We start from the raw sequence: 144,179 nt of genomic DNA, 5'->3' as shown, positions 1-144,179 counted from the left end.
AGTCTAGATGGGGATTCCCACGCACCATGAAATTGCGTCCTTACTCCCTGGTCCTACCATTTATGGGTGTCTCAATTGGGGGTGGAATTCTGACAAGAGGCACTCTGGTGGCCTGGGAGGGGGACAGGGTCACAATGATTGGCAACCTATTCTCAGACGACACTCGTATAAGCTTTCAGGAGCAATATGGTGTATATGGAGCAGCCTTCTTGACCTATGATACTATCAGACTCGTGCTGATCATGCACTGTGACATTAGTGGTCTGCAACCTCCCACTAATCCATTACTACGCAAGTGACACACCTTGGGTCATGGCAGATGCTTGGTTAAAAGACTATATGGGGAGTTTGCACAGATTGCCCTAGTGGCATTGGTGCATCTCAGAAATAAATGTAATGATTCTTTAGGGAAGGTATTTAATGACTCAGATTGACTTAAAGTTCCAGAATACCCATGTAAAGTTCCTAGAAATGCCCACTTTCATTGCATCCAACTTCATATCCTGCACAGGGCATATTTAACCCCTCATTGTCTGCACCTTATTTATCCAACACAGACAGACACAGGGCATATTTAACCCCCTCAATGTCTGATCCTTATTTATCTAGCAGCGACAGGCACATGTCCCCAGTGTTGGTCAGTGTTGGTCGATGCGCTTCACATATTGGGGAACTGCAAACCGTCTGGGAATCAGTACTCTCTGACATCACACAAACCACGGATCTCCTAGACATCTCTACTGCAGAACAATGCCTCCTGGGCCTATATCCCTGTCCCAAGAATAAAAGGCTTGCAACAAGACTTGTTGATGTTTGCTTAGTTTTGGCAAAATGGGCACCGGCGATGAAGTGGAAATCACAATCACTTCCTTTAGTTGCAAGATCGAGAACTGGGGTTATTAGGTGGGGCGGGTTAGATGGGCACAGGTCATCTATCAGCAGGGAAAAAAAACGAGGCCTGCTAAGGTATTCCCTTTGGCATGCAATCCTCCAGGACTATCTAGAACATGCCAAAGAGAGTGCTCAACCACCCTAGACACAATAATTAGATTGCTTACACATCTTCCTGACATTTCCGGGGATCCTGGGGGTGAGCTTCTTCCTTCTTTAAACCCAGTCGTCCATGCTATACTTTAACTACATGTACCCCTTTAGTACCCTTAGCATTTTCTATGCAGCAACTTCCTCCAACCTGCTGTTGTCTAGGGTAGTTGTCTTGATTTTTGGGACTTTTTTGTAACTCATACACAGATGTTTTATGGTTATGTGAAAGCATCAATTAAAATGTATAACACAAATACACAGCTATGAGTTTTAGTAGTAAATATGGATGCTACAAGGGTGTGTGTTTGGAGAATTCAGAATATCTACTAGTAAACAGGTAGTGTTATAGGAAAACTAAGGAGTGAGGATTAAGGTTTGCACAGACAAATACCAAAACACGTGCTCAAAAGAGTATGACCATTGTTATTCACAAAACGTACATCTAAGTCTATTACCCTAGTACTTAAACTCTGCTCCAGCTTAGCGTTGGAAAAAATCAGGCACTAAACATGGCCAATTTCTGGTACTGTGCGACACTCCCATAGAAATCATTGGAAGTAGCGTATACACTAAACCCACATAGGCATAAATAGGAAATTAAAAACATTTACTTACATTATTTTTTATTCTAAAAGAGTTCCAAATTTATGTTTTAAATATTAGGTAATGTTTTACTAACATAAAGCACATATTATAACAAAGATCCAATTGTATACAACACAGTACTTCAATGATGAGAGGGTGAATGGTCAGGACCACACCACACCCATCAACAAATGAAATATACTTGGAATTCACGTGAATACCAACCAATCTCCCACAGCCTGCCCACATATGAAAACCAGACAAATACAAAAATAATGATTGACTGTCACTGAATAGATTAATTGCCTTGCATGTTCAGGAAAGCAGTCATTGCTAGGTATCACTTCGCACCTCAGATGGTCCTTGACAAGGTTACAGACTTGGAGCACGAAATCTACTCACCTAGATTTAGATCAATGGTAGTGGCAGTGACAAAGTGTTTGCATAAGTGGAATGATGGTAAGTAGTGGAACAAGGCAAGAATGTCTGGTTTTTCTGATCTTCATCCCCATTATTGCTCCTCTAAGTCTTCTTCTTCAGTGAGTTTGAACCTCAGATCAGAGGTCACAAAGGAGCATATGTACTCTGAAGAAATTTCAAGACTTTGTGCGTTTCTTTTGAGTAGTGTCTTTATGTTCACTCCTCCAGCTTTACTTTTTTTTGTGTATATGTTGTCTTTGTGAATTTGAGGGTGGTTCTAAAAAGGGCTGTTGATACAGAATCTGGACAGATAGGTGAAGCAGTTGCTCGTGTAACCTCGGTTTTGCCAGTTGCACGTTTGTACAATGAAGAAGCTAAACTTTCTTGAGTGACATCCTGTTTTTACATACAGACAATCATATGCTTTAATGAGGCATGCAGTTACCATACTCAAGAATAGCCAATAAGAGAAATTGTTGAGCCAAGGATGTGATATGCCTAGCAATCAATGGCAGGCACGTGTACACAAATGCGTCTTCTATGGAAAAATATTTAATTGTTCTGATTAAATACACTGGGTTTCCAAACCAATAAACGTTATCCCTATGCTATACAAACTAGTAACTGCCCTAAACAATATTCCTATACTTAAGATATCTATACTAGCAAACATTTCTAAATAACTCCTTGTCCCTTGTAGGTTAACCTGCAAAAGTCCGTCTCATATTATAGCGACCAACTTGCTAAGCCTTTCCGACGAAGGTCCGTCGCTGATAGGCCAAGCTTTTCCAAAACAGAAAATCCAATTCCGTGGGACTTTGTGAAAAAGGTATTCTGCCTCATGAAGCCCTTTTCACCCACAGCTTGCAGCATTGCCCCACTGGAAGAATCCGTGATTCAAAAGCCTGACTAAGTCTGAACATAGTAGGTAACACTGGCAGTGGCATAGCTAGACCTTTGACCACCAGGGGCTGACCCTGCGCTTCCCGCCTGCGGCGGCCACACTGAAGAGCAGGGGGCGATTTCTACCCTGAGACTGCAGGTAAGAGCTGGGGTGAGGTTGTCACCCTCAAAACCCATGCCGGCCAGGGCACACTGACCCCCCACACCCACCCTTGCTATGCCACGGAACACTGGGTGACGGCGCCAAAAGCATCCAGTAGGCAAGGGATCTTCTCTTGGCTTGAAATTCAGATTTCTCTCGCTTCAAGCTTTACCACCAAGAGTCAACAGCTTCATTAAGACCTTGTCCAGTGGTTATCTGACAACGTGGTGTCCTCTTCAGCCACAGCTTGCAGCTTTGTCCCCCCGATGATTTGTCACTTCCATTTTAAATAATTGTTGAATTTTATCTACAGTGTTTTCATCCCAAAGTGCAAAGCAAGACAGCCTTTCACATAAGAACACATTTTTATAAGCGCAAAAATGAAATATTAAAAACACTAAAACATAAAGACATACTGAAAGTAAATTCCTAATATGTAAAACACATTAAAAACCCTTCTTCCTATGACAGCACAATCCCACATAGGCTTTAACATACTTAAAAATAAAATGGGATATAAAAGACTACAGGCCTGAATAGGTTTTTTAGGGCTGGGTCTGAACTGGGGTGGTGTAGTCAGCGAAAGAACGATGATGGATATGTGACTGCGGGTGAGTTCTGAAAAGATTCAGCACTCCGTCCATCATCTCCTTGTGTTTGCTTTGTTCGCCCTAAGTTGGCAGGGTATGTTCAGACATGGGTCCCTTGCTCACTTTGCCACTGGATTCAAGCTATCCTGGCTGATGAGGGGTGTTACACCAAAACAGTTCCCAGGATGTTTGTTTCCAGTCCAGAGAAGACCAGGCTTGGCAGTTTAGTCTGGACTGTTCCCATGAGGAACAGGGTCAAGGCTGATTTGCATATAGCTGGATCTGAACTGGGGTGACGAAGTGAGCTAAAGAACGATGATGGATTCAACCCAGATCTGTGACTGGGGGTGAGTGTTCATCCAGTTCATCTAACCGTTCTCTGTAGAGCAGCTTATTAATTGTGCTTGATCTTATAGTATTACGGAGCAATCCAACATAATGTGTTTCAGATCCTCTGTGGCACCATACAGGCACTTATGCAAGGTTGCTCCATTTCTTCTGCTCAAGGTTTCATTTAAAAGTACGCAAACAGTCAGATAGTACAACTTTCGTTTCAACTAGAATGAACCTAGTTTCTGCATCCGGCCCTCTCTCCACAGCGGTCAGCCTTAAATTGTGCAGAGGGACAGGTCAAGTGCATGCAGATGACTGAGGTTGGCCTTTTATGCTTTTTGGTGCCATTTTCACATTTAAAACTTTAAAAATTCAAAAAGTCAAGTTTTGCTTATTAGATTTTTGTCGTTTTGGTGTCCTTTTATTGATTAAAATATATATTATGTTTCTAAATTGGGTTAGGATTTTCTTGTGTTGTTTTGACTTTATTACTTTTTTGGTACTACATAAATACTTTACATCGTGCCTCCATGTAAATCCTTTCTACTGTGTTTCATTGCTACCAGAGAGTTGAGCTCATGTTAATTTACTGACTAAGTGTTCACCCCGACAAGAGTTGTGGGGGGCGATTCACAGAACTAACTTAAGACAAAATCCTAAACTTACTACTTTTGGTATTCACAGAAGTTAGGATTTTGTCTTAAGTTTGTCTTAAGACAAACTTAAGACAGACTTAAGACAGACTTAAGACAGATTTAAGACAAACTTAAGACAGACTTAAGACAGACTTAAGACAGACTTAAGACAAACTTAAGACAGACTTAAGACAGACTTACGACAGACTTAAGACAAACTTAAGACAAACTTAAGACAAAATCCTAACTTAAGTCTGTCTTAAGTCTGTCTTACGTTTGTCTTAACCCCTTCGCTGCCAGGCCTTTTCCCCCTCCTGTGCCACGCCCTTTTTTGGCTATTTGGGGTAGTGCGCGCTGAGGCCCCTGTAACTTTTTGACCACATAAGGTATCCACAACAAATTTGCGTCCTTTTCTTCCAACATCATGGGGATTCTGAAGGTACTCCTGGTTTGTGGATTCCCCTGGAGGGGTCAGGGAAATGAGCCAAAATACAGCAAAATTTAGTTTTTTGGGGGGAAAATGGGAAAAACAGGCTGCAAATGAAAGCATCTGGGTTTTTCCCTGCAAATGTTATCAAAAAAGGGTTTGTGGGGCTGAAATCACCATTTTCCCAGATTTTAGGGGATACCAGACTTTTGTCAGAAACCCACAATTTTTTACACCGTTTTGGAATTTTCTGGGACATAGCCTATTTTTGCTATTTTTTGTGCTTTCAACCTCCTTCCAGTTAATGGTAGAAATGGGTACAAAAGCAATAATGTATCCTGGAAAGCTATACATTTTAGAGAATAGACAAAATTCTGAATTCAGCAAGGGGTCATTTGTGTAGATCCATCAAGGTTTCTTTATAGAAACTAACAGTTAAATATAGGATAAATTGAACATTTGTTGAAAAAAGCACCTTTTGTGTCAACGTTTTCACCTGTAACTTCTTCTAATTTTGACAGCTCTTTGGCAGCAATATACCATTACTTCCGCTGGACATTACTGGTTGTGGGGATATATAGGACTTGTAGGTTCACCAAGAACCCGACGAACCCAGAGCCAAAAACTGAGCAGCAACTTGCAATGGTTTTTTATTATGTACCGGGTATATAGTAATTATTCTGTAAAAATGTGTACATGGAAAAATGGGTATGAAAGACTCCTATGTATATCTGAAATGGGAAAAAAATATAGAGTTTAGAAACAGTAGATATTTGCACATTTCCGAAATTGGGATACTCATACTAGCATTAGAATTATCAGTCATTTTTTACAATGACTTCTTTTTTACACAATGTCTTTCATTTGGAAGGCAGAAATGCATCGAAAGTCAATAGGTAATAACAGTTCCTTTACAAATCTGAATTACCCTAAGTCTCCCGATAAAAATGGTACCTCACTTGTAGGGGTAGGCATAGTGCCCACGACAGGAAATGGCTCAAAACCCAACGTGAACACACCCCATTTTCACAATGCAAAATTACCCTTTTTTAACAAAGTGCCTAGCTGTAGTTTTTTAACCCTAGCTCTGCCGGCACCTAGAAAAACCTAGCAAACCTATACATTTTTGAAAAATAGACACCGAGGGGAATCCAGGATGGGTGAGTTGTCTGCCTCCCACCAGGGTCTGTTACCCAGAATCCCTTGCAAACCTAAAAGATTGCCAAAAAAACACATTTTCCCCATATTTCTGTGGTGGAAAGTTCTGGAATCTACTTGGATCCACACATTTCCACCCACCCAGTGTTCCCCAAAGTCTTCCAAGAAAAATGGTACCTCACTTGTGTGGGTTGGACTAGTGCCCGCGACAGGAAACAGCGCAAAACGCAATGTGGACACACCTCAATTTCGCTGTGAAAAATGACCCTTTTTTGGCAAAGTGCCTAGCTGTAGGTTTTGAACCATAGCTCTGCCGGCACCTAGGGAAACCTAGCAAACCTATACATTTTTGAAAACTAGACACCCAGGGGAATCAAGGATGGGGTGACTTGACTGCCTCCCACCAGATTCTGTTACCCAGAATCCCTTGCATACCTAAACAATTGCCAAAAAAACACATTTTCTCCACATTTCTCTGGTGGAAAGTTCTGGAATCTGCATGGATCCACAAATTTCCACCCACCCCGCGTTCCCCAAAGTCTTCCGAGAAAAATGGTACCTCACTTGTGTGGGTCAGCCTAGTGCCCGCGACAGGAAACGGCGCAAAACGTAACGTGGACACACCTCAATTTTGTAGCGAAAAATTACCCTTTTTAGGCAAAGTGCCTAGCTGTAGTTTTTGAACCATAGCTCTGCCGGCACCTAGGGTAACCTAGCAAACCTATACATTTTTGAAAACTAGACACCCAGGGGAATCCAGGATGGGGTGACTTGACTGCCTCCCATCAGGTTCTGTTACCCAAAATCCCTTGCAAACCTAAAAAATTGCCAAAAAAACACATTTTCCCCACATTTCTCTGGTGGAGAGTTCTGGAATCTGCGTGGATCCACAAATTTCCACCCACCCCGCGTTCCCCAAAGTCTTCCGAAAAAATGGTACCTCACTTGTGTGGGTCGGCCTAGTGCCCGCGACAGGAAACGGCGCAAAACGTAACGTGGACACACCTCAATTTCGCTGTGAAAAATGACCCTTTTTTGGCAAAGTGCCTAGCTGTAGTTTTTGAACCATAGCTCTGCCGGCACCTAAGGAAACCTAGCAAACCTATACATTTTTGAAAACTAGACACCCAGGAGAATCTAGGATGGGGTGACTTGACTGCCTCCCACCAGGTTCTGCTACCCAGAATCCCCTTGAAAACCTAAAAAATTGCCCAAAAAAACACATTTTCCCCACATTTCTGTGGTGGAAAGTTCTGGAATCTGCGTGGATCCACAAATTTCCACCCACCCCACGTTCCCCAAAGTCTTCAGAGAAAAATGGTACCTCACTTGTGTGGGTCGGCCTAGTGCCCACGACAGGAAACGGCGCAAAACGTAACATGGACACACCTCAATTTCGCTGTGAAAAATGACCCTTTTTTGGCAAAGTGCCTAGCTGTAGTTTTTGAACCATAGCTCTGCCGGCACCTAGGGAAACCTAGCAAACCTATACATTTTTGAAAACTAGACACCCAGGGGAATCCAGGATGGGGTGACTTGACTGCCTCCCACCAGGTTCTGCTACCCAGAATCCCATGCAAACCTAAAAGATTGCCAAAAAAAACACATTTTCCCCATATTTCTGTGGTGGAAAGTTCTGGAATCTACTTGGATTCACACATTTCCACCCACCCAGTGTTCCCCAAAGTCTTCCAAGAAAAATGGTACCTCACTTGTGTGGGTTGGACTAGTGCCCGCGACAGGAAACGGCACAAAACGCAATGTGGACACACCTCAATTTCGCTGTGAAAAATGACCCTTTTTTGGCAAAGTGCCTAGCTGTAGGTTTTGAACCATAGTTCTGCCGGCACCTAGGGAAACCTAGCAAACCTATACATTTTTGAAAACTAGACACCCAGGGGAATCTAGGATGGGGTGACTTGACTGCCTCCCACCAGATTCTGTTACCCAGAATCCCTTGCAAACCTAAAAAATTTCCCAAAAAAACACATTTTCCCCACATTTCTGTGGTGGAAAGTTCTGGAATCTGCGTGGATCCACAAATTTCCACCCACCCCACGTTCCCCAAAGTCTTCAGAGAAAAATGGTACCTCACTTGTGTGGGTCGGCCTAGTGCCCACGACATGAAACGGCGCAAAACGTAACATGGACACACCTCAATTTCGCTGTGAAAAATGACCCTTTTTTGGCAAAGTGCCTAGCTGTAGTTTTTGAACCATAGCTCTGCCGGCACCTAGGGAAACCTAGCAAACCTATAAATTTTTGAAAACTAGACACCCAGGGGAATCCAGGATGGGGTGACTTGACTGCCTCCCACCAGGTTCTGCTACCCAGAATCCCTTGCAAACCTAAAAAATTGCCAAACAAAACACATTTTCCCCACATTTCTGTTGTGGAAAGTTCTGGAATCTGCGTGGATCCCCAAATTTCCACCCACCCCGTGTTCCCCAAAGTCTTCCGTTAAAAACGGTACCTCACTTGTGTGGGTCGGACTACTGCCCGCGACAGGAAACGGCCCAAAACATATTGAGGCGACATGAACATTGCCTACCTCAAAACTATCTGGTTTTGCAAGGGGGGTCACCTGGGTTTTTGGCCCGGTGCTCGGCGGCCACCTAGGGGAACCTACCAAACCCACACATTTCTGAAAACTAGGCACCCGGGGGATTCCAGGGAGGTATGGCTTCCGTGGCTCCCCCAACATTTCCATTCCCAGAATGCCCTGCAAACCTCAAATTTAGCTATAAAAAAACATTTTTCACACATTTTTGTGTGGGAAAGTTGTGGCATCACCCGGCTGACACAAATTTCCTACCACCCAGCGTTCCCCCGGGTCTCCCGATAAAAACGGTGCCTCACTCATGTGGGATGCCCAAGTACCCGCGACAGGCAAGGGCCCACAACGTAGTGAGGCGACATGAAAATTGCCTACCTCAAAACGACCTCGTTTTGCAAGGGGGGTCACCTGGGTTTTTGGCCCGGTGCTCTGTGGCCACCTAGGGGAACCAACCAAACCCACATATTTCTGAAAACTAGACACCCGGGGAATTCCAGGGAGGTATGGCTTGCGTGGATCCCCCAACGTTTCCATACCCAGAATGCCCTGCAAACCTCAAATTTAGCTGAAAAAATCACCTTTTTCACACATTTTTGTGTGTGAAAGTTGTGGCATCACCGGGCTGATACAAATTTCCTACCACCCAGCGTTCCCCCGGGTCTCCCGATAAAAACGGTGCCTCACTCGTGTGGGAGGCCCAAGTACCCGCGACAGGCAAGGGCCCAAAACGTATTGAGGCGACATGAAAATTGCCTACCTCAAAACGACCTGGTTTTGCAAAGGGGGTCACCTGGGTTTTTGGCCCCGGGCGTGGCAGCCATCTAGGGAAACCTACCAAACCCACAAATTCCTGAAAACTGGACACCCAGGGGATTCCAGGTAGGTATGGTTTGCGTGGATCCCCCAACGTTTCCTTACCCAGAATGCCCTCCAAACCTCAAATTTAGCTGAAAAAATCACCTTTTTAACACATTTTCGTGTGGGAAAGTTGTGGCATCACCGGGCTGACACAAATTTCCTACCACCCAGCGTTCCCCCGGGTCTCCTGATAAAAACTGTGCCTCACTCGTGTGGGAGGCCCAAGTACCCACGACAGGCAAGGGCCCACAACGTAGTGAGGTGACATGAAAATTGCCTACCTCATAACGACCTGGTTTTGCAAGGGTTCACCTGGGTTTTTGGCCCGTTGCTCGGTGGCCACCTTGGGGAACCTACCAAACCAACACATTTCTGAAAACTAGACACCAGGGGAATTCCAGGGAGGTATGGCTTGCATGGATCCCCCAACGTTTCTTTACCCAGAATACCCTGCAAACCTCAAATTGAGCTGAAAAAATCACCTTTTTCACACATTTTTGTGTGGTAAAGTTGTGGCATCACCCGGCTGACAAAAATTTCCTACCACCCAGCGTTCCCCCGGGTCTCCCAATAAAAACGGTGCCTCACTTGTGTGGGAGGCCCAAGTACCCGCGACAGGCAAGGGCCCACAACGTAGTGAGGCGACATGAAAATTGCCTACCTCAAAACGACCTGGTTTTGCAAGGGGGGTCACCTGGGTTTTTGGCCCGGTGCTTGGAGGCCACCTATGGGAACCTACCAACCCACACATTTCTGAAAACTAGACACCCGGGGGATTCCAGGTAGATATGGCTTGCGTGGATCCCCCAACGTTTCCTTACCCAGAATGCCCTGCAAACCTCAAATTTAGATGAAAAAATCACCTTTTTCACACATTTTTGTGTGGGAAAGTTGTGGCATCACCGGGCTGACACAAATTTCCTACCACTCAGCATTCCCCCGGGTCTCCCGATAAAAACATTTTCTTTTGGCAATTTTTTAGGTTTGCAAGGGATTCTGGGTAACAGACCCTGGTGGGAGGCAGTCAAGTCACCCCATCCTGGATTCCCCTGGGTGTCTAGATTTCAAAAATGTATAGGTTTGCTAGGTTTCCCTAGGTGCCAGCAGAGCTATGCTTCAAAAACTACAGCTAGTCACTTTGCCAAAAAAGGGTCATTTTTCGCTACGAAATTGAGGTGTGTCCACCTTAAGTTTTGCGCCGTTTCCTGTCGCGGGCACTAGGCTGACCCACACAAGTGAGGTACCATTTTTCTCTGAAGACTTTGGGGAACGCAGGGTGGGTGGAATTTTGTGGACCCACGCAGATTCCAGAACTTTCCACCACCGAAATGTGAGGAAAATGTGTTATTTTGGACACATTTTTAGGTTTGCAATGGATTCTGGGTAACAGAACCTGGTGAGAGCCAGTGAAGTCATCCCATCCAGGATTTCCCTCGGTGTCTAGTTTTAAAAAATGTACAGGTTTGCTAGGTTTGCCTACGTGCCAACTGCGCTAGGGCCCAAAATCCACAGGTATGCACATTGCTAAAAAAAATTCGGAGACCAGTGGGCTTTCTGCCGCCCTGGGGGGGAATCGGGGAAGGGGGTTTCATCCTGATATGCCCCTAAAGGAGCAGATATACTGTGGCTATTTTTTGTGGGGGCATTGGTATGACCATTTTGGGCAGCCCCCACCCCAACGCATAAAAAAAGCCTGCGTACTCGCTGGCACCTAGTGGGCTTTCTGCCCCCCAGGGGGCAGATCAGGGGCCACTGCCACCATCTGCCCTCCCGGGGGGGCAGAAAGACTGGAATTTCTCTGGGGTGGGGTGGGGTATTGTCATGCCCATTTTGGGGAGCCCCTACCCCTACACTAATAAAACAAAAAAATCCATGGTTGCTAGTGGGCATTCTGCGCCCCCAGCGGGGGCCAGATTGGGGGCTACAGCTCCCATCTGCCTCCTGGGAGGCAGAAAGACTGTCATTTTTGTGGGGGGGGAGGGTGGGGACATTTGCGTGCCCCTTTCGGGCCACCCACACCCTAAAAACAATTGCGCAAAAAAAATCCCTGGTGCTTAGTGGGCTTTCTGCCCCCACCCCGAAGGGGCAGGTTAGGGGCCGATGCCCCATCTGCCCCCGGGGGGGCATAAAGACTGTAATAATTGGGGGGTGGGGTGGGGGCATGGGCCTGCCCGTTTTGGGCAGCTCCCACCCCTATTTTTTTTTTTTAATTCCCTGGTGTCTAGTGGTCTTTTTGCCCCCCCGGGGGGCAGATTGGGGGCCAATGCCCCATTTGCCCCCCCAGGGGGGGCAGAAAGGCTGTAATGGTGGCGGGTGGGTGGGGGCATTGGCTTGCCCGTTTCGGGCAGCCCCCACCCTAAAAAAAACTGAAAAGAAATCCCTGGTGTATAGTGGGTTTTCTCCCCCCCCGAAGGGGCAGATTAGGGGCCAATGCCCCATCTACCCCCCAGGGGGGCAGAAAGACTGTGATAATTGGGGGGTGGGGGCATGGGCCTTCCCGTTTTGGGCAGCCCCCACCCCTATTTTTATTTTTTTAATTTCCTGGTGTCTAGTGGGCTTTTTGCCACCCCGGGGTGGCAAGATGGGGGCTCCTGCCCCATCTGCCCCCCGGGGGGGCAAAAAGACTAAATTATGCCAAAAATATTTGGGGGGAGCAAAGGCCCTTGCCCAAGGGGCCGCTCCCCCCTCCCTGGTGTCTAGTGGGTGGATCCCTGCTTGGGGATCGCCCTCCTGTGGTGATCCCCAAGCAGGGATCCACTGGGGAGGGGTACCATTGGAAAGCGGAGATTCTCACCTTTCCAACGATACCTCTCCCGTCTTTCTACGTGATCAGGGGGCTGAGATAGCCCCCTGAGCACGTACAAAGTGAAACTGAAATGAGCCTCTTGGCTCATTTCAGTTTCAGTTTCAGTGTAATGACCTCGGCGCGACGTGCGCACCGATCGTCATTACACTGAAAGCAGGGGGGGGGGCTCTGGAGCTGGGGAAGCTCTTCCCCAGCTCCCGAGGCTATTTTCAGTAAAAGGGAATCCCGTACCAGAGGGATTCCCCAGGGAATGCCTCATGACGAGCTGGACTCGTCATGGGCACAGCGCGACTGTGCTCCATGACGAGTCCAGCTCGTCATGGGCACAGAAGGGGCTAAGACAAACTTAAGACAAAATCCTAATTTCTGTGAATACCAAAAGTAGTAAGTTTAGGACTTTGTCTTAAGTTAGTTCTGTGAATAGAGCCCGTGGTTATTACTTGAGGTGGGTACTGGTTGGTACTTACCCCCATCAACTAATACCCCAGTGTCTTACATTGGTCATCTAAATAAACGATATTGGTTGACCTTACCATTCATCTTGGTGCAGTTGAGCATCTTGACAGGACAGTCTTCATAAAGTGCTGTCCTCACTCAATGTTAATTAATATTTTATGGTATCTATCTCATAGTGAAGGTTATATTATTGACTCTATCCTTTTTACGTGTTGCGGTCTCCTCTTCACCCCTTCACTTCCTCCTAACAAGGGTGACCATTTTTCACCAAAAGCTCTATCAATTACTCATATCATTGGTCAACATTCTCTGACAGGCAACAGACTAAAGTATTCAAAACCAAATTCTCTAATCCTTAGATGACCTATCTATCTCATCATTTCTTCTTATCTAGGCAAATACCACTCCTCAATTAACTCAATTCTCGATCTGATCGCCCTATTACCATCATAAAATCCCATCTGCCCCTTGGTGTACTCAATAGCTTAGGGTGTTAAACTCCGTTACAAACCTCTAGAACATTGCTGAAAGACAGAAGATATTTCTAGTGCCAACCAAATCCACTCTTCAGCCATTAAAATGATTAAACAACTGGTTAAGCCTGTTCACTTCTCCTTTTATACTACCTAGATTGATATGGTCAATAACGCAAACAAGGGAATATTTTCTATTGTTAAAGAAGAGTGCAAGCTCCTTCTTGCAAAAAGGCCATACCGTCTCCTCAGGAGCAATGCTCTGCACTAGCTTATTTCTTTCAAGACAAAATATTGAAGATTCATTCTGTCTGCAGTACCTCTGTTAAGTCTTCTACTATCCATAACATCCTCTAATAAACCCTAGTTACCCAGTCCCAGTCTCTATCGCTATGTCTCATTTCTCCATTTTATGTATAAACATTATTTAAGTCACATTCATGTCTATCAAGGTGGTCTGTTTTCTTGATCCCTATTCACCTCACATTCTATCCCAAGCTTCAGACACTATCAGTACTATATCTGTGTAACCATTCTTGTATCTGATTCTGTTACTGTGGTTTGGAAACAAGCCCTAGTTATCCCCCTACTTAAAAAGCCTTCCACTAATCCATCTGTTCTGAGTAATTACCGTTCCATCTCCCACCTCCCTTTCCTTATTAAGCCAGGAAAAATCAATTAATCACTAGTTTTCCTGCAATCCTCTTCTGGACCACAATCAAGTTGGATTTTGGTCCACCCATTGTAAAGAGACCATCCTCTTTGTACTTTCTGATGGCATCCGATCAATCTTGGATAAGGGTCACACAACCGCCCTGACCCTCGCAGGCCGGCGAAAGTCATATGCACTTCACATGCTATCCATTCAGGCTGCATTACACCTTGTGTGGAGAACACGCCCAGGCCCCAGTCCCAGGCTGAGCGCCGAACCACGGCGACTAATCACAACGCTGCATTGCAGTGTTGTGATTGGTCAGGGGATCCTGGGTGCTTACCAATCAAAACGCTGCATTGCAGCGTTGTGATTGGTCAGGGGATCATGGATGCTTGCCAATCAAAACCCTGCATTGCAGCATTGTGATTGGTCAAGGGAGCCAGCCTGCCTGTTTCCTGTTCCGTTCCTGAGGAAAGACGATGGAGAGACACAGCGGTAAGGTACTTTTTTTTAGGTCTCGTCTGACCCAGCGCATGCGCTGGTCTGGCGAGACTTATTGAGAGGGCTCCAAAAAGTGCTACCAGGCCAGCCTAGAGCTACAGTGCATGTGCGCGGGCGCGCGCGCCGCGCTTGCCGCGATTACTTTCACTTTCGCGGCCACACGCCCGCTTTGATGTTTGATCGCGATCAATTTCACGGCCCGCTTGGCATAGCCAATAGGTCTCGCTTTTGGGACCTTATAAGTATTTAGTTATGCAACTGTTGCATGGCTAAACACTTATAAGGTCCCAAAGGCGAGACCTATTGGCTATGCCAATGCTTGTCTTTCTTTTAGAATCCCCTTACCCCTTACCCCTCACCCCCGCCCTAACCCAGATCCATACCTCCGCTACTGGAAGCTCAAGGCTCTCCCTTTTCCCCACTCTTTTCAATGTTTATATCCCGCCTCTTGCATTTTTTCATTTGCTCTTTTGGCATCAGCCTCATGTCATATGACACCCTTATCATGGTATCCATCGATGAAAACTCAAGGATGGAGTCACCCTGCTTCTACTTTGGGCTTGGTTGCGAGCTTAGGTGTTATTTAACACACCTGATAAATAAATATGCCACAGGGTGTGTTATTTATTGCGTTCGATAAATAACAACTATTATGAGTTGGTGGGAAATAACCTGCGGATTTCGGAGTTTTCGTACACCAAAATCTGCATGAGATGGCAAATACTGTATCATTGTCTCCCGCTAAATTATCTGTGTGCGTTACATACCTACGAACTCGAAATTCCGACCCGGGCGTAATAAGGTCCTATGTTTTATACGTGGCAAAAACATTTTGTTTACCCCTTATTCCACTAGGACAATGGTTGATGACAGCATCTCAGCTCAACTTTGGGAACTCACATTAACTTGGTATGCACACCTACCTCGTAGTGCCTTCAGGGTGTCCAGAACAGTGCCGCCCACCCTGGCTCATCTGTTTCCATCCAGCTCAAGAATCTTCACTGGCTTCCAACTGATAAACATGGTATTTGTAGAATACACTCAGCATCTGTCACTGTGCCCGTTATAATAATGGCCCTATATATTGTAGGAACAAGATTATGCCTTACCATGCAAATCACTCCCTTCATTCTTCCCCAATATGCTCAGTTTAAGATGGCTCTTCTCAGTGATTGTTTTTTCTCCTTTCTTGCAGCAAATCCCGCTCCATCTCTAATCATCTTTCTTTCTGTAACGATCTGAAGTCGTGGTTCTTCCATCTTGAAGTTGAGTCAGTAACCCTTCTCTGTCAGCCTGCTCCTCCTAGCTCCAGGATGCTAATGCTTAAATGCTGCAATCACGCTCTATAAAACTGTTTCATTCATCAAGGCGCCCTTCAGGCTGGGAATCCTGCAGGTACATCACACAGATTTTTTTCATTAGCCTGACAAGTGCAACCCTGTAAACGAATAAAATCCCATAACTCCTCAAAATTACACCGAGCCCAAAACAGGGCTGGGTGAACAGGAGTACGTACTGCAGTAATAAACCAGAGACAGTTCACTACATTTGTAAAACAAAAATAAGTGCCAGGGCTCTCGGCATTCCACTTTACAGCGCTGCCAGCAACAGTTCCAACCTAACTACAAACAATCACACCCCTACAAGTGACAATTCAGTCTATTTCCATAAGAAAGGCTTAGATGTCAGGTATTAATCAGTGTTAATGTACAAAGAATTAATAGATAACACGTTGTTGTGCTTAGCTCTAGATAAGGCAAACAGCGCCGCCATGTGGCATACTGTCATAAGTGCCCTGCTGAGCACCGGAAACCTCCGGCTCAAACTAAGCACTCTCCTTAGCTCAAGTAAAACCAAGTAGACTGTGTCTTTCACGCAGTGTTGCGTGGTCTACATGGTTAGAGGCCTCAGAGCGAAAAGGAGACAGTCTCCATACTTCCAGTGTCCCTTGTAAATGAGTTGGGCACAAAGCATTTAAGGTGAATAAGAGTCCACACTGCACATAATGGATGGATTGTGGGTAGACCTTCGTGTCCCTTCAGATGATTGACACGTGTGCTCTGCGCCGGCTGCCTGAATACTTCAGGTTACAGTGACAGAATAACTCTTTTAAAATGTTTTGGTATAGATTTTCAGCAGCCTCGCAATGCCCCTGACGCGATAAATGCAGAAGGAGTAATTGCACAACAGCAGCAGCAAGTTGCTGAATTCAATTTCTAAAAGTTAATTTACTTATTAGAGGAATTGAGAATGTTGTTAAATGTTGCACTCTAAATTAGGTCTGTCCACAATAACTTAACATATAGGCCTATCTCAGACGTAATTCAGATGGGCAAACTGTCTAATCAGTCCACTGACCGGGGGCACAATTCATTAGCATCAGGGCATCATTAGTCAATGAATGGCAGTCTGCTCGTGGCGGTGCTGCTGAAGTCTGCAGCTTTCCCGGAATCACGCATGCAGTCTCTGGACGGTGTCAGGTGCACAGCGGAATATCAACTTGTGCCAGCGCCGCTTTGACATCTGCTGCTTGCGGTAAGCGTTTACCTCGTCAAATAGGCAGGAGAAGACAAACGTGGTAAAATATGTCACAAATCCGGGAAGCTAAAGGGAAACTATACAAGTGCAGAGCGATGTTAAAGAGAAGCGCCAATTTTCAATCTTCTTAAATTTCAGAAATATTAAAATTAAAGGCATTTAAAAAAAAACCTCTTCATCTCAAGGGATGATTATAGCCCCAATGCACAAAAGCCAATGTGTAGGGCGTAGTCTTACAACATGAACAACAAACATTGATAAAGCCAAGAGGTCTCGCCAACACAAGAGCTATTGGCGTTGCCATTTTTAGGTCTCGCCTGAGACAGCGCTTTAGCGCTGCTCTGGCGAGACTTATAGTAAGCACTTTTGGAAGTGCAAACGAGTGCTTTCAGGCCGCCAACTACTGTGCATGTGTGCCGGGCGCGCGCACCATTTGGCAGCCTGAAAGCACTCGTCTTTCACTTTCGCCTGTCACACAGCCGATCACTTACATTTCGAGGGTGCTTTGATGTTTTCAGTGAGCCGCGCGGCCACTGAGGACATCAAAGCGCCCGTGAACACCATTTGCCACCCCCACCTCTTCAGCCAACTTACTCGCCATGTCTGCTCTGGATTCTTGTGCCTCTTTTTGTAACTCAGGAGCAGTAACATTGTCGTGGTGTCACTAGGGCTTCAAGTGGATGCTTTTTCAATATTATATACAAGCCACAGTTACTGCTAATTTATCTTATGCAACTAACAACGATTGACAAAGCCAATAGTCCTAACTTGTTGTAGGTATCATGTTACTTGTTGTGTGTAGCTGTAAACACGTAGCTACAGCCGCCCACCTAGTGCTTAATTTGTAACAAATAAGTGCTGGTGTTTTAATGAGGCAGAAGCTTTACACTTTATACTTTTTTTTTATTTTGCGTAACACAGAGGACATCAACTGAAATTTAATAGTGGCTTGGCTACAGCCACTTTCCCAGTGCTTAATTTGTAACAGAAGAGGTGCCGGGGCTCTGATTAGGTGGCAACTTTACACAGCATGTTGTTTTGTTTAGCCTGCCTAACACAGAGCACACAAACCGGAAAAATGGGGAGGGGATGTTCTTTAAAGGCCACTACTGCTAACTTACGAGTTTTGAAACCAGGTTTTAATGTCTGAATATGCTTAATAGCCTGTGATTGTGGACAAATTAGTTGATATTTCTATAGACACAAACATAAATATGACCTAAAGTGGAGCTACGTTATTATTTTATTTGTGTGTAGCTGCAAACACGTAGCTACAGCCACCCTCCTAGTGCTTAATTTGTAACAAAGGAAGTGCCGGTGTTTTGATGAGGCAGCAGCTTTACACTGTATATGTCTTTATTTAGTTTGCGTAACACAGAGCATATAAACTAAAATTCAATAGTGTCTTGGCTACAGCCACTTTCCTAGTGCTTAATTTGTAACCAAAGAGGTGCCGGGGCTTTTATCATGTTGAAGCTTTACAGAGCATGTTTGAATGGTTAGCCTGCCTAACACAGAGCACAGAAACCCTACAAATGGGGAGGACATGTTGTTTAAAGGCCAAAACTGCTACATGCCACACACTGATGCACGCCACACACTGCTGCACGCCACACACTGTTGCATGCCGCTGCACACCACACACTGCTGCACGCCACACACTGCTGCACGCGTAACACTGCTACACGCCACACACTGCTGCACGACACACACTGCTGCACGCCACACACTGCTGCATGCCACACACTGCTGCACGCCACACACTGCTGCACGCCACACACTGCTGCACGCCACACACTGCTGCATGCCGCCACACACTGCTGCACGCCACACACTGCTGCACGCCACACACTGCTGCACACCGCACACTGCTGCAACCGTGACACTGCTACATGCCACACACTGCTGCACGCCACACACTGCTGCACGCCACACACTGCTGCATGCCACACACTGCTGCACGCCACACACTACTGCATGCCACACACTGCTGCACGCCACACACTGCTGCACGCCACACACTGCTGCACGCCACACACTGCTGCACGCCACACACTGCTGCATGCCTCCACACACTGCTGCACGCCACACACTGCTGCACGCCACACACTGCTGCACACCGCACACTGCTGCAACCGTGACACTGCTACATGCCACACACTGATGCACGCCACACACTGCTGCACGCCATACTTTTTTTTTATTGTGCGTAACACAGAGGACATAAACTGTAATTTAATAGTGGCTTGGCTACAGCCACTTTCCCAGTGCTTAATTTGTAACAGAGGAGGTGCCGGGGCTCTGATTAGGTGGCAACTTTACACAGCATGTTGTTTTGTTTAGCCTGCCTTACACAGAGCACACAAACCGGAAAAATGGGGAGGGGATGTTCTTTAAAGTCCACTACTGCTAACCTACGAGTTTTGAAACCAGGTTTTAATGTCTGAATATGCTTAATAGCCTGTGATTGTGGACAAATTAGTTGATATTTCTATAGACACAAACATAAATATGACCTAAAGTGGAGCTACGTTATTATTTTTATTTGTGTGTAGCTGCAAACACGTAGCTACAGCCACCCTCCTAGTGCTTAATTTGTAACAAAGGAAGTGCCGGTGTTTTGATGAGGCAGCAGCTTTACACTGTATATGTCTTTATTTAGTTTGCGTAACACAGAGCATATAAACTAAAATTCAATAGTGTCTTGGCTACAGCCACTTTCCTAGTGCTTAATTTGTATCCAAAGAGGTGCCGGGGCTTTTATCATGTTGAAGCTTTACAGAGCAGGTTTGAATGGTTAGCCTGCCTAACACAGAGCACAGAAACCCTACAAATGGGGAGGACATGTTGTTTAAAGGCCAAAACTGCTACATGCCACACACTGATGCACGCCACACACTGCTGCATGCCGCTGCACACCACACACTGCTGCACGCCACACACTGATGCACGCGTAACACTGCTACACGCCACACACTGCTGCACGCCACACACTGCTGCACGCCACACACTGCTGCACGCCACACACTGCTGCACGCCACACACTGCTGCATGCCGCCACACAATGCTGCATGCCGCCACACACTGCTGCATGCCACCACACACTGCTGCACGCCACACACTGCTGCACGCCACACACTGCTGCATGCCACACACTGCTGCATGCCACATACTGCTGCACGCCGCACACTGCTGCAACCGTGACACTGCTACATGCCACACACTGATGCACGCCACACACTGCTGCATGCCACACACTGCTGCACGCCACACACTGCTGCATGCCGCTGCACGCCACACACTGCTGCACGCCACACACTGCTGCACGCCACACACTGCTGCACGCCACACACTGATGCACGCCACACACTGATGCACGCCACACACTTCTGCACGCCACACACTGCTGCATGCCGCTGCACGCCACACACTGCTGCACGCCACACACTGCTGCACGCCGCACACTGCTGCATGCCGCACAATGCTGCACACCGCACACTGCTACACGAAACACTGCTGCAGGCCACACACTGCAGCACGCCACACACTGCTGCACGCCACACACTGCTGCATGCCGCTGCACGTCTCACACTGCTGCACGTCTCACACTGCTGCACGCCGCACACTGCTGCATGCCGCACACTGCTGCACGCCGCACACTACTGCACGCCGCACACTGCTGCACGCCACACACTGCAGCACGCCACACACTGCAGCACGCCACACACTGCTGCAAGCCACACACTGCTGCATGACGCTGCACGCCACACACTGCTGCCCGCCGCACACTGCTGCCCGCCGCACACTGCTGCACGCCGCACACTGCCCACATCTGCTGCACGCCGCACAATGCTGCACGCCGCACACTGCTGCACTCCCCACACTGCTTTTATGCGAGTTTATGCTACTGACATTGTAAATGACAATGCCTTTTGTTTGTTTTAAGACCAAAACATAAATAAAAGGAATTGTAATTTTACAATGCCAATAGCTCAAACTCTTATAATTGCGAGACCTATTGCATTGCAAATGCTTGTTTTACACGTTGTAGCTTGCTTGAATGTAAAAAGAAAAAGAAAGAGCTATGACACGGTCAACGCTGGCCCAGTCATAGCACTTTTCTTAAAATAAAAAAAAAAATACATTGAACCATGCTGCAAAGCAGCCATAGACGGGACCTATGGTCTTTGCCAATGTTTAGGAGGGAAAAAAGCACTATGGCATGTCGTAGTGCTATTTGTTTCTGTAGGGAGGGGTTCGGAGCGAGTAACAATGGGGGAAGAGAGAAGTAACGATGGGTGGGCAGGTGGGAGCAACAGTGCCTGGTGAGTAAGGGTGGGGCAAGTGCAAGCAACATCACAGGAGGAGTGCGGGGGAGGGAATCCACTCTTATGGAGTGCAGGGGAAGCAACAACAGGAGGAGGTGGCGCCTGCTTTATTCGCCTCTCAGCAGGCTAAGCAGTCTGTTTAACTGATAAAAAAGTCTCCTGAGTCACGACATATGGGGCATCTTTCAGCCAGCTGCAGATGCCTCGTCTGCATGAAACACGCCTTTAAATAGGTTGGCAATTGCCCTCTATACCCTTTAACTCATGACACTCTTGATTCTTTTTTAGCCTCCACTATCTGGCATAATAAAATCTTGCTAATACATAATAAGCCTGTTAGACCTGGCACCTTGGCGTGAGTTTCCCTTCCACTTTTTGATGGTGTGCCTCGATTGTTTTGCTGGTGTTGTCCGCTCAGGGCACTGCGCCACGGCTAATCCGTGCCGCAGTGCAAGTGCTCCCTAGGTAAAGTGTACCTGTAATTGATGTCCACGATTGGTTTATTGGATTCACTGTCAGTCCCCAGTAAAGTGCACCAGGGGTGCCAGGGCTCGTGAATGCCAATGCCGCTGGTGGGCTTGCAGCGCTGGTTGCGCCACCCACAGAAGCGGCCTTGTAAAAGGTGTCTAGGGTCTGCCACCGCAGACCCTGTGCGCGGTCCGGGACCGTCGCGCTGACTGCGCAAGTGCCCCCACTTGCCAGTCCCTAAACCTTCCCTTACCTACATATTAGCCACCCCTCTGGTAGGCCCAAGGGCAGGGTGCATTGTAGGCATAAGGTAAGACATGCCCTGGTGTGTGTGGCATGTCTTAGTAGTGAATTACAGCCCTTGTCGTGTTTCACTATTGAAGGCTACCTGCTCTCCATAGGCCAGAATGGGCTGCTGGGATCACGCCAACGCTGTGACCCCAGTGGACTCAGAGAGCAGGGTAGAAGTGTCAAGTTTAGTATGCCTGAACTCAGGATGATAAAATACTTCTTGTAGTCAAGTTTATTTTAATATCCTGGGTTTGTAAATACTACTTTTAGAAAGTTAGTATTTACTGACCTGACCATCTCAGTCCGCCTCTGCTGTATGTGTGTGTGTTCTGCCCAGCAACAGTAAGGAGCAGGGTTGGGGAATCCCCAGAGACAGGTTGGCTGCCAGGTGGTGGGTAGAGAGATTACACCTGGATGGGTGGGAGGAGTACACCTTGACTCTTGAATAGACCTGTGCTCTGCCACCACAAAGCCGGCGCCACCCCCTGTGGGGCGGCTGATGTCTCTGCCCTGCTGCTGAAAGGAAAGAGCAGAGTCACCATAACAAAGTGCTCCAGAACTGGACTGAGCCAGGCCTAGGCCCCCTGGCGCTAAAGAACAAAAGAATCATGGTATAAAAGTAGGAGCCTGGCTCCTAAGAAATCAGAATCCTGTTTACCACGAAGGACCTCTGCCCGACTAGAAGGAGAAGAAGACGCCGGAGGAGCTGGCCTGCTGCTTGCCTTGCTGAGAGAGGAGAGGAAGAGACTTACTGAAAAGACTTTGCTACTTTGTGCTTGAACATTCTCCAAGGGCTTGATCTGAGCTTGCCCCCTGAACTGAACCCCAGGAACAGTGGGTTCTTTGTGCTTCTTGCTCGTCCTCCAAATCCGAGCCGTGTGTGCATCCCGCTGGAAAAGAGACTGCGCCCCTCATCGCCCCTCCTAGGGTCGTGACACCCAGAAGCTCGCCTGCCTCAAACCCGTGAGAGCCCCGCTCCGTCCAGAGCCGCTCTCTGTTCCCGGGCCAGGCCGCCTGCATCCCTGTCACCGCCTGCCATTGGAGTGCGCTGAACGCGCTATCACCCCTCCTGCCGGAAGCCGTCCGACGACTGTGATCTACGCCGGGTCATCCAGCTGCACTGACCGTGCCCTGCGACCCCGCTTCGCTATCCCCGGACATCTCAGGCCGCGCCGCCCCCGCTGTGGAGACCCTCCTGCACCGCCGTGCTAAAGGGTCGCTGGCCGCGCCTGCCTACGTGCCCACACCTGCTGATTGAGGACCCAGGAACACTTCCCAAGCTGAGAGTCGCACCGACCTGTGCCGACTCTCCTAATCACGAAAGAAGTTCCAGTATCGGGCTCGGGGCCCGCAACGCCTTATTTCCCCGTTCGCAGGAACCGATCTCTGTGAGTACTGGAACGACACGTAAAGAACCTACGAACTATCCATTTGAAACTACGAACCAAGAACATTTGCCTGCTGTATAACCTGGTGGCCTAGCGAAAACGTTATTGGTCTTGTGATAAGTCTGTTGAGATATATATACCTTATTTTTACATAAAGAATCGTATTTTTATATATATCCAAGTCTGGTGTCCGTTTCTGGGGGGATTGATGTATTTACTGTGTGTACGATTGTAAGTGCTTAACCAACAACGCCTGAGGAATCGCCTTGGCTGCTCACGCCACGCACCTAGAGGGTGAGCAAGGGTCATTCGCGAGGGGTTATCCTGCGCCCTGACGTGGAGGAGAGGGTTCCTGCTTGACACAAGGGCAACCTTGCGCCAACCAGAGATCCCCGACTCTAACATTGTTGGCAGCGGTTGGGATTTCGGATTTGCACTTGTAATTTGCATACAGTGAATTATTAATCACCAGATAGTGAGAGCAGACCAAATAACGCAGCCACAGGTTTGTAATTGTTGAACTTTGTTGAGACATCTGCCATTACTGCAACCATGCCTGGCTCACACTCCGCTGGGAGAGCACTCTCTGTGATTTCTGGAATCGATGAGGTGGATTGGGAGAGACTGGAAGGCTACTCGATGGAGCAATTGAAAGGCTACAGTGTAAAATTCCGAGTCCCCCATGCTGGATTCAAGAGGAGAACCCAGTACGCCAAGGCGCTGAGAGCCTGGAAGGAGTCACGAGACCCACGGAATGCGGGGGACATCGTTCCACCCGACAACCTTGAGGAGCCCAGTAGAGTCCGGTCGCCAGAGGAGCTGGCAGACAGGGCAGCAGACAGGGCACATGCAATGGAGATGGCAAAGTTGGCAGGACAGATGGAAATGGAAAAGCAGAAGTTGGCCCTGGAGGCACAACAACGCCAAATGGATCATGATATCAGATTGAAGGAGTTGGAGCTGAAGGCGAAAAGTTTGGATACCGCTCCTTCTGGTGGCAGCACTCCACCAGCGCAGGTAGAGTCCAAGGTGTACATCCCCAAAGATGTAGTAAAGGAGTATTTTAGAAAGGATGACATAGGGCAGTGGTTTAGAGCCTACGAGGTGGCCATGTCCTCACACCGGGTCCCTGAGAAAGACTGGGGAGCGGGGTTGTGGGGAAGGTTCCTTGCGGAAGGGCGGGACACCCTGTTAGATTTGCCCTTGGAAGTCCAGACCTCATACCCCCATATGAAGGAAGCTTTAATGACCAGGTATGGGTTAACTCCGGAGCTATATAGACAGCGGTTCAGGGAGACGAAGAAGATCCCTGAGAGTACGTATGTGGAATATGTGACCTTTTTCTGCAGAGCGCTGGATGGTTGGGTGAAGGGTAGCAAAGTGAATGATTATCAAGGGCTGCTTGATTTAATTGCATGGGAGCACTTGTCCAGTCAATGTTTTCCTGAGCTACGCCAGCACCTGATAGATAGCAAGCTGTCCAACCCGAGGAAGCTTGCTGAGGAGGCGGACCGCTGGCTCAGCACCAGGGTCCACAAGGGTCAAGTGGGAGACTCCGCCAAAGGTGGGCAGGGTCCCCAGCAGAAGAGTGGGGGGGACAAGGGTAAACAGAAGGGGTTCCAAAAAGGCCCCCAAAGTAATTCCCAAGGGAACCAGCAGAAGGGTTCTCAGCCTCCCCCAACCCCGCAGCAGAACGGGGCCCCGACAGGTAGACCTGTTCCAAAGGGGCCCTTCAATTGTTATAGGTGTGGTGAACCGGGTCACATTGCCTCTGATCCTAAGTGTCGCCTGTTTGGTAAGACCGCACCCACTGGTGCTCCACCCCGGCAAGTAGCTAGTGTTAACTTTGGGGAGGAAGTAGCAGTCCAGGAGGGTGGGGGTCCCGGGCAGATGACCCTAGTCTCGCTAGGAGACAGTGAGATGGTCCCTGTAACCTACCTGCCCTCTAACACTAAGAAATATGGGCAGGTGGTGACCATCAATGGAAGGAAGGTGGAGGCTCTTAGAGATACAGGAGCCAGCGTGACCTCGGTGAGGCAACACCTGGTGTCTCAAGAGCAGATTGTACCCAATGCCTACTGTAGGGTTGTCAATGCTGACAACATAGAGAGTCGTTGTCCAATGGCTCAAGTTCCCTTTGAGTGGGGGGAGGTCTCTGGTACTCTACAAGTCGCTGTGAGAACCGACATGCCTGTAGACTGTCTGCTAGGGAACGACCTGGAGAGTTCCCCTTGGGAAAAGGTGGAGAAGACCACGCATCTGAGGATGGTGGGTCTACCCGACTGGGCGTGCGTGACCACCCGGTCCATGGCAGCCAGTAGGGGTGTTGAGAGGGTCCTGGAGCCTGAGGGAGAGGTCCAGGAACCGGCCTTAGGGAGAAGGCGCAGGAGGCGCGGGAAACCGGCCCCCGAAGTTCCCACGGCCCAGGAGGAAGTAGACCCTGAGGGGGATACTCTGGAGCCTACCGGGGAACAGATTGCCGAACTGGGAGATCTGCCTGAGCTGACCCATTGGCAGCAAGAAGGAGGTCCCTCCAGGGAGGAATTCTGCAGGGAGCAGAAAGAATGCCCTTCTCTCGTGGGTATGCGGCAGCAGGCTGCAGACCAGGCCAATGGTGTTCAGGCCAAAACACACTACGTGTACTGGGAGAGTGACCTCCTGTATTCCGAGCCTAAGGCTGCTGAACCTGGGTCAGCCCGTGTGCTGGTGGTACCCCAGAAGTTCAGAACCTTCCTACTGGGGCTGGCTCATGATGTGCCGTTAGCAGGACATTTGGGGATGGACAAGACCTATGACAGGCTTGTCACCCACTTTTACTGGCCCCAAATGCATAAGAATTCAGATTCCTACTGCAGAACCTGTCAGACTTGCCAGGCAAGTGGTAAGAGCGGAGGGAAGCACAAGGCTCCTCTGCAACCTTTCCCTGTGGTCGGTACGCCATTCCAACGAGTGGGTATTGATATTGTGGGGCCTCTGGATCCCAAGACAGCCCTGGGCAACAGGTTCATCCTGGTCTTGGTGGACCATGCCACCCGGTACCCTGAAGCCATCCCTCTGAGGACAGTGACGGCCCCCGTGGTGGGACGGGCACTGATGGGAATTTTCTCCCGAGTGGGATTCCCTCTAGAGGTGGTGAGCGACAGGGGGACCAATTTCATATCCACATATATGAAATCCCTGTGGAAGGAGTGTGGGGTAACGTACAAGTTCACCACTCCTTACCATCCCCAAGGAAATGGGTTGGTTGAGAGATTCAACCGAACCCTCAAAGGCATGATCATGGGCCTGGACGGTCCAATGAGGCGTAAGTGGGACGTCCTCTTGCCATGCCTGCTCTTCGCTTACCGAGAGGTGCCACAGAAGTCTCTAGGATTCAGCCCCTTTGAGCTTCTGTATGGTCACCCGGTAAGAGGACCTCTGAGTTTGGTAAAGGAAGGCTGGGAGCAATCTCCCAGGAAACCTCCCCAGAATGTATATAGTTACATGCTGGCCTTCCGAAACCAGACTCGGCGTTTCAGGCAACTTGCTGAGGCAAATCTGGAAGCCAGCCAGGAGGAGATGAAGCGGTGGTACGACCGGAATGCCACTCTGGTAGAGCTTCAACCTGGACAGAAGGTGTGGGTCTTGGCCCCGGTGGAGCCTTGTGCACTTCAGGATAAGTGGACAGGTCCATTTGAGGTTGTGGAGCGCAAAAGTCCTATCACCTACTTGGTGGACATGCAGACTCCCAGGAACCCTTTGAGGGTCCTACATGTTAACCGCCTTAAGCCCCACTTAGAGAGGACCGAAGTGGGCATGCTGCTGGCCACTGATGATGGAATGGAAGAGGAGACCGAGCCTCTTCCTGACCTCTTAGTGGCCTCTGAGAAAGATGGGTCAGTGGATGGAGTTAACCTCTCACCCACCCTGACGCCCGAACAACAGGAAGATTGCCGCCACTTGCTGGGACAGTTTTCCGACCGATTCTCCCTGGTTCCTGGTGTCACAGATTGGTGCGTCCATGATGTGGACACAGGAGACAGCTTACCTGTAAAGCACAAGGCTTACCGGGTAACTGACAGGGTCAGAGCTTGCATTAAGGAGGAGGTCTCCAAAATGCTTGCGCTAGGGGTGGTTGAGTCCTCCAGCAGTCCTTGGTCCAGCCCCGTGGTCTTGGTCCCCAAAGCTGCTGCGCCGGGAGCCACACCTGAACTCCGGTTCTGTGTGGACTACAGAGGACTCAATTCAGTAACGAAGACTGACGCGCACCCCATCCCCAGAGCTGATGAGCTCATTGATCGGCTGGGGGCTGCCCGGTTCCTCAGCACGTTTGATTTAACGTCTGGGTACTGGCAGATCGCCTTGACCGATGGGGCCAAAGAGAGGTCAGCATTCTCTACACCAGATGGGCACTTCCAGTTCCGAGTCATGCCATTTGGGATGAAGAATGCCCCTGCCACCTTTCAGAGGTTGGTCAACCAGGTACTGGTTGGGCTGGATGCGTTCAGTGCCGCCTACCTGGATGACATCGCAGTGTTCAGTGCCACCTGGCCTGAACACCTGCGCCACCTCTGGGAAGTGTTGATGGCGCTGCGCCGAGCAGGCCTCACGATCAAGGCAAGCAAGTGCCAGATCGGGCAGGGTTCCGTGGTGTACTTGGGACACCAAGTGGGGAGCGGCAAGGTGGCACCCTTGCAACCCAAAATTGAAACCATCCTGGCTTGGGAACCCCCCAAGACGCAGACCGCAGTGAGGGCCTTCCTGGGGCTCACTGGGTACTACAGGAGGTTTGTCAAGGGCTATGGAACGATCGTTGCCCCCTTGACAGAGCTGACTTCGAAGAAGCAGCCCAGGAACGTGATTTGGACTGACACCTGTCAGAAAGCTTTCGACACCCTGAAGACTGCCATGTGCACGGCGCCCGTGCTCTTGGCCCCTGACTTCTCCAAGGAATTCCTAGTCCAGACAGACGCTTCAGAGCATGGTGTAGGGGCTGTTCTCTCACAGATGACTGAGGAGGGCTGGGACCAACCCGTAGCCTTCATCAGTAGGAGGTTACTTCCACGGGAAAGTAGGTGGAGTGCAATTGAGCGAGAAGCATTTGCTGTGGTCTGGGCGCTGAAGAAGCTAAGACCCTACTTGTTTGGGTCTCACTTCCGGGTTCAGACGGACCACAGGCCCCTCAGATGGTTGATGCAAATGAGGGGTGAGAACCCGAAGCTGTTGAGGTGGTCCATCTCCCTACAGGGTATGGACTTTACGGTGGAACACCGTCCTGGTACAGATCACGCCAACGCTGACGGTCTGTCCAGGTATTTCCGCCTTAGTGACGAGGAACCCCCTGGGCAAGGGTAGTTCTCCCCACATTTCAGCTGGAGGGGACACGTGTTAGACCTGGCACCTTGGCGTGAGTTTCCCTTCCACTTTTTGATGGTGTGCCTCGATTGTTTTGCTGGTGTTGTCCGCTCAGGGCACTGCGCCACGGCTAATCCGTGCCGCAGTGCAAGTGCTCCCTAGGTAAAGTGTACCTGTAATTGATGTCCACGATTGGTTTATTGGATTCACTGTCAGTCCCCAGTAAAGTGCACCAGGGGTGCCAGGGCTCGTGAATGCCAATGCCGCTGGTGGGCTTGCAGCGCTGGTTGCGCCACCCACAGAAGCGGCCTTGTAAAAGGTGTCTAGGGTCTGCCACCGCAGACCCTGTGCGCGGTCCGGGACCGTCGCGCTGACTGCGCAAGTGCCCCCACTTGCCAGTCCCTAAACCTTCCCTTACCTACATATTAGCCACCCCTCTGGTAGGCCCAAGGGCAGGGTGCATTGTAGGCATAAGGTAAGACATGCCCTGGTGTGTGTGGCATGTCTTAGTAGTGAATTACAGCCCTTGTCGTGTTTCACTATTGAAGGCTACCTGCTCTCCATAGGCCAGAATGGGCTGCTGGGATCACGCCAACGCTGTGACCCCAGTGGACTCAGAGAGCAGGGTAGAAGTGTCAAGTTTAGTATGCCTGAACTCAGGATGATAAAATACTTCTTGTAGTCAAGTTTATTTTAATATCCTGGGTTTGTAAATACTACTTTTAGAAAGTTAGTATTTACTGACCTGACCATCTCAGTCCGCCTCTGCTGTATGTGTGTGTGTTCTGCCCAGCAACAGTAAGGAGCAGGGTTGGGGAATCCCCAGAGACAGGTTGGCTGCCAGGTGGTGGGTAGAGAGATTACACCTGGATGGGTGGGAGGAGTACACCTTGACTCTTGAATAGACCTGTGCTCTGCCACCACAAAGCCGGCGCCACCCCCTGTGGGGCGGCTGATGTCTCTGCCCTGCTGCTGAAAGGAAAGAGCAGAGTCACCATAACAAAGTGCTCCAGAACTGGACTGAGCCAGGCCTAGGCCCCCTGGCGCTAAAGAACAAAAGAATCATGGTATAAAAGTAGGAGCCTGGCTCCTAAGAAATCAGAATCCTGTTTACCACGAAGGACCTCTGCCCGACTAGAAGGAGAAGAAGACGCCGGAGGAGCTGGCCTGCTGCTTGCCTTGCTGAGAGAGGAGAGGAAGAGACTTACTGAAAAGACTTTGCTACTTTGTGCTTGAACATTCTCCAAGGGCTTGATCTGAGCTTGCCCCCTGAACTGAACCCCAGGAACAGTGGGTTCTTTGTGCTTCTTGCTCGTCCTCCAAATCCGAGCCGTGTGTGCATCCCGCTGGAAAAGAGACTGCGCCCCTCATCGCCCCTCCTAGGGTCGTGACACCCAGAAGCTCGCCTGCCTCAAACCCGTGAGAGCCCCGCTCCGTCCAGAGCCGCTCTCTGTTCCCGGGCCAGGCCGCCTGCATCCCTGTCACCGCCTGCCATTGGAGTGCGCTGAACGCGCTATCACCCCTCCTGCCGGAAGCCGTCCGACGACTGTGATCTACGCCGGGTCATCCAGCTGCACTGACCGTGCCCTGCGACCCCGCTTCGCTATCCCCGGACATCTCAGGCCGCGCCGCCCCCGCTGTGGAGACCCTCCTGCACCGCCGTGCTAAAGGGTCGCTGGCCGCGCCTGCCTACGTGCCCACACCTGCTGATTGAGGACCCAGGAACACTTCCCAAGCTGAGAGTCGCACCGACCTGTGCCGACTCTCCTAATCACGAAAGAAGTTCCAGTATCGGGCTCGGGGCCCGCAACGCCTTATTTCCCCGTTCGCAGGAACCGATCTCTGTGAGTACTGGAACGACACGTAAAGAACCTACGAACTATCCATTTGAAACTACGAACCAAGAACATTTGCCTGCTGTATAACCTGGTGGCCTAGCGAAAACGTTATTGGTCTTGTGATAAGTCTGTTGAGATATATATACCTTATTTTTACATAAAGAATCGTATTTTTATATATATCCAAGTCTGGTGTCCGTTTCTGGGGGGATTGATGTATTTACTGTGTGTACGATTGTAAGTGCTTAACCAACAACGCCTGAGGAATCGCCTTGGCTGCTCACGCCACGCACCTAGAGGGTGAGCAAGGGTCATTCGCGAGGGGTTATCCTGCGCCCTGACGTGGAGGAGAGGGTTCCTGCTTGACACAAGGGCAACCTTGCGCCAACCAGAGATCCCCGACTCTAACAAAGCCCTTTTATTGGAAAACGTGGAGACAACATGGTTTATTATGGGTTCATCAATTATTTTCAGAAGCTGGCTTCATCTCATTTTCTTCGCTTCAGCAGTCTCACAATTTGCCTGACTCCTTTTTGCCTAAATATCATGCACTCCGTACCACAATACTTGAAATTTATACTCAACCCGCCAATAATTCTGCTGATTCCTCGACTAACACCCCATCCGCTGGTTTATCTACTATCCTACGTACCAAGCCTAGAGTCTCCACTTTATACACTTTCATCCAATCCACAGGCACATCAAGACAAAAATCCAAGATTGAATCTGATTGGGACATAGACCATAATGTAGTTTGGCCCCTATCAACTTGGAACAAGATCTGGATTTAAATACGTAAAACTTCACGAACGGCAAGTTTGACACAAACATTGTTTTACATATAATAAGATTTTGCTATCTCCACATTCTTTAAACAAAAGGTTCCCCACAGTACAAACTACTTGTTGGTCTTTTACATCTCCTGATGCCACTCTTTTTCATATGCTTTTTTCCTGCCCTCCAGTGCGTAAGTTCTGGATCCAGGTTTGGTCTCAAATTAACTTAATTTTTGACTCTAATTCCCCGTTTCTTGTAAAGGACATTTTCTTGGGCAGCATCTCACCAGTATGGGACAGTTGTGAAATTAATGTTAAAATTGTGGATTTGTTAATAGCAGTTGCTTTTCAGCAGATTACGAGAAATTGGAAAGACTCTGCAAAAATGTCTTACAAAGCTTGGAGGTACGATATTTGCCACCATCATATACTGGATACATTTTTGCTTTTATCTTTCCATATGGCTACGAAAAGACTTCAGTTATGGTCACCCGTTACTGCCTTTTTTGACAAATGTGCTTTGAAACATGTTTTACCACTCCCATCTCAGCAAGAAGTTCTTAAACCTCCATGATTTTTATTGCCACTTCTCTATTTTCTTACAACTGTATGCTGTATCTCTCCTAATTTTATTCTGCTGTATTCTTGTTTTATATTCTTATTTATGAATTTATGCCGGATACTCCTATATTGTGATGTTTTTTGCTTGAAACTTTGTATCGTTTTTTGCCACCTCTTTTTCTTTCTCTTTAATAACATTTTTTGGAACTAAAATAGGTTGGCAATGAGAACTAGTGTTATTACTTTATTGGATCTAAATAGCAAGAAAAGCCCTACCATGCCACTGCTGAAACCTCATCATACGCTGTCAATCAGACTTCAAAAAATGATGCAGCTGTGTAAGGCAGAAGCAGAGGGTGCGTGTTAAGGTCAAGACACGGGCATATTAGCAAAAATATGCGATATTTATCCCTGACGCTATTTATCGTGAATATTTTTATCGCCGCCGATAGCCAGAATCTATTGCCGCATTAGCGGCGTATTAGCAACACGTGGCTATCCAGCGATAGTAAACTTCCCATGCGGAAATGGGCAGCGATAGATTTAGCGTGACGGCAACAAACAAATGCACGCTAACGTGACAAAAATCACGATGAACCAATCAGCGATAAAATCCGCCCGCAAATAGGCACCAGGCTTGTATTTAGCGCGTTCAGCGCGAAAACGGCACAACAAAACGCCATGAACAACCCCAACAACACCCAGGAGGGCCAGGCAGAGACACATGGGAAGGCCAAGTAGAAGAGGAACCCCAAGTTCAGCCCAATGGAGAACCAGGTCCTGGTTAAAGAGGTGACGCTACACCAAGAGGAACTGTTTGTGAGTTCCACAGTGACATTGGCAAGGAAAAAAGATATATGGCAGGACATTGTATCCAAAGTGAATGCTGTGGGAGAGAGGAGGAGGACAGTGGATGAGTGCAAGAAGCGTTGGCATGATACAAAGAGTAAGACCAAGAAGAAACTGGGAGCCAACCTTAAGGCAGCGAGGCAGACTGGAGGTGGCAGCCCAGCTCCACAGCAGGAGCTGGATGACCAGGTGTCACGCGTCATCAGTGAGGAGACTGTCGTCAGAGTCGCAGGCCAGGATAGTGCTGAATGTGAACACACACAACAACCCCAGGGTGAGCATCAACCTGGGACAGGGGGAAGAGGGTGGATGGGCACAGTGGCACACATGTACCATTAAAGTAATAGAAGTGCATACCCACATGTACTGTGGAACAGGTCCTGGATACCCCTGCGCATGCTGGCATGGGGACATATCACCATTCTCAAACAACACATCACACAGCACACAGGGCCATAGTAACAGGAATGACGCCCACATAATTGGTGCAGTAGCGGCAGGAACCTGCTGCCAAAGCAGTGATAAGGGGCATGAGAATATGATCAATTGAATTCAAATAGTAGGCCAGGTGCACACCAGAAGCCTGTTTGCCATTTGAATTCAATAGGGCATATCATCAAGCCCCGTTGTGTCGCAGAAGCAGCAGTTTCCTCCTGAAAAAGCAACTACAATGTTGGCGACATAATTGATAATATGGCCCATAGTGGCGGGCAGACAGATTATAATATGTGCACAGAAAAGCTAAGCAAACCTAGTTTAATTACAATGTCAGAGCACCCCATATGGGCAGCTGTAAACCACACAGTGGCACAACAACTTGACATGTGGCAAAGTTGCCAAATGGCCCCCTTGCCACATCCCCACGCACATACAAATTGCCTGCACAAGTACACATGTCACTCGGATGCCACATTATTGATGTGCTGGGAATGGATGTATGACGTTACAACGCATGCTTTTAAAACGCATGCTGTTACAACAAATTTTTTACAACGCAAATGCTGTGGCAACGCAAGTCTTTACAATGCAAGTCTTTACATCGACTTGCAGTAGATGGCGTGCTAACATTAAAAAAGGGTAATTTACTATTCTAACTCCAGTCCACGTTGCAGTAGGGAAGGTGTTTGGATAGTAAAGTACACTATTTTTAATGTTAGCACGCCATGTAGTGCAAGTCGATGTAAAGACGTGCGTTGTAATGGCATGCGTTGTCACAGCATTTGCGTTGTAATAGTTTCGTTGTAATGGTGGTGCGTTGTAAAAGTTGCGTTGTAAAGGTTGTTCCCCGCTGGGAATGTCTATGCTCCTGCGTACGATCAGGCATGCCTCCACCAACGTCAGCACACCTGCAGCTTTGCCCAAATGTGTCTGAGTAGTGTCCAAGCTCATGCCTGACACATACACACATGCACATACCTGCAGACTACTCAAGCACATGTGCCTAATGCCACATGTGCGCTGACGTCGGAGGCGGCATGCCTAATCGTGCACATGATCATCAACATACACAGTGCATCCACAATGTGGTGTCAGAGTTGCATGTGTCTGTGTGTAGTCAAATTGAATGTGTGTGGTGATGTGCAAAGTCATAAAATAAGACAACACCTGCATTCCCATGCAATGTGCCTCCTTGCCTCTTCATAAGATGTGGGGCCAGATTATCAAGAATGGTGATATGATCATCACTGCCTTGCAGTAGGAAAATGCTGGTAAAGTGGCGGCAAGAGGCGTGATGAAATCCCCCATAGGATTGCACCAGAAGTCCAGTGTCTGGTGTGACCCTAGGCTCATTTGGTAATTCAATTGGCCACTTGATCTAGCCCCTCTTTGTCGCCTCTGTGCCTGTACTCTGCTGGCAAAGTGGTGATAAGTACATCACTAGCCACGACAAAATGGCCCACAGTGCACACATCTGCCACACAGAATACATTATCCAACATCACTTATGATGTGAGTTGACCACCACACCCTCATGTGCCATTCAACATAACAACATGGCAAGTCAACTGTATCAGTCAACTAAAATGAAGTTAGGTACCCATCACACACATGTCAGTCCGTGAATATCAGAACCAGTACAGAATGTACCATCCATGGCAGCAGCTGAGTGACACATACACAAACACACATCACCCACACATTAGCATCACATGTCAGGGTGGCATTGACCAGGCCCGAGCAGCAGAAAAAGACATCATGAAATGCACACACATCAACCAATCAATCAATCAATCAATCATAGCATCTGTAAAGCGCACTACTCACCCGTGAGGGTTTCAAGGCGCTGGGGGATGGGAGATGCTGCTACTGCTCAAAGAGCCAGGTCTTCTGAAGGACAGCAGGTCTTGGGTCTGCCGTAGGTGGATGGTGAGGGTGTTCCAGGTCTTTGCGGCAAGGTGGGAGAATGATCTGCTGCCGGAGGTCGCTCTTCGGGTGCGGGGGACTGTGGCCAGGGCGAGGTCGGCGGAGCGAAGCTGGCGGTGGGGGTGTTGAAGCTGAGTCGGCTGTTGAGGTACGCTGGTCCAGTGTTGTGGATTGCCTTGTGTGCGTGTGTGAGGAGCTTGAGGGTTAGCCTTTTGTTGACAGGGAGCCAGTGCAGGTCTCTCAGGTTGGGTGTGATGTGGCTGGGCGGGGAATATCGAGGACCAGGCATGCAGAGGCGTTCTGAAAGCGTTGTAGTAGTTTCAGGAGTTTGGCCGAGGCTCCTGCGTAGAGGGCGTTTCTGTAGTCCAGCCTGCTGCTGACGTGGGCCTGGGAGACTGTATCTCTTGTTTCGGTGGTGATACACCTGTCGATCTAGCGGAGCATGCGTAGGGTGTTGAAGCAGGAAAAAGAGACGGCGTTGACCTGCTTGGTCATGGAGAGGGTGGAATCGAGGATGACTCATAGGTTGTGTGCGTGGTCAGTGTGTGTTGGAGCTGTTCCCAGTGAGGTCTGCCACCAGGAGTCGTTCCAGGCCGAGGGGGTGGATCCAAGGATGAGGACTTCCGTCTTGTACGAGTTCAGCTTCAGTCGGCTGCCCCTCATCCATTCTGCAACGTCCTTCATTCTTTCGTGGAGGTTGGTTTTGGCGGTGTGTGGGCCCTTGGTGAGGGAGAGGATCAGCTGGGTGTCGTCGGCGTAGGAGATGATGTTGAGGCCGTGCAGTCGTGCGACATGGGCAAGCGGTGCCATGTAGATGTTGAACCGCGTTGGGCTGTTGGATGAGCCCTGGGGTACGCTGCAGATGATCTCGGTGGAATTGGATTGGAAAGGGGGAGGCAGACGCTCTACGTTCTGCCGGTGAGGAAGGAGGTGGTCCAGTCCAGGGCCTTCTCTTAGATCACGGTGTCGTGGAGTCATGCTCGTAGTGTGTGTTGGCAGACTGTGTCAAAGGCGGCTGACAGGTCCAGGAGGATGAGGGCGCTGTTTCTCCGTTGTCTAGCAGGGTCCTGATGTCATCGTTGGCAGCGATGAGGGCAGTTTTGGTGCTGTGGTTGCTGCAAAATCCGGACTGTGAATGGTTCAGGATGCTGTTTCCCTCGAGGTAGCGGGTCAGTTGTATGTTTATGGTTTTCTCGATGACCTTCGCCGGGAACAGGAGCAGGGAGATGGGCCGGAAGTTCTTGAGGTCCTTGGGGTCTGCCTTGGGTTTCTTGAGTAAGGCGTTAATCTCGGCGTGCTTCCAGCTCTCCGGGAAGGTTGCTGTCTCAAAGAAGATGTTGTTGACTTTCCGGAGATGGGATGTGATGACGGTGCTGGCTTTGTTGAAGATGTGGTGTGGGCAGGGGTCTGACGGAGATCCGGAGTGGATGGTGTTCATGATGTTGTCGTCGTTGATGTCGGTCCAGGAGAGTAGGCGGTTGGCACAGATGGAGGTCATGGGGGTGGTGGTTTCAGTGGTTGTTGTGGTGGTCGTGTTGTTGAAGCTGTTGTGGATGTCTGCGATCTTGCGATGGAAGAAAGTGGCGAACGAGTCGCACAGGTCTTGCGCAGGTGGGATGTCATTGGTGTTGGAGCTGGGGTTGGAGAGTTCCTTCACTATGTTGAAGAGCTCTTTGCTTTTGTGTGCGTTGTTGTCTAGGCATTATTTGAAGGAGACCTTTTTGGCTGATCCGATGAGGTGGTGGTGTCTGCGGGTGGCATTGTTGTGGGCTGTGTAGTTGTCCAGTGTTCGTTCACGGAGCCAGTTCTTCTCCAGCTTCCTTCAGGTTTGCTTGGAGGCATGGAGGTCTTCAGTGAACTAGCTGGCTCTCTTGCTGGTGTGACTGTTGGAGGGTTTCTTGAGCGGGGCGAGGGTGTTGGCGCAGTCGTCGATCCACTGTCTGAGGTTGCGGGCGGCGGTGTTGGCGTCAGTGGGCTTGGGGGGTGGCCTCAGGGCGAGGGTGGTGGTTAGCTGGTCCTCGGTGACTTTGCTCCAGCAGTGGCATGGCATTTTTTGGAAGCGGTGGTGCGAGGTGCCTTTCCGGAAGGTGAAGTGGATGCAGCGATGGTCTGTCCTGTGGAGTTTGGTGGTGTGGTTTACGGAGACGTGGGGGGTTGCGGAGAAGATGGGGTCGAGCGTGTGTCCGGCGGAGTGGGTGGGTGTTGTGATGAGTTGTCTGAGTCCGAGGTTGGCTAGGTTGTCGATCAGGGTGGTGGAGTTGGTGTTGTTGTTGTTCTCGAGGTGGAAGATCAGGTCCCCGAGGAGGATGTAGTCCGTGGAGGTGAGGGTATGTGTGCTGATGAAGTCGGCAATGAAGTCACTGAACTGTGGTCGAGGTCCGGGGTGTCTGTAGATGAGGGTTCCTCTGAGGGTGGTGTTGGGGTCGGTGTGGATCTGGAAGTGGAGGTGTTCGGCGGTGCTGAGTGTGTGGCCGGAGCTAGTTGAGACTCTGAGGGTGTTCCTGTGGACGATGGCGATTCCTCCTCCTACTCCTTTGGAGCGGTCCCTGCGGGTGATCTTGTAGCCATCCGGGATGACTATGGCGATGTCGGGTGCCGAGGAGGCGTCCATCCTGGTCTCTGTCAGGAATGCGACGTCTGGGGAGGTTGAGTCTAGTAGGTCCCAGAGTTTGACGGCGTGTATGCGGGCGGCGTGTGTGTTGAGGAGGATGCATCTGAGGTGGTTGGGTTCTTTCCTTGCCGGTGGGTTGGCAAGTCGGATGCTGGTGTAGCTGCAGTTCAGGCAGGAGAAGGGTCCTTGTGTGTGCTTCGGGGTGGCCAGGCAGCAGGTGCGTGATCATCTGGCATTGAGTGCACGGAGGGTGCTGGAGCTGTAGCGAAGTCGGGCGTCGTGGCATTTGCGGGGGCCAGGGGTTCTGGTGCTGGGCGCGGTCTGGGCGCGGACATGCGCAGACCGGCTTGCCTTTGGTGCACCTTTGGTGCTAGCTGTGCGCCAGCTTCGCGGCCGCGCAGCGGCTGCCATAAGAAAGGGAGCTGGGAGGGAGGAGCAGCTGGGAGGTGGGGGCGGGTGAATGGGAGAGCAGGGGGCGGGGCTGCAGGGGGCGCAGCAGTGGGAACGGGCAGACAGCGAAGAATGGGCAACAATGGAGAGGGCTGGGAGGGGGGATCAGAGACCATCAGTGAATTTTCAAGCACACCAGAACTCACAGAGAGGCACAAAGAGTGACGGTGAACTTCACAAAAGCACAGTATACAATGAAATAAAATCAAAACACAATTAGGAGCAGGGGGGGCCTCGAACCCCTGACAGCAGCAGCGGCAGCAGGCTGGGGCACGGGCACACAGGCAGATCTGTGCGGTGTGGGGAGCGCCCTACCAAGGGTCACACCACATGTTAGGTCAACCTTGAGGGTAGAGTGTGTTTACACCATGGGCCATATCAACAAGCCCCCATCACAACGAGAATGTCACTCATGTTGGAATCAGCAGTGGTGATAGGGACAGCGCAACATGACCAAGGCAGCATCAAGTCTCCCAATGTTGCATCAAACTATGTATAGTGTCTTCACGCTGATTAGCAAATGTGGCCACTTCCATGCTAAACCTTCTGTGAAAGGGGGCATGCAGTTGATGTAGTGGTGGGTGTCGCACTACTACAGCCACAGAACTTGATGCTGCCATTCTACATCAAGAGCGGATAGAACATGTGGCAGTGCAGATGTGAACACCACTGAATACCTGGGCCTAAGGTAGCAAAACTTTGAGAAATGCATAACATATCTTCACATTAACTAGTTCTAGGTGTGCCACCACGTACAGTCCACATTGGAAAAGTCAAAAGCCATGGTATTCACATGCGCTGGAAGGTGTCCTTTCCTGTACATACATAAACTGTGAATTCAGATGCCAGTTCCTGAGTCACATGCATGCTGCATGAAGCAGCACACATGAAAGTTCAAAAATGCTGTCTTTGATCACTCCATTTGCAAGAAGAAAATACTACTTACACATAAACAAACCTCCCTGCATGCAGACACACTGGTAAAATGTTGCTACGGAGCCTGCGCTGGAGCAAAGCTGTACAACATTCCAATCATTGCATGGGGAAACAACAGCCTGTACCATACCCATTAGAACATGTGTTAGCCTGGTGCTATCTAAGTGGTGGTGGGAGTTGTGAGTACAATGAGCCACATCAGCAATAAAGACAATGACATCCTTGCTGCTTTTGCAGAAGGAAAATCCTGCTAAAGTAGCAAAAATGTGCATGAAAAATTCCCCTCCAAATACCTACATAATCACAGGTTCACACAAGAACATGGGTTGCAAATGGAAGTCTCCAGGGCATAGTATCAAGCCCCTCATCGCTGGTTCAGTGGCAGATCGCTGCCACAAAAGCAGCAATAACCTCAACACCCTTTGTGATCATATGTCCCCTCCTTCCCTGAAAAAATGCCCATAGATGGATTAAGTCTATCGCTGCCACTTCCTTGGTAACATGCCCCTGTCTGGATTGCCAGCCCCAAAATTTCAAACACACAAAGAACCACACACACAACGGGTTTCACAAATGGAGGGCACACAGCAATGCAGGCCAGAACATGACGTACGACATCCACATCAGACACATCAGCACAGACAAAGCCACATAGATGTCCATGTGTACCACATACAGCTGCACATGTTGAAACTGCAAGTAAGCTCTCCTGATAAAGGGCCTAAAGTGTGCCACAATCACACAGCAACATACCCCCACTACAAACATGCGCAAGTGCAGTACCCAGCTAACTTGTGTGTCTGTGAACCACATTGACAAGGCAACTGCCTGATGAATAGCATGCGTGCAGGCCATACAAGTATCATGTCATATCACTGATGTGGCTGAGTGTTGACGACATCATAATACATGCAATCAACACTCTGACACATTCTTGTGTGCATACAACCCCTGGCGTAAAGAAGAAAAAATAATTCAAACAATGCACAATACACCCAACCCTGACCAAGACTCACATAACACCCAGTGTGCCACAGCAGACCATTCTCAATCCACAGAACTCTAAGGCCCACCAATCGAAAGGGAATATGGGCAGTGAAACAAAGCTGTAGGTACCACCAGCACACAATGCAGTGCATACACAAACATATCTGACCCCACCAACAATGACTACTCTGTGTTGAAAAGTGCATTACTCACAAAAATGAACAGAGGACGCAAATCGGGAGGCCTGTGTGTAAATATTGTCCCATAACCTCTGTCATATTTGGAAAATGTGGCCCATTTTAAAAAGAGGCTTGATAAAATGCGCGTCGCTTTAGCTGCAGGTAAATGCTGCTAAAGCAGGAATAAGGGGCTTCATGAGATGCGCCATAGAATTCCAATAGAAGCCAAGGTTAGATGCCCTGCACATGTAACCTGGGCTCCTACTGGAATTCTATTGCGCATATCATGAAGCACCTTATCTCCGTTTAAGTGGCAGTTTCCTTGCGCCAAAGCGGAGATATTTTAATTGATCTTCTTGCTAATATGGCCCTGTGAGACCATCATGTACTACTCCAACTTCACGTAAGCAACCTCATCAAAATTACAACCATCCGGCAACAAATAGGCCTCCCCTCAAAATCAGTATGAATTGACACTGTCCTGCTGTCTGCAAGTCAAATAATCCAATGCATGTTTGTAGATGGCATACACTGTTAAACTGTATCTCCCATCTCACACTTCAGCGGGAGAGACAGCACCTCCTGGACAGCAGCTTGGCCAAACCACCACTGATGACAAGGACGTATACAACACCATCGACGAGGAATCCCTGCAACGCCTGATTGACACCTTCACCAGCTCACCTCCAGGAGCAGGGCAACCCAGCAGCATTGTGCCCACCCCACCACCTGCACAAACCAACCAGCAGCAGGCACCTCCCGCCACAGCTACCTCCCAGGAACCCGATGCCACAACCCTGGCCTTCCAAAGGCAGATTGTAGAACTCCAGCAGCAGTTGGCGGAACAGGTGCAGGTGGGGTTTGAGCACCTGGCGGACAAACTTGAGGCCCTATGTGGGTGTCTCGTCCCATTAGGTACCACATGCAGAAGATCACGGACACCCACAGCCCCTTCAATGCTCTCCAACGGTCCACGGCTGACATTGCTGGAGTCATGATATAGAGACACCAATCACTATCTACTCAGAGTGGCACCAGCAGTGTCAGTCAGGATCTGGCCAACATCCGCGGGATTATGGAGAGCATGGTGCGGATGCAGGCCCAAGACATGGCTGCCAGGGCTACCCACATGCGTGAGGCTGCTGGGATCTACCATGCCCTGCACTAGCTCATCGCCTCATTGCTGCCACAAGGATTTGCGCAGATGGATGCTGCTGCTGCCTCAACATCCTCTGCTCCACCACCTGATGTGTCAGTGCCTCACAGTGCTGCCCCCACAACACCAAGACAAACTTTTGAGGCACATGACACATCAGATGATGGAGATGAGGATGACTGTGCAGTTCTGCTGAGGAGAAAGCGGTAGCATCCCTCTGTGCCAAACGGCCAGTTTCTTCCTTGGTGCTGTGCTCAGTATCATGACACGGTTACACTTCTTGCTCCTTCTTCCACTGCCCCCTGGAACCACCTTGGACACTCCCATGGACTGCCATATCACTTAATTCCTTGCCAATTCCACTGCAACCGACCTGTGGACTGAACAATGCCTCTTCCCTTGGACCTGTTAACATCAATTGACTCTGTCTTGCCCTCTAACGGGCACCCTATGCAATGTGGGAATGTATGGCCATGCACTGGTCCAATATCCATACCATTAATGTAAATAAAAAATTTCAATTCACACATATGTGCCTTGTTTTCAAGAAATCAAGTTACAAAGTTACCAAAAAGTGTCTGGACACTGAGTCACCCAGAAGGTACACCATGGGAAATACTAGCAGTGTACATGTTTAAATAGATACAGAGATGCAGAGAATTGGGTCTATATGTGTGAACAGGTGGTGCCACCATTGCTCTAATACAATGATATAGCAATGTCCCATTCTAGACCAATATCCCATCAGGTAAAGTCATGTATCCGTACATGTCAAAGTCTGTTGCTGGCCACGGGTTGTGTCATCATTAACACTTGTAAACTGATATGTCTTGTCACATCCACTCACACATGATGTGGTGGACTAACTCTGTTGGTATTGAGCAAATTGTACATCACATTCCAATAGTCAGGACAGCACATCCTCATTGATGGAGACACGGAAGGGCACATGTCCACCACAGACATACGCAACCACAACGTCAGCATCAACAAAGTAGAGTGACACATAGGGGTCAACACCAAACTGCAAACCGTCAGTCAGCCCCTCCCTGTAGCCAAACAATTTAAGGCCAAATATTACCCCTCTCATGATGTGGCCACTGTGAGTGTATTGGGCAATGTGTGTAGTGATGTATGTGGCACTGCACTCAGCAGATAGTCAAATGCACTGACAAGAATTCTCGTGCGGCATCAGCACGTCTCAATGGCAGGAGTAACGGCAGAAACAAGTTGCCATTACACTGGTAATACAGGGAGCAATGCCACATTTCCTCCTTGTGTGCATCAGAACAATGTGCCACAACCCAAACGACATTTAGGAGACAGTCAAAACATGACTAGTGCAGTGAGTCACTTTAGTGATGTAGGAGATGTAAGCACTATGAAGCAGGATGCACTACTCACACATTAACTTTGCGAGTGACGTAAATTGTGAATACATCCCTTACTACCTGAATACTGTTTTAAATCTGGATACTGCTGTGCCATGTCCTGTACACAATGCACACAAATGACTAACAACTCATGGATGTGCCTGAGAGTGACCAGACAAACATTGTCACTTATCTTGTTCAGGAAGCGGACACACTGGCACCACGCAGTAAGTGTGGCTATGTCTGTGCAATGTAGATGGACTCGGTGCCATGAGCATCTGACATGCTGAAATGTGACAGAATCCCGTGAACCATGCGCATCCTTCAATCTCCATTATGGATGACAGTAGCTAACTGTATTCACATGCCATGGCATCTCATCAGGTGAACTGCAAAAAGGGCCAAATGTGCAGTCCAAAACCGTGCGTCACACAGTAGATGCTGAACGCAACAGATGACTGTCCCTATATCAGGAAGTTAACCCAAATGTACTCCCTGCCATCCATGCAAGCTCAGTGTGCTTACATCTAAGGTATCTGTTAAAAATACATTCTGCAAGCTAACATGTCATGTGCATACTCAGCAATTTGAATGGATAGTTCATTGATGGCAAAAGGCAGCATACAATGGCATGAGACACACTGCACAACATCATCCCTGACATGAGTGCAAGCAGATTTCAAAAGAATAAAACTATTTATTGACACAGTATAAAAAAGCATTAGACCTAAAACTACACTTATCTCTAAGAACACACTACTTACATCTAATCTAAAAAAACAAACATGACTTCTATAAACTAGCTACCCTGAATAATCCTAAATACGCAACAACACATCGTAGACATCAACGCCCCTCCCACCCTTAACCCCTTCGCTGCCAGGCCTTTTCCCCTCCTGTGCCACGCCCTTTTTTGGCTATTTGGGGTAGTGCGCGCTGAGGCCCCTGTAACATTTTGACCACATAAGGTATCCACGCCAAATTTGCGTCCTTTTCTTCCAACATCACGGGGATTCTAAAGGTACTCAGGGTTTGTGGATTCTCTTAGAGGGGTCACAGAAATGAGCCAAAATACAGCAAAATGTTGCTTTTTTTCGGAAAAATTGGAAAAACGGGCTGCAAATGAAAGCATCTGGGTTTTTCCCTGCAAATGTTAACAAAAAAGGGTTTGTGGTGTTGAAATCACCATTTACCCAGCTTTTCGGGGATACCAGATTTTTTTCAGAAACCCAACATTTTTTACACAGTTTTGGCATTTTTCTAGGACATAGCCTAAATTTGCTATTTTTTGTGCTTTTGACCTCCTTCCAGTTAATGGCAGAAATGGGTACAAAAGCAATAATGGATCCTGGAAAGCTATACATTTTCGAGAAGAAAACCAAATTCTGAATTCAGCAAGGGGTCATTTGTGTAAATCCATCAAGGTTTTTTTATAGAAACTAACAGTTAAATATAGGATAAATTGAAAATTAGTTGAAAAAAACAGCCTTTTGTGTCAACGTTTTCACCTGTAACTTCTTCTAATTATTACAGCTCTTTGAAAGCAATATACCATTACATCCGCTGGACATTACTGGTTGTGGGGATATATAGGACTTGTAGGTTCACCAAGAACCCGACGAACCCAGAGCCAAAAACTGAGCAGCAACTTGCAATGGTTTTTTATTATGTACTGGGAATATAGTAATTATTCTGTAAAAATGTGCACATGGAAAAATCGGTATGAAAGACACCTATGTATTTCTGAAATGGGAACAAAATATAGAGTTTAGAAACAGTAGATATTTGCACATTTCTGAAATTGGGAGTACTCATACTAGCATGAGAATTATCAGTCATTTTTTAGAATGACTTATTTTTTACACAATATCTTTCATTTGGAAGGCAGAAATGCATCGAAAGTCAATAGATAATAACAGTTCCATTACAAATATGAATTACCCTAAGTCTCCAGATAAAAATGGTACCTCACTTGTGTGGGTAGGCATAGTGCCCGCGACAGGAAACGGCGCAAAACGCAACGTGGTCACAACTCAATATCGCAGTGAAAATTTACCCTTTTTTGGCAAAGTGCCTAGCTCTAGTTTTTGAACCCTAGCTCTGCGGGCACCTTGGGAAACCTAGCAAACCTATACATTTTTGAAAACTAGACACCCAGGGGAATCCAGGATGGGGTGACTTGACTGCCTCCCACCAGGGTCTGTTACCCAGAATCCCTTGCAAACCTGAAAAATTGACAAAAAAACACCCTTTCCCCACATTTCTGTGGTGGAAAGTTCCGGAATCTGCGTGGATCCACAAATTTCCACCCACCCTGCATTCCCCCAAGTCTTACAAGGAAAGGGTACCTCACTTGTGTGGGTCGGCCTAGTGCCCGCGACAGGAAACGGCGCAAAACGCAACGTGGTCACACCTCAATTTCGCAGTGAAAAATTACCCTTTTTTGGCAAAATGTCTAGCTGTAGTTTTTGAACCCTAGCTCTGCGGGCACCTTGGGAAACCTAGCAAACCTATACATTTTTAAAAACTAGACACCCAGGGGAATCCAGGATGGGGTGACTTGGCTGCCTCCCACTAGGGTCTGTTACCCAGAATCCCTTGCAAACCTAAAAAATTGTCCAAACAAACTCATTTTCCCGACATTTCTGTGGTGGAAAGTTCCGGAATCTGCGTAGATCCGCAAATTTCCACCCACCCCGCGTTCCCCAAAGTCTTACGTGAAAAACGGTAACTCACTTTTGTGGCTCGGCCTAGTACCCGCGACAGGAAACGGCGCAAAACGCAACGTGGTCACACCTCAATTTCACAGTGAAAAATGACCCTTTTTTGGCAAAATGTCTACCTGTAGTTTTTGAACCCTAGCTCTGCGGGCACCTAGGGAAACCTAGCAAACCTATTCATTTTTGAAAACTAGACACCCGTGTGCTTCCAGGGAGGCATGGCTTGCGTGGATCCCCCAACGTTTCCTTACCCAGAATCCCCTGCAAACCTCAATTTTAGCTGAAAAAATCACATTTTTCACTCATTTTTGTGTGGGAAAGTTGTGGCATCACCGGGCTCACTCAAATTTCCCATCACCCAGCGTCCCCCTGGGTCTCCCGGTAAAAATGGTGCCTCACTTGTGTGGGAGGCCCAAGTACCCGCGACAGGCAAGGGCCCAAAACGTATTGAGGCGACATGAAAATTGCCTACCTCAAAATGACCAAGGGGGGTCACTTGGGTTTTTGGCCCGGTGCTCGGCGGCCATCTAGGAAAACCTACCAAACCCATACATTTCTGAAAACTAGACACCCGGGGGCTTCCAGGGAGGTATGGCTTGCGTGGATCCCCCAACGTTTCCTTACCCAGAATCCCCTGCAAACCTCAATTTTAGATGAAAAAATCACATTTTTCACACATTTTTGTGTGGGAAAGTTGAGGCATCACCGGGCTGACACAAATTTCCAACCACCCAGCGTCCCCCTGGGTCTCCCGGTAAAAATGGTGCCTCACTTGTGTGGCAGGCCAAAGTACCCGCGACAGGCAAGGGCCCAAAACGTATTGAGGCGACATGAAAATTGCCTACCTCAAACCGACCTGGTTTTGCAAGGGGGGTCACCTGTGTTTTTGGCCCGGTGCTCGGCGGCCACCTAGGGGAACCTACCAAACCCACACATTTCTGAAAACTAGACACCCGGGGTATTCCAGTGAGGTATGGCTTGCGTGGATCCCCCAGCGTTTCCTTACCCAGAATGCCCTGCAAACCTCAAATTTAGCTGAAAAAATCACCTTTTTCACACATTTTTGTGTGGTAAAGTTGAGGCATCACGGGGCTGACACAAATTTCTTACCACCCAGCGTTCCCCCGGGTCTCCCTATAAAAACAGTGCCTCACTCTCCCATCTGCCTCCTGGGGGGCAGAAAGACTGTCATGTTTGTGGGGGGGAATGGGGGCATTGGCGTGCCCGTTTCGGGCAGCCCACACCCTAAAACAACTGTGCAAAAAAAAACCCTGGTGTTTAGTGGGCTTTCTGCACCCCCCCGAAGGGGCAGATTAGGGGCCAATGCCCCATCTGCCCCCCGGGGGGGCAGAAAGACTGTGATAATTGGGGGTGGGGTGGGGGCATGGGCCTGCCCGTTTTGGGCAGCCCCCACCTCTATTTTGTTTCTTTTTACAATTCCCTGGTGTCTAGTGGTCTTTTTGCCCCCCCCGGGGAGGCAGATTGGGGGCCAATGCCCCATCTGCCCCCCAGGGGGGGCAGAAAGGCTGTAATGGTGGCAGGTGGGTGGGGGCATTGGCGTGCCCATTGCGGGCAGCCCCCACCCTAAAAAAAAAAAAGTAAAAACGAATCCCTGGTAGTTAGTGGGCTTTCTGCCCCCCCGAAGGGGCAGATTAGGGGCCAATGCCCCATCTGCCCCCCGGGGGGCAGAAAGACTGTAGTATTTTTATGGATAAAAAAATTCCCCGGGGTCTAGTGGGCTTTTAGCCCCCCCGGGGGGGCAGATTGGGGGCTAATGCCCCCATCTGCCCCCCAGGGGGGGCAAAAAGACTAAATTGCGCCAAATTTACATGGGGGGAGCAAAGGCCCTTGCCCAAGGGGCCGCTTCCCCCTCCTTGGTGTCTAGTGGGTGGATCCCTGCTTGGGGATCGCCCTCCTGTGGCGATCCCCAAGCAGGGATCCACTGGGGACAGATAGCATTGGAAAGGGGAGATTCTCCCCTTTCCAACGATACCTCTCCCGTCTTTCTACGTGCTCAGGGGGCTGAGATAGCCCTCTGAGCACGTAGAAAGTGAAACTGAAATGAGCCTCTTGGCTCATTTCAGTTTCACTTTCACTGTAATGACGTCGGCGCGACGTGCGCGCCGATCGTCATTACAGTGAAAGGGGGGGGGGCCTCGGGAGCTGGGGAAGCTCTTCCCCAGTTCCCGAGGCTATTTTGGCAGAAAGGGATTCCCTAGGGTTTGCTTCATGACGAGCTGGACTCGTCATGGGCACAGCGCGACTGTGCTCCATGACGAGTCCAGCTCGTCATGGGCATACAAGGGGTTAAAGCACATCATGAGACGGGACTAAGACATCTAAGCTATACATATACTAACTAAAAATGTAACACACAAAAATATATTTTTGATATTTTTTTTAAAACAGTAAAAACATCAACCCCCCACCCAAAGGAAAAGGAAACGTATTCACAACTACAGAAGAACCATTAAAATCTTATGACTACCTAAAAAGCTAACACTATCTAAATCTTACACTAAAACTATACTACCTAACAAATTATTAACTACCCTAACACTACGAGCACGAGGAAGTGAACATTGGGGGGAGGGAGAAGAGGGGGATGGTGTGCTGCAGGCCCACCCTTCATGGGAGGCCTAGGTGGTGCTGCATGTTCATTACACGGGAGGTCAGGTCAGCGATTTGCTGTTTGATGGCATCCGGAGCAACAACTATGTCCTGCAAGGTTGTCTGGTCCCGCAAGGTGAAATGGACCACCTGGGCACCACTTGCCGATGTGACCGTGCCTGTTGATGGTGCTGATGCGGGAGGGGGAGGTGCCACCTGTTGCGCATTGGACACACCACTGACGCCTGATGGTCCAGCGGTGGGCTGTGGGGCATCTGTGGTACACTCAGGGAACGCCTTCCATGTGCCTTTCTTATGCTCCTCGCGGTACCTCCTGGCCATGTTCCGGTACCACTTAGCTACCTTCCTTACATGCCGGTAACACTCCTTCCGTTCTTCAAAAGCATGGATCTGCCCTGGCGTCATGTTGTCTGTAAAACACACACAAAGCCAAATATGAGTATTGTACACATTTCAAATCATGTCTGTGCACATGTGCAATGCGAATTCAACTTAACAGGCTAGCCTACACCACAGCGTAACCACATGAAGTCAGCAAGTGACCTGGACAATGACATGTAGATGCATGGATCACTTGATGCATGCTGGGGTGACTGACATGACAGTGCATGACATCGTACATGCACTGTCACACCCAAATTCGGGTGACCGTGCCCAATGATTGTGCCAATACATAAACAGGCAAAGTGAGATATGTACGAGCATATTGAGTGGGTAAGCATCATCCCCCGGTGTGTAGCACCATCCTCATCCACAACCAATATGGGGTTTATGAAGCGCGCTACCAACCTGCAAGGGTCCCAAGGCACTGGGGTGGGGGGATCAGCACCAGATCATTTGGAGATCCAGTGTCCATATCAGCAAGAAGCACAATAAATTTGTCACCGCTTTAGCGACAGGAAACGGCTGCAAAAGCGGCGACAAGGGGCTACATGAATAAGCACCATAGAATTCAAATAGAAGACCAGGTCAGATGTCCTGCACATTTAACCTGGGCTCATATTTGAAATTTATAGCGCATACAATGAAGCGCCTAATCGCAGCTTGAGCGGCCGTTTCCTGCTGCTAAAGCGGCACAAATTCAATTGGGCTATTTGCTAACATGGCCCTAGGTAATGAGCTCAATCCTGAACATGTGCAGGGTTGCGGAGCGTATGACATTCACTGGGCGAATGTTCCAGGTCCTGGCTGTGGTGTGGTATAATGACCACAATCCTGTTCTGTGTCTGCGGATGTGGAGTAGCTTGGCCTGGGCGAGATTTGCATACCCAAGGTGCAACTTGTGTATGTGGGGGAAACTCTCTTGTTGAGGTATGTCGGTAAAATGTTGATGAGGTGTTTGTAGGTGTGTGTGAGGAGTGTGAAGATGAGCTGCTTCTCCCCGGTGAGCCAGTGGAGGTCTCGTAGTTGGAGCTGACTGTGCTGGTGACGCAGTGTCCCAAGGATGAGTCTAGCTGCAGCGTTCCAGACGCATCATAGCTTGTGTTGAAGGGTTCTGTTGTTCCAAGCATATGGTGCATTCCGTAGGCAAGACTGCTGCTCATGAGTGCATGGTTGATGGTCCTTCCACAGTTGTGTGTGTCCCATTTGAAGTGCAATTGGAACATGCGTAGGCAGTTGACGCTGGTGGAGTCCACAGCGTAGCTCTTGTGGTTCATGGAGATGGAGGGGTGGAGGATGATGCTGAGGTGTGGTGCATGCTCAGGGGGGATGGGTGGGTCTCCAAAAGCAGGGTGACACCAGGTGCAGGTTCAAAGGATGAAGGACCTACTTTCCACCAAGTGGTGTATCAAACAGCTGTATTTCCTCCAGGCAGCCACATACCCAATTCCATCATGCCAACAGAGTCCGGTGTCTTTGGGTTCCTCAATGAGTGAGAGGATGAGCTGGGGGTGTCTGCGTAGGATACAATGCTAAGCCCATGCTTTCTTACGATGGTGGTGAGGTTGGCCATGTAGATGTTGAATAGTGTGGTGCTGATCACGTATCCATGGAGTTTTGCAAACTGATGTATGACTTTGATCACTTCCTTGGCTGTTGCTTGTGTTTGACTGGGTATTGTCAGTAAAGGAGGTTCGTTTGCTGTCCATAACGTGCTTGTGACTTTTCTTCAGGGCACTACTGTGGAGGGTCCCACTGTCCATGGTTCCCCTGTTTGGCACATTTTCCCTATTCGTCTACAGGAGCAGTGTGCATCTTGTACATCTGTGTTGAGCCAGGTGGCCTTCAGAGGACGTTGGGTGTGTTGAAGGTGATATGGACGCAGTGGTGTCCCGTCCAGGTGGGCTGTGTGTTGTGTCTGAAACGGATGTCTGTCCCTCCCGCAGGGATTTCCTGGAGGGTGTATCCAGCTGTGAGAATTTGGCCTGATATATGCTGTCCACTTGTTATAGTGGGCACCCTGTATCAGTCCAAACAACCCCTTATGGTGAATAGGTCAAAGACAACCTTTATTGAAAGCTATCCTAGTGGTAGCTATGGAGAGAAGCCTTCAGGCTAAGTTTTGAAGGAATGTGAAGCAGCTTGTTTTACCATTCTATAATCTCTTGAATGATCAAATGAAAAGACAACCACACCAGGTATAAATTTAAAATATATGTATTTAAGATAAAACACACCCCTCTAGTCTCTTTATGAGGCTGGAGTTCGAAGTACTTAATTTACAAGTTACCAATCAACAGTAATAGCACAAATACACTTTTGGGCCCTAGAGGCGTACCAAACCATATACCAATAAAGTGGTATAAGAACCACGACTGAACTAGACACAAGGCCCAGAGCCTGTAGAATCACTGGGACCCCAAGGAACCACCCCAGGTAGTGATGCAGGGGACCCACCGGGGCCATGTGCAGTGTGTAAACACAACCGCGGGTTCCCGTTAGCTTCTTGGGCAATGTCGCGGTTGGAAATGTAAAGATTAGGGACACTTAGAAATGAGTAAGGACCAAACGCTTTTGGACCTAGGAAGTTCTAGGGCTAGCACCCACGGGAGCACCGGAGTACTCGTGTTACCTCACCCAGGGAAGCCGGGTGCATAGGTGTCTTTTGGTGTCGGGTCGCGTTGTCGATTTCAATGGAAGCTCGCGAAAAGTGCTGCTGCCGTGAAGAGGAGAAGTGTCCGAAGCGATCCAAGCCTGGATCTAGAATGGAAGGAACCTGAAAGCAGAGGGGACAGAGTCTGAGTCACTTACCAGTGACCAAGAGCAGGATGGACCAATGCCCACAGATGTCGGGTGCTTCAGGTGAGTTGACGGGTGTCTTGACTCTTCAGCCACGAGGCCCAGGAGGTGCCGATGACAACCAGGAGGTGGATTCTAGCTGTCCCACTAAGTATGTTGAGTGCTGCGTTGTCGGCGACCAGATTAGACCCAACAAGCCTTGGCAACAGCAAGTCACTAGAAATCAGAGAAAGGACTGCGGTGCAGACCAGCAAGGTATGAGGGACTCACCCAACAAAGGTAAGTTGGGGCACGTCTGGAGCAACTAAGAAAGCCCAATCAGAAGAGGAGTTGCCTTTGTGGGGACCTACTAGGCAACGGGCTAGCAATCGCAAAGGAACCTCGAGCGGTCGCACTGGAATCTGGCCCACGGGTCACTCGTGAAGTGGAGGCCAGAAATCTTCGGTGCTGGAGATGCTCAAGGCTGGGGCTTCTCGGAGCCCAAAGCACAACTTCAAGGAAGACCAGGAAGATGATGTGTCTGCAAAAATTCACGGTATCCAGGGGTCACGGTTCCACATCACCCATAATAGCCACAGGCCTCAGCTTCACTGTGGACTCAGGGTAGCCTCATGGAAGTCTGGAAATCCACCTCTGGTAATGCAAAGACTTCAGCGTCCGGCAGGAGCTTCAGCGATGCAGACCGGTCAGTTGCTTCTTTGGTGCCTGCCCAGCAGGGGAGTCACTCCTTGACCCCAAGGGGGATTTCTTCAGTCTTCTAGTTAAAATAGAACGTCAAAGGTCCAGGATATATATTGCAGAGTTTTGTCCAGGGTAATCTAAAGTCGCAAGGACTGGGTTCCCAAACTTAACCTAAGTTTGGGGGTTGGACATACTCTAAGGACCCACCTATGGGAGGGTTTGGAAAGAGGGGTGGTTACACCCATTTCCTTTGTCCAGTTTCGCGCCAGAGCAGGGGCAGGTAGCCCCTGCAATCGGTTTGAACTGGACTATGCACAGGGACACCAAGTGTGCCCCCAGTGCAGGACTTCAAAGCACCAGAGAGTGCTCCCGCCCAGCCCCAATACACATCTGCCTGTCTGGGGAGGTGGTTACACCTCCCTGGGACAGGAAACCTATTGTCCAGGCCTCCACTGCCAGAGTTTCAGTCAGCAGCAGGAGGCCAGACCCGTGTCTGTGGCAGAGGCATCCATTTTGTGATGCCAGGGCTGTAGAAAGTCCTACCGGGTTAGACCAGTGTGAACATATCTCTCCCTCTACACACGTGGAATGCTACCCCCGCCGCCAGAACTGGCGGGGGGTAGTATTCCAAAGCGTTTGACACCAAACACGACATGTTTCCGTGCAGCCATCCCAAAGTTAGCATTTACCGCAAGGTTATAATGCACTTAAGAGTATATGGTCAGGCTGCACCACAAACAGCATCAGAGGAGGTACTCCAAACGCTGCAGAGGAGCTCTGCTCATGTAGGGGCACCCTCTCACATAAAAACCAAGCACTCTGCCTACAGGATTGTTAAGGCCTGCCATAGGAGTGACTTATAGGTTTTATATGTGTGTGCAATGGTAGTGATATAGGTAGCCTATACCCCTGTAAGGGGTGCAAACACCACCCTACCCAGGCTGCAGTAGCAGAGCTATGGTGTCATTTTGGAGTGCTTTCCAGGGGTGGCATAATACATGCTTCAGCCCCTGATAGGCCTCTGAGGTACCTATGCCCTAGATACATAGTATACCATATACTAGGGGCTTATAAGGCACTCCAGAATCCAATTAGATACGTACCTAATGTACATGGAAGCCATTTTAGAGAGGAAGCCTATGCCCAAGATACATAGTATACCATATACTAGCGGCTTATAAGGCACTCCAGAATCCAATTAGATACGTACCTAATGTACATGGAAACCATTTTAGAGAGGAAGCAGCTAGGCTGGGGTCCTGATTAGCAGGGCCACAGCCAGATTAAGGTCGAAAAACAGTGAAACACTAGCCTAAAGTGGGGGTACCCATGTGAAGCAGATCTATTCTCCTACACCAGCTTTGTGAGTGGGCATGTTGATCAGTAGTACCTGTCCAAGATTGACTGGGTCGACTAGGGGAGTGATGGCATTGGTGTCGTCACAGTTTCTGAGGTGTACGTTCAGGTCCCCGAGTTGAGTGTAGTCTGTGGAGGTGATGGCATGTGGTGCGCAGGGCTTGGCGATGGTAGTTGGGGCTTGGTAGTGAGGTTCCGGTGGTCTGGTGTAGAGGGTGCCACACAGCGTGGTCCTGGGCGTGTCTGGATCTGGAAGTGGAGGTGTCCTGTGTTTCAGTGCTGGTCATTTGTGCTGGATGTGGATGGTCAGAGGGGGCTCTTGTTTGCAATAGTGAGTCCTCCTCCTGGACAGTGGAGGTGGTTCTTTCGCTGGATCATGTATACTTGGGGATGGTCAGTGGCAATGTCAGGCCCGAATGTGGCGTAGCTCCAGCTTTTGGAAACAACGGCGACGTTGGCCATGAGGCTGTCGATCTAGTCCCATATTTCTGCAGTGTGTGGGTGCAGGGAGCACACGTCATTGTAAATGCAAGTCAGGTTTTCTGCTGCGTTTGCGTTGGTATTGTAGTTGTTGACAGCTCTGTGGCAGAGTCATCAGGGGAACTCTCCAGGGGTTGTGTCTGGTGAGGTTCTTTGGCAGTTGAGGTGTCTTCCTGCATGGAGTGCTTAGAGTGTGGCGGAGTCGTATCTGCGCAGTCACAGAGATCCTGGGTTTCTGGTGCTGGCCGTGGTCGGTTTCCAGACGGACACAGATGGGTCAGCCTGAGGCGTGCGCTGTTCGTCACTGCTGTACAAAAGCGCAGTGACACTAGGATGTGGGGAGGGGGCATGGACAAGTGGCTGGGAGGTGGGAGCTGGGCAATCATGTGAGTTTCCTACGGGTGGAGATGGCTACATGAAGGTGTGCAAAATGTAGTGAAAAACTTAGGGAAGGTTGTAGTAATCAAGTCCACACTGGTAGGTATGATTCAAGATGATTTATATAACAAAGGTAAGGTTGGATGACCAACAACAGTGAGGCAAGTATAAGGAGATCAAACCCCAGTCATGCACCACACAGCCAATGAGACAGTACACATTGGAGGCAGATAAATAGCAGTCAAAAAAATTAGTGCCTATCACAGTCTGGTGACACATACCTGCATGACAGGTACACTGCCCATGTGCAGGCATGTGTGGCCTCAAACACGTGTGTGGTTCGTCACAACCATTTCAACACAGGCAATGTAGCAGCAGAGTGCAAGGCTGTCTGCAAGCAGGTAGATCTGTTCATGTGTTGGGAGGACTCTGGGGCATAATAGCAAGAACGGCTTTAAAAATATCTCAGCTTCAGCGGTCAGAAACAGCTGCTAAAGTTGCTGTAATGGGCTTGACAATATGCCCTTGAGAATTGCAATGGGAGCCCATGTTCTTGTGTGAACCAGTGCTCCCATTTGAATTCTCATTGGCATATTAAGAAGCCCATGATCAGCACCTCAGCGGTAGTAACCTGCTGCAGAAGCAGAGATGACTTCAACGCTGTACTTGCAAATATGCACCTCACTCCTGGCATATGAACAGACCTGATATAACAAATTCGGACTTACTTGTGTGTTGCTTTGTGCTGCACACATGAGAAATACATTGCGGTAGACTGATGTATGTAAATGTTTGTGCTGGAAGGGCCAGCTTGCTGTGCTCATGCACACCATGTATCCTTGCAAATCCCATGTGGGCTGCACGGTGCAGCTCACCTGTACAACTCATACATGGGCATCATTATACATGTCTGCTCATCAGTCATTAATACTACAGGGATGTGATACTTGGGGCTCAGTGCGCTGCAAAATATGATTTCCACAATTACACCTCAGGGCCAGCCTCTGATGCAATGTGTGTTGTCGTGTTACAACAAACACAAGCTACACTGCCCACCCATTGACACACAACACTGTGTGACAGTGTACCTCATTGACATGTAGGCATTGATACATGTGGAGTTACGTAACACTGCTTCAAACATGATGCTAGGCCCCTATTAACCACGCTACTTTGATGACTGTCACTTTGAGTGTGCGTATAGGCTTGAGGATGCGCACATCACTTACAATGTGGGTGACAGCCTGGTGACGGGGAAGTCTCAACAGTGATCCGATGCATTTGTCCAGGGTCACTTACTGATTGGTGCACACTGCAGCCTTCAACACTACATCATCAAACTGTAGGCCGGGTAGCTGTGATACACACCCATACTTCATCAAGCTGTGTACATCATGTGTGCCAGTCATCCATACCACTGCAACATGCTAGTCAATTTAGTTCAAACTCACCAGTGGCATGTGGGCCCTCAAAGCTGTCAATGCCCCCCTGTGTTCATTGGCGGACGTCCATCTGTGAGACAAGTGAAGAAAATGTATGTGTATCAGCCAGCAAATTCATACGTGACGTATTCCTCTTAACAATCACTACGTGACAACATATGCAACATTGCATGTTGAATACACAGTACTTGAATGTGTCAACTTTGAATGCCATTGACACCAGACATGTGACAGTAGATTTTTGGACAAACCAGACTGCTATGCTTTCTCCCATGAGCATGAATGTTGTGTCAGTCAGCCACAAGGCCCCATTAATCCACGCATCATGATGCTCTACATGCACTGTGTACAATTGAGTTGCTGCCGTTTGCACTACACCATTACACAGGTGTTGTGTGTCTAAGACGATGTGGAGATGAACACTTTCATTGGACCTTTAGGCTCATTCACATGCATTTGCACACAGTAACTATGTCCTAAGGGCAGTGTAGCTGACATGACACAAATCATGTTAGCAGCATATTGACCATGGGTTTTGAACATCACACATCTCACATGGTCCAAAAAATGGATAGTAAATGTACTCTCACGCATGTCATTCACAAAAATTGGGGCATATTACCAAGGGCAGTATCGCCGCCTTAGCAGCAGTTATTGGCGCGACAGCGAAGATGTTTACATCACCCTATCAACAAGGTGGCACAAACCTGCAATGGCGCATGTTAGCAGCCAAGCTTCCCACCGCTAATGAGATGCAAAGTAGGTGTACCTTTCAGGGTACAACATGGAAATGTTTCCTTACCGCACATCGTGGGATTCACAAGCTGGGCCAGTACTTGCGTAGGGAAGTAACTGCCAACCCAACAGCAGATATGGGAGATAACTAACGTCTACAAAGGGTTAAACTTAGCCATGTGCATTATGAATTGTGAATTTTAAGGTTACATCCCCTCTCACTATAGATAACATGTCCATCAGCGCTGTTTAATTATAGCTGGTTTACACGACATTTCGTTGGAGGGGCCGTATATGGCTGGGTTACACATCGCCAGTACGGTACTCGTTGCAAATACACCGCTAACACAGCAACGTGAACCGGTGAGATTCTTAAAAAATGGCGTCAAGCGCAATTGATGTTGGGCTAGGCAAATCCTTGCTAATATGCCCCATTCTTCTTCCTGCAAGCACATACATTCACAGTCTTCCTGCAATGGCAGGACAGTGCTAAGTGTTGTAACAGCGCAGTGGGTGACACAGACTTGCAAAAGAATGCTGGAGAATGTGATGCGTATTTTCAGCTTGGATGTGCCAACAGTGTGCACACACACTTTGTGTCTCACACCTCAGCCAACATCCATATCTCACATTGTTGGCGGTGGCCCACACATTGTGTTTTTCACTCCTCACACTCTCTGAAAATTGATGTTGAGATTGTACTTACCACCCTGTAGTCCTGTCATCACTCCCACGTAATCTAGGAGGTCAGCCTCATGTACCAGCATGTCCTGCCATCGGTGCTTCCATTGGCACACGCTGCGGTTCACTCCAAAGCACCTTTGCATCTGGGCACGCAAACGCTCCCACTTGAGCTTCCGCACAATGATGTTGTATCCCTGCAGGATACGACCTCCCCTCTCCAACATGAGTGGCAGGTAGAATTTGATGAGCCACAGGAAGCCACTGAAAGTCACCTCAGACATACTGCCCTCCCTGCCCACAGCCGGCATCTCCCCTCAAACCTGTGACCCCCTAGTACAAAATTAAAACCCTCTTAACTTACCCCAACAACTATTTAAGAACCCTACCCCAAGACAAACACCCGACAAAATATGGCACAGGAGACAATTTAACACACTTACAAAGTAATAAAACACTCAGCAGACACATGACACAGGACACAGCAACACTCAGCAAACTCTCAACTGCAGCACACACCACCAAAACACCACCAGCACTCTCAACAATCACAGCAATGTGTTCAAAAGTGAAAGTGAAACAGCAGTACACTACTCCAGTAGACAGGAAGCATGCATACATCACTTCCTGTCTATTTGTGGCCTGTTTTTGAAGTTAGCGACGAAAATCTGCACGCAGAGGGTCGCAAGGGTGTCCTTATTGGTTTAGCGGCTAGAATCGGCACGCAAGGAGTCGCTAGGGTGTCCTTTGAATGTTGGAAAGTCTTGCGCGATGTATTTTGACATTGTGCGTGACAATGCGTTAAGAATTTTTGTCGCATAGTTATATTAGCAATGTAATCTGCACGCTAACAGCAATTTGCTACAGTGCTGCTCTGTCAGTGCAATAATCATGTCAGAGTACTGTAGGTATATGTGGGTGTTGGTTGTCACTCACATTACACCATGCACATGATGGTTGCCAAACCATGTCCCCAAAATTGCATATATTCCACACATGTCACACCATGTTGGCATATCTCACAAGTGCAATATAACAAAAGAGAGAGAAAGGGATTTCACAACTAAGTTGTAAGGGGTACTCCCAGTCCCCTGAGGTATACAAAATAAACAAAGAAGGGGGTATCCTTAAATGAGAGAAGGTAAAGACCTTCTGTCTGTTAGAGAGTTCTCAGAGAAGTAAAAAGAGAAATTATTTCTTTTTTATGAAACCCCTCACTCACCAACCTAGTTGGGGACATGCTTCATCATCGGGGTCCACCCGAGCAGTCGAATACCACTCGACTCATATCTAGTTTTACACCACCACCACACATGGTCCCTGGTGAAATAAGCACCTTTGAACAAGCGGTCTTCAACGAAATCGAGAGACTACCAGACAAGAAGCCGTTTTTCAATCTCAACAAAGATTGCAAGATTGCTTTAGAGGGTCTCAAGAACTGTGAGGACATCGTAATAAAACAAGCTGACAAGGGTGGAGGGGTGGTCATACTGGATAAAGCAATGTATCAAGCAGAATGTTTGAGACTGTTATCTGACAGGAGAAATTACCTCCCACTCCCCTCTGAGCCATCTAATGACCTAAAATGTGACATCAGTTCATTGGTTAACTCAGCAGCCTGTAACAATGAGATCTCCAATATGGAGGCAGATTACTTGACAACCACGGAAGGCAAAATTCCTTACTTTTACATCCTCCCCAAAATGCACAAAAATAAGTCCCCACCACCAGGGAGGCCCATTGTTTCTGGGATTGGTTCACTCCTGGAGCCACTATCACGATTTTGTGACTTCTTTTTCAAGACTATGGTCCAACAATCGGAAACATATCTCCAGGATACCAAAAGTCTTCTGTCACTACTTAAAACAATCCAGGTTGACGAACACACCATCCTCGTCAGCCTGGATATTGAAAGTCTCTACACCAGCATCCCTCAGGATGCGACCCTAAACGTGCTTGAGCAGTCACTCGAGAACTCAGAATGGTCCCATAGAACCCCCAAGGGGTTTATCATCGATTGCGCCAATCTAGCCCTGAAACGGAATTTTTTTGAGTTCGAGGGTACCCTGTATTTACAAACGGGCGGTACTTCTATGGGTAGTACCTTCGCTCCTAGTGTGGCAGGACTCTATGTCTGTGACTTTAAGAAGAAGTTCATCCTGACCACATCCAACCCCTTCTCTAGAAACATAACACTATGGTGCAGGTACATCGATGATGTACTCCTAGTATGGAATGGATCCCAGAATGTTCTAAATGAATTTTTCTGATGGATAAATACCTGCGATGACCATCTCAGATTTACTCACTGTAGTGACACCCAGTCCTTAGTCTTTCTGGACGTTGTGATCACTATAGAGAACGGGGCCCTTGAAACCCGCACACACTAGAAACCGACTGCGAAAAACAATCTACTTAGGTTTGATAGCTTCCACCCTAGGCCCCTCAGGGAAAACCTCCCTTTCGGACAATATCTCAGAATTAGGAGAAACTGTAGCAAGAGCTCTGACTTCCGCTCCCAAGCTAATGACCTGTCACTCAAATTGTCAGACAGAGGATATCCCGAAAAGATATTGGAAACTTGCAAAAAACGGGCTGCTAATCAGAACCGTGAGGCACTGTTGGAACCCAATCCGAAACAAGTGACGGACACGCCTCTTACGTGCGTCACCACATACAGTACTATCTCTAACCAGGTCACAAGGACAATTAACTGGAACATCCTGAATACAGGCAATCTAAAATGGGAAAAACCCTTGTTCTCTTTCAAGAGAGCAAGGAGTATTAAAGATGCATTGGTACACACCAGACCAAAACAACCAGAAACACCAACAAGATGTACTGTCCTTAATTCATGGGGACTACCTAACATTACAGGTCATTTTCCATGCGGTGACTGTAGCGTGTGCCATCTCACCACAGCCACAAAAACACTATCCCTAGAACCTGGCAGAGAATGGTCACAAAGAAAACATACAAACTGTAACACCACTAATGCAGTATATTTAATTACCTGCCCGTGTGAACTTCGTTACATAGGGATGACAACAAGGAAAGTGAAGCAGAGGATCTGTGAGCACAGGAGCACTACTAGATGCAAAAAACAAACCACGCGTCTAACAGAACACTTTCTTCAACACAATCATACACCCAACGATATGCATTGGACGATAATTGAAACTGTGACTGGTACTAACACACAGAAATATCTGTATGAAAAAGAACAACGCTGGATACACAGATTGTCCACCCACAAACATGGTATGAACGATTGCATACCTTGGAACTCTGTGCTGAACAAATAACCTCATTGTGCCATGTAGTTTTAACTGAACTACTGTTTTCCTTTCTGTAGCATTCCTCCTACGTGTGGAAGGTCCTATTCCATGTAAATATATTTTTAATAATCACTCTTGACTCCTTTTATTTTCTCACCTATGACTAGCCATTCACTGGCAGAAATCGACCTGTCGCTTTAAGAATTGTCTCCTCACTCCAGGCCACGCCCACTAGTCATGTGACGTATAACCAGGAAGTGAGGAGTATTTAGTTGAAGCCTTGCTGCCCATTCAGTAACATCCGGGCGCCTGGGGGAAGCACCGCAGGTTTGTGGCAGGCAGTCGGTGAGCTGAGGTAAGAGTATGTAGGGAAGAGCTGGTGGCCACGCACACGTGAGGCACTTAGAGTTAAGTGTTCTGACCATTGCCGCCCGTGTTTTGTGTTTCTTGTCCAACAGTAATGCAGCACCGTCTGTGTCCCTTCTAAGCCCATGACACGATTCGAGTAAGAATCGCGAGTGAGTCTTGAGTCGTTTCCTTTTCTCCACCGTGTTCTGTTTTTAAATAATTTCCTTAGCGCACGCATGTCACAAATAGAGTCTTTTTCACGTGCGTCTTTGTCCGCTTTATAGAATCACACATCAAGTATACTCACAATTGCTGTGTAGCCGTAAGACACCCACGATTTCCACAATGATTTAGTGGGTTGATGCTAATTTCGCATAATATGGAACGAATGCTCGGTTCCAACAACCAATGGTAATTACATGGGGCGCATAACTCAGAATGAGGTGATTATATGTGCAAAAATGAGAGTTCACACGGAAATGGGCACTGTTCATTCTAATTCTAAATAGAACATTTTCTGATTGCCCAGAACTGTATGTGCTTTTTTCAGGTTCATTTGTACACAGAGGACTCCCTGAACCCTTTTTACCACCTTCGCAAGTATATGTAGGTGGCACACAGACGCTCCAGGGTTGGATGCACCTTAGTGCGTGTAGACCGCCCGGTGTGTCGATAGGTCGTGACGAAAACCTGTGATTACACTGAAAGGTTGAAACATGTAGACCGTCAATATTTGGATAATACTTTAGGTCAAATTAAACCTACATTAGTATTACACTTCACCACTTTTTTAACCGTGACCCTGCTGCTCCATATTAAATTTGTTAGGGAGTACAGTAGGATTACTTTTAACTTTATTTCACTCACTCACACACGTCACTTACACGTACTGATATAATAACAAACCTGCTCCGCTGTAATCAGGCGTTGAAGCACACCCGAGTGGTATTCGACTGCTCGGGTGGACCCCGATGATGAAGCATGTCACCAACTAGGTTGGTGAGTGAGGGGTTTCATAAAAAAGAAATAATTTCTCTTTTTACTTCTCTGAGAACTCTCTAACAGACAGAAGGTCTTTACCTTCTCTCATTTAAGGATATCTCACAAGTGGCCCATCAGTCATCAATGATTTTTTTACGTGTGCTACTCACCCCTGGTGAACACATGACATACGGGCATCACTTTCGGACCGCTTCCAGTTGTGTGTGTACCTGCATGTGTTTAGTCAAATGTTAATGTTGCGTAGTGGTTTGTGTGCGATGGGAGATGTGTCTCACTGGTAGCTAGGAGTGAGCCAGGCGTCTGTGTGTGTCCCCATATGGTTGTCTGTCCGGCTGGAGGAGGTGTCTTCACCCATGCATGGTGCCCTTTCGGAGATGGTGGTCTGTTTGTTGTGTCAGTGGTGGTGGTGGTTCATCAGCTTAGGCAAGTAGCTGGTCCACCGACTTGTTGTAGACCTTATAGATCTGGATGTGTTAATGGCTCCCAGGCTAATGTCTTCTGACAGACAGATAAATGTTGTGACCTCATTTCACGCCCCATTTCCATTTTTCCCCACAAGTTCACACCCGATTTTCATATTTGGCCCCATTTCACGCCCCATTTCCATATTTTCCCCCAACTTCACACCCGAATTTCATAATTGGCCCCATTTCACGCCCCATTTCCATATTTTCCCCTAAGTTCACGCCCGATTTCCATATTTGGCCCCATTTCACGCCCCATTTCAATATTTTCCCCCAACTTCAAGCCCGATTTTCAAATATGGCCACATTTCACGCCCTATTTGCTTATTTGAAAACATTACATGCCCTCTTTGCAGCTCTTACCCCGCTCCACACATACATCTTCGGGGCATATTAGCAAGAACCTCATTAAAATTATCGCCGTCTTAGCGGCAGGAAACAGCCGCTAAAACAGCGATAATGGGCTTGCTAATATGCGTTATAGAATTCCAATAGAAGCCCAGGTTAGATGTGCAGGACATCTAACCTGGGCTTGTATTAGAGTTCCATTACGCATATTAGCAAGCCCATTATCGCCATTTTAGCAGCAGTTTCCTGCTGCTAAGACGGCAATAATTTTAACGAGGTTCTTGCTAATATGCCCCATTGTCTTTTGGCACATTGCATGCACTATTTGCAACTTTTACACCGTTTCACACACTCCTTAATTTGATATTTCACACTACGTACACCCTCCAATAGACCTTTGTTTTGGCAATGACAACAGAGTATAATTCTCATCATCATCACAGACGACACCCTAGTTGGCTTGAATTAAACTTAGGAGACACAACATTTTTACATTGGCTAGCCTAGGTAGCACCATGAATACTCCAGTCTTATACATTTGACACACTGCAGAGCATATGTGTACTATGGACACATTCCCAACATCGATGGAGTTGTGTTTTTTTCTTACCACATGTTGAGCCACGTAACCCTTTTATGAGTGAAGTGCCCATGCCAGACAGTGACACGCAGACAGGGTGTTTTATTTGACACACGCCATGTGGGTGGTTATTTCGCTATGACATTTATTGGAGGGGGTCTGTCACAATGTGACAGACTCAGTCAAAGAAATTGTTTATGATTCTGTTCCTTCGGGCAAGTCCAGCTGCATTTGCTTTGGGGTGTACAGCACCTGCCTCTTCTTCATCATCGTCCTGATCTTCATCTGGTGGTGCAGGCACTTGTATCCATGGAGCTTTTGTACTCACACATAAGTTGTGCAACACACAACATGCCATGATGATTTTTTTGACCATTTCTGGGCTGTACAGCAGTCTGCCACCTGTGATGTCCAGGCAACGAAAACGTGACTTTAGCACGCCAAATGTGCACTCCACAATGGACCTGGTGCGTCTGTGTGCCGCATTATACTGCCTCTGGCCTTGGGTGGTGGGGTTTCGGAGGGGTGTCATCATCCACGGGCCTAGTGCATATCCTTGGCCCCCTGTGGCATGTGAGGTAAAGATGAATACATAATTGGTTGTGCTGGATGTGTTGTTGATGTAGATGGTTTTGTGTGGTGTCATTTATGTTATGTTGTTTCTCATGTTGGCCATGTGTTGCTTCCTAATGCTTTCGTGCATGTTTGCAAAATAGATTGGCTCTCTGTTGTTACTCCCTCCACCACGCAAAATCTATTGTGTGCGCAGCTCGGTTGCATGAGTGGCTCTTCTCCCGTCTACCACTGACACTAATCCACCAACCGCACACTCATTACCATTTGCAATGTATGATGCAATAGGACACACAACACACAGTTGACATTCTGTGCTGCTGCGGCTGGCCAGCCTGCAGCAACGCACAACACATGCTGTTTCCTGTCACGAGCTGACCCAAATGAACAGTTAGCTGCCCCCTCACATGCATGGACCATTGAGGGCTGGGACGCTTCACCCACACCATCAACTTCAGCAGATGCAACACCATCCACTCCCTGGACTACGTGCTCCTTCCTGGCTTAAACTCCAGCTCACATACCATGACTGCTCAACAGACATTGTACGTGTTGACATATGACATATTGTCTTACATCAGGCTGACCAGGGTCGTCACCACACTGAGCCGCAGGGCACACCTATGACATATCGTTATGCGCGCCTAGGGCTAGCATGTCGGCGCAAGTCTGTGCCCGGCCAGGGCCAAGCCCAGAAGCCCTGCCGGTCAAACCCCCCACCAAAGGATTCAGTACACGGCAAATGAACTGCAGAGCAGGACTCCAACATTTGGGAATGTATGTCAGCAATGAATCCTGGGAGATGAGGAGACTTTGAATTTTAGACACTGCAACAAGGAGTTCTCACACTTGATTACAGTCACACAACAGGCTAAAGACTAGGCCTGGGCGGTAAATTCCGTTCCGTTCGCGGAATTTGCGGAATTTGGGTAATTTCGCGTTCCGCGGAGAACGCAAAATTGCCCAAAAATCTGCGTTCCGCGACTTCGCGAAATTTTTTGCTTGTTCGCGTTCTCAATATGCGTGTTCGCGAGATATTTTACCCCGAGCACGCAAACAGCGACCGCGAACAGGAAAAAAGTATCGCGAACAAGCAATTCCGCGTGTTCGCGGAATTTCTGCGTGTTCGCGGACATTTTTTATCATTTCGCGGAGATTTGCGTAACGCGATTACGCAAATTCCGCCCACCCCTGGTAAAGACCTGTCCTTCCTCCTGCTGAATTGTCGGTCCATTACCAAACATAAATATATAGACCACAACATACTCAAGGGACAAAAGCCCGAATAAGATGTTCATTGCAGAGACCTGGCTTGCTGATAATTCCACCCCTGACATCCTTAATGCTCTACCGGATGGCTATGGGATCGCAAGACAGGATCAGGTGGGACAAAGATGGGGTGGTATAGCAATAAGTTACAAATTGTCTTTAACATGCCGAATGGGAGAGGCAGACATGGACAAATGTGAAGGATCTTTTTCCACACTCACCATCATTGACGATGACAACATAGCATGCTTCCTGATTTCCCGCACCCCTGGCCCTAGATGTCAATTTTTTCACTAGCCTAGAGTAATCAGTGATACATAGGGCAATCCGACACAATGGATTCCTCATCTTAGGGGATCTCAACATACACTTTGATGATATAGAGAAATCAGAGGTACCAATAGTCTGTGATGGGCTCATGATGCTCAACCGGACCCAAAGGAGACATTGCTCCCACACACCAAGCAGGCCACTTCCTGGATACCATCTTCAATGACATGACAACCATGGAATTATTAAGCTCGTGGCCAGCTCCATGGTCCGACCACCATATTATCCCTTTTCACATCCCACGTCAACTTGTAACAACATGCAAACCCAATGAGACAGTGACCCACAGGAAGTGGGATGATATAAAACAAAAAAAATTTCACTGGCTTTACATGCAAATGGACCCATATTGGGTAAGGACATTGACACAGCCAACAGGCAAGTAGAAACCTGGTTCACAGTGGCACTCAATGAGTTGGCACCTTGGTCCACTGACAATGCCAGGAGAGGTAAAGCCTCCGCACCCTGGTTCAACAAAATCTTACTATAGGCCATACAAATATGCAAACAGCTGACACGCAGATGGCGTAAGAACTATTGTATCATAGTTAAGGAGGGTTACAAGCAAGTACAATCACAATGTTACAAACTGATAGGGGCAGTCAATGCAACTTTTATAACAGGGGAATTGATATGGCTGAATACACATAAATATAAATGTTTAGCTTACTGAAATCCTTACAATGAGATGTGAGATTGACTCAGCCCCCTCATACATCTCAGGAGTCCTGTAACAGAATAGCCAATTTATTTTCAGAGAAGGTGACAGAGATTTATGATACCTTTCCTCTGGAGGCTCACCAGGGCATAGGCACCAGACCCACTATGGATATAGTAGTCAAAGGAGTAACCTTAGACGAGTTTGGAGTGCTAGCAACAGATGAGATTAGGAAGCTGGCAACTGTTATCAAAACAGGCTCACCGCAGGATCCAGCACATGCTGAAATTCAGATGCAGGGACGTAACTGCATCATGCCATTAATGTCATTACTGATCTCCCACTCATTCCAATCGGGAACAGTCCCCTACGAATAGCAACAAGACATGGTCCGTCCATTGAGATGAAACCTCACATTGAAGAACCTAGACCTTATGGGTCTGGCGGCGCAGGGTACGCCTTAATCTCCTGAGTTCACCTGCTTTGTCGAACAGAGACACGGGACACTCCGTTAGGCGTAGAAGGTTTGGTTTATTAGCTGCAGCTAAGTACAGTTGTCCAAGAAGTACACTCGGTATGTTCTTAGGAGACTGCCACTTTACTTCGTGGTGCACAATCTTTTATAACACACATATTCACAAAGAACACTCCCAATGCATACAGGGTTAACCAATGAGAAGAATGTGAAAACAAGATATTAAGTAACTCAAATAAGCCTCTCTTCCAACTGTGTTTGTCACCCTTCCCCACAAGTTAATCAGTGGTAGTGTTTATAAGTCGACTTGCAGGTGGCAGGACATATTTGTATGCCCCGGAGGACAGTTGTGAAATGAGAGAATATGAGTAAAGAATAGCGAAGGCCAGAGGATAAGATAAAGTCAGGAAAGAATGGCGCGAACCAACAGATAGTTGAAACAGGGATCAGTCAGACCATACGAGGATTAGTGGAGTCGGCCGGACCCTGACACCAGCTATAAACAGAGGCAGGAGGTTATTTGACACGTTGCAGTAGGATGAGGGAAAACAACACTTCGTTCACCGTGCCGTCTGAGTATGGGCAACACAAAATGGCGGAAAGACACAAAATGGTGGCTAAATACGAAAACTGAATTACCTCAGACCCTCCTTTTGCCATTACTCAGGCAAGACACACAGACTCATTTTAATCTGAGTCGACGTCAATGGCCATGAGGTCATCAAGCTGTTGCTGCAAATCATTTTAATGCTTTCCGTCTTCCGTGGCACAGGCCTTGGGACACACATAGTGGCACAAAGACCACAGATGGCGGGGCCACACTGCATACAGAGACAACAGGAAAAAATGATGGCCAAAACCACTCCAAGGAATGTTAATACCTTCCATCCCCATTTGGACAGTAACCCCCAAAACCATTCCAATAATATCTCCTTCATCCTGATGAATCGACTCGGAGATCACATGTAATTTGGAGATGGCTTGGTATACCGTAGGGGCATCGTCAGGTATATAAATGCAACAGCTAGATCCGATCAATTTACAAACTTCACCACGATCCGCAAGAATAACATCCAGAGCAATCCGGTTCTGCAATGTCATGAGACGATCCGCTTGAAGTTCAGCTGTGAGATTACTCAAGGCTCCCACAGTGACATCTATGGTAGTCTCAACAACACGAACCACTTGTCTCATGTTTCTACTGTTGGCCATTGGGCCCCAAAAAGGGAGAAATCCTTTAAGGAAATCACCTCCCTCTTGTCCTGCCGTGTCTTTCGAATCGATAATCCCTCTGCCATATCTGTTTCTGTGATGTCCCGAAGGAGCAGCGTATGTAGGGGGGAGAAGAAAGGCTATATAGCATGTTCCTGAAAAATCCGTCGGTAGCCATGTGTACGCTCTATCGTGGCAGACAAAATACGTGCCCTGGGATGGTACTAACGGTGGTGAATTCTGAGATGTGTGAATGTATGTATGGGAACAAACACTCTTTCCTTGTCCAGTGTCAGTAGTCTGGCCATTCATTTGTAAACAAAAGTTACCTCGATGAGGCACAGTCCAAATTGGTGGAGATTTTCCCTGTTTAACTCTATCTGTAAGGCTAGTAGCGTAACGAGTCACGTTCCAACCATCGTATGCCCGTTTCTCATCAACAGGAACCCTACTATTCTCCACAATTCTAGCCATAGCCACTATTCCTTTTATCAGAGAACTATGACTAAAATCTTGCCCACTACCATATGAACCAACTGGACATCTAAATCGGTTCTGATATGCATTTGAAAACATCACAAAATAGACCCAAGCGGAACCTTCATAAGAAAATGGAAGGGCTAAATATGGCATCCCTTTTTCTGTGGTATGAGGCATAAGTCCACACACCCAACAGTCGGTTGTGTTGACTACCAATTGGTGTTGATGCAACAACTGGACAAATGAATTGTTAAAATATTCTGTTCTCCTGATTAGTTCATGTTGGGGAAGCGTATATAATTGATGTGGGGAGATAGTAGAATGAAAAGGCAAGGAAATAGAAGTAGGAACAGATTTGTGCTGCATAGCATGAACAATCCAACCTATACAAGCCAATAAGATACTAGAAAACATAAGAACACACAATGCTATGCCACATTGACTGTACACTAATTTACAATATTTCTTTCTCATCTCTTCCTTCTTATTATTCTTTCCCAATTTGACATCCATCCTCTAAAATTGTTGCTCACGGCAATCTTCCTTACTCACTTGGCTGTGATTATTAGCCGTCCTATGACACTGCAAGTCCTGGGGGCCTAGCCACTATACAGGTCACGAACCAAGACTCCTACAGTGACCCTGCAACCTGGACAGATGATACATGTCACGAAAGAGATGAAAATCTCAGGTGTCCTTGACCAGTCTAGGCCTTAACTTATATCAAGTTCTGTTCAGTACAGTTTGGTCCTGAAACAGTGTCTGTGGATCTGTAGTGTTCAACCGGAGATGTGGCGGTACTGCTTCTTGTAAAACGTCGTCATCTTCTTTTTCCGACCGAGCTCCATCCAGGTGTGCACTACTGAAAGGTACAAACCGAGGGACCCTTTCGCCTTCAAAATCACCTACACCCTTACGGACCCACTGGTCAAAAGGCAAGGGCAGGGGCACCTTTTTGCAGTGCACGCCATGGATCCAGTTCTTTTTCCCTTCGACTTTCACTGCTGTACGTGTCACCAGAAGAACCTGTCGAGGCGCCCTCCAACGAGGTTCCAAATTCCTTGTCCTCTGAACATTTTTCACACGGACCAAGTCTCCCGGTTGGATAGAATGACCTGGGTCTGTGGAGGCCTCTGGTAAAGCGTTTTGAACCTGTTGGTGGAGAACACGTAATTTAGTGGTGAGGTCATGTAAGTAGTCAATCAGCATTGGATACTGTATGTCAGAATACTTTTTAGGACGAGGGACTCCCCAAACATTAGCCGGGTGCCCAAAAACAACCTCGTATTGGCTGAGTCCCAAACGAGAATGTACAGCTGTTCTAGTGGATAGGAGAGCCAAAGGTAAAGCATCGGGCCAAGCAAGTCCCGTGCTAGCCTGTACCTTTGCAAGCTTAAGTTTGAGAGTGCCGTTATAGCACTCTACCAAACCTGCTGATTAGGGATGGTTCCCCGCATGGAATTTCTGCCAAATACCAAGACCGGCACACACCTTTTTCATAATTCGGCCGACAAATTCACTTCCATTGTCACTCCAGACAATGCGTGGCAAACCAAACCTAGGGAAGAACTCTTTCAGAAGAACTTTGGCAGTGGACAAAGCAGTGTTGTCTTTCAGGGGGTAGGCCTCTATCCATCTGGAGAAGGCACACACCACCACCAAAACATATTTGAGATTGTTGCATCGTTCCATGTGGATATAATCAATTTGCAACACCTCAAAAGGATATGTTGGGGGAGCAAAATGACCTGCTGGAGTTGGGGTTCCCTTTCCTAGATTATGCGTTAAGCAAACGATACAATGCTTCACTAAATTATCTGCACATTTTGGAATCCCTTCGTTCAGCCACACTGGAGCCAGAAGCTTACATATTCCTTTCGCACTGATGTGGGCTGGACCATGTGCCATAGCAACTACAGGCAGTACATAGGCATCTGATAACAGCCAACGCTGATGTTCTGACAATTCTATCCAACAGCCCATCGCGTCTAACATTCCTGTACTCTCTTTCCACTTACTCAACTCTTTCTCTGTAGCCTCTCCTTGAATCGATCTCACACTTTCTATTGTATCCTCACACATTCCTTTTTCCTTGACCCAATTTGCAGGGCCCGTAACATACATGCGCGTCATAGCCTCTCTGGCTGTTTCTTTCGCTATCTCATCCGCAAAAGCATTCCGGCGACCAACATCATCAGTAATCCTCTTATGCGCACTACACTTTATGATTGCTATCTGGGTAGGCAAAGCAAGTGACTCAAGAAGATCAGCTACCAACTGACCATGCTGTATTTTAGCACTGTGGGAGTTAAAGAATCCTCTTTCCTTCCACAAATGACCAAAACTATGTGCCACACCAAATGCATACTGGCTGTCGGTATATACATTCACTCTCTTCCCCTTAGATTACACGCACGCTCTGGTCAAAGCTATCAGTTCAGCCGCCTGAGCTGAATTATGACTGATGCGTGCTGTCTCCACGATTGTATGCAAGGTGGTAACAGCATAAGCTGAAGTTGTTTCACCATTAGGGAGTTTAAAACAAGAACCATCCACCCATAGGATCCCATCCGGGTCCATTAGTGGTATATCTTTCAAATCAATCCTACCTATTGTCTCCTCCTCAGTACGGAGAAAACAATCATGTTGTTCCTGAATACCTTTCTCTTCTGGGAGAGGTAACAATGTGGCTGGATTTCAAGTGTTACATCGTTTGATGTGCACATGACTAGCCAAGAGCGTCAGCTCATACCCAGACAAGCGAGCGCTTGTAAGATGCTGCGTTTTTGTCCTATTTAGCAAGGTATCCATTGCATGTGGTACCATGACAATAAGAGTATTATCAAGCACCACTCCAGCAGATTGACGAATAGAAATTGCTGCTGCTGCTGTAGCTTTAAGACAACTAGGCAATGCCTTGGCTACTGGATCTAATGTAGCCGAAAAGTAGGCACATGGCCGCTGCTTGTCTCCAAATCGTTATTTTAAGACTGACAACGCACAACCCTCTCTTTCATGGACATAGAGCGTGAAGGGCTTACTATAATCCGGAGTACCCAACACAGGAGCAGAGCACAGGGCAGCACGTAAATCAGAAAAACTCTTCTGACATTTGTCAGTCCAAGGAAGGGGTTGGGGTGTGTCTTTCAAAGTGAGTGCCAACAAAGGTTTAGCCAACAAAGAAAGATTTGGAATCCACTGTCGACAATAAGAGGTACTGCCCAGAAAGGCACACACTTCTCTTTGTGTGGATGGCACAGACATGTGTGCAATTGCTTGAATACGTTCTGGGGTCAGTCGCCTTCCCTCCTTCGACAAGAGATGACCTAGATAGGTAACCTCTTGTCGGGCATATTGTAATTTAGAAGTTTAAACCTTATGGTGAAGATCAGACAAGTGACGCAATAGTGCAATAGTCACGTTCTTGCAAATATCCTCTGAATCAGCATCAATCAATAAATCATCCACATACTGAATAAGGGTAGCACCTGGCGGCAAAGGAAAAGCATCAAGCTGGCATTTCAGAGCTTGGCTATAGATGGAGGGACTTTCACAATAGCCTTGGGGTGCGCGCTTGAACCGGAAACTTCGGCCTCCTAAAGAGAAGCCAAAAATATCCCTACTCTCTTCAGCAATGGGGATGCTGAAGAAAGCATTTTTCAGATCAATAACAGAAAACCAAGCTGCCGAGGCAGGTATCATAGTTAACAGGGCAGTGATATCTGGAACAACAGGAAACTGTGGTACAACAATTTTGTTAACCTCCTGGAGATCAATAACAAAGCGATAAACAGGAGGCTGAGAAGGATCAGTGCGTTTAAGAACCGGGAGAACAGGACTATTGCATACATTTCCCCTCGTCTCCTCGACCACACCCTTCTGAACCAAATCATAAATAATAGCAAAAAGTGCTCTTTCACCATCATTGGGAATTTTGTATTGAGGGATGCGTGGCAATTTAGCATTGGGCTTGAGGGTAACGACATAGGGTGGGATCTCAAGACAACCAACATCATTTGGACCCGTAGCCCAAGGTGTTGCAGGGAGAGAGAGCAATTCAGGTGGAAATTGATCTTTAGACAAGTACATTGGAGAAGTCAGTTTCTGCCCCAAAACGAGATGCACACCAGAAGGAGAACAATATATCGTTGCATGCAATCTTTTCAATAAATCCAAACCCAACAGATTTTCGCCACAACCAGTCGTTAAAAGAAGCGGAGCTTCCAAATCATAAGAACCAATTGAAATAGGCAGAGGACAAGAGACCGGGCTATGAACTGGGGCGCCAGAAAATCCTACGGATACGTTTGTTAAGCCAGACAAAGGTGCCCCAGGGAGTTTGGAGTGAATAATAGAACTTCTCATCGCACCAGTATCTAAAAGAAATGGCTCTGAAACACCCATTGTAGTGACATTAACATAAAGCCCATTCTGATCTACTGGAATCGATACAACTCCCTCACTTTGTCTATGGCTGTCCTAGTTAGCGCGAAGACCGTCATTCTCACCTTCAACATAGTAATCATCATTGTAATACTGTGTAGACTGAGTATTTTGCTGATCAAAGTAGTTCATAGAATGTGGAGGTGGAGGGGAACGCTGTGTCTGGGGCGACATACCTCGACCACTACCCCTGGGCGCTAACTGGGAACCACCACGACTTCGTGGAGTAGATAGTCCTCCATTACGCTGTAATAAAACCGGGCAGCTATTCTTAAAATGACCTTCCTCCCTACAATAGGGGCATTGGTTAGGACCTAACAAAGGCCACGGAGTATAGGGCTCAGGCTTTTGAAACACCCTCTGAAACTGGGGAGGCTGTTGAAACTGGCGCTGAGCAGAGCGAGGAGGATAAGCTTGTTGCAGAAGAACCTTTGTTTTTAATTCTTTAGTCTTCTTCTCTTGCTTGTCTTTTTCCTCTTTGTCCCTGTTTTCGTAATATTGAGCAGTAGCCAATATCTGAGCAGAAGAAGAAACAGCCCATGAACTTTCAGAGTCTTTTAACTTATGTGACGAATTTATCTACAAATAATCGCTGTCCACCCTCCGTAGTCATATCCTGACCACTGTGATCAATAAATATCTCCTCAAAACGAGTGAAGAAATCGGAGACACTCTCATCTTTCTTCTGCCTACACGCAGCTAATTTATCCCAATTAACTTGTAAGGCGAGCATCATTGTTTTCATTAAAGTAATAATCCTACCAGGGAGTTCTGTGATCAAAACATCAGGCTTAGCACCACCCACTTGTGCTCTATCCGAGGCAGTTATAGCATCCCATGTACCACCCAATTCTTGAACGTGATCCTCTCTACGAATCCGAGCCCATAACGCTTGTGGTACTACATTTCCCATCAACATGTCAATATCGGCTAAATTCATAATACAGGCATCAACAGTCTGAGACAATTCTTTATAGTAACCAGCAGGGTTTTTACGGGGATCCGGTAAAGATTGTTTGAGGGCCAAAACATCAGATCTCTTCCAGGGGACATGTACCCATATACGCTGGAAGTGAGTGGGAATAGCTGGATTATTACCTGCTTGTGCAACCTCTTCCCTCCATATCGGAGGAACCTCTCTCATTGGGTAATGTTTCAATGTCTGCCGAACAGCAGGATCAGAATCAAGAAAAGTTTGTGAAGAAAATAACGACCTAAAAGTAACAAGTGTCCTTACAGCGTCCTCAACCTTAGAACCCACAATGAGTCCTTTATCGAAATTAGCCTGAACATCCAACAGACCCTGGGGAAGTAAACTCAAATCCATATCCTCCCATTCTTTAGCGAGAGTGTCACACATAACATTAAATACATATCTCTGCGTGGGTGCATCCCACTGATGAAAGGTGATCATGATATCTTTCACACTATACTGGGGACCCTTCTCGATCCATTTGCGAGAGAGAGAGTCCAATACCACCCGTTCGTCAGAACCTGGAAGTTGACTACGAGACTGTCTTCGAGAGAAAGCCAGAGACATGTTCAGAGTCCCAAAGAAAGGGGACAAAAAACCAGAGACAGTATCTGTTATTCGTTTGCACACAGTAGGAGAATTAGACATAAGGACAGGGGACAAGGTATTAGGCGATACAGGAGAGGAACTGGCAGTTATAAGGGGAGCCGAAGGCAAAGAAGAGTGAGGTTCAGGAGATGGAGACAAAGGAATCGGTGGCACGAGAGGTGGGAGTGGCAATACCGGAAGGGGCAAATGTGGAAGAACCGGAACAGGTGGGGGACAACAGGCAACTGAACAGGTTGTAACAAAAGGGGTGCATTAGCACCTTGTACATAGGGTGGAGGCAATCTCAATAGGTGAGACATCAAAGGGTCTTCCTCCAGATCCTTACTTTTATCAGTAGGGGAATTAGGCAACACCGGATAGCATCTATCTATTGCCATACGATGCTGTCTCTCTGAAATTTCCATTGCATTATCAATCTCATTATCTTTAAACTGCTGGGCAGCCTATATAATCGTCATATTTTGTGCTTTCTTATCTCGTTTTGCCTGCTTAATTTCTTTCTGTTTGGCTTCCTTACGCCAGAGGCGGAAAGAGTCAAACATTGCCGACCGGGCTTGTCTTTTGAACAATATCACTTCCAAATTGTCTAATATGTCAGGCTCAAAACTACCATTTTGTGGCCACTGTAGAACGTCATCGTTCTTAGTGTATCGGATCCATGCCTTATTAAAGGCAATGGGGCCGACACCATGTTTTGAATAAAGCTCATAGGTGGGAGTTCCAACCGGAGGAATCGGACAAGAGTCCTCCAGCCGGAATCCCTATTACAACCAAGGCAACAGAACTTCCTAAACTTACTCAGACCAGGCATCGTTATTTCACTGGACTGTTCACAAACATCAAGGGGTTAAACCAAATAATACAGCACAAACGTACTCACCCCTTGGCTTCGGATTTTGCAATAGCCGAATCAAAGACCCAAAGAAAAAAAAAATAGCGGGAGGTACCCACCAATACTTAACTAAGTGTCTTCTTACACCAACAGAGGCCCGTCTAATGTCTCACAATACCAAACATCATCAAAGGGACCAAAGCAGGGCGGCAGTCAGGGCAGCAGTCATCAACAGCCGTCAGAAAGGAGAAACCACACTGCAAAAGACCTTCGGACCACTTCGACATACAGGGGTCGCTTGACGTGGTTCGCAATTCCTCCAGAATTTTCTTGCGGGGCACCTCACGATCCTCGGGCAGAACTGCTACCTCTGAAGCCACTCCACATTGGGCGCCAATTGAAGAACCTAGACCTTATGGGTCTGGCGGCGCAGGGTACGCCTTAATCTCCTGAGTTCACCTGCTTTGTCGAACAGAGACACGGGACACTCTGTTAGGCGTAGAAGGTTTGGTTTATTAGCTGCAGCTAAGTACAGTTGTCCCAGAAGTACACTCGGTATGTTCTTAGGAGACTGCCACTTTACTTTGTGGCGCACAATCTTTTATAACACACATATTCACAAAGAACACTCCCAATGCATACAGGGTTAACCAATGAGAAGAATGTGAAAACAAGATATTAAGTAACTCAAATAAGCCTCTCTTCCAACTGTGTTTGTCACCCTTCCCCACAAGTTAATCAGTGGTAGTGTTTATAAGTCGACATGCAGGTGGCAGGACACATTTGTATGACCCGGAGGACAGTTGTGAAATGGGAGAATATGAGTAAAGAATAGCGAAGGCCAGAGGATAAGATAAAGTCAGGAAAAAATGGTGCGAACCAACAGATAGTTGAAACAGGGATCAGTCAGAGAAGACGAGGATTAGTGGAGTCGGCCGGACCCTGACACCAGCTATAAACAGAGGCAGGATTTTATTTGACTCGTTGCAGTAGGATGAGGGAAAACAACACTTTGTTCACCGTGCCTCCTGAGTGAGGGCAACACAAAATGGCGGAAAGACACAAAATGGTGGCTAAATACGAAAACTGAATTACCTCAACATAGAACATGAAGTGCAGTAGGTTTTGCGGCCCATTACGACCCTACCTTTTCTGGGGAATAGTTGCTGCTAAAGTAGTTCGTCTACAGCTCACCAACCATTACACTGAGAATGCTCTACTACACATATCGCAATCTGGTTTCCAAGCTGCACACTCCACTGAAACTGCATTACTCTTGCCTACTGCAACCCTGAGACAACGAGCGGACGTGGGTCAGACTGATGCAAAGATCCTGTTGCTTCTCAGTGCAGCATTTGACACCGTCCCTCATGGGCTCATTCTCCATGACTGGAGTCATGAGCTTAGCCCTAAGATGGATGAGCTTTTTCATAACATCAAGGGGCGTTCATGTGTTACAAGTGAGATTCGCTTCTGAAAGAACTCCCCTCCTACAAGGAGACCCTCAGGGCTCGATATTGAATCTGAAACAGTTTGATCTATATTTGGAACCACTTGCCAGCATAGTGTAGGTGCACTGGGTCTTAGTTGTATCATACACTGATGATACTCAGCTTATCTTCACACTGTTCCATAACCCAGAGCTCATCGCCTAACAATTTTCTCAGTGTATGGAGGGATTTACTGCATGGATGGCTAATCACAGCCTAATACTTAATGGCAGTTCAACAGAGGTGATGATAGTAGGAGGAGCGTCATTCGTATGGACATCTGCCTGGTGGCCTCAGACGCTTGGTCAACTCCCAACTCCCAAAACATAGGCCAAGTACTTGTGAATATGGCATGACTCCAAATTTCGTATGAGAGCCAAATTAGGAAAGTAACAGGGAAATGTTTAGGAACACTGCAAATCCTGAGTCAGGTCCTGGACCTACTTCCCATCAAGGCCAGGAAACTGTAGTACATGCAGTGGTCACATCTCAGATTGATTAGGGGAATCTCTTGTACCTTGTCGTATCTATGAGTTGAACTAAGAAAAATGCAACCTATTGAATATGCAGCAGCGCGCATTGTAATTATCTTACAAAAGATTGGGGCATATTATCAAGAACGGCGTTGAAATCATCGCTGGTACAGCGGCAGAAAACTGCTGCTAAGGCGGAGATGATGTGCTTGATAATATGCCCTTGAGAATTCCAATAGAAGTACATGTTCTGGTATGAACATGGGCTTCTATTGGAATTCTCCAGGGCATATTATCAAGCCCATCATCGCCACTTTAGCAGCAGTTTTCTGCCGCTGTACCAACGATGATTTTAACACTGTCCTTAATATTATGCCCCTCTATCTTTTATCACAAAAACCTTAATCAATCATCACTGGCTGCCTGTGGGTAAAAGGGTATTGTTTGTGGCAATGTGCTTCTGTCATCGCATTCTGGCCATGAAAAAGTCCAAAATACCTACAGACCATGATAAAAGCATATGTTACCAGGAGACCTTAGAGATCCGAGACAAAGGCACGGGTAAATGTGCCAAGATTCTGGGAGTCCAGAATGGGTGGGTAATCATTCAGACTTTTAGCTGCCAGACATTGGGGCTCGTTACCAGTGGTGTGGAGCACTGAGCCATGGAAAGCCGCCTTTCGCAAAAGGCTAATGACATGGCTCTTCACAAGAGGCATCTAGAACGGGCAAACATGCCAATTGTATCTTCTACCTTACTCCACCATCTGAGACTCTGCTATTAGCACAGGGACACACCAGCGGGGTAAACAAGCACTTTACAAAGGATGAATGATAGAATAATAGTATTGCATGTGTGGACTACGTCTAGTTCATCAGGCACACTGAACGCACATGTGTTGTCCACTTACGCACACACAACCTTGTTGTTGTACCCCAGGTCACCAAGGCTGAGACGTCTGCGCAGGGGCCGCTGTCGTCTTTGGCGCTGCCTCGGTGGTGGTCCTGGAAGTGGTAGCGGTGGCAGTGGTGGTTGTTGCCTTAGTGGGACTTCTAGCTGGATGATTAGTGCCTCCATGGCATCTGCATGTCCTCAGCTGTGTGTCTGGGCTGGTCTCCCTTATCTGACTCCTTTTATCTCCAGTTTTTCAGTATTAGAACTGGTTTTGGCAGTTCTTATTTTCCTCCCACTAAGGGGCCTTACCGTGACTTTTTTTGTCGCTTCGCGGGTCCAGGACTTTATTGCTAATAGTGCCATGGTGTGTTTGCGACTTTTTCCGTGGAATTTAGGTAGGGAACGCCTACTTGGCATATCATTAGCGATATTTTTCGCTGTCATGCACGGCAATAGTTCAAATTGTAGCTATTGCCACAAAACTGTCGCTGACATTGATTAGAGACATCTTATTAATCGGGCGAAAAACATATCGCCGCTTTAGCGGCAAAAAGTGCAGCTAAAGCGGCGATTTTGCCCTTGCTAATATGCCCCTTAGTTTGTAGTCCAAAGTGGTTTATTATCTCCATTGCAGCACCATCAACATCGTCAGCTGCCCGGTCCAGCTTCCAGCCTCCAACTGCCACCCTCATATCTCTCCACACACCAGGGCTACCAACATTCCATGCATGCTCCTGTCTACAATACACGTCTGGGGTAAGACAGAGGGAGGAGCTGGCACTTACACTTAAATAGGCACTGTCCTGTCCCCACACAAAGGGTTGAGTACTCCCCTGTAGTGAGTCTGGAGCAAGGCTATAAAGAGAGGACATCTGTGCACTTCAAAGACACTCCAGGTCTCAACTCCCTCAACTGGCTTCCCATGGAAGGGAGATTTATTTACAAGCTGGCCTGCATTACACACAAAACCCTTCACTCTCCGGCCCCCAACTACCTGAACAACAAACTGGTAAGAGCAGGTCAATCCAGAACACTGAGAAGCTCCAACTCACTCCTTCTTATTCCTCCGAAACTGAAAAAGAAAACCACCCAATACCGATCGTTTTCTGGCAACGCTCCCAGGATGTGGAATGCTCTCCCTAGAGTCCTCAGATGCAACCCCTCCTTCTCCTGTTTCAAAAGACACTAGACTTCAATTTCCAAGTTGACTCCTCTCTCTCTTGACATTCAAGGATAGTTGGTGACCGGACTGTGTTAACCACCTTTTTTTTGTTGTCTCCCCCTCCGATGCACTGTTTACTTATTTCTCATGCTGTGTTTTTCTATCTCTGGTTTGCTTCCTGACTGCCTGCCTAATATGTAATGCAATTTCCTTCTGTTTTTTACAGTGTGTATGCAAAGCGCTTTGATACCTACGGGTCAAGCTAGTGCTATATAAAACTTTTTAAATAAAAAATAAAATAAAAATAAATAAACCCTTCTTTGAAGTCACCCCCTCTTCAAAGGAACAACTGGGTTTAAATGCTGGGTCTCTGACCTCACCAAATCAGACATGTCTGAACCTGTAAGGAAACTCTGTCAGGAAGAAGGACTGCTGTGCTGCCACAAGGACTGTCACTCTGCTGGATGCTGCTCTGGAAGAATTGCTTTTCTGCTGTGCTGCTCTGCTGCCTGCTACGCTCTGCCCCTGCTGAGGAAGCAGTGGACTCTGCTTGAACTCAGAGTGATCTCAAAAAGCTTGTTGGCTTGCCTACTGTTTCTGAGACTCAGGGAAATAAATGCCTCACCCCGTGCTCCTATGCTTTGGTCCACTGGATGTTGACCCAGGTGCTTGCTCCAGCCGAACCGATGCATTTCCTGTCTGCGTGTAGCAGAACCGACGCATCGTCACTGTTGCGGGAGCAGAATAGGTGCATTGCACTCTGAACCAGCGCATCACCTTAAATAGTCAATGCCTTGGAACAAATGCATCACCGGTGCTGCATGAAGAAAATCAACGCATTACCTCGACTACAGGATTGACACTGACACATCGCTTGGCAGCGCCTACATCTCGCTGTTGTGACCAGGATCAAGGTACTTTGTTTAGTGCGCCTTGCATGGCTCCTGTACCTGGCCTGCACTCCATCGTGGTCAGCCTGAACTCTGGACTTTGCCCCGGTCCAGTGTGACCAGATATCTCCGATAGTCACTTGCTTCTAAGCGCTATTTTTACATTTAATCTTTAAAAATTCATATCTCGACTTCTACTTATTGGATGTTTGTCATTTGTGGTCTTCATGTATTTATAAAATCATAATCTGTTTCTCTAAATAGATGTGGAGTCTTTTTGTGGTGTTTCCACTGTGTTTCTGTTTAAAGTGTTGCAGACATGATTTACACATTGCCGCTTAAGTTAAGCCAGCCTACTCAGTGCCAAACTACCAGAGGTTGAGCACAGGTTTATTTATGTTGTGTATCTGACTTACCCTGACTAATATTGTGGTTCCATCCTTGGACAGGCTTCATACTTCTGCCAAACAGAAACATAATTTCTAACAGGAACAATTTGAAAAGACCCATAAATTGCACTTTACAGTATGTTTCCTGTCGTACCTCTCTTTTTACTTTTACTAGTAACGCCCATACCTATGCAGGGTTTCCTCCTTGTTTTCACATGTTGTTTCCTTAAGAGGCAACCAACCCGGGTTCAGGTTGGAAAAAATCATTCTTTCCCTCAATAATTCTAATGGGGGCTTCTGAGTTACACAGTTTTGAATAGGGCATCACCAGGGCCGGACTGGGAACTGAAACCTGCCCTGGCAAACTGCTCAGGTGCCCCCCCCCCCCCGGGGATAATGGGCACGCAGCCGAGTAGTTTGCGAGGGCAAGTTTCTGCCGATTTTGTTACAGGGGGACGATATTGCTGACCCCATGGTAACAAAAATGGCCCCAAGAGGCCCAAAACCGGCCTCCACCCTAGCGGCCTACCGGGGAAACTCCCGGTGCCCTGCCCACCACATTCCCCTGAGCACATCCATAAGTGAGGCCCCAGACTCTGCGGCACTCTGCACACAGGATTTCACTACCTGATTCATGCGTTCCACAAGGCCATTGGCCTGCAGCGCACATAGGTCTGTCTTTTGATTATCTCTCCCCAAATCATTCACAAAGCATTGCAATTCAAAGAAGCAAACTGCACACCATTGTAAGTCACAAGTTACTTAGGCATTACTTACCAAGCAAATTCTCGGAGGAAATCCAGAGCTGTTCTGGTACACATTCCACTTACACATCTAGTTGAGACCCATTTTGAGCATAATGCACCAACAACAACACAAATCTTTCCGCTGACGGTAACAATTCAAATAGGCCCATTATATTCAAACCCAATTTAGCCCAGAGTTCTTCAGGTACTAAACAGGTGACAAAGGAACCTGATCGGTAAAGAAAGGTTTTGTCATTAAAGGTACATATAAAGCAATCCTTAACAACTCTCTCCACCTGATGATCTATGTTTAGCCACAAATACCGCTCCCTCACCCTGGCCTTGGTGAGATTCCTTCAAGTGCCAAGTTGATCAATTTAAATCTCACACTCATTGGGGGCACAACTCTCTCCCCTTCCTTAAGACCATTGTTGGAAATGGCCCTTGTTGCAGGGTTATCCCAAACATTTTGCCTTCCTCCTCCTATTTTTCTTACCTTCTTTTTGTTGACTATAGGACTCTGGCTACTTTACTACTGCTAATCAGTGCTAAAGAGCATGTGATCTCTCCCCTAAAACATGGCATGATTGATTTACACCTGTTTGGCATATTTGATTTACTTATAAGTCCCTTGCAATGTGGTATACCATATACCCAGAGCCTGTAAATTAAATGCTACTAGTGGGCCTGCAGCACTAATTGTGACACCTATAGAGGTAGCCTTGTAAACCTGTCCAAGGCCTGCCACTGCAAGACCTGTGTGCTCAGTTCCCTGGCACTGTAACAAGGCATTTAAAACGACTTTCCAAGCCTTAAACACCCCTTCCCTTTTATCACACATAAGTCACCCCTAAGGTAGGCCCTAAGTGGGCCTAAAGGAAGGATGCTGTGTAACTAAATGGTAGGATGTGTAATTTTAAGTGTTATATGTCCTGGCAGTGACAAATACCTACATTTGTGTTTCACTGCTGTGAGGTCTACTCCTTCCATAGGACAGCTTTGGGAATTACCCTTTTAAGTGGTAATTCCTGATCAGAGAGACATAGCTTTATTATGTTTGGTATGGTTGGAATAGTAATGATAAATCCTCTTCAATGATAAAGTGGATTATAACACTACTATTTTAGAAATTCCACTTTTAGAAAGTGGACATTTCTTGGCTCTTTACTCGGCTCTGTGTGCCTTGCAGCCAGTCTCCAATACACGTCTGCCCTGGTTGACAGCTACACTTTGTGCATACTCTCTAGACAGGCCACAACACAGGAAGAACTGGGTGTGAAAAGGGATATATATGCATTCATCTATATACTATATACTGATAGCCTTCTTGGGCTGAGAGGGGGAGAGGTGGCTCGTACTTTCAACTGAACAGGCTATGTCCTGCTCTCACACAAAGGGCTGATTTATGGATAGTCTGGAGCCAGAGATGGCTGAAAGAGATCCTTGTGTACTTATGTAGGCTCTTTTGAAGTCACCCCCTACTTCAAAGGCACTTTGGAGTTTTACTATGAGGACTCTGGCCCTATCAAATCAGTACACTACTGGACCTAGAAGAAACTACGCTGGAGTGAAGGCTGCTGTGCGGCAAGGAATGCCATCCTGCTGTGTTTGACTTTTTCAAGGGACTGCTATTCTGCCTGATTGAGCTGTCCTGCCGATCTCTGCCCTGCTGACAAAGAACCAAACACACCCCAAAGTGACTCCAAGGGCTTGCAACCCTGTTCTCCTCCGAGAGCTCAGGGTTATGAAAGACTGTACACCACCCAAGTTCTACCTTTTTCTGAAACTACTGCACTGCCTGATTGCCATGGGCTTAGCACGCTGTGGTTTCCCTTCACCAGGCCTCAAGGTATTCTTGCAATTGAGGCCGTCCTGTGCCCAGGGCTGACTGGTGCCCCAAAGCTGCACTCAACATTGCCGTGGTGGCAGTGTTAATTGCAGCAAGTACCAGAGTGCAGAAAACCTCCTCCCTACTGGTTGCTGAGGCAACGAGGCTACAAGGAAGCAACGCCAACATCATAGCCACCCCAGCTGAGCCAAACGATTCCACGACAAGAGCACCACACTGGTGACTGCTTCCCCTATGACCTTGAATCTATTGTACTCTAAGGGCGGTGGTGCCCCACTCTGCTGCGCTCCGTGGGACTGTGTGCCTGGGATGGAAGTTAGACCTGAGTGGTCTTTGTAACTGAGCCCCATTCTGTCCCCTGTTGTGTGCCCATGCAATCCTTGTGTGGCAGCCACAGCTGATCACACCAGTCCTCTGTAAAAGCTGGCCCAAGCTATCTCAAGGAATTTGCTGCACCCTTAACAACTGTACATAACGCTGTATTATCGACGTCAATAACCAGACCAGGATGATCCCTGTATCAGATTGCTGCTCTACAAATAGCAGATTTCCCCATAACTTGTTTTGGGGTTTTGGAGCAAACCCAAGCTACTTGAGATCAGGAGCTATGGACTTTTCAGCTTCCAATGCGATCCCCTGTAAAACCTTATCCATGCAAAGAGAAGCGCGTCGGCTTTGGGTACTGTAATAGGTAACATACTTTCTAACTTACCATAAAGGCTCTAAAACAACCCTAGCTGATATTATTTTTAAAGCAGTGCTTGAATATATGTAAAATCGTATAATTCAAAATCCATTGATTGGAGTTTTGTCATTTTAGTCTTATTTTCTACAGATAAATATTTTCTAAATCCGAATCTTTTTGTGGTGTATTCATTGTGTAAGAGTGTGTGTTTGTTGCACAAATACTTTACACATTGCCTCGGAAGATAAACCTGCCTACTCTGCACCAAGATACCAGAGGGTGAGAACAAGTTATCTTTGGTGTGTAACTTTCTTGCCCTGACTAGAGTGGTGGGTTCTGCCTGGCTTGGGTGCATACACTAGCCAACCAAAACCCCATTCCTAACAACCATCATTGCAAATAGTGAGTTCATTTCTCTAACACAAATATGGTTTCAAATCAGATTCTAAAATGATGTAATCTGGCCAACCATTGACCACAAATGCCTTGATCAAGAGAAACAATGCATCACCCTTTTCACTCCACTCCCATTCATAGTTAGGAATAGCCCGTTCCTTAAGCAACTTCACACAGCTATGGTCATCTATAACCTCACTACTGCAATCTTCAACCAGTAAATGAGATAAACAATATGCCATTCTAATCACAAGACCTGGTAAGTATTGCACTTGAAAGTTAAATTGCTCCAGTTCCTCACTCCACCTTTTAAGTCTGGGAGTTAATCTCTCACTATGCTTGCAAAATAAAAATAATGTGTACTAAGGTACGATGATCTGTATGGACAAGGAAAGGAATGCTCGCAATAGAACTTAAAATGGCATACTGCCCAAACTATGGGTAAGGTTTCTATTTCAATGCAGGAGTAATAGCACTCTGCATCCTTAATGCCCGAGAGGCAAATACAACCACTTTTTCATCACCATCCACAATTTGGGTATGGACAGCCCCCAATCTCTTGAGGATAGCAACTGTGGTTAAGATAGTCTTCCTATTCACATCAAAATTCCTCAATGTAGGCATGTTGCTAATCTCTGTTTTTACAGACTTGAAAGCAATGTCACAATTATCTGACCAAACAAAATGAATTCCTCTTGTAAGAGTACTGTAATAAGTTCAACAACACTTGCAAAACCTTTGCTAAACTTAGAATAAAACTCTGAGAGACCTAAAAAAGACCTCACTTGCCTGTTGTCAACAGGTGTGGGGGCTTTTATTATGATGCCAGACAACTCAAATGTAGGCTGAAAACCCTCCCCTGATATCACATGACCTGGATTTGCACTTCTCTTTCTTCACTGTCAATCCACTCTCAGCTAGTTTCATTAACACTTGCCCCAATGTACCATCATGCTCCAAAGTGCTCTTATCATAAATAGGGATATCATCTTGAAAAAACAAGAACTTAGGCACACCCCCCAATACCATTTTCATAATTCTCTGGAAGCAAGCATCCACGGAAGCCAAACCGAATGGTATTCTTACAAATCTATAAGCTCCCAGAGGTGTTACGAATGAGATCAAGTGTTTTGAATCTTAGTGCAATTTCACTTGATGATATGCTTGTGAAAGATCCAAAACAGTCAAACAAATGCCACCATTAAGCACTGTGAAGGTTTCTGAGATATTGGGAAGTGGTTGGCGATCTACTCATATCCACCTATAAGGATCACGCAGATCTACACACATTCTAATTGATTTTCCACCATCGTTTGGTGCGAGGTACACAGGGGCCTACCACTCTGATGACTATCTCTTCAATCACACCTAAATCAAGTAACCTAGTCAATTGATTCTTCAGGGGCTCAAGCAACAAATTAGGAACCTTGTACACTTTGTGAATGCAGGGTTTTGCCCCATTTTTTAGGACAATACAATGCTAGAAATTCCTAAGATGGCCAAGATCATCCTTGAACACTTCAGCAAACTCTTAATAAAAATTTCCACCTATGCCACAATTATCCACCAACATAACTTTATTACAAGCATTTTGGTTGAGAGTTTTTTCCATATCTCTTTGGTGTCACCATCCCAACATATTGTCACTTCTTTTAGCCATATAAATATTACCAATAGTTTCTCTGTCCTTGAATCCAATTCTATTAACAAAATACCCGAATACATCAATTTGCGTACTGCCATAACTAACAGAATTAATGTCAGGAGCAACAACTCTATTTCCTCACATAAAACATTTTCTTACCAAGTCTTGTCTCCAATCACTGTGTAAGGAGATCCAGAATCCGATAACACAAGAAATATATTCCCACCAATCTCAACTTCACATTCTGGCATAATCAAAACTCCAGTATCTACCACATCAGTGTTGACCTTTACATTGAGGACCACAGTTCGCAACCCATCTGTTACATTCTCAACAGCTCACTCTCTTGACAGACTTACAAACTCCAGAATAATGCCCATATAAACCACATTTGTGACAAACTGAGTTCTTGGCATAATAATTAGGACTACTGGAAATATGTCCAAAACTGCAGCATCAATAGCACTTAGTTTTGTGTGCTTCCATAGCAATTTAAAGTACTATTCCAGAAGCTATATTAAGATGATTAGATTCTGTATCAAACTGCACTTCATTTTCTGTGACCATATGTATTCTGCTTTGCATCAAAGTAGTGTCCGATGAATTAGAATGATTCTTCATTCCTTTGACCTAGCTAGGGGACTGATTTCGATGTCGGTCAGAAAGTCTCCGACCTCTTGCCAGAGCTCTCCAACCTACACTATAGGTTTAAACTTCGACCGCTGTAGTACAATGATGGCAGTCGGAGTTTAAACCAGCTAGGGAATCTGACTCAGTTCCAATGGGCTCCCAGTCGGAATAGCCTCATAACCCCTAATGGACGGCATTTCTGCCATCGGGATTATGATGGCACTTTCCGACATGGAACTGCTGTCGGAAAGAGTCTCCAGGGGCCCCTAGCAGGGCCCCTATCCCCTGGCCCTGAGGTTGTGGCCCTGGGAGCACCTATGGTGCTCCCCTGAAAATCCCTGCACCCTGTGGCAGGTACAGTGAGGTGCCTGGTGCATTGATTTACATAAACTCCCATTTCTCAATGAAAGCGTGCGCTGTGGGCGGATTCTCTCCACCGCACAAGCTCCCATAGAGAAATGGAAGTTTGTGACCTCACCATGTGATATTGCATCGTAATGAGGTGTGCGGAACCGCTGACCTATGGTCGAGTGGTTCCCACACCAAAACGGTGCTGGTCAGAGGCAACTCTGACCGCCATCGAAATCAGGACTGTTAGAACTGGGGGTCTCTAGTTGGCAGAGGTAGGTACCTTTGACCAAATAGGTATCCTTGCTTCTAAGTCAGGGAAAGGGGATTACACCACTGGATAACCCCTGCTCACCCCATTGGTAGCTTGGCATGAGCAGATAGGCTTATCTCAGAGGCAGTGTGTTAAGCATTTGTAAACACATACAGTAATACAGTGAAAACACTACAGATGGACACCACACCGGTTTTACAAAAATAAGTATTCTTTATATAGACTTAACACAAGACCACAAACGACAAAAATCCACAATACTGTACTCAAAATTGGCTTAAAGATGGTAGAATTAGCTTAGTTCAAGTTGTTGGTAAATGTGACACAGTTCTCACAAAAGTACCTGGATGCGTAACGCAAAATAAACAAAAGCCTTGCAGCGTTGGAGATGCGTTGGTTCCTTGCTTTGTGGGAGACGATGCGTCGCGTCTCAATGCTTGCGCAGAGTAGAGGATGCATCTTGATTCTTTCCGGAGAGGAGGTGATGCGTAGATTCTCGTGCTGCAGCCCAGTTGCGATGCGGCAAGATGGCGCCGCGATGCGACAATCCGGTGCGATGCGATAAGATGGCGCCCTTGATACAACGACGTTGAGACGATGCGACACGCCCTGGCAGCCTTGCGGCGACTCTGTACTTTGGAACCGTGACAGGCCCTGCAACACGCTTCTCCGATGATGCGACAGCGACCCTCACGGTTGCGATGATCTTCTCCGGTAATGCGACAGCAGACAGCTACGACGAAGGCACGCTTCTGGGAGATGCGGTGGTGGCACGCTTCTCCGGCGATGCGATGTCTACAGCTGCGGCAGCGACACGCTTCTTCTCGTTGCGACACGCTTCCAGCTCCCAGCGACACGCACGCTTCTGCAGATAGAATTCCCAGCAAGGAAATTCAGAGGGAAGCTGGTGGGGAAGTCTGTTGTTCCTGAGACTTCAGCAGGAGGCAAGCACAAGTTCAAGCCCTTGGAGAAATATTCTGCAAGATGAACTACACACAAAGTTACTTCTCCTCTCCTTGGCACTGAAGATACCACTGTAGGCCAACCCAGCAACACAGCCCACTGGCAGGGGGGCAGTCCACTCCAACAGCTTCCTTTGGTTCTTCTCATTGGCAGAGGTTTCTTGTTGAGTTCAGGCATACAAAATTTGAATTTCTACCATGTTCCCTGAGTCAGTTAGATTATAAGATGTAATATTCAAACTGCCCATTCTAGCCTATGGGGAACAGGTAGCCTTGCAATTGTGAAAAACTAAAATGGCTGTAATTCACTATTAGGACATGCCACACACACCAGGGCATGTCCTACCTTATACTTACAATGCACCCTGCCCTTGGGCCTACCATAGGGGTGTCTGATATGAAGATAAGGGAAGGTTTAGGGACTGGCAAGTGGGTGCACTTGGTCAGTCAGCATGGCAGTACCAGACTGCACATAGGCTCTGCAATAGCAGGCCTGAGACACACTTTACAAGCTGCTTCTGTGGGTGGCACAACCAGTGCTGCAAGCCCACCAGCAGCATTTGATTTACAAGCCCTGAGCACACATGGTGCACTGTACTAGGGTCTGACAAGTAAATCAAATAACCCAATCATGGAGTCATTAATCAATACATCAATTTAACATAGGGAGCACTTGAACTGTGGCACTGAATAGCAGTGGCACAGTGCCCAAAGCATCTTAACCAGCAAAACATATAAAAAACAGAGGATGCAATCAGAAAAAATGGAAGGGAGACCCACGCCAATGGTACCAGGTCTAACAAGGACCTGGATGTATTTTCCATCCCTTCAACAATAGCTTTAGCTTCCTTGAGTGAGGGATACCAGGATAATAATTTCTCCTGCACCCAGCTGCTATTGGTGCACCTCACCAACTGATCTCTGATTAGTGGATCTGTTAACTCCCCAAACTTTCAGGTATGAGCATGGGCTTTGAGAGATGCAATATAGTTGCCAACTCTTTCTATCAGCTCCTGAGATCTAGCAAACAATGTATGATGTTCCTGCACAACATTTATTCGAAATACAGAGTATTTTTCCAACATTCTTACTAACATCTCAAATACATCAGAAGGTTCCCTATCTTCCTTTTCAACTGGTATCTCATATCTTGCGACCCTCTATTCCCAAGTTATGCAATAAAATAGCCTGTTTCCTAGCAGCAGAGAATTTTACACCACGAATGGCTACCACGGGATCTCCTTTCTCAGAAATAAAAGCCAGAGCTGGGATATATTACTAGAAGGCCTAATGCATTGGGCCTAAAGGAAGGATGCTGTGTAACTAAATGGTAGGATGTGTAATTTTAAGTGTTATATGTCCTGGCAGTGACAAATACCTACATTTGTGTTTCACTGCTGTGAGGTCTAATCCTTCCATAGGACAGCTTTGGGAATTACCCTTTTAAGTGGTAATTCCTGATCAGAGAGACATAGCTTTATTATGTTTGGTATGGTTGGAATAGTAATGATAAATCCTCTTCAATGATAAAGTGGATTATAACACTACTATTTTAGAAATTCCACTTTTAGAAAGTGGACATTTCTTGGCTCTTTACTCGGCTCTGTGTGCCTTGCAGCCAGTCTCCAATACACGTCTGCCCTGGTTGACAGCTACACTTTGTGCATACTCTCTAGACAGGCCACAACACAGAAAGAACTGGGTGTGAAAAGGGATGTATATGCATTCATCTATATACTATATACTGATAGCCTTCTTGGGCTGAGATGGGGAGAGGTGGCTCGTACTTTCAACTGAACAGGCTATGTCCTGCTCTCACACAAAGGGCTGATTTATGGATAGTCTGGAGCCAGAGATGGCTGAAAGAGATCCTTGTGTACTTATGTAGGCTCTTTTGAAGTCACCCCCTACTTCAAAGGCACTTTGGAGTTTTACTATGAGGACTCTGGCCCTATCAAATCAGTACACTACTGGACCTAGAAGAAACTACGCTGGAGTGAAGGCTGCTGTGCGGCAAGGAATGCCATCCTGCTGTGTTTGACTTTTTCAAGGGACTGCTATTCTGCCTGATTGAGCTGTCCTGCCGATCTCTGCCCTGCTGACAAAGAACCAAACACACCCCAAAGTGACTCCAAGGGCTTGCAACCCTGTTCTCCTCCGAGAGCTCAGGGTTATGAAAGACTGTACACCACCCAAGTTCTACCTTTTTCTGAAACTACTGCACTGCCTGATTGCCATGGGCTTAGCACGCTGTGGTTTCCCTTCACCAGGCCTCAAGGTATTCTTGCAATTGAGGCCGTCCTGTGCCCAGGGCTGACTGGTGCCCCAAAGCTGCACTCAACATTGCCGTGGTGGCAGTGTTAATTGCAGCAAGTACCAGAGTGCAGAAAACCTCCTCCCTACTGGTTGCTGAGGCAACGAGGCTACAAGGAAGCAACGCCAACATCATAGCCACCCCAGCTGAGCCAAACGATTCCACGACAAGAGCACCACACTGGTGACTGCTTCCCCTATGACCTTGAATCTATTGTACTCTAAGGGCGGTGGTGCCCCACTCTGCTGCGCTCCGTGGGACTGTGTGCCTGGGATGGAAGTTAGACCTGAGTGGTCTTTGTAACTGAGCCCCATTCTGTCCCCTGTTGTGTGCCCATGCAATCCTTGTGTGGCAGCCACAGCTGATCACACCAGTCCTCTGTAAAAGCTGGCCCAAGCTGTCTCAAGGAATTTGCTGCACCCTTTACAACTGTACATAACGCTGTATTATCGACGTCAATAACCAGACCAGGATGATCCCTGTATCAGATTGCTGCTCTACAAATAGCAGATTTCCCCATAACTTGTTTTGGGGTTTTGGAGCAAACCCAAGCTACTTGAGATCAGGAGCTATGGACTTTTCAGCTTCCAATGCGATCCCCTGTAAAACCTTATCCATGCAAAGAGAAGCGCATCGGCTTTGGGTACTGTAATAGGTAACATACTTTCTAACTTACCATAAAGGCTCTAAAACAACCCTAGCTGATATTATTTTTAAAGCAGTGCTTGAATATATGTAAAATCGTATAATTCAAAATCCATTGATTGGAGTTTTGTCATTTTAGTCTTATTTTCTACAGATAAATATTTTCTAAATCCGAATCTTTTTGTGGTGTATTCATTGTGTAAGAGTGTGTGTTTGTTGCACAAATACTTTACACATTGCCTCGGAAGATAAACCTGCCTACTCTGCACCAAGATACCAGAGGGTGAGAACAAGTTATCTTTGGTGTGTAACTTTCTTGCCCTGACTAGAGTGGTGGGTTCTGCCTGGCTTGGGTGCATACACTAGCCAACCAAAACCCCATTCCTAACAACCATCATTGCAAATAGTGAGTTCATTTCTCTAACACAAATATGGTTTCAAATCAGATTCTAAAATGATGTAATCTGACCAACCATTGACCACAAATGCCTTGATCAAGAGAAACAATGCATCACCCTTTTCACTCCACTCCCATTCATAGTTAGGAATAGCCCGTTCCTTAAGCAACTTCACACAGCTATGGTCATCTATAACCTCACTACTGCAATCTTCAACCAGTAAATGAGATAAACAATATGCCATTCTAATCACAAGACCTGGTAAGTATTGCACTTGAAAGTTAAATTGCTCCAGTTCCTCACTCCACCTTTTAAGTCTGGGAGTTAATCTCTCACTATGCTTGCAAAATAAAAATAATGTGTACTAAGGTACGATGATCTGTATGGACAAGGAAAGGAATGCTCCCAATAGAACTTAAAATGGCATACTGCCCAAACTATGGGTAAGGTTTCTATTTCAATGCAGGAGTAATAGCACTCTGCATCCTTAATGCCCGAGAGGCAAATACAACCACTTTTTCATCACCATCCACAATTTGGGTATGGACAGCCCCCAATCTCTTGAGGATAGCAACTGTGGTTAAGATAGTCTTCCTATTCACATCAAAATTCCTCAATGTAGGCATGTTGCTAATCTCTGTTTTTACAGACTTGAAAGCAATGTCACAATTATCTGACCAAACAAAAGGAATTCCTCTTGTAAGAGTACTGTAATAAGTTCAACAACACTTGCAAAACCTTTGCTAAACTTAGAATAAAACTCTGAGAGACCTAAAAAAGACCTCACTTGCCTGTTGTCAACAGGTGTGGGGGCTTTTATTATGATGCCAGACAACTCAAATGTAGGCTGAAAACCCTCCCCTGATATCACATGACCTGGATTTGCACTTCTCTTTCTTCACTGTCAATCCACTCTCAGCTAGTTTCATTAACACTTGCCCCAATGTACCATCATGCTCCAAAGTGCTCTTATCATAAATAGGGATATCATCTTGAAAAAACAAGAACTTAGGCACACCCCCCAATACCATTTTCATAATTCTCTGGAAGCAAGCATCCACGGAAGCCAAACCGAATAGTATTCTTACAAATCTATAAGCTCCCAGAGGTGTTACGAATGAGATCAAGTGTTTTGAATCTTAGTGCAATTTCACTTGATGATATGCTTGTGAAAGATCCAAAACAGTCAAACAAATGCCACCATTAAGCACTGTGAAGGTTTCTGAGATATTGGGAAGGGGTTGGCGATCTACTCATATCCACCTATAAGGATCACGCAGATCTACACACATTCTAATTGATTTTCCACCATCGTTTGGTGCGAGGTACACAGGGGCCTACCACTCTGATGACTATCTCTTCAATCACACCTAAATCAAGTAACCTAGTCAATTGATTCTTCAGGGGCTCAAGCAGCAAATTAGGAACCTTGTACACTTTGTGAATGCAGGGTTTTGCCCCATTTTTTAGGACAATACAATGCTAGAAATTCCTAAGATGGCCAAGATCATCCTTGAACACTTCAGCAAACTCTTAATAAAACTTTCCACCTATGCCACAATTATCCACCAACATAACTTTATTACAAGCATTTTGGTTGAGAGTTTTTTCCATATCTCTTTGGTGTCACCATCCCAACATATTGTCACTTCTTTTAGCCATATAAATATTACCAATAGTTTCTCTGTCCTTGAATCCAATTCTATTAACAAAATACCCGAATACATCAATTTGCGTACTGCCATAACTAACAGAATTAATGTCAGGAGCAACAACTCTATTTCCTCACATAAAACATTTTCTTACCAAGTCTTGTCTCCAATCAGTGTGTAAGGAGATCCAGAATCCGATAACACAAGAAATATATTCCCACCAATCTCAACTTCACATTCTGGCATAATCAAAACTCCAGTATCTACCACATCAGTGTTGACCTTTACATTGAGGACCACAGTTCGCAACCCATCTGTTACATTCTCAACAGCTCACTCTCTTGACAGACTTACAAACTCCAGAATAATGCCCATATAAACCACATTTGTGACAAACTGAGTTCTTGGCATAATAATTAGGACTACTGGAAATATGTCCAAAACTGCAGCATCAATAGCACTTAGTTTTGTGTGCTTCCATAGCAATTTAAAGTACTATTCCAGAAGCTATATTAAGATGATTAGATTCTGTATCAAACTGCACTTCATTTTCTGTGACCATATGTATTCTGCTTTGCATCAAAGTAGTGTCCGATGAATTAGAATGATTCTTCATTCCTTTGACCTAGCTAGGGGACTGATTTCGATGTCGGTCAGAAAGTCTCCGACCTCTTGCCAGAGCTCTCCAACCTACACTATAGGTTTAAACTTCGACCGCTGTAGTACAATGATGGCAGTCGGAGTTTAAACCAGCTAGGGAATCTGACTCAGTTCCAATGGGCTCCCAGTCGGAATAGCCTCATAACCCCTAATGGACGGCATTTCTGCCATCGGGATTATGATGGCACTTTCCGACATGGAACTGCTGTCGGAAAGTGTCTCCAGGGGCCCCTAGCAGGGCCCCTATCCCCTGGCCCTGAGGTTGTGGCCCTGGGAGCACCTATGGTGCTCCCCTGAAAATCCCTGCACCCTGTGGCAGGTACAGTGAGGTGCCTGGTGCATTGATTTACATAAACTCCCATTTCTCAATGAAAGCGTGCGCTGTGGGCGGATTCTCTCCACCGCACAAGCTCCCATAGAGAAATGGAAGTTTGTGACCTCACCATGTGATATTGCATCGTAATGAGGTGTGCGGAACCGCTGACCTATGGTCGAGTGGTTCCCACACCAAAACGGTGCTGGTCAGAGGCAACTCTGACCGCCATCGAAATCAGGACTGTTAGAACTGGGGGTCTCTAGTTGGCAGAGGTAGGTACCTTTGACCAAATAGGTATCCTTGCTTCTAAGTCAGGGAAAGGGGATTACACCACTGGATAACCCCTGCTCACCCCATTGGTAGCTTGGTATGAGCAGATAGGCTTATCTCAGAGGCAGTGTGTTAAGCATTTGTAAGCACATACAGTAATACAGTGAAAACACTACAGATGGACACCACACCGGTTTTACAAAAATAAGTATTCTTTATATAGACTTAACACAAGACCACAAACGACAAAAATCCACAATACTGTACTCAAAATTGGCTTAAAGATGGTAGAATTAGCTTAGTTCAAGTTGTTGGTAAATGTGACACAGTTCTCGCAAAAGTACCTGGATGCGTAACGCAAAATAAACAAAAGCCTCGCAGCGTTGGAGATGCGTTGGTTCCTTGCTTTGTGGGAGACGATGCGTCGCGTCTCAATGCTTGCGCAGAGTAGAGGATGCATCTTGATTCTTTCCAGAGAGGAGGTGATGCGTAGATTCTCCTGCTGCAGCCCAGTTGCGATGCGGCAAGATGGCGCCGCGATGCGACAATCCGGTGCGATGCGATAAGATGGCGCCCTTGATACAACGACGTTGAGACGATGCGACACGCCCTGGCAGCCTTGCGGCGACTCTGTACTTTGGAACCGTGACAGGCCCTGCAACACGCTTCTCCGATGATGCGACAGCGACCCTCACGGTTGCGATGATCTTCTCCGGTAATGCGACAGCAGACAGCTGCGACGAAGGCACGCTTCTGGGAGATGCGGTGGTGGCACGCTTCTCCGGCGATGCGATGTATACAGCTGCGGCAGCGACATGCTTCTTCTCGTTGCGACACGCTTCCCGCTCCCAGCGACACGCACGCTTCTGCAGATAGAATTCCCAGCAAGGAAATTCAGAGGGAAGCTGGTGGGGAAGTCTGTTGTTCCTGAGACTTCAGCAGGAGGCAAGCACAAGTTCAAGCCCTTGGAGAAATATTCTGCAAGATGATGAACTACACACAAAGTTACTTCTCCTCTCCTTGGCACTGAAGATACCACTGTAGGCCAACCCAGCAACACAGCACACTGGCAGGGGGGCAGTCCACTCCAACAGCTTCCTTTGGTTCTTCTCATTGGCAGAGGTTTCTTGTTGAGTTCAGGCATACAAAATTTGAATTTCTACCATGTTCCCTGAGTCAGTTAGATTATAAGATGTAATATTCAAACTGCCCATTCTAGCCTATGGGGAACAGGTAGCCTTGCAATTGTGAAAAACTAAAATGGCTGTAATTCACTATTAGGACATGCCACACACACCAGGGCATGTCCTACCTTATACTTACAATGCACCCTGCCCTTGGGCCTACCATAGGGGTGTCTGATATGAAGATAAGGGAAGGTTTAGGGACTGGCAAGTGGGTGCACTTGGTCAGTCAGCATGGCAGTACCAGACTGCACATAGGCTCTGCAATAGCAGGCCTGAGACACACTTTACAAGCTGCTTCTGTGGGTGGCACAACCAGTGCTGCAAGCCCACCAGCAGCATTTGATTTACAAGCCCTGAGCACACATGGTGCACTATACTAGGGTCTGACAAGTAAAACAAATAACCCAATCATGGAGTCATTAATCAATACATCAATTTAACATAGGGAGCACTTGAACTGTGGCACTGAATAGCAGTGGCACAGTGCCCAAAGCATCTTAACCAGCAAAACATATAAAAAACAGAGGATGCAATCAGAAAAAATGGAAGGGAGACCCACGCCAATGGTACCAGGTCTAACAAGGACCTGGATGTATTTTCCATCCCTTCAACAATAGCTTTAGCTTCCTTGAGTGAGGGATACCAGGATAATAATTTCTCCTGCACCCAGCTGCTATTGGTGCACCTCACCAACTGATCTCTGATTAGTGGATCTGTTAACTCCCCAAACTTTCAGGTATGAGCATGGGCTTTGAGAGATGCAATATAGTTGCCAACTCTTTCTATCAGCTCCTAAGATCTAGCAAACAATGTATGATGTTCCTGCACAACATTTACGCGAAATACAGAGTATTTTTCCAACATTCTTACTAACATCTCAAATACATCAGAAGGTTCCCTATCTTCCTTTTCAACTGGTATCTCATATCTTGCGACCCTCTATTCCCAAGTTATGCAATAAAATGGCCTGTTTCCTAGCAGCAGAGAATTTTACACCACGAATGGCTACCACGGGATCTCCTTTCTCAGAAATAAAAGCCAGAGCTGGGATATATTACTAGAAGGCCTAATGCATTGTGCCTAAAGGAAGGATGCTGTGTAACTAAATGGTAGGATGTGTAATTTTAAGTGTTATATGTCCTGGCAGTGACAAATACCTACATTTGTGTTTCACTGCTGTGAGGTCTACTCCTTCCATAGGACAGCTTTGGGAATTACCCTTTTAAGTGGTAATTCCTGATCAGAGAGACATAGCTTTATTATGTTTGGTATGGTTGGAATAGTAATGATAAATCCTCTTCAATGATAAAGTGGATTATAACACTACTATTTTAGAAATTCCACTTTTAGAAAGTGGACATTTCTTGGCTCTTTACTCGGCTCTGTGTGCCTTGCAGCCAGTCTCCAATACACGTCTGCCCTGGTTGACAGCTACACTTTGTGCATACTCTCTAGACAGGCCACAACACAGGAAGAACTGGGTGTGAAAAGGGATATATATGCATTCATCTATATACTATATACTGATAGCCTTCTTGGGCTGAGAGGGGGAGAGGTGGCTCGTACTTTCAACTGAACAGGCTATGTCCTGCTCTCACACAAAGGGCTGATTTATGGATAGTCTGGAGCCAGAGATGGCTGAAAGAGATCCTTGTGTACTTATGTAGGCTCTTTTGAAGTCACCCCCTACTTCAAAGGCACTTTGGAGTTTTACTATGAGGACTCTGGCCCTATCAAATCAGTACACTACTGGACCTAGAAGAAACTACGCTGGAGTGAAGGCTGCTGTGCGGCAAGGAATGCCATCCTGCTGTGTTTGACTTTTTCAAGGGACTGCTATTCTGCCTGATTGAGCTGTCCTGCCGATCTCTGCCCTGCTGACAAAGAACCAAACACACCCCAAAGTGACTCCAAGGGCTTGCAACCCTGTTCTCCTCCGAGAGCTCAGGGTTATGAAAGACTGTACACCACCCAAGTTCTACCTTTTTCTGAAACTACTGCACTGCCTGATTGCCATGGGCTTAGCACGCTGTGGTTTCCCTTCACCAGGCCTCAAGGTATTCTTGCAATTGAGGCCGTCCTGTGCCCAGGGCTGACTGGTGCCCCAAAGCTGCACTCAACATTGCCGTGGTGGCAGTGTTAATTGCAGCAAGTACCAGAGTGCAGAAAACCTCCTCCCTACTGGTTGCTGAGGCAACGAGGCTACAAGGAAGCAACGCCAACATCATAGCCACCCCAGCTGAGCCAAACGATTCCACGACAAGAGCACCACACTGGTGACTGCTTCCCCTATGACCTTGAATCTATTGTACTCTAAGGGCGGTGGTGCCCCACTCTGCTGCGCTCCGTGGGACTGTGTGCCTGGGATGGAAGTTAGACCTGAGTGGTCTTTGTAACTGAGCCCCATTCTGTCCCCTGTTGTGTGCCCATGCAATCCTTGTGTGGCAGCCACAGCTGATCACACCAGTCCTCTGTAAAAGCTGGCCCAAGCTGTCTCAAGGAATTTGCTGCACCCTTAACAACTGTACATAACGCTGTATTATCGACGTCAATAACCAGACCAGGATGATCCCTGTATCAGATTGCTGCTCTACAAATAGCAGATTTCCCCATAACTTGTTTTGGGGTTTTGGAGCAAACCCAAGCTACTTGAGATCAGGAGCTATGGACTTTTCAGCTTCCAATGCGATCCCCTGTAAAACCTTATCCATGCAAAGAGAAGCGCATCGGCTTTGGGTACTGTAATAGGTAACATACTTTCTAACTTACCATAAAGGCTCTAAAACAACCCTAGCTGATATTATTTTTAAAGCAGTGCTTGAATATATGTAAAATCGTATAATTCAAAATCCATTGATTGGAGTTTTGTCATTTTAGTCTTATTTTCTACAGATAAATATTTTCTAAATCCGAATCTTTTTGTGGTGTATTCATTGTGTAAGAGTGTGTGTTTGTTGCACAAATACTTTACACATTGCCTCGGAAGATAAACCTGCCTACTCTGCACCAAGATACCAGAGGGTGAGAACAAGTTATCTTTGGTGTGTAACTTTCTTGCCCTGACTAGAGTGGTGGGTTCTGCCTGGCTTGGGTGCATACACTAGCCAACCAAAACCCCATTCCTAACAACCATCATTGCAAATAGTGAGTTCATTTCTCTAACACAAATATGGTTTCAAATCAGATTCTAAAATGATGTAATCTGACCAACCATTGACCACAAATGCCTTGATCAAGAGAAACAATGCATCACCCTTTTCACTCCACTCCCATTCATAGTTAGGAATAGCCCGTTCCTTAAGCAACTTCACACAGCTATGGTCATCTATAACCTCACTACTGCAATCTTCAACCAGTAAATGAGATAAACAATATGCCATTCTAATCACAAGACCTGGTAAGTATTGCACTTGAAAGTTAAATTGCTCCAGTTCCTCACTCCACCTTTTAAGTCTGGGAGTTAATCTCTCACTATGCTTGCAAAATAAAAATAATGTGTACTAAGGTACGATGATCTGTATGGACAAGGAAAGGAATGCTCTCAATAGAACTTAAAATGGCATACTGCCCAAACTATGGGTAAGGTTTCTATTTCAATGCAGGAGTAATAGCACTCTGCATCCTTAATGCCCGAGAGGCAAATACAACCACTTTTTCATCACCATCCACAATTTGGGTATGGACAGCCCCCAATCGCTTGAGGATAGCAACTGTGGTTAAGATAGTCTTCCTATTCACATCAAAATTCCTCAATGTAGGCATGTTGCTAATCTCTGTTTTTACAGACTTGAAAGCAATGTCACAATTATCTGACCAAACAAAAGGAATTCCTCTTGTAAGAGTACTGTAATAAGTTCAACAACACTTGCAAAACCTTTGCTAAACTTAGAATAAAACTCTGAGAGACCTAAAAAAGACCTCACTTGCCTGTTGTCAACAGGTGTGGGGGCTTTTATTATGATGCCAGACAACTCAAATGTAGGCTGAAAACCCTCCCCTGATATCACATGACCTGGATTTGCACTTCTCTTTCTTCACTGTCAATCCACTCTCAGCTAGTTCCATTAACACTTGCCCCAATGTACCATCATGCTCCAAAGTGCTCTTATCATAAATAGGGATATCATCTTGAAAAAACAAGAACTTAGGCACACCCCCCAATACCATTTTCATAATTCTCTGGAAGCAAGCATCCACGGAAGCCAAACCGAATGGTATTCTTACAAATCTATAAGCTCCCAGAGGTGTTACGAATGAGATCAAGTGTTTTGAATCTTAGTGCAATTTCACTTGATGATATGCTTGTGAAAGATCCAAAACAGTCAAACAAATGCCACCATTAAGCACTGTGAAGGTTTCTGAGATATTGGGAAGTGGTTGGCGATCTACTCATATCCACCTATAAGGATCACGCAGATCTACACACATTCTAATTGATTTTCCACCATCGTTTGGTGCGAGGTACACAGGGGCCTACCACTCTGATGACTATCTCTTCAATCACACCTAAATCAAGTAACCTAGTCAATTGATTCTTCAGGGGCTCAAGCAGCAAATTAGGAACCTTGTACACTTTGTGAATGCAGGGTTTTGCCCCATTTTTTAGGACAATACAATGCTAGAAATTCCTAAGATGGCCAAGATCATCCTTGAACACTTCAGCAAACTCTTAATAAAAATTTCCACCTATGCCACAATTATCCACCAACATAACTTTATTACAAGCATTTTGGTTGAGAGTTTTTTCCATATCTCTTTGGTGTCACCATCCCAACATATTGTCACTTCTTTTAGCCATATAAATATTACCAATAGTTTCTCTGTCCTTGAATCCAATTCTATTAACAAAATACCCGAATACATCAATTTGCGTACTGCCATAACTAACAGAATTAATGTCAGGAGCAACAACTCTATTTCCTCACATAAAACATTTTCTTACCAAGTCTTGTCTCCAATCACTGTGTAAGGAGATCCAGAATCCGATAACACAAGAAATATATTCCCACCAATCTCAACTTCACATTCTGGCATAATCAAAACTCCAGTATCTACCACATCAGTGTTGACCTTTACATTGAGGACCACAGTTCGCAACCCATCTGTTACATTCTCAACAGCTCACTCTCTTGACAGACTTACAAACTCCAGAATAATGCCCATATAAACCACATTTGTGACAAACTGAGTTTTTGGCATAATAATTAGGACTACTGGAAATATGTCCAAAACTGCAGCATCAATAGCACTTAGTTTTGTGTGCTTCCATAGCAATTTAAAGTACTATTCCAGAAGCTATATTAAGATGATTAGATTCTGTATCAAACTGCACTTCATTTTCTGTGACCATATGTATTCTGCTTTGCATCAAAGTAGTGTCCGATGAATTAGAATGATTCTTCATTCCTTTGACCTAGCTAGGGGACTGATTTCGATGTCGGTCAGAAAGTCTCCGACCTCTTGCCAGAGCTCTCCAACCTACACTATAGGTTTAAACTTCGACCGCTGTAGTACAATGATGGCAGTCGGAGTTTAAACCAGCTAGGGAATCTGACTCAGTTCCAATGGGCTCCCAGTCGGAATAACCTCATAACCCCTAATGGACGGCATTTCTGCCATCGGGATTATGATGGCACTTTCCGACATGGAACTGCTGTCGGAAAGTGTCTCCAGGGGCCCCTAGCAGGGCCCCTATCCCCTGGCCCTGAGGTTGTGGCCCTGGGAGCACCTATGGTGCTCCCCTGAAAATCCCTGCACCCTGTGGCAGGTACAGTGAGGTGCCTGGTGCATTGATTTACATAAACTCCCATTTCTCAATGAAAGCGTGCGCTGTGGGCGGATTCTCTCCACCGCACAAGCTCCCATAGAGAAATGGAAGTTTGTGACCTCACCATGTGATATTGCATCGTAATGAGGTGTGCGGAACCGCTGACCTATGGTCGAGTGGTTCCCACACCAAAACGGTGCTGGTCAGAGGCAACTCTGACCGCCATCGAAATCAGGACTGTTAGAACTGGGGGTCTCTAGTTGGCAGAGGTAGGTACCTTTGACCAAATAGGTATCCTTGCTTCTAAGTCAGGGAAAGGGGATTACACCACTGGATAACCCCTGCTCACCCCATTGGTAGCTTGGCATGAGCAGATAGGCTTATCTCAGAGGCAGTGTGTTAAGCATTTGTAAACACATACAGTAATACAGTGAAAACACTACAGATGGACACCACACCGGTTTTACAAAAATAAGTATTCTTTATATAGACTTAACACAAGACCACAAACGACAAAAATCCACAATACTGTACTCAAAATTGGCTTAAAGATGGTAGAGTTAGCTTAGTTCAAGTTGTTGGTAAATGTGACACAGTTCTCACAAAAGTACCTGGATGCGTAACGCAAAATAAACAAAAGCCTCGCAGCGTTGGAGATGCGTTGGTTCCTTGCTTTGTGGGAGACGATGCGTCGCGTCTCAATGCTTGCGCAGAGTAGAGGATGCATCTTGATTCTTTCCGGAGAGGAGGTGATGCGTAGATTCTCGTGCTGCAGCCCAGTTGCGATGCGGCAAGATGGCGCCGCGATGCGACAATCCGGTGCGATGCGATAAGATGGCGCCCTTGATACAACGACGTTGAGACGATGCGACACGCCCTGGCAGCCTTGCGGCGACTCTGTACTTTGGAACCGTGACAGGCCCTGCAACACGCTTCTCCGATGATGCGACAGCGACTCTCACGGTTGCGATGATCTTCTCCGGTAATGCGACAGCAGACAGCTGCGACGAAGGCACGCTTCTGGGAGATGCGGTGGTGGCACGCTTCTCCGGCGATGCGATGACTACAGCTGCGGCAGCGACACGCTTCTTCTCGTTGCGACACGCTTCCAGCTCCCAGCGACACGCACGCTTCTGCAGATAGAATTCCCAGCAAGGAAATTCAGAGGGAAGCTGGTGGGGAAGTCTGTTGTTCCTGAGACTTCAGCAGGAGGCAAGCACAAGTTCAAGCCCTTGGAGAAATATTCTGCAAGATGATGAACTACACACAAAGTTACTTCTCCTCTCCTTGGCACTGAAGATACCACTGTAGGCCAACCCAGCAACACAGCACACTGGCAGGGGGGCAGTCCACTCCAACAGCTTCCTTTGGTTCTTCTCAGTGGCAGAGGTTTCTTGTTGAGTTCAGGCATACAAAATTTGAATTTCTACCATGTTCCCTGAGTCAGTTAGATTATAAGATGTAATATTCAAACTGCCCATTCTAGCCTATGGGGAACAGGTAGCCTTGCAATTGTGAAAAACTAAAATGGCTGTAATTCACTATTAGGACATGCCACACACACCAGGGCATGTCCTACCTTATACTTACAATGCACCCTGCCCTTGGGCCTACCATAGGGGTGTCTGATATGAAGATAAGGGAAGGTTTAGGGACTGGCAAGTGGGTGCACTTGGTCAGTCAGCATGGCAGTACCAGACTGCACATAGGCTCTGCAATAGCAGGCCTGAGACACACTTTACAAGCTGCTTCTGTGGGTGGCACAACCAGTGCTGCAAGCCCACCAGCAGCATTTGATTTACAAGCCCTGAGCACACATGGTGCACTGTACTAGGGTCTGACAAGTAAATCAAATAACCCAATCATGGAGTCATTAATCAATACATCAATTTAACATAGGGAGCACTTGAACTGTGGCACTGAATAGCAGTGGCACAGTGCCCAAAGCATCTTAACCAGCAAAACATATAAAAAACAGAGGATGCAATCAGAAAAAATGGAAGGGAGACCCACGCCAATGGTACCAGGTCTAACAAGGACCTGGATGTATTTTCCATCCCTTCAACAATAGCTTTAGCTTCCTTGAGTGAGGGATACCAGGATAATAATTTCTCCTGCACCCAGCTGCTATTGGTGCACCTCACCAACTGATCTCTGATTAGTGGATCTGTTAACTCCCCAAACTTTCAGGTATGAGCATTGGCTTTGAGAGATGCAATATAGTTGCCAACTCTTTCTATCAGCTCCTGAGATCTAGCAAACAATGTATGATGTTCCTGCACAACATTTACGCGAAATACAGAGTATTTTTCCAACATTCTTACTAACATCTCAAATACATCAGAAGGTTCCCTATCTTCCTTTTCAACTGGTATCTCATATCTTGCGACCCTCTATTCCCAAGTTATGCAATAAAATGGCCTGTTTCCTAGCAGCAGAGAATTTTACACCACGAATGGCTACCACGGGATCTCCTTTCTCAGAAATAAAAGCCAGAGCTGGGATATATTACTAGAAGGCCTAATGCATTGTACCAGGCCAATTTTCAGTAAAACAAATAAATGTATGAGGTAAAGATGCACAAATTACCTCAGGATCAACTGCACCAACATGTACCAAAAAGAAACAACTCATGCGCTTCGGCATGTTGCTCTAATGCTCATTGCTCCGATGCGTGATGCTCTGATAAGGGAAATACAGCATTATCCCCATGCGCCGCATGGGTATGCCGGTTGGCTTTATGGCCACCAATGCTCTGCTCTACGGCCACCCCACAGCAAGACTTTGCCTGAATGGCACGCTCTCCTGTCCATTCTCTCTCTCTCATGGCACACGCCAAGGGTGCCCTTTATCACCCCTTTTATTCATTCTAGCCATTGACCCTTTAATTCGATATTTCCAAGAGCGACACCTACACAGAGGGCTACAATTTAACACTGGCCCCCTCTTGGTTTCATTGTTTGCTGATGATACTATTCTGTACGTCAGAGAACCCCAACTAAACTTAGACCTGCTCATTCGAGAGATCCTTCGTTTTGGCCAACACTCCGGTCTAAGCATAAATTGGCACAAGTCTGTTATCTTTCCCTTGACTCCCAGCATGGTCCCCTGGCCATGTGAATTCCCTCTTGAATGGTGCTCAGACTCAGTCAAGTATCTATGCATACACGTCCACTTGGACACGGACCAGATTATCCGCCTTAATTATGGGAAGGCAGTCAGGGCACTGGAGATCCAGATGGAGAAATGACTGTGACTCCCCATGTCCATTGCATGTAGAGTGGACATTATTAAAATGGTGGTTCTCCCTAAATTTTTATATCTTTTTAATAATATCCCCATTCCCCTCCCAAACAGTTTTTTTTTTTAAACTTCGGTCGCATCTCACAAGGCTGGTCTGGGGTGGTAAATAGGCGTGCCTCCGCTGGCAGGTCCTCACCTTACAATGTGACAGAGGCGGGTTTGGAGTCCCGGATTTCCACATATTATCTCGAAGCTCAATGCAGTTATGCCTTCATGTGTTACCACCCAGACGCCAAGATTCCGTTTCTGCGCCCGTAGGCAGATTTTGTTCTTCGTGAGCAGCTGGCTACTGTCCTGCCTAGAGGTGTGCCTAGGGACCCTACCGATATACAAACAGTTTCAACTACTAGCTGGGCATGGAATAAGCTTCAGCGATACACAGGCGGTCCTGTGCTATACTCTTCGGCTCTTCCTCTCCCGAATGCCCGCTGGCTTCCTATCACAGGTGAAAAGCTTGTGCAACGCACAATAACCAAGTTCTCCATCTCTACATTGGGTGACTTGTATCCCGGCAATCACATTTTTTCGTCAACAGAGGATGCACGCTCCCACGAATCCACGTTCATGGACAGCTTTGTACTTATGCGGCTACACTCTGCATTGAGGGCACCGATCCCTGGGTTCCCTCTGGAGCCAGACTCATTCTCTCCTCTTTCCCTCCTCATTGAAAGTGAGAGCGGAGTGCACCTAATATCCCAAATCCAAAAGCTGTAAAGTCACTAAAGATGTCTCATTGAACAGCCGGCATAAATTGCTACATTTTAACTTTTTACGCAGAATTTACGTTACCCCGGCTAAGGTTCACAGACTTGACCCTAGTAGACCGCACACATGCCGGAAATGCTGTGCCCCACATGCAGATTTCGCTCATCTTACCAGGACCTGCCCTGCTATACAATCATTTGGGGAGAAGGTTCACAAAACACTAGGTGACATGACTCAGCTCTCTCTCGTCCCCACTCTGGAAGTGGCACTCCTGGGTTACACGGTAAATTTCCCCCAAACTTTTCAGGGATTTACATCCCTTAGCCTGCTGTTAAACAAGAGAGAAATCGCACTTCACTGGGGTCGTAGGACTTCCCTCACCTTACACAGCTGGTTGAACAGTCTAGCCTACTGCAACACCAATAGCGAAGTTTACTCCAGCACACTACCTTGTTCCTCTCGTCCCAAGGACATCTGGGGACCCTACAAGGCATATGTAGATGCCCTTCACAATTCCCCTGCCTCTCCGATGGGCTCGGGCATAGTCCCCACAGGTATAGGGTAGATATTCAAGACCGCACTGAGGTTCCGTGAAATCTGAATCTGCGTTATAAATATCATGGTTCCGTTACGATTTTGGTAACAGCGAACTGTAACTAGTGAGTTCGGCTAGTACATGTGTTTTCGTCACATTACACCAATGGATTCACTGCGTATTTAGGGTTTTCGTTCAGAACCCTGGGTTCCATTTTGCGCATGGTAGCCATTTTGTGGTTGCCCTCACATAGGCCGATGACTGTGGTTAAACGAGCTTTTTGGTCAGGCGCACCTTAGCTCGAGTTTGTGCTGACTCCTACATGACTTGAGTGAACTGACCTCATTGCCTGAGGCCGACCCTGCCAAACCCGTTCCCGCCCGCTAGCTGATCTTGATTAAGGGTCAGAGCACGGGATCTCGTAAAGTTTTATTGCACACAAACATGCCCCATCCTACTTCTATCTGTTTCTGTTTCTTCTTTTATGGTCCATTTACGATATGGGTTGTGGTCTCTTTATTATGGGTCTGTCAGGCTTGTCTAAAGAAGAATGTTGGGATTGTTCGATGATTGATCATGGGCGGGACAACTGAAAAGTGGGTTTTTCCGTCATGCGATACTTTTGGTGTGGTTACATGCGATTGGACAATTTGTAAAATAATGGGTGTTTGTCTGTAATGTGATGTTTCTGGCATAAAAAGAGATGACTTACTTTGTAAATTTGAGCAGTCTCCTGAGAACTCATACCGTGATGACTTCTAGGACTTCTGTTACTGGCTGCAGCCAATAAATTCGATCTCTGACGCCACCAAGAAGTATCCTGTGTCTCTGTATTCTAAGTTGGCGCCCAGCGTGGGGCGACTTCAAGCGGTACCGATCCAAGCCCGAGGATCGAGAGGAACTTCGTGAGGAAACTCTGGAGGAGGGCCCCCACTTCAGCGACCCCTGCATGTCGAAAACGTGGACCGAAGGTCTTTTCCACAAGGTTTCCCCCTTCTGACGGCTACGTAAGGACCGCTGCCCTGACTGTCGCCCTGTCTTGGACACCCCGCTTTTTGTGAAACTTCGTAAGGCGAGACGATCAACGGATCTTCAGGGTGGTGTAGCAGACAACTTGGTTAAGTATAAGTGGGTCGCTCCCACTAATTTGTTTGGTTCTTAGTTTTACTTGGTCCTTAGTTTGATCGGTTCTTGGTTTTGCTTGGTTCTTAGTTTGGTTCTTAGTTTGTTTGGTCCTTAGTTTTGATTTGAAAATTGCAATTTCCAAAGCCGAGGGTCTCGTATATTTACGAGTGTTTCGGTAGAGATAGCCCCTTGAAGTTTGAAGCTCGATTAGTGAGCGAAGATGCCTAATCGTAGCAAATTTGGTACTTGGTTTTGTTGTGGTTATAACAGGAAGTTCCGATTGGAGGACTCGTGTCCGATACCTCCAGTTGGAACTCCGACTTATGAGCTCTATTCTAAACACGGCATGGGCCCCATTACGTTCAATGAAGTATGGGTCAGCTACACTAGGAAAGATGGTGTCTTACGATGGCCCCAACATGGTAGTTTTGATACAGAGATTTTAGACAATTTGGAAGCGAAATTATTTAGGAAGAAAGCCCGGCCGGCAATGTTGACTCCTTCTGCCTTTGGCGCAAAGAAGCCAGACAACGAGAGATAAAACAAGCTAAAAGAGATAAGAGAGAAAAGGGTGTATCGATAATGCAAGCTGCTAGGCAGTTTAAAGAAGATGAAGAAGACAAAGCGATTGAGGTGTCAAATAGGCAACATCATATGGCTATTGACAAATGTTATCCAGTTTTGTCACCCCCTCCTGTGAATCCTGTTAAGGATCCCGAAAAGGATCCATTAATGTCTTATTTGTTAAAGTCACCTCCCCCTTACGTGCAAGGTGCTACTGCACCGATATTACCGCTTATTGTACAACAGGTTGCTGGTCAGTCTTTGTCCCTCCGCAACCCTCTTTTCCTGTTACACAGTTGGTTCAGGTTCCTCCGGCACCCCCTCTTCCTGGGTTGCCTACTTTACTTTTGTCTGCCTTGACTCAGACTGCTGTGCCTCCTGCTCCTGTCCCTTTGACTTCCTCCACTTCTGCGTCTTTTTCTTTGCCATCGCAAGGTACCTTTTCTCCTGTTCTTATGACTGCTTCCCCTTCTGTTCGTCGGCGAGTAGCTGACACTGTTACTAACTTCTTAACTCCTCTATTTGGGTCGCTAGTCACGACCCCCGTTTCTGATGACAGACAGAGACGTAGTCAGCTCCCTGGTTCTGTGGAGCGTGGAGTGTTGGATTCATTGGCTCGTAGGTGGGTTACGAATGTTTCTGGGTATGATCCGGGAGCGGTTCTGAATACGTTCCTACAGTGGAAAGAGCCGACGCAGCGGTATGTTTTTGATATGATGTGTACTTTGCTTCGGGAACAGTGGGAAGATGATGAATTGGAGTTGGCTCCTGTTGGATTGCTTGATATTCAGAGTGAGTTCGCCAAAGGGACGATAGTGGGAGCTGGTGTCGAGGATGCGGTAGTGACACTTCTTACATATAGGTCTGCACTTCCTCCCCAGCCATTGTTTGAGCCTGATGCCTCAGTTAGAAAGAAGGTATGACAATATCCAATGAGAGAGGTTCCTCCAGTTTGGAGAGAGGGAGACGCAAACGCTAATCCACCTATTTTGGCTCATTTCCAACGAGTTTGGATACATGTCCCTTGGAAGAGAGCTGAGGTTTTGGCTCTTAAGCAAACCTTACCCGACCCCCGTAAGAATCCCGCGGGGTATTGTAAGGAGTTGTCCCAGACAGTCGACGCATGCATTATGAATCTAGCTGATGTGGATATGTTATTGGGTAATGTAGTCCCTCAACCGTTGTGGGCGAAGATTCGCCATGAGGATCATACGGTAGAATTAGGTGATACATGGGTTAATATTGTGGCTGCAGATGCTAGACAGGTAGGAGGAGCTAAACCTGAGCCTCTAATTGCGGATTTACCCGGTAGAATTATTAATATGATGAAAACAATGATGCCAGCGTTACGAGTGAATTGGGACAAGTTGACAGCATTTAAGCAGAAGAAGGACGAAAGTGTGTCTGATTTCTTCACCAGGTTTGTAGAGACTTTTATAGATCATAGCGGTCAAGATATGAGTACGGAAGGTGGCCAGAGATTGTTTGTAGATAAGTTTGTCTTTAATTTACTTCCCGAACTGTGTAATAAGTTGAAAGATTCCGAGAGTTCTTGGGCTGTCTCTTCGTCGGCCCAGATATTGGCGACTGCACAGTACTACGAGAATAGGGATAAGGATGAGAAAGATAGATTAGAGAAAAAGACAAAAGACTTAAAAACGAAGGTTCTTCTGCAGCAGGCGTATCTGCCTCGCTCGAATCAGCAAGAATCACAGCAACGTCTACAGTTTCAGCAACCTCCATCGTTTCAGAGACTGTCACAGAAACCTGAGTATTTTCCTCCAAGACCACCTTTGGGTCTGAATCAGTGCGCGTATTGTAGAGAGGAAGGTCATTAGAAGAATGAGTGACCTGTTTTACGACAACGTGCATGCGGTATGTTGGCTCCAAGAGGTCGTGGTAGTTTCCAGCAGGTGTCTAGGGGTAGAGGACGTGGCGCGTTCCCTCAGAACAAACGTTCTTTTCCCCCACAGACGTCTATGAATTATTTTGATCAGCAGAACGCACAGACTGGCAGATCTCTGCAATATTATGTTGACGATTGCTACGTTGAGAGTGAGAGTACGGGCTATAATGATTGCTAGGACAGCCAAGGACAAAGAGAGGGAGTAGTGTCAGTTCCAGTAGACCAGGATGGACCTTATGTTGCAGTGGTTACATCGGGTGTGGTAGAGCCTTTTCTTTTGGATACTGGTGCAGCGAAGAGTTCCATCATGCACTCTAAACTCCCTGGCGCACCTTTGTCTGGCTTAACGAATATTTCAGCGGGATTTCTGGCGCCCCGGTTTGTAATCCAGTTTCTAGTCCCTTGTCTCTTTCTATTGGGCCTTGTGCATTGGAAGCACCCCTTATTCTAACGACAGGTTGTGGTGAGAATTTGTTGGAAGAGACTGCACGCGACATTGTGTTGTTCTCCTTCGGGAGTACACCTTACATTGGGTAAGCGAGTGACCTCTCCGATGTATCTGTCTAGAGATCAGCTTCCACTGGAATTGCATTGTCTCCCTGATACTCTTTGGGCTATTGGTCCCAATGATGTGGGTCTTTTGGGGATTCCACCATATGTTGTGACGCTCAAATCGAATGTTAGATTGCCACGTATTCCCCAATATCGGATTTCGAGTGATGGTGAAAGAGCGCTTTTAGCGATCATCTATGATTTAATTGAGAAAGGTGTGATCGAAGAGACGAGAGGTAATGTGTGTAACAGTCCTGTTCTGCCTATCTTGAAGCGTACTGATTCTTATCAGCAGCCTGGTTATCGGTTCGAGAGGTTAATAAGATTGTTGTGCCCCAGTTTCCTGTTGTTCCGGACATTACTGCGTTGTTGACTCTGATTCCAGCTTCAGCTGCCTGGTTCTCCGTCATAGACTTGAAGAACGCTTTCTTTAGTATTCCAATCGCCGAAAAAAGTAGAGATATTTTTGGCTTCTCTTTGGGAGGACGAAGCTTCCGGTTTAAGCGCGCTCCTCAAGGCTATTGCGAAAGTCCGTCAATTTATAGTCAGGCTATGAAAACTCAGCTTGATACTTTTGTGTTGCCTGCGGGTGCTGCTCTTATTCAGTATGTTGACGATCTGTTAGTGGCTGCTGATGATAAGGAAACTTGTAAAGAAACTACTCTTTCGTTGTTACAACATTTGTCTGATTTGCATCATAAAGTGTCACCTTCGAAGTTACAGTACTGTCGCCAAGAAGTGAGCTACTTAGGTCATCTCTTGTTGAAGGAGGGAAGGAGGTTGACCCCACAACGAATCCAAGCGATTGCTCAAATGACTGTGCCTAGTACGCTGAGAGAGGTACGCGCTTTCTTGGGTATCACGTCGTACTGTAGACAGTGGATTCCGAATTTTTCCTTGTTGGCAAAACCTTTGTTGGCTTTGACTTGTAAGGATACACCGAGTCCTCTTCCCTGGTCTGACGATTGTCATAAAAGTTTTTTTGAATTGCGTGACGCGTTGTGTTCTGCTCCGGTGTTGGGTACTCCTGACTACAGTAAGCCTTTTACACTCTACGTTCATGAGAGAGAAGGTTGTGCATTGTCAGTTTTGACGCAGCAGTTTGGTGAGAAGCAGCGTCCATGTGCGTATTTCTCGTCGACTTTGGATCCGGTAGCTAGAGAGTTGCCGAGTTGCTTGAGAGCTACAGCAGCAGCGGCTGTTTCCATCCGACAGTCTGCTGGGTTGGTGATGGATAATACGTTGGTGGTGATGGTTCCACATGCAGTGGATACTTTATTGAACAGAACAAAGACTCAGCATCTTACTAGTGCAAGGTTGTCGGGTTATGAGTTGATGCTTTTGGCCAGTCACGTGCACATTAAACGGTGTAACGTATTAAATCCAGCGACATTGTTGCCGATTTCTGTGGATAAGAATGGTCAAGAACAGCATGATTGCTTTCTTAGGACAGAAGAGGAAATGAAGGGTAGAGTTGATCTAAAAGATACTCCTCTTTCAAATCCAGATGGTACGCTATGGGTTGATGGGTCATGCTACAAGCTCCCAAATGGTGATACGACTGCGGCATATGCCGTGACGACATTGTGTACGATTGTTGAAACTGCACGAGTGAGCTATAATTCAGCACAAGCAGCGGAATTGATCGCATTAACAAGAGCGTGTGTCTTGTCTGAAGGAAAGAGAGTGAATGTATATACCGATAGTCAGTATGCGTTTGGTGTAGCACACAGTTTTGGACGCTTGTGGAGAGAGAGAGGATTCCTTACGTCGCATGGGACTAAAATCCAACATGGACAGTTGGTGAATGAGCTTCTTGAGTCACTTACTCTGCCGAAGCAAGTTGCGATTGTGAAGTGTAGTGCTCACCGAAAGGTTACGGATGATGTTGGCCGTGGTAACGCATTTGCGGACGAAGTTGCGAAAGAAACAGCAAAAAATGTGATGGGTCGAATGTATGTTGCAGGCCCTGCGAGAAGGATGTGTGCGGCTGGAATGTGTGAGGATACGATTGAGAGTGTGAAATCGATTCAGGCCGAAGCTACGGAGAGTGAAAAAAACGTGTGGAGAGAAACTACGGGTAGATTGGATTCGACTGGTTGTTGGGTTGAGTTGTCGGAACACCAAAGATGGATGTTACCCGATGCGTATGTGCTTACGGTGGTTACGATGGCACATGGGATGTCTCACATCAGTGCGAAAGGGATTTGTAAGCTGTTGGCTCCAGTGTGGGAGAATGGAGGAATTCCTAAGTGTGCAGAGAATGTGGTCAAAAATTGTATGGTGTGTCTGATGTATAATCCTGGTAAGGGAACTTCAACTCCAGCTGGTCACTTCGCGCCTCCGACGTATCCGTTCGAGGTTTTGCAATTGGATTTTATCCACATGGAAAGATGCAACAATTTGAAATACGTCCTTGTAGTTGTTTGTGCCTTTTCTAGATGGGTAGAGGCATACCCCCTAAAAGATAATACTGCCTTGTCCACAGCTAAAGTCTTGCTCAAAGAATATTTCCATAGGTTCGGGTTGCCAAGGATGGTGTGGAGTGATAACGGAAGTGAGTTTGTGGGCAGGATCATGAAGAGAGTATGTGAGGGTTTGGGCATAAAGCAGAAATTCCACGCTGCGAATCATCCCCAATCAGCTGGTTTAGTGGAGTGCTATAATGGCACTCTGAAGCTGAAGTTAGCCAAGATTCAGGCAAGTTCTGGTCTCCAATGGCCCGATGCCTTGCCATTGGCACTTTTGTCAACTAGAACTACAGTGCATTTCCGAATTGGACTTAGTCCGTATGAAATTGTTTTTGGTCGACCGGCAAATGTGTGGGGAGTGCCGAGACCAACGAAATTTAGTGACATCAATTATCCTGTGTTGGTGGACTATTTGTATGACCTGACGGCTAAATTGTGTGTCTTGCATCAACAGGTTCATGATAGCTTGCCACCAGCATCTGTGGACCCAGGTCATACTATCAATCCTGGTGATTGGATCCTGGTAAAGAATTTTCAGAGGACTAAGAACGATCAGCCCCGTTGTACGGGCCCTCACCAGGTGTTGTTGTCTACAAGGACATCTGTAAAAGTCTTCGGAAAAAGAAATTGGATCCACGGCGTACACTGTAAGAGGGTACCCCTACCAGTGCCGTACAACCAGTGGATCCGCGGAGGTATCGCAGACACCGAAACTGAGAGATTACCGAAATTCACACCGTTTAGCGACGCTGAATTGGTATGGACAAGGTCTGAGAAAGGAGATGACGATGTCTTGCAAGCAGCTGTGCCTTCACCTTTAAGATTGGACACCACTGAACCTGAACTGTTGTTTCAAAGTCAGACAGAGCCTGGTAAAAGTCGTTATAACCTGCGGTCTAGAGACAATGGACTAATAAAGAACAAATAATTCCTTTCATTTTGAGAACAGCACTCTTTCAGCCGAGGAACTGTTTTGATCTCTTTATTTCTTTTTTTTTGAACCACCATCCGGGTTCACTTGTAAGGTCGCGGTGTAAAGACTTGGGATTGCAGCCGCGTAGACACAAGGTCGATGGTTCTGGTCGGTCCAAAGGCGTTCCCTGGACTGACAGACGCACTCCTTAGCAGAAGAAAACCAACCGCCGCGAACAGCACGGTGAGAGGATGGAATTTTTTGAGGTCAAGAGAGCTGTTGAGAAAACAAACTTTAAGATGAAACTATGCAGGATAATGCATCTCAAATGTTTTCCGATTACATGTATTATGATGTTTCTTAGTATGACGTTAGCTTTGGTGGGTTGGATTGTTTTTTCTACCCAATTGACTTCTGCACCCACTTCCCAACCTACGTCTTTTCCTATTACTACTTCTTTGCATTCTTTTCATATCTTACCCGAACACGAGCATATTAGAAGGTCAGAATTTGCAAATAACTCATTTGTACAGCTTCTGCATCAACATCAGTTGGTAGTAAACATCACTAATTGTTGGGTGTGTGGTCTTATGCCACATACTACGGATAGAGGTATTCCCTATCTGGTTCTACCGTTTAGTCAGAATGGGTCTTTATGGGCCTTCCAGACGATGTTCATTTATGCTATCGAAGTCTATCCGCTGCGTTTCATAAGAGATAACTCGAGTAATAAAGCCTTGGTGAAGGGAATTGCGAATATGAGTAGGGCTATTCCCAAGACGAGTTACTAGCTTATGTTGGCTGGAACGCGACTGGATACAGTGTTAGCCTGAGTGAAAAGCAGAGACGAAAGAGGTCACCTCCGATTTGGATCGTACCCCACCGAGGTCATTTTTGTCTGCAAGGTATTGGCAGGAATCCGAAAGCTCAGTTAGGGAAGAGTGTTTGTACTCAGACATATGTTTTTACGTCTCAGTCTTCCCCGCCGTTTTTGGCAGCCAAGGGTACGTATTTTGTTTGCTACAACAGAGCATATACATGGTTGCCCCCTGATTTTTCGGGAACGTGTTATGTTGGATATTTGTTGCCTCCTACATATACTGCTGCTGCAGATTACCACAAGACGAGAGTTGTCAGGAGTGTCTTCGATCAGGAAGATACCGCTGGACAAGAAGTGGGAGACTTCTTTAAGGGTTTCCTACCGTTTTGGGGACCTATGGTTAACAGTAGGAGCTTGCGGCAATTGACGAGAGTGGTTAAATCCACCATAAACGAAACTGCCGGTGCCCTTAGTAATTTGACAGCTGAGCTTCAAGCGGGTCGCCTTATGACATTGCAGAATCAGATGGTTTTAGATGTCATACTTGCAGATCGAGGTGGAGTATGTAAAGTGATCCAATCGAGTTGCTGCATTTTCATTCCAGATAATGCTCCGACAGTATACGAGGCCATCTCCAGGCTACACAAGATCTCCGAGTCAATACATACAGAAGGAGGAGATTGGTCGCTAACTGGATGGTTTTGGGGACTGTGATCCGCTTGGGGATGGAGGATTCTGACGATCATTGGTGTGGCTTTAGCAATTCTTTTCTTGTGTTGTCTCTGTGTACAGTGTGGTCCTGCCATTTGTGGCCTTTGTGCTACTACCTGTGTTAGGAGACCGCCTGGCTTGAGAAAGGTACAGTGAGATAAGATGATGCTTCAACAGCACCTTGATGATTTGATGAATATCGACATCAATTCAGATGCAGACTGAGATTGCCTATGTAAGGTCAAAAGGAGGGTCTGAGGTTCCGTGAAATCTGAATCTGCGTTATAAATATCATGGTTCCGTTACGATTTTGGTAACAGCGAACCGTAACTAGTGAGTTTGGCTAGTACGTGTGTTTTCGTCACATTACACCAATGGATTCACTGCGTATTTAGGGTTTTCGTTCCAAACCCTGGGTTCCATTTTGCGCATGGTAGCCATTTTGTGGTTGCCCTCATATAGGCCGATGACTGTGGTTAAACGAGCTTTTTGGTCAGGCGCACCTTAGCTCGAGTTTGTGCTGACTCCTACATGACTTGAGTGAACTGACCTCGTTGCCTGAGGCCGACCCTGCCAAACCCGTTCCCGCCCGCTAGCTGATCTTGATTAAGGGTCAGAGCACGGGATCTCGTAAAGTTTTATTGCACACAAACATGCCCCATCCTACTTCTATCTGATTCTGTTTCTTCTTTTATGGTCCATTTACGATATGGGGTGTGGTCTCTTTATTATGGGTCTGTCCGGCTTATCTAAAGAAGAATGTTGGGATTGTTCGATGATTGATCATGGGTCGGACAACTGAAAAGTGGGTTTTTCCGTCATGCGATACTTTTGGTGTGGTTACATGCGATTGGACAATTTGTAAAATAATGGGTGTTTGTCTGTAATGTGATGTTTCTGGCATAAAAAGGGATGACTTGCTTTGTAAATTTGAGCAGTCTCCTGAGAACTCATACCGTGATGACTTCTAGGACTTCTGTTACTGGCTGCAGCCAATAAATTCGATCTCTGACGCCACCAAGAAGTATCCTGTGTCTCTGTATTCTAAGACAGGTGAACCCGAAGACTTTGGGCGTGCCCCTGGGTTCTAAATACCCGGTTCTTCAGTACACCAACATGTCCTCATAGGCAGCATTGCACCTTGTGGAGAAATGCACCGACCCTCCTGGAGACTCCACACACTGAGACTGAGCAGGGGTGGGAACATGGCCTTACTGTTAGACGGCGACTGGACAAACATTGGACACGGGGGGCGCCTTGGAAATTGTATTACCGTTGAATTGTTATCTACCTGGCTGCTATTGTTTTTAGGTCTCGCTGAGCCCCAGCGCTTGCGCTGGCTCGGAGAGACATTTTGTATCTGGGAATTTTCAAGTGCTGCCTGTGGCCTAAAGCTTGAGTGCACGCGAGCGTGCACACGCACAGCTGCCAATCACTGATGCGCGCGCATCACTCGCATGCCGTCCCTTCCTAGCGATCGCTTTGATCGCGATCGCTATTACTTTCGCTTTCACGGCCGCGCGGCCGTTACTTTTTTCTATTACCGCAAACACCTATTTCCGCTTAAACTCCATATTTCTTTTTTTAGACTAAACACTCTCCAGTTCTTCTTTCTTTATTTCTTCTTATTCCCACCACTCCCTCATGTTATAACTGCTTTTAATACAACACAAAGCATCCACTAAAGCCATAATTATCGCCTGCAGGGAACCTTTAACTACAAACAGTGCCGTAGTTTTATCGCCTGCAAGGAGGGACTGTGTTGTTACAATTCTTGTTTGGATACGCGCAGTCGCTTTCACTTCGCGTCTGGGATATGCTTTTTTGGGGGGGGGCTAAACACACGCGCTGTTTACATGCAGACCCTGTGCTTGTATTTACTACACTAAAGCACATGCTATATTTAGCCACACACAGTGCTGCTGTTCACACACATTTTACTAAGCACTTCACCAGATACAAGCACGCACTTAACCGGGTTCACGCTCCTGGCTTCCGTTTGCTCATACCCTGAACATGTATAAAGTTTTAACACAGCACTAAGCAATTTTATAAGGAGGGACGGTGTTAGGACTGCAGTGCATGCTCCTTCGCCGCTGTGCTTTTAATATACCTTTGTTGTCCTTTTCTTATAATGTTTACGCATCAGCGCGCAGGGGGCGTTTGTTTTTTATTTTACTAATTAGCATGGACGGGCTTCTCTCCCACGCAATCTGTCTCCCCGTTTTGCAGGCCATAGTTGCAATAAAACTCATTCGCTTGGCCCTAAAGTCACAATTGTTGCCGATGCGCATCTTATCCGCTAACAGAGCAAAGGCACACTATATGTAACACAGCGGTGGGCTGTATAAGCAGTGACTGCAGTGTGTGCTCCTCCGGCTGTAGGGTAATAGTGTTTTCAATTTAGCTACAACCAGTCATAAACACCAGAACGCTCATCTTCAAACTCAACTGAATTTAAAGGCATAAAACAGAATGGAACACTTGCGGATACGTCCTCTGCCCTCTGCCACAGCGCACATATAGAAACATGTAACCTACCCAATCGCGGTTTATCAAAATCTGTGAATGAGCAAGCGCCTAGCAGAAACTTTGCGTGGCTGATCATGGGTCTGATACTTTGACGGGACAAGGGCTGAGGTGACCTTTTGCTTTTTGTTCTGGGCAGTAAATGGAACTCTTTCTGTTATGACGTAGCTGCATGCTTAGCACGGATTGTAAACTTCACAGAAAAGGATGTTAATTCACCTCTGCTGCGAACTGTCATCGCTCTACAATTGACAGCTCTGAATCACAGTTGGGCTGTATCTGCCTTTCATACTTCTGAGGTGCGGTTACCAGGGAACTAGATGTCACCAGGGACACAATTTTCCAGTTCTCGTCTTTCCTTTAATAACGTTATGCATTTTGGGAGGTGTATATTGGAGTCATTTGTTCTGCGTCCGCTCTGACCATGTTGCCTGTTAACTTTATTCTCTGAGACTGCAGACTGGTGACAACAGGTGAGTGGCAGCCCTTAGTACTGTGTCACAAGCGTCTCGGCCTGCCCTTTGCAACCTTTGCCATACAATTATCTTTTCAACTATGAGTAAAGCCCTGGCCGCAGGGCGACTTCGCTAAATAAGAATCCTGGGCTGGGAGTGTGGTGACACCCGAGCCAATTCTGGAAGTGGGACTCGCTCACTCGCCAGGGCTCGTGCAAAATTGTTTGATTTCCGTTCTTCGGTTTTCAGTACAATACAAAGTGGTTTCATCGTGCCAGCGAAGGTCACGGGGGTCAACAAAGGTAGGCCTGGCTCTGATCAGTACAGCATAGAGGTGGGCGACCAACCAGGGTCGTCAGATTGGGACAAAAAATTGTCCCGGACACCAAACATAAACTGGCCCCAATTAGCAAACCAGATAGTTAAAACAAGCATTTGCAATGCTATAGGTCTTGCATTTACATGAGTTTGAACTATTGGCATTGTAAATGACAATGCCTTTTATTTATGTTTTAAACACCAAAACATAAATAAAAGGCATTGTCATTTACAATGCCAATAGCTCAAACTCTCGTAAATGCAAGACCTATTGCATTGCAAATGCTTGTTCCTTTTGATATCGAGCTGTGACAGACTCGTTGTTGTATTTCAATACTATGTTACTTTTCTTGATGGCAATACCACGCAGTGAGCATCTACACTTGCATTGATTTAATGTGTTTTGATAATCAATAAAAAGAGTTAAATAAATACATTTAAAGAAATACAACATTATCCAAAATGGCTGTCACGTGCTGTACATAATGATGTATGCCCGTTACATATGTGATAAGTCAGAGCTAATCCAAGATGGCTGCTAGACATCGTACATGATGCCACATCGCATGACAACAGAAGCTCAGGATGGAAAGTGGCCCGCGAGCACGTCATGCTCAAGAAAATCCTCCAGAATTGTTAGATTGCTGATGATTCCAGTCACAAGGCACTATCAAAACAAAGCAAACAGAGGTACGGGTAACCTACCTTCCGTTACTGCAGTCAATCATTTCACCATACCAGGAGAACATTCTTGTCATAAAAGATGTAAATCTAGAAGTCATCAGTTCCTTGAATGGGTTCTTAGTAATGTTCAGGGGAGTTGGTGGTGAGTTTGTTGTCCCCTGTCAAGTGTTATTCATCGCCAATGTTAAGATAAAGACATAGGTTATAGTTCCAAAGTGGTTCATTATCTCCAATGCAGGATCATCAAAGTCGAGTATCCAGCTCCCAGCCTCCAACTGCCACCCTCGGAACCACACACCAGGGCTACCAACATTCTATGCATGCACTGCATTACAGTTACAGAAAGTAAATAATGTAAGCCATCATGACTAAACCCACTGCAGTGGGCCACCTATAGCGTGAACAGAATGGACTTTGTATGTGGATAAAGGGTGTGGGGTGAGGGAAGATTGATCACACACCTTTGGTCATACTGGAACTACTGGAGGGGTGAGTCCAAGCAATTAGGTGAAGTGCAGGAGGATGGGAGAAGGCCTGCAAACAGGTGCACCCTAATAGAGTGCTAGAACTGAGATTAAAAAAAGTACTTCAAGAAGCGCTCGACTAGTGGAAGGACATTGGCTGACGTCAGAAAGCTGTACTTTGTCATTGCTCTGCCGAAGGGACAAACGCACAAAGAGAAAATGAGACTGATACGTGCTGACCAATGAAAAGAAAGGAAATGAGAGTCACAATGTAGCCAACTAACAGTAAGTATTGGGGGAGATTTAGGCTCTTTTAAAGTTTTTTTTAGTTAACTAAAGATCTGAAGATCTACAGCTGTCTCAGGCGAGATCTAAAAAGGTAATTTGCATAAACATTGACCCCTCCTACCTGGTGGGCATCTCCTAGCTTTCAGGGCAGCTTCTGAGGCAATGTTTACTCCAGAGGCTAAAATGTTTCCTTGCCCAGGACAGTCACTCCTCACATGGTGGTCCTAATTTGGAAGTGTTAAGTATTCATGCATAAAACCTGCCTGTCACAACTTACATCGATCTAGACGTAGAGTAGGTTCCAGAAGGGCCAGATCTTTGGGTTGGAGAACAAATACAGATCTTACATGACACTAAATTGGCACACAATGCTAAGTAAACACGCATTGTAACAAATTCATGACTCAGAAGTAATACATATATGTCACAAAAATAGTAAGTATTCCCAAATTTCCCATTAAGAAGAAAAATGCAGAAAAACTGACAGCTGTGCATGTTAAATGATGCCTCACACCAGTCCTGTGCAGATCACAGGTATAGGAGCAGCATACCTCATTGGTGGAGTGTAGCCGAAACGACAGGAGAGTCATCCTCTAAATGGCTACGTAGATGAGATAGAAGGCAAAAGGAGAGAGTATCACAGTTGGTATGGCAGGGACATTGTGCGGCAGAGATATTGCTTTCCACCACATGTTATCCTAGACATTATCAGGGATTGGGAAGATCAATTTGTGTCCCTGTATGCATGCTCATTTGCAATCTCAATTTAAGTGGAGATACTTCGAGCACAGCACTTAATTAACAGTGGTTACTTTCAGATGATCACTAGCATGACAGCTAGAGAGCGTTGATAGCACGTGATTCAATAAATTCATATCAATAGCCAGTAGTATTTTATGTTATGATACTAGTTTTTATACTGCTCAACTACTCATTTCCATAAGAGTCTCCTGGCACTAACAAGGCCTCCTTGTTTCAGAAAGATGAAAGTGGCAGTAGGACTGACCCATGATAAGCTCAGTTGAAAGTATCAGGTATTCAGCAACTTTTTAAATGTTCCCAATTTCTTGCAGGACCAAATGTACAGTGAAAGCATATTCCAATGTCAAGGTGCCAGATATGAAAAGGAGCGACCTCCACATTTCACTCTGTGAATACGGGGAAAAGCCACAAGAGCTCTATTCACAGATCTAAGGGCCCTTTGAGGTTGATCGAAGGCAACTCAAGAGTTATACAATTTTTTATGAGTGTGGATAGAGAACCAATGCAAGGAGCTCAAACGCAGTCCAGAGGATGATCTTAGGAGAAGATTAATAATTTGTCTTGGTGTAGTGTTCTAAATTATTTGAAGCCATGATAATAGTGACTCATTTACAGTAACATAAAGTGAATTACCATAGTCCAAATGACTGGTAATGACAGCCTGTACAAGTACCTTCCTGCACAGCATGGGTATCCACCTGAATATCCTGCTCATCAAGGGAGGGACACCAAAGCAAGATATGCAGACTGCACCGACTTGATTTTTCAAGCTGAGGCTGCCATCCAGGAGGTGTTTCTCACCATCCATTTAGGCTGCAGTGAAGTGCCTAATTAGTATGCCCACCATCCGTGTGAGCAAAATCTGCCTTTCCAAACAAAACTTAGACTTGGCCCTCTCTGCAGGGTCACCCCCCCCCCCCACCCTTCCTGTTTTATAAACCCGTTGTAGTTGGATTGTAACACTCTGTGCACTTTACCACTGTTATCCAGTACTAAAGTGATTGTGCTCTCTCCCTTAAACAAAGTGAAATTGCCTTCCAATTGCCACATTTAATTTATTTGAAAATCCCTAGTAACATGGCACTGCATGTACCCAGGGCCTGCAAATTGAATTCCACTAGTTGCCCTGAAGCACTCATTCTGCCACCCACTTATGTAGCTTTTTAAACATGTCTCAGGCCTGCCACTGCAGCTTGTGTGGCGGTTTTTGACGTGGTTAAACAAGCCTCTTGCTAGGCCTAAACTTTCCTTTTTAATATATATGTCATACCTAGGATAGGTCCTAAACAGTCTACAGAGAATGGTGCAGTGTAATTAAAAAGTTGGACATGTACTTTTAACTTGTACATGTCCTAGTAGAGAAACACTCCTAAATTTGTTTTTCACTACTGCAGGGCCTACCTCTCCCAAAGGGTAACATTGGGTTACCGTATTATATTTTATAACTGATAATTTGTGATTGGGAGCAGGTGGGAAAGTCATGTTTGGTATATGTGGAATTTTCAAAACCATCTTTAATGATAAGTCGACTTTAAGTCACAATTCTGCAAATGCCATATTTAGAAAGTTGGCAATTTCTTGTCCTAACCATTTGGTACCTGCAGCCTGTTTCTGGGTCACACGATTAGGTGTAGTTGGTAGCTGGCCTTTGTGTATTCCTCTCAGACAGCATCACAATAGAGGGTCTGGTTGTTTGAAGGATGGGCCATCTCTGACAGGATGGAGGGTGGAGCTGTCACGTACCACACTTGCATATCAAAAGCACTGGCTCAGCTCATGCACACATGATTTCACACTAGCCTATTGTGTCCCCAGACAGACTGGGACCCTGGTAGGGAGGTAGGATGTTCCAGACACCTCTGTAGGGGAGAACTCCAGAAGCTTCTCTCACTTCAAACTGGACACAAGGTATAAAAAAGGGGACCTTCAGGCCCACTCTTCAGATCATTTCTGGACCTGTGCAAGACTCAGAGACTGCGCTTCTGGCCTGCTGCTCTGCTGCAAGAAGGATACTCTGCTGTCCTGCATACAAGAGGGAATTCTTTGCTGCTCCGCTGGACCTGCACCTTATACCCAGGACCAACAGATTGACTCTAAGGGCTAGCTGGCTGTCCTCTAGTTCTGAGCTACAGGGACACAACAAGCTACAACACCCTTGAACCCTACACCTGGACTCTGCATGCCATGAATAGTAATCCCCCAAGTGGTACCTCCCCAGGCATTGACCCTTAGTAGGGGGGATAAAGGTGCTCTGCCAGCCCAACTCTGGTCTCCATCAGAACAGATGCAACCCAACGTAGCCCTGACAGCTCCTGATTGGAACCAATGCAGTGCGACTCAACTCTGCGCGGATGTCTCCTCGCAGCTATCACCGCTCATCATCAGAACTGACACAGTGGGACACAACCAAACGCAGGACCATGGTGTCGCTCGTGTGTGTCGCTCATCAGAACTATAGCTGGCCAGCGCACCACCTCACATCAAGGACATCAGGTGGTATTCCCCGAGGGCCTAGCCTGATTTATCTTTCTGGCCAGCACTCCCTTGCGGTCGGCCTGAACTTGTGACATTATCCTAGTCTTATGCAAGCAGATAACCATATTTGAGCTTTGTGCTTTTAGGCAGTATTTTTACCTACATCTTTAAAATTACATATCTCAGGTTCTACCAATTGAATTTTTCTCATTTTGGTGGCAAACAATGTATTCAAATTTACTCTACTTTTCTAAATTGGTTAGAGATTTTTCTTGTGTTGCGTTTTATGTTATTACTGTTTGAGTGCTGCATAAATACTTTACACATTGCTGCCTCTAAGTTGCATCTGACTGTTTTTGTGCCAAGCTAACAGAAGTTTAAGCAAAGGTTAATCAAGTGACTTTTTGTGGCTCACCCTGACAAGGATTGTGGCAGTTGCTTGAGTAAGGATTCATCCCTTCCAACCAACAGCCCAGTTTCTCACAGGAACAATCTCCGTCTTATTTCAGCTTAGTTGTAAACAGTTCTGTTTCATCCAGCAGGCAACTGATCTCAAACAGTCAGAGAATCAGATTATGTCCTGACTTTCTGTGACTGATACCACCCATTGGGTATCATTAGTGTATGCCAAAATCACTAAATCCAGATAAATAACTATTTTAGCCAATGGCGCCACATAGATATTGAACATGGTGTGGCTAATCGAATAACCCTGTGGCACCCCACAATCTGTACCAAATATCCTGAAAGCAGCACGGTTCCCGTATTATGCTCTGCCCTAAAGCCAGATTGGGAAACAATCAAGACTCTTGTTATCCATCAGGTTTATTGATAATCTTCTCCACTTTCTCGGCAGGAAAGGCAGAAGAAGATGAGATAATAGCTTTCTAGGTTTGCTGGAACAGCAGATGGCTTCTTCAGTGCGGAAAGCAATTAGTATGTTTACACAATTTAGGGACTCTTGTAGTCCACAGTGAGAGATTAAATATTTCTGCCAAATAGGACTAAAACAAAATATAACAAAAGGGAGTCACAAGCCAAGGGAATTGATCGTCTGGAGAACACGAATGGACAAAGGAGAAAGTACTTTGTACCTCCTCAGTGGTAACCTCAATAATCGTGTCTAGGCCTCAGAGGGTCTCTGGAGTAGGCTGCCCTGTGTCAGACAAAGACAGCTGTATTTGCTTCCATTTCAAAACTCTGATGGGGCTAATTTATGAAAAGTGTTACATCGCTGTTTGAAAGACCGATGCAACACTTTTCAGTGCGCCGTATTTACTGTACAGTGCTCCATGTTACAAGGATTTACAGATGCATCAGTATTACTGATGTATCTGTAGGTGCAGTTATGACACATTGCTGGAGTGTGTCACAAAAGTGACGCTACTCCAGCAATGGGTCAATACATATGGGCAAAGCCCATTTTAAAGGTGCCTGTGTCAGCCTCACAGCAGGCATGAGATTTTGATGCAATGGCGTCCTAGAATTAGCGGAGTGAAATCTCATAGACTTCACTGAACTACTTCTATGACCCTTTTTTATGGGGGGAGCACCAACCCTGCATACATTATACCTGACGCAGGTATACTGTAGCGCAGCTCTTTACAAAGTGACACATCTACTTAGATTTGTCACTTTGTAAATATGGCACAATGTGGCATATTTTTACACCACTGCAGCATCACTAAAAGTGACGCAACGGCGGTGCAAATAACTCAGAAATAAGTCCCTCATAAATATTAAGAATGTTACTCTGAGATTGAGAGACAAAGTCTCACATAGAATGTCACAATGCCACTGATGGGCAGAGTCCAGGTGCAGGGTTCATAAAGTGTCCCTGTAATTCAGAGAAGGAGGCCAACCAGCTGCCCATTAGAATTACCCTTGTGGCCCTGGGTTGAAGGAGCAGGTCCAGTCCTTCTTCCTCAGATAGCAGTGCAGCAGAAAAGTCCCTCTTGCTGGCAGAGCAGCAGGGCAGGTGGGCTGCCCTTCTTGCAGCAGTGCAAACGGGCAGCAGAGCAATCCTTCTTCCGAGTCTTCCACAGGTCCAGAGGTGATCTGAAGAGTGGGTCTGTGCATCTTCTTTTTAGTCTCACATAGTATGTCACAATGCCACAGCCCTTGCAAATCAGAGTCAGCATTTTTAGGGTCTGGACCATTCTCCACATGCACTGGGCTGTTCATGTTACTTTGAACGTTAACAGGATCACTTTTGCCACCACCAGTAGTGGGTCAGTGCAGTAGGTGGCTGTGGTGGCAGGTGATATATCATGCAAGTGTATGCCCACTATACCTTCAGGACAAATAACAGGTATGAATTGCATTCATCAATGATGGCTGTACAATTGCTGGCTGCAGGAAATGGTGACATGTGAATTAATGAGTATCCCTCATAAATGTATTGTCCCATGTAATGGACACAAAGTCACTACAAGTAAATGGTTGTTCACACACGTTGCATTAACATAACTGTGAGTTCACAATGGAATGCATGGTGAATTATAGTGGATGGTGCAGGTTTGTGGGTTGATGCCATATACTGTTGCATTTCCTTTGCATACAATTAGCAATGTCTGATACACTACATCACATAGCTATCACAGAGCAGGCACAAACACTTATGACACAATTGAGCAGAATTTCTTACTCCTGAAGTCATACTTTATGTGTCTCATCTCACAGGTGCTGCCAAATTTATCTTATGCAATATCATATTTTGTTGAGCTATATAAATTACCACAACTCACACCTAAAACATGCTATTGTTAGAGCAGATTTAATAATAAACATTAATGTTTATTTCATGTGATTACGTTTGCACAGGTAGGCCGCAAAGCTAATTTACTGGGCTTCTAATATGGTTTCTACTGACTTCTAAAGAAACATGGCTTTTAAAAGTACCACTGTTCACATGATTTCTCTTTCATTCTGTGATCTGTTCCATTGTGTTGTTCATTTACTCTATATCAATTAATGTGCTTCGAAGGAAGCCTGTCGGAGGTGTTCTACTGATGTTTAAAAATCAAGATTTTTGCTGCCTACAGTAATCTCTATTCTCTTTTAGCATCTTAATAGTTTATTGTTCAGTCACATGCTGCCATTTCCCCTTATATATATGGTAAAAGGAGCAACTTATTATTCATATTTTGGGTGGTCTACAGAGTATCCTGTTTTACATGACATAATTTCTGCAACGTTGAGTGATTTCTGTCAATATAACTTTATAAGTATAGCCTATGGCACCACTTCACATAATGCAAGGGGCATGATTCTCTAACGCCTGTAAAATTATAAACTGTGCTATTTTTGAGATGTGTGCCACACTTTTCCATGCTTTCATACTGAGCAGTCTCAACGTCAGACTGTTACTTAATTTTGTACTGTGAGAAACTGTATTGTTGTTTGACTGGGGTGTTAGCTCTGTTCAAGCAACAGCTACAATCCCTGGCAGGGTTAACCACAAAAAGTCACTAAATTAACCTGTGCGTAACCTTGGGTAGCTTGGCAAAAAAAAACAGTCAGGCTTAACTTAGAGGCAATACGCAAAATATTTACACAGTACACAAAAATGTATAAAGTAAAAATACACAAGACAAATGCCACAACAATTAAGAAAAGTAGAGTGTATTTTAAAATTATTATTTCACACCAAAATAACAAAAATCCAATCAGCGGAATGGGAGTTATGAATTTTAAAAACATTTAGTACCAACTAGCATATAAAAGATCAAAGTGACAATCAGTAACATCTAGTCACATGAGAATGGGTCAAAGTAGAAAAATAATCCTGACCGCGATGGAGATTCAAGATACAAGAACTGGGGTGGGCCCGGTTAGTGCTCACCTTTGGACTTAGAAGAATTTTCAAGAAAAATGTTCTGAGAAGGTAAAGTTCAGCAGGGCATGGCAGTAGGCGGTGTCTAAGGATGGAGTTTTGTTGTCACTTTTATGGAAGTCAAAATTCTCCACTGGAACAATGGAGGAGGCTGTGTCTGATAAGATTTCCAGAAGGCCACACACCCTTTTGACTAAGGGCTGCTGAACAGGATTTGCTGCTGTGGAGAAGAATGTGTAGCGGAAGCTACCACAAAGTCAGGCCAACCGGCAATTCACCTTGGGCAGATCAACAAGCAGTTTGGTCTCAGTCTTTCCTTGGTTTCAAAGCAGGTTTTAGCCTAAAGAAAGTCCCAAGTTTTGGATTTTGGCTATCTGGGCACCTTGATCACCACTACCAAGGATCCAGGCCTAGAGGAGCACCATAAGGAAAATTAGGGATCACTCTGGCTGGGTCCTGGTGTGGGTACAAGATGTTGGGAGCCTGTTGTGTACCTGTGGCACTGAACACGAGGCCAGGAAACTAGCCCTTGCAGTCACTCTAGTGATCCTGGGTTCAGGTGAAGAAGCAGGGCTCAAGCAACAAGGCAGGCCTCTTAAGCTTTAAGGGAGGCTCCAGGCCTCAACGCAGTCTTTCCAGATACAGCAAAGCAATCTTGTGGAGTACACAGCATGCCACAGCAGCAGGCAGTCATCTGACAGTTCTTCCGAAGACCCAGATACTGTACTAAAGAGTGGGTCTGAGAGCCCTATTTTTTATACCTAGTGCCTTCATTGATGTGGGAGATGTTCGTAGAGGATTCTCTTTGAGGTGCTTTGAATGTCCTGACTCCGCTGCCTTGGCTCCAAGCTAGCTGCTGAGACAGTATAGTGGTGACAAGCCCTTTGTGTGAAGGCAGAGCACAGCCTATTCAGTTGCAAGAGGGGCTTTGCTGAGCTCTGTCCCTGTATCATGCCAGCAGATGGCCCATTAAGGCACACCTAATCCCATCAATGTGCAACTGTCTAGGAGGAGTTCACAAAAATCTAACTGCCAACGCACCCTTTCATGTGACCCAGAAGAGGCTGCAAGCACAAAAGGGCAGAGTGCAAGAAAATGCCAACTTTCTTAAAAGTGGATAGCAAAAAAGGGGTTAAGCCCTATATTGATAGCCAGATGGGGCTTGATTAAAGTTTTGCAACAAGAGAATCTGGCTACCACTTTTATTATACTGCTATTACCCCCGTAATTTGAAGAATGTTTTTTAAAAAGTCATCCTGGTGACTGTAAACATGATGCTGGCTATTACCCTATCTTGTAGTGAATCTAAGTCCGGCTCTCTGGTAATGTGTATGGACTCTGAAAGTAGCACATGCATCAGTGCCATATTCACTCCCATGTTCAGCAATAATCTTCTGGTTTTTAACCTACCGAACTGTTTTTAATACTTGCTACGACAGTTATTGTGTACATATAATAAAGTTTTAAAAACGTTTGCTTATTTATTGTCCAGTGTGTCATGAAATATTGTATTCTATGTATTGTGCTTTTATGACTTAACTGTCATTTCTTGTATAAATTCAATACCCTCAACCGTATTTTTGCAAGCTGAACAATTGCCACACTTATGATGGCCCTCGATGGATTTCAAGTTCCATTGGGCTCGTAAGTCTTTCCTCTGGGCTTGGGGTGCTAAATCTGCTCACATAATACTTTGACCTATGCTTGTGCTTTTTTCATTGCGAACAATGGTCATTCTTAAGGACGTTCCAGTTGTTTAGGGGAGATACCAATTTTTCAAAATCATCTGGCGGAATTTGTAGAGACGCGGACTAATTTGTCAATTGGTTTCTTAGGTGTTTTTGTAAGCAGAAAAATGCACAAGCATTGCTCAAAGTATTATACGAGCAGATTTAGCACCCCAAGCCCAGAGGAAAGACTTACGAGCCCAATGGAACTTGAAAACATCATAAGTGTTGCAATTGTTCAGCTTGCGAAAATACGGTTGAGGGTACTGAATTTATACATGACTCTATGAAATGTACACATAAAGAGTTTCCAAACTGCAAAACAAAAAATATTGTCTATGCAATCAAATGCCCATGCCCTAAAATATATATTGGGAAAACGAACCAGCAAGTAAATCAAAGAATCATCCAATTCCGTTCCAGGATTAAAAAGCAAGATTTGACAGCTCCATTGATGTCCCACTTTGTATGGACAGTGCTAGCAGCCATAAAACCACCACCCCAGGGAGGCAATGTTGAAACTGCATTGATGAAAAACAAGAATATCTCATCTTAAAATTTAACAGTACCCAGAAAGGGTTAAATGAAATGTCAGAACTGTCAAAAAATATAAATGAATGTCTGGCTTGTAAACCATAGGAAGGCCAGTCAGCGAATTCAGCACTTCCTCAAAATGCTACAATAACCGTTGCAACCTACTTTTAAGTAAAGACTGAAAGGCATGTATACATCCAGCCATTGGTACATACTACATAACCCAGAAAACACCAAACAGTGAATTTCTGGCTCCGAGGTTGAGATAAAAGACAAAGGAAAAAAAAACACGTAGTACCCAGAAATGAGTAAACGCAGTAAGGGGCATATCAACAAGGGTTTTATCTCTGCTTTTTTGGCTTTAAAAGCCAAAAAAGCAGAGATAAAACTAGCACCCTATCAACAACAGGGTGCTAACATGCAAATTTGCATGTTAGCACCCTTTTACTCTACGCTTCCCTTTGCATCTCTAATGAGATGCAAAGGGGGCGTTCCAGAGTAAAATAATAGGATAAATGTCGCTAAACGACATTTCTCCTATTATCAAGAATGTCGCTAACCCTGTTAGAGACAAAAAAAGCAGCTTTTTTACATCTGGTATTTTTCTGACTTAGCCATGATATCCTATGGAAGGAGGATATCATGGCTAAGTTTGCCTGTCCCTATCGACAAGGTAACGTGAGATTATCGCTGGGTTTCCAGCGATAATTTCACGTTAGCCTGTTAGCGTGAGGATTTTTATCGCTATTGAGATAATCGTTGCTAATAGCACGCTATCTCAGCGATAAAAATTCACGCTAGCCGGCGATAATTATCCTGGCGCTAAGTGCGCTTAGAGATAATTATCGCCGGTTGTTGTTGATATGCCCCTAAGTTTGGAATCCTTGCAACATCTGAAAGGTCCACCGGCGAATTAAGGGGCATATTTGCAAGCAGGCGGTAAAAAATTATCGCCGCTTTTGCGGCCGTTTTCGGCCGAAAAGCGTCGTTAATTTTATCGCCTAAGTAGCAAGGCCACGCTAACGCGTGAAACCTTGCTTTAGCGTTGGGATTGCTAACGCCCAGCTTTGCATCTCTAATGAGATGAAAAGCGGGCGTTCCTGACCTAACATGACAGGAGAAATGTCGCTAATCGACATTTCTCATATCATCAAGCCCCACGCTATAAAGCATAGCGTCAGGAAAAGTAGCGATAACCCCTGTTATCGCTACTTTCCTTACGCCTGCTTCAGGACTGACTTAGCCATGATATCCTATGGAGGGTGGATATCATGGCTAAGTTTGTGAGTCCTTATCAGCAAACTAACGCCACATTGCGTGAGATTATCGCTGGGTTTCCAGCGATAATCTCACGTTAGGCAGTTAGCGCTAGGAGTTTTATCGCTGAGGAGATAAGCGTTGCTAATAGCACGCTATCTCAGCGATAAAAATCCACGTTACCCGGCGATAATTATCCTCACGCTAAGAGCGCTGAGCGATAATTATCGCCGGGTGTTGCTAATATGCCCCTAAGAACTTTAACTGAAATCCAAAAGTAAGCTTGCAGAAACTTTGTTTCTAAATGGCATACAGTTATTACTGCCCGGGAGCAATAGATAAACAAACAAACTCTGTTTTGCCTTCCGTTTTCAGATTCAAAACACTCAGCGCATAAGATCGCTTCACGTTTGAAACGAAAACCAGCTACAATGTAGCAGCAAAAGTAAGCGGCTGAATCAAGCATTCGCATACATGCTTTTATTTGCAAATATTCATACCATTAATGCCAATATTTTCATTACTGCAACTTCTCTTCAATTAAATAAAAAAGAATCATGAATAAAACGGCAGGAAAGTAAAATAATCCCCGCTAAGAAGAGGCTATCTATCAATTCAGGTACCAAAATCTTGATAAAACAGTTAGGTGATACTGAGAAAGGGTATAACACACTGATTATTTCCTCCATATTAAAAGTGATAGCCAGATTCTCTTGTTACAAAACTTTCTAAAAGTGGCATTTTCAAAATAATAATTGAAATTCAAACGTTACCATTGAAGAGGGTTCTTGATTACAACTTCCTAGATACCAAACATGAAATGCTTATCAATCTCCAATCAAAAGTTAGCACTAATTAAATGTAATAAGGCACTAGTTGTACTTAATTTCCAGGCCCTGTGTATATGGTATACCACTCTACAAGGGACTTATAGGCAACTTAAACATGTCAATCAGGTGTAAACCATTTTTACCATGTTTAGGGGAGTGAGCACAATACTTTAATAGTCATTAGCAGTGGTAAATGCACAGTCCCAAGGCCAACAAAAACTAATTTCAGCAGAAAATGGAGGGAAGTTTGGGGGAAGATCACCTTAAGGCTGACAGGTCTAACTTGTACTGAGAATATGTTTGAGAGAGATTTTCTCCTATTCTTACAGAGCCGTCACTATGACAGTTGGTCATTTGACTAAAACATTTGGGAGGTTGTTCTCATGTCAGCCTCTTGTTTATTATGAATTATTGAATTGCAGACTAATCTTTGTGCTCTCTGTAAGGATTCTTAATTTTAAATAAACCTTCATGATATAGACTTTGCCCCTTGTCTTGTGTAGGTTTTCTTTTTTGCCCTAGCCCTCATCCTCTGGGACTTCCATGGCCCTGATCCATCTAATCACCTCTTTGAGAAGAAAGCAGCAACTGATTATGGTAGCAGAGGATGGTTTTGTGGAGTTAGAAGTCACTCAAGTCGGGTCCAGGGGCAGGTTCAGGATGGTAGGGACCTATTCTGTCTCTGAGGCTCTTAACAGGAGGTCAGTCAACCAACCTTTGGAGTAACTCTGGTAGTCCTAGGTTCAAGAAGTGGAACAGGGCTCAAGCAGCAAGCTAGGCCTCTGGCAGGTTTCAAGCAGAAGGCAGTCCTTCCAGGTGTAGCAATGCAGTCCTCTGAAGTACACAGCAGATCACAGCAACAGGCAGTCCTCTAAGAGTCTTTCCACAGGTCCAGAAAATTAAATGAAGAATGTGTCTGAGGGTCCTACTTTAATACCTGGTACCTTAGAGGATTTCCTTTGAAGTGCTTGAAGTGTTCTGCCTCTCCTGCCCTGGTGTCAGGTTGCATGCATGAACGATGCATAGTGACAAGTCCTCTGTGTGAAGCCAGGGCACTGCCTATTCCATTGCAAGCGGGTTGTGCCCGGCTCTGTCACCCAGCCTGCCTGAGATGGCCCATCCTAGCACACCTAATCCCTCAATTGTGCGGCTCTCTTGGTGGAATAAACAAAGTCCAGCTTCCAACTACACCCAACCATGTGACCCAGGAACAGGTCACAGGCATTAAACAGTTATGGCTGGAAAATACCAGCTTTCTAAAATTGGCATTTTCAAAATTGTAGCTTAAAATCTGACTTTTCCTTTAAAGAGGATTTCAGTTTACAATTTCTCAGACACCAACATGAAACCCATACCTGTTCCCAATCAAAATGTAATACTTGTTAAATGTAATAAGGCAACTCAATGTTAACATATGGGAGAGGTAGGCCTTACCACATTGAAAAATTAGTTTAGGTGTTTTTTACTACCAGGACATGTAAAACTGAAAAGTACATTTCCAACCTTTTAATTTCAATGTACCCTGCCCTGTGTGCTACATATTGCCTACCTAAGGGTTGACTAGCATGCAATAAAAGGGGAGATTATGGCTTGGCAAGTGGGTTATATTGCCAAATCGAATTTTCAGTTTAAAAGTGCATTCAGGCTGCAATGGCAGGCCTTCGAGACCTTTTTAGGAGCTACATAAGTGGGTGCACAATAAGTGCTGCAGGCCCTCTTGTAGAATTTAACTTAAAGGCCCTGGGTATATGGTAAAGCCCTCTCCTAGTATATATGATATATATGTTAGGTCATGAGCCCACATTTCGATGCATTTATCATGTGGTAAAAAATCTTATTTTAACATTCCAAGTAACTGAGTAGGATCATGGTATTTAGATTTAGTTTTACTAAGAGTGTATTGTGTAAGTAAAATAGATAAGATTAATGAAATGAATCTTAAAGGATCGAAACATGGATTTGGTTGTGTTTACATATATATTTGGTGTATTGATTCCTCTTATTGGTGTGGTTTTGAATGATGTGAAGATTAGAAATTGGTGTACTCTGGTAGACTATTTGCTAATACTGCAGCTGCATTAACTAAAATGAATGAAGAGATGATAGTGATCCGTGCAATGGTTATTCAAATAAGAATGGCTATGGATATGAAAGGCCCAGCAGTGTTGTACGTATGCATGCATAATAGAGTTTGAAATGGAATGGCAAAGATTGGTGAGTGGTTTGATGATGTGGGTGAAAGTATGATGACACAGATACTAACCCCAATTATCAAACTTCTTCTTAGTATAATAGGTTTATGTCTTTTACTAAAATGTTTTGAAATGGCATGCTTTAAAAAAGGCTAAATTATTGTTGTGGAAAGAAGTTGGCAACGAAGAAGAGAAAGGGATAAGCAATTAAACTAGAAGAGATTAAATCAAAGCTATTCGATATACTGAGAGCTTTGTGAGTCAAAAAAGGCTTCTTTACAGCAATTCTAAATACAAAGGGAGTGCTAACCCTACATCGGCAACTGACATCTGTAGCATCTGTAACTGTGTCCCCTGCCATAAAAACTTGCGAAATAATTTATCTATTTCAAGAAAAATGGCTGTTAACCAAAATAATAACTGTGGAAAAAAGGAAAATAAATAAGGGGAAAATCGACATTTTAATAATGGCCACATGACTAATAATGGATATAGGTAAATTCTGCCACTTATTTAAAAGCCCGCTAACTATGTAAAGAGTGGCAAAATAATTCAATTTCAAAAGATCCGCAGTGTCATTAGATATAAAGATATAAAGATACCTAGATATATCTATATTATAGCAACGACCTTACTTAATAAACTTAAATCAGGGTCACCTAAAGACCAGGCGCCCCCCACGGTGCTGCAAAAGGTTGCTTCAGAAGTAGCCCCTGTATTGGTAACTCTTATTAACTCTTCATTGGCTACAGGCAAGGTTCCTCCACTTTGGAAGGAAGCAATGGTGAAGGCCCTGTTAAAAAAACCTGGTTCTGATCCTGAGGTAATGGCAAACTATCGCCCTATTTCTCTGCTCCCGGGAACAGCTAAAATAGCAGAGAAGTATGTTAATTCCATCCTCTCCACTTATTTAGAGGAACATGACTGCCTGCACCTTACACAGACTGGTTTTAGATCTCGCCAGGGAACTGAAACTGCCTTGATTGCCGTAGTGGAGGAGGCAAGGAAAATTATGGACTCTGGAGGATCAGCTGCAATAATTCTCCTTGATCTCAGTGCGGCTTTTGATACCGTCAACCATCAAATTCTTATTGCAAGATGTCATGAGATGGGGATAAACGGTACCGCACTGAGGTGGATTGCCTCTTTTCTGGAAGGTCGGACATTCCAGCTTTTCGAGGAGAATGTTACCTCCAGGATTGTGCCTTTGAAGAGTGGAGTGCCTCAGGGCTCATCACTTAGCCCCACTCTTTTTAATATTTACATGTGTCCTTTAGCCAAAATTGTAGAGGCATTTGGCATACAAATTGTTACGTATGCCGATGACACTCAGTTGATCGTCTCCCTTAAAGACGCAGGACAACCGGGAAGCAATCTTTCCAGGTGCCTTGAGGAAATATCCGTTTGGATGAAAAAGTCCTGTCTCCAGCTGAATGGGATTAAAACAGAGCTTATGCTGCTTGGTAAACCTTTACTCCCAGACATGCCGTTGGCTTGGCCTGGGTGTATGGGAGACCCGCCGATTCCCAAAAGGCATATCAAGAGCTTAGGAGTCTGGCTGGACACTAGACTTGACATGAAGATTCAGGCTATGAAGGTAGCCGGGTGCTGCTTCGGGATTATGAAGTCAGCACGAAAGATTCTGCCCCTTCTCCCGTTTCAAGCAAGAAGACTACTCCTCCAGGCACTGATTCTGTCACGTTTGGATTACGCTAATGCGTTATATTTAGGAGCCCCCCAGTTCACATTAGGTATACTACAAAAGGTTCAGAACTGTGCGGCCAGAATCCTCCTGAAAATTCCTCGGAGAGAATCAGCAAGAAGTGCAATTAGACAGCTACATTGGCTTCCTGTCTCGGAAAGGATTAAATTCAAGGCCCTCTGTGTCACGCATAAGATCATGGCCGCGAATGGCCCTTTAATCCTTCGAAGGATAGTCTTTCCATATCACCCCAGAAGGCATCTGCGCTCTGCAAATAAGCGCCTCGCTATGGTACCAAGAATTGCCAGGACGAGATGTGGAGGTCGTTGTTTCTCTTATGTCGCCTCTAAGACATGGAACACCCTCCCAGACTCCATCCGTATGGAGGAAGAATACCTGCCTTTTCGACGGCTTCTGAAAACGCACCTTTTTCCTATGGTATAATCTGATCTGCCTAGTCGTCTGGTTTCCTAGCGCTGGGAGGCCTCAGGGTAGCCATGCGCTTTATAAATGCCTCTTCTATTCTATTCTATTCTATTCCTAGATATCTGACAGGGCGAGATGCTGAAAAATTAGGCTGCACTTCTATAGGAAAAATTGTGTGAGGACAATGGAAAAGAAGCACCTCAGACTTGGCCTGAATAATCTTATAGCCCTCAATTTCCAAGAACAGTATCATCGGCAAATAACTTCAGCTTAGGAGTATCAGGCAGTGGTGGCAGAATCTCAGGATCTTGCCTAAGAGCTGCCACTAAAGGTTTGACAAAAAGAGCGAACAGAACGGGTGACATTGGACACCCTTGCCTCATGCCCAGAGAGATGGAAATAACTCCAGTTGAATGTGAATTCACCATTATCATAGCCTTGGCCTTAAAGTAAAGATTCCTCACAAGTTTAACAACTTTGTGGGGATGCCAAACCGCCAAAGGATCATAAAAAGGACATCCCACTGCACACGGTCAAACGCCTTTTCGGCATCTAACATAATGATGGCTGCTAGAACACTGTTGTTAGAATAATAATCTATCTTTTGCTTGTATTAGGAAGCTGGTGTTAGTTGATGAAGCTCTGCCTGGCAAAAAGCAGTTTTGGTCTTGATGTACTCGTGGCAAAGCAGCGGGGGCTAGTCTTAGCGTGATTATCTTCGCAAATAGCTTATAATCAGAATTCAGAACACTTTTCATGTGGTAAGACCCAGGCTATTCGGACGGCTTATCTTTCTTTGGAAAACTAACAATCACTGCCTATGTAAATTCTGCAGGAATCTCGTCTCCATTTAAAAAGTCTTTAAACAATACTACAAATAAATTGACGATCTGGTGGGTAAAGATTTTATAAAACTCACATGGTATATCATCATTGTGACAAGCATTAGCACTTAGGAGTAGTTTTATAGCTGTTAAAATATTTTGTACCGTGTAATGGGGCTTCAATCATTAGCTGGATATTATTTTCGAGAGAAGGAAGTACAATACATTGAAGAAAGGTCTCAATTACATGGGATGAAGAACTACAGTCTGAGATATAGAGCTGACCAAAATTCTCCAGAAAAACGTTTCCTATCTGGTTGGAATCTGAGCCTCTAGAATTATAAGTCCCATCACAGATCTCTTTAATAGATCGCAAATTCCGATTCTTTTCTAATGACCATGCCAGGAGGCGGCCAGTATGCTTGTTCCCTTCATAATGTTTCTGAAAACACGTGCACAGGTTCACTATAACCCGAGAACAAAAGATTTCCCATAGCCTCTTTCGAGCCTCAGTCAATCTATCCTTGGATGCTTTAGTACAGACCCAAAAGAACAATGGATTTAACCTAGATCTTTTAACTGGGGGAGAATGTTTACATTGTTAGCATTCCGTCCATCATTTGTTTGCTGTACCACTTTTCGCCCTAAGTGGGATGGGTATGCCCAGACATGGGTCACTTGCTCACTGTGCCACTGGATTCAAGATAGCCTGGCTGAAGAAGGGTGACATACCCTGAAACCGGTCCCAGGATGCTTGTTTCCGGTCCAGGGAGGACCTGGCCTGGCAGTTCGGTCTGGACTGTTCCCATAGGGCGCAGGGTCAAGACAGATTTGCATATGGCTGGGTCCAAACTGGAATAGCATGGTGATCAAAAAAACTATGGATTTAGGCCCAGATCTCTGTACTGGGGTGGATGTATGACATTGTTCTGCATTCTGTCCATCAACAGTCCTTTGAGATTTTCCTGTAGCGCGATTTCGACGCCGCCAGCTACCCAGGCGAACCTGCCTTCAGTCACGGAGCATGACGAGCGCTCACGTAACCATCGAGGACAACTCATTATTCATAATTTGGGGATTTTTGCATAAAGAGGACAGCTTATTAGTCATAATTTGCGTGGTCCTTACATAACAACGTCTGCAATGTTGATTGGGTTCGGTCAATATAACTTATTAGTACAGCCAATGGTGCCACTTCACACCATACAAAGTACAAGATTTTCTCAAGCTGAAAAACTAAAACATGTGCTACTATTGGGATGTGTGCCAGACCTTTCTTTGCTTTCATACCGATCAGTCTCTATGTCAGGCTAGTATTGAATTCTTTACTTTTAGAGAGAGCTTTTTCCTTATTGCTACTGAGCAGTCCCAATGAGAGTTCATCATTTGACTCCATACTTTAAATATTTGGGAGGCTGACCTGATGTTATCTTCTTGCTTATTATGAATCTTTTTGCTATCTGTAAGGATTCTTATAGTTAAATAAACCCTCATGGTTAGAACGTTGAATCTTGTCTTGTGTAGGCTTGCTTAATTTGCCTTGGGCAGTCACAGGGCCTGATCCATCCAATCAACCCTTTGAGGCGAAAGCACCAACACTGTTGAAGTGCGGCAAAGAAGCCAAGAGTTGACATTAGGAAATGTTTGAAGAGCGTTCCCCAGTTGTGAGGTTTACCATCTGGTAATTGTGCATCAATGATGAGAAATTATTTCTGCACACAGCATAATATTCAAAAGTAGAAAGTCAGAATTTACTGCACACCTCAAAGAGCTCTCATGACACTGTCAAGGCTCTTCATAGAACTAGGCCATGAGATGCTGCAGCCTTAAAAAAACATGCAGCATAATAACTACTGTGATTTGAGAAGCCCTGCAACCCATCTAGTCACACCACAGCTGCCATGCCACATTCACTTCTGCTCTGGTTACTTGAGTTGGCCATTGTTCTGTGATACCTAGTGCTGGCCATTATTCCATTATTCCCCTGTGTGGGTGTTACTATTCAAGTATGTTTTTGAATGAGTTCTTGATTTACATGACAGAAGAGGAGTGATCATCTGCAATGCATGAAGCTGATTTTTTCAGCATGGGTGCAGTGTGATACAGTGGGATCTTCCCAGATACAAGTTAAGCGAGAGTTACATTATGGCTGCATAAGTCACATTAGGAGTTCACACCTCTCAGGCACTTCTCAACTCACCCGCTAATCTCTTTTCCTCACCTCTGCACACACAAAGCTTTTGCATGCAACAGTGAGGTCTGCAGGGGTGGCATCTGTGTTCTAAGGGCTGCAGGGATATGCTCCTTCACATGGTGTAGGCGGACTGCTGACTGCATCTTTATGATGTCATAATAACATTGCAAGAGCTGCCAGGGGTGTGTCGCATTATGAGTCTGCTCCTGAATGCCTGGGGCTTGCATCCCTGGTGAATACAGAAAGCAGCAAGAAAGAGGAAGCTCCAGGCAGGTCCCTCCCACTACACATAAGTTCTCTATACAAAAGACAGAAGGAAGAGACTAAGGAGATAACAAGAGAGAGGGTAGAAGGAAGGGGAAGTGAGAGAAAGTGGAGTCACAATCCATGGAAGGCAAGAAAGAAATTGAGGAGAGAAGGAAGAGAGGACATTGAAGAGAGCAAACATTAGGGAATAGAAGTGAGGAACTGAAAAGATAGGGGCGCAATAGCGAGGGCATGAGAAGGAGAAGCGGGATGAAAGAAGGCAAAGAAGATTAAAGCAAAGCTAATGTAAGAAGAGAAGGAATGATTGGAAGAGCAGTGACTAGATAGAAAGGATTAAATGGAAGCCAGGATGTGGTTGTGTAGTTAAGTCAAAATGTGCATTATTAATCTACCCTTGTGTATATTGACAGGAAACTAATGTGGGTAAAAACAATTGCTATGACATGTTCAAGTGTGTTTTCCTGGCTTATGCAAACTGGGTCTCCGATAGGTCTCAATGCCATCTTACCCACGGTGGATGTCACAGCATCATGTTTATTCTCTGTTCATTTCTGCTGATGTAGTCAAGCAAGATATGGGTTTGTTTATTTCTGAATGATACCGTTCTTGAAGAAAGGTCCTCCACACTGTCTACTGTAATATTTTTCTGAGAGGCTTCTGCCTGCACATGGCATTGCATTCATTCACAATGGTTTACTGTTATTTTTCTAGCTGGTTTGTTCTGACACCTCTGGGTGACATGAGGTCAGAGAGGCTTAATCAACAGTCACGAAGTGGGTTAGTGCTAAGGTGGTAGGGTTATGTTTTAGAAATCTCTACTTTGATTTTTCGAGAGTGTAATTCTTTGATCTCACCATTGTGACTTTCAGTCTTGATGTTTGACTGAGACTACTGCTGCTTTATTGCATTTTAAATTGAATTTTGTAATAAACCTTCATGTTTTTTTAAATTCGGTTCTAAAAATCCCTTTTTGAGTAAGTCTTTTTCTGACAGAAGTTTTGAAATGCTTTTTTGTACCTTGGCTCTGGAACACATGCCTTGTGAAATTGGTGTTACCATAGTATCTGATCCACCCAACTCCTGGGTGCAACACTAAACTGTAATTCTAGGGGTACAGTAAGTCCATAAGGTAGAGAAGGCAGGAATAAGGGAAAAAAGTGAAGGCATATAAGAAGAGAAGAAAAGGGAGAGAGCCAATGAATGGTGTTCAAAGAGGCCATGGAATGAAAGGGAGGAGGTAAGAGGAGTGAAAGGGAGAGGTAAGAGAAGTGAAAGAGAGAACAGAAAGAAGGGATTGAGAGAATAGAAGAGGAAAGGGAATGGAAGAGCATTGGGCCCGATAACAGAAGAAGAGAAATGTAATACAAGGATGGAGTGAGAGGAAGGAAGGGAGTAGAGTAATTAAAGGAAAAGTGGAAGTAGACAATGGACAGAGAGATGGAAATGAAGAAAAGGTTGTGGAGGGGAGACAAGGAATGGAACTGGACAGAGAAAGGAGGAGCAGACAAAGAGGAGGGAAGAAGTGAAGAAATGTCAGGGAGTGTGTGTGAGAGGAGGAAAGAGGATATGAAAGAATAAGTTAAGTGGAGGAAATGGGAGACAAAATGGTAGGATGGATCGTTTGAGACAAAGGAAGAAAGGGGAAAAAAACTGGGATAGTGAAATGAAATGAGGGAAAAAGAAATTGAAAAATACTAAAGGATATGATATAAAAATAAGTGGAATGTTCGAGCAATTAAATGCCTATGATGCTGCTGTAATAAATTGGGTTACTGGTTGAGGGGGGTGAAATCCTACTCAATCAGGAACCACAATCCTTGTCAGGTTGAACTCACAAGGAAACCTGAAATTAATCTGTGCTCTACCCTCGGGTAGATTGGCATAGAGCAGCCAGGCTGAACTTAATGCAATGTGTAAAGTATTTTTTAAAACACTTCAAAGGGTAAACAAGCAAAAAAAACACTGTAAATGGATACCACACCAGAAAATTAATATTTATTAATAAATAAAACTAGACCAAAAGGACAAAAATCTAATCAGTAGAACTGGAAATATGCAGGTTTAAAGTTTTCAGTAAAAATAGTTCCAAATAGTACAAACACGCCAACTGTGGATTTCTAGTCGGGCCGGACCAGGACAAAGTCTCAAGTTCAGGCTGACCACGATAGAGCACAGGCCAGCTGCTGGCACCCAGTTAGGCCCGCTGAACAAGAGTACCTTAAATCATGATTGTGGAGTGCTACAAAGTCTGGCATCGAGGATGGGTCAGACAGTTTAGGCGATGTGTCCGCTCATTATAATTCCAAAGACACCAAACATGTACTGATTACCTGCTCCCAAAAGGAAACTCCAATGTTATCCTGGGGGAGAGATAGGCCTTGCTGTAGAGGTTTTCAGAACCAGGACATGTAAAACTAAAAACTCAAAAAGTAAATTTTCAACTTTTTAAATACACTCCAGCCTGCCATCTGGGCTGTCCAAGGCCTACCCTAGGGTTGACATATATATATATAGATATAACAAAAGAAGTTTAGGACCTGTCATAAGGTTTATTTTGCCACATCGAAATGGCAGTTTGAAACTGCACACACAGACTGCAATGGAAGGCCTGAGGCATTTTAAAGGACTACTTACATGGGTGGCACAATTAGTGCTACAGGCCCACTAGTCGCATGTAATTTATAGGTTCTGGCCACTCCACTAGGGACTTATAAGTAAATGAAATGTGCCGATTGGGTATAAGCTAACTCTACCAAGCCTGAAGGAGAGAGCACAAGCAATTTAGCACTGGTTAGCAGTGGTAAAGTGATCAGAGTCCCAAGGATAACAAAACCAAATTGAGCAAAAATTCGAGGAGTGAAGAGAAAAGGTGTGGGGGATGGCCCTGCAGAAAGGGTCAAGTCCAGACTATGAGATTTTATTGATATAAGCACCAAACTGTTGTGTTATTGGTTTTATGATGTCCATTGACAACTCTAAAGGTCCTATTGGCTTGAACAAAATAGCAGCCCATGATGTATTTTCTAAAGACTTGAGTTTTATGATGGAACACCTACTAACGTGGGCCTCCTTCGAGGGCATGGAGCGGGAGTAGAAGAACTAATAAAAACCAACCAGGAAGGAAGAAAGACCCCTTAAGGAAGATGCAGAAAACCTGTAAGGAATAGGGGAGCTATCATTTCCACTCTAAATATAGTGAGTTTTATATTTCTTTCTCACTAAGAGTTCCTCTGCAGACTTACCCCTTCACTGCAGTAGTGCGGGTCCCTACCAATTGTTTCAAGTATTTACAGACAGTGGGTCTTGGTTCTAGAAGGCTTTATTCATGATCAATTGTATCTTTAAGTTGCTCTGTCTTTTTGTCCACAAAGACGTTGAGATGCAGGGTACAAGTCGAATGAAATCCGATAGGTATTAAACAAATATTAACTGAACAGAAGGTGCACTGATTCCCATGCGTTTCCCCTTCACACTAGTACCAAGACCACCTAATAATTGTATAGGAAATTCGTAGAAACAGAATGCTTAGGCACCCAGTTTTAAGATCAATAAGACAAAACGGAGGTCCTCATCCTCGGCTCCACCCCCTCAGCCTGGGACGACTCCTGGTGGCCGACCGCACTGGGAGCAGCACCGACACCCACCGACCACGCATGCAACCTGGGGTTTATCCTTGACTCAACACTCTCCATGGCCAAGCAAGTCAACAACGTCTCGTCCTCCTGCTTCAACACCCTCCACATGCTCCGCAAGATCTACAGGTGGATCCCCACCGAACCAAGAAGAACGGTCACCCAGGCCCTCGTCAGCAGCAGGCTGGACTATGGAAACGCCCTCTACGCAGGAGCCTTGGCCAAACTCCTGAAACGACAGCAACGCATACAGAATGCCTCTGCACGCCTGATCCTCAACATCCCTTGTCACAGCCACATCACACCCCACCTGAGAGACCTGCACTGGCTTCCCGTCAACAAGAGGATCCCCTCCAAACTCCTCACCCATGCACACAAGGCACTCCACAACACCGGACCAGCATACCTCAACAGACGACTCACCTTCTGCACCCCAAACCCCCAGCTCCGCTCCGTCGACCTCGCCACCATTCCCCACATCCGAAGAGCAACCACCGGCAGCAGATCGTTCTCCCACCTCGTCGCTAAGACCTGGAACACCCTCCCCATCCCCCTACAGCAGACCCAGGACCTACTGACCTTCAGGAGGCTACTCAAGACCTGGCTATTCGAGCAGTAGCAGCACCCCGCCCCCACCCCAGTGCCTTGTGACCCTCACAGGTGAGTAGTGCATTTTACAAATGTTCTGATTGATTGAAAATATTAGAATTTGCTAATGCCTTCCATCAGCTTGTTTCATAATATGTTGGATAAATGTAAGAACTTGCTGGTGTCAATTCCTGCGATGCACTGGGTCAAAGTAAAGTAATATGATGTCACTTACTGTGATTTAACCAGATCAGAGGTAGTGTGGTGTCACTTCCTGTGAAGTCCCTCGGGTCAAAGAACGATGTGACGAACAGTGAGGCCAGCTCTAACCCTCCAAGCAGCTGTGATAGGTTGTGCGGTATCCCTCACAGTCACAGTGCACAGCTCACAGTATTATTAGAAGTGAAAGAGAACTGTTGCTGGAAACATTTCACCAGTATCTCATCTGTAAAATCACTGTTTTGAATTTTCACTGATATCCTTGGTGTGCTAACTAATCAGGCACTATTCATTAGTCCAAGTGTTGTGGTAACCACTACTTTTCCCACCAGACCACAAGATGATGAAATCAAAATCATTGGGAAATCAGTTTAGAAGATAATTAACTGTCTTTGAAACAAAAAGATCTAATGACTTGCATAATCTTGATTCTTTCCTCACTTATGATTTTGAAAGCACATGGTTGCCCTTCCAAGGTGAGTGCTCTATAAATGTACCATCACGTGGAATAAAATTGATCGAAATAATGTGATAGTCAATTAGCAGAGCCTTGCTTAGCAATAACATAGCAAGGATACCATAGGCCCTGTTGCAAGCAAGGAATAAAGTAAAATTGACTTCGGTTGGGATAGTAACATACAGCAATTATTAGGGTTCAATGGGCCCCTCAGGGCTCTGGGCTCCGGAACCACTGCACCTGCTGCACCAATGGTAGCCACGCCTTTGCTTGCACTTAAGCATCGACATAGATTCTGTGAAGGGGCATCAGCGTATAGAGCCTAATTCCTAACTCGTTCTACTGTGACATCACTCACTCCAACAAATTATTCAGGATACGCAGACTGAAGCATGTACAGGGAGGAGTTAGAATACATGCTGTATTTTAGATTGTTAAAGTGAACAAACTTTGTCCCTGTTGTTTTGCTTGGGCTTTATATGATGGTTTTGTCTTTCAGTCTCAAGGCTCGAAGGAATTGAGTCAAGCTATGCCCTGTGACTTTGTACCTTTTTGTCAACTCTAGTGATTATAGGTATTACGAGGGTGTTTGGCTAACCATGTAAAATAGAACTCAACTCCAGGTCTCGCAGCGGAACGCGTGGCTTTGTATACTATGCACAGCTGCATGTATTCATGCATAAATGCATATGTGTAAATTTGTAGGTCAAGCAATGTATTGAAGACAAGTGAAAGAAAAATTGG

Source organism: Triturus cristatus, chromosome 3_1, assembly GCF_964204655.1.
Source record: "Triturus cristatus chromosome 3_1, aTriCri1.1, whole genome shotgun sequence".
Taxonomy (NCBI): domain Eukaryota; kingdom Metazoa; phylum Chordata; class Amphibia; order Caudata; family Salamandridae; genus Triturus; species Triturus cristatus.
The sequence above is the reverse complement of the archived record's forward strand: the minus strand, read 5'-3'. Positions refer to the sequence as shown.